Source organism: Panthera pardus, unplaced genomic scaffold (genome assembly GCF_024362965.1).
Source record: "Panthera pardus isolate Hobbes unplaced genomic scaffold, ASM2436296v1 HiC_scaffold_27, whole genome shotgun sequence".
NCBI lineage: Eukaryota > Metazoa > Chordata > Mammalia > Carnivora > Felidae > Panthera > Panthera pardus.
The window spans coordinates 24,854,016-24,998,194 of NW_026526843.1; the positions used below are offsets into that span (position 1 = coordinate 24,854,016).

The window sequence follows — 144,179 nt, forward strand, 5'->3', positions numbered from 1 at the left end:
ACAATCCCTTGTTGTGTTGCTACTTTGTAAAATGTCAGCCTTAGGCTATGTTTTACCGCAATGGAATTTGACCACTGAAGTTTAACTCTACTCCCTCTGGTGGTTTCCAAAGCTGTATTACCAAAGCTATAAAATAAAACACAGTTGTAATTCTTCTCCTTATTGTAAGAAGCATTGATCGCCTCTGATTGTATATTATAGCAAAGGGGCAGTCTATTACATAAATTTATTGCATTTTCTTCCTGATAATTACTGGAAGTTATTGAACAAGGCAGGGAGTTATAGCCAGTAAGTTCCTGCTCTAGCTGAGGAAGCAAATCTACAGATATTTAGTGGATCTGAACAGCTGTAAACAAAACATCCTGTTTACAGTATATTAGAAATGTATAATATACAGTGCATTTGAAATTATTTTAAAAATCATATGCTCAATTACACAAATATAGAACTGAAATATGAACTGTAGCAAAGTACCATGCTAAATATATCATTGTTTTTTAAAACCAATTTGACAACATCATAACGTCAAAAGTCAAACCATTTGAACTTGCTATTTCACTTTCGTAAGAGAGATGGATTTGATTAATTTTTTAAAATTTGTCATGGGTAGTAAACATCATCTATGGTCATATTAATTTTTGCACCTAAAATTATAACTATTCATGTATCTAAACTCATCCTTGTTTAGCAGAAAAACTGTCCAGCAATCAAAAATATAGTCAATTTTAGAAACATCAGGTTACTGAAAGAAAAAGGTACAAGTTAAGGGGTGCCTGGGTGCCTCAGTTGGTTAAGCATCCAACTCTTGATTTCAGCTCAGGTCATGATCTCACAGATTCCTGAGCTCAAGCCCCATGTCAGGCTCTGCATTGAGCCTGCTTGGGATTCTCTCTCTCTCCTTCTCTCTCTCTCTGCCCCTCTCTCCCTCAAAATAAATAAATAAACATTAAAAAAATCATAAAAAAGATACAAGTTAAAATATAATACCAATTTCTCTTCTGTAAAATGCATAATAAAAAGGGGACAAACATAAGAAATCAAAAATATTAGAATAAGTATATTAGGTGTATAAATATAAATATGTAACATATTTATAAATATCCAATCCATGCTATACTAAGTCTGAAATAAAGTTATATTTGTACAACAGTCAACAAAATATACATTAGGAATCAGCTAGCACCATTCACTACCTTATTTATATATTCTAAAATCTCATAGTTTAGATGATCCCTGTCTGATAATGGAAGATTAATTATAAAAAGGCCAACAATTCTACATATAACAACACCTTGGGGGAAAAAAATGTCTGAAGACACTGGAGAATAAGCAGAAGCAAGCAGATACTTTAGAGAAATTACACTTAGAAGAAGGAAAGGGCAAAGGTTGAATTTCCATATTTTAGAGCTTTCTTCCTGAAGGAAAGCCCTAGGCAGTCCCATCTGAGGTAGATAAAATTGAATAGAAAACCCAAAACCCTTATGAATTGAATCAAATAAGAGTCTTAGGAGCAATGAGAGTAGCTGGAAAGTGAAGGCAGTATCTCATAAAGAAGACAGCCACAGAGAGGAGTCCTTAAACTCAGTGTACAAAATCTTCCTATATATCTAGATGAACTCCGAATTACATAGGTGTGACACAAATTGTAAGCATCCCAACTATGGCTAAAAGAACTAAACAGAGATTTCAACTCCTGGCCAACACAGGAGAGACAGAGTTAGGAGTATGAGTCCAGCAATGTTAACTGCCTGTTGTAACAAAAACAACAAAAATCAGTACCCTTCTGAAGAGTATAACAGAATTTAGAATTTCTGGACTGTATAATTTATAATGTCTGGGATATAATCTAAGAATCCTAGACATATAAAGAAGCAAGAAAATGTGACCCATATCCAAATGAAAAGGGAATCAATTGAAACTATATCAAGATGACCCAGATATTGGAATTAGCACATAAGAATTTTAAGTAGCCATTGTAACTATGCTCAAAAACATAAAGGAAAATATGTTTGCAAGAAATTATTTCTAGAAAAATCCCAGCAAAGACACAGAAAACTATTCTTAAAAAGCCAAAGGGAAATTGAGAAAAGAAAATATAATTTCTGAGAAAGAAATTCACTTAGATGGATTTATTACTATCAGATAGAAGATGACAGAAGAAAAAGCCAACGAACATGAAGATAGATCAATAGAAATTATCCAACCTAAGGAACAGAGAGAAAAATTATTGAGTCTCAATAAACCTGAGGGATAATATCAAATGATTGAATATGCATGTAAATGGAGTACCACAAGGAGAGAGGAAAGAAATAAAATGGGTAGGGAAAACAAAACATTTGAAGAAAAATAACTAAAAGTTTCTCAAATTTGGTGAAAAACATAAGTGTAGAAACTCACAATACTCAGAAAACCTCTTACAAGTTAATACAAGGAAAACATACCAGGCATATCATGTCATTTTCTTTAAAAAAGCAGATGTAAATAGAAAATCCTGAAAATAACAAAGAAAAATGATAAATTATACAGAAAGAAACATTTTTAAAATTATTGCTGATTTTTCATGAAAAACAATGAAGGCAGAAGATAGTACAATGACATTTTGACATAAACAAAAACAAAACTAATCGCTATAAAGAAAATTCATCAGGGGCACCTAGGTGGCACAGTGGGTTAAGCATCTGACCTTCGGTTTCAGGTCAGGTCATGATCTCACGGTTTGTGGGTACGAGCCCCATATCGAGACTGTGAGCTGATGGCAAAGAGCCTGCTTGGGATTCTGTCTCTCTCTTCTCTCTGCTCCCCGCCACTTGTGCTCCCTTTCTCTCAAAGTAAATAAATAAACTTTAAAAACATTTTTTAAAAATCCATCAGGTTGAAGGGAAATGATACCAGATAGAAATTTTAAGTCTTCAGAAAGTAATAAAGAACACTAGAAAAAGAAATATATGAGTAAATGTAAAAAAATTTTTGTCTTAATTACTTCAAAATGTATATGACCATTTAAAGCAAAATTATAATATTGCATTGCAAGATGTGTAATATACACAGATGTAATACATATGACAACCTTAGCATAAAGGATTACTAGAACTAAATAGTAAATTTAGCATGATTGTAGGGTACAAGGCTAATGTACAAACATCAGTCTCACTTTTATAGACTAGTATCATTTAGAAATGAAATTTTTAGGGCAATTTTATTCCAAAACTGTCATAAAACATCTTGGGAATAAATTTAACAAAAGATATGCAAAACCTCTGCACTGAATACTATGAAATATTTCTTGGAGAGATTAAAGATCTTTAAAAATAGAGAGATCTACTATGCTCATGGATTGGAAAGACAACATATGCTAAAGACACCAATTCCTTCAAAGTTGTATTTATTTATACATACATATAATATTTTATATCTATAAACCTAAGGCTTATGAATTGTACATAGATATGACATATAGATATTATATGCCTCTCTCTATATATATCTATACATCTACATATTTATATATCTCTCTATATATGTATCATCTCTCTCTCTCTCTCTCTTTACACACACACACACACACACACACACACACACACACACACACACACACACACAAATTACCCCAGGCCTTTTGTAGACTTTGATAAGTTGTAAAATTTATGTGAGTTGCAGAAGACCTAGATTATCTAAAACAATCTTACAAAAGAATAAATTTGGAGGGCTTCTACTACCTAATTACATTTACTATAAAACTACAGGAATCAAGACAATAGAATACTGCCATAAGAATAAACAAATATATCAAGGCAACAGAAAAGAGCACCCAAAACTAGACCCACATTATATGGTCTATTGAATCTTGACAAAGCCACCAAAGCAACCCAATAGATGTTGCTAGAATAACCTACCTCACATCACACACAAAAGTTAATTTAAGATGGGCCATAGATCCAAAGAAAAACTAAAACTATAAAATTTCTAGTGGAAAATACAGAAGAAAATTCTTGTGACTTGAGGGTTAGCAAGGGTTTTTTACACATGACACAAACAGCAGTAATAATAAAAGAAAATGGTGATGAATTTTACTTCATTGAACGTTAAGAACTCTGCTTGCTGAAAGACACAATTAAGGAAATGAGTGCCCAAAACACAGGCTGTTAGAAAATATTTACACAGCATAACATGATAAAGGACTCATCTAGAATATATAAAGAACACCTGTAAGTCAAAAAGACAAAAAGCATTTTTAAAAGGCAAAAGACTTTGACCTTTCACCAAGGAAGATATACAAGTGGCCAATAAGAACATGAAAAAATGCTCAACATCATTAATCACCAGGCAAATGCAAATTAAAACCATAATGATACACCATTACACACCCTCCAGAATAGATACAATTAAAAGACTTGACAACATCAAATACAATTAAAAGACTTGACAATATCAAATGTTGACAAAGATGTAGAGTAACCAGAACTCTCATACAGTGTTATTAGGGATGTAAATTACAATAACTGCTTTGAAAAAGAATCAGGCAGGGAACACCTGGGTGGCTGAGTCAGTTGAGCAGCTGCCTTTGGCTCAGGTCATGACCTCAGGGTTCATGAGTTCAGCCCGCATCCGGCTCTCTACTGACAGCTGAGTCTGGAGGCTGTTTTGGATTCTGTCTCCCTCTTTCTGCCCCTCCCCCACTCATTCTCTGTCTCTGTCTCTGTCTCTCTCTCTCTCTCTCTCTCTTTCTCTCTCTCTCTCAAAATAAATAAACACTAGAAAAAAATTTTTTGAAAAAAAAGGAAAAAGCATCAGGCATTTGTTGTTGTTGTTGTTGTTGTTTTATAAAACTAAACATATGCTATCACCCAGAAATTCTACTTCTAGGTATTTACCCAAGAGAAAGGAAAATATGTGTTCACAAAAAGACCTAAGATAATGTTCAAAGTAGATTTATTCACAACATCTAAAATCTGGAATCAATTCAGGTGTCTGTGACCAGAAAAACAGACAAACTGAAATACATTCATGCAAAAGAATTCTACTCGGTAATAGAAGGGAATAAACCTCTGATAAGTACAACATGGATGGAAATCAAAAATACTGATCTCAATGAAACAAGCCTTACACAAAAGAGTAGAAAATCTACAGTAATGTTTAAATGAAATTCAATAACAGACTAAATTTATGGTAGAAAAAAATCAGGCAAATGCCTTCCTGGAGTGCTAGATGCAGAGACTGACTTAGAAGGGACATGCAGGAATTTTCTGAGGTAATGTTAATATCCTGTATCTTCATGAAGTTATCTTCATGATTAAGTCACACAAGTGTATACATTTCTTAAAATTTAGCATATGTTCACTTAAGATCTGTGTATCTCATTGTACATCAATTTTCTCTCAAAAGAAAAAAAATACATAACCATATATTGAACTCTAGCTACTGATATTCATGCTGAAATGTTTAGGGATGAACTATGCTGATGTCCACTTATCCTGAAATGCATCAGAAAATAAGGTATTTTGATGTATCAATAGAGGAATGGTAAGATAGATAAATGTGTGGTAAAGCAAATATGGCAAAATTATTATTGTAAAATGGTGGTAAACAGGTGACCACCATATTATTCTGTCTACTTTCCCACGTTTGAAATTTTTCAAATTTTTAAATGTTGGAAAAAATATATGATTGAAGAGACTTGGCCTTTTAATTACCTATTACTAATTAGCAACCTATCCCAAAACTTGGTAATTTAAAATATCAACCATTTTACTTTATCTCATGATTTTGGGTCAGGAATACAGACAGAGTTCTGGCTTAACAATTCTTCTGCCTCATGTGCTGTTGACTGGGATAACTTTAATATTCAGTTAGTAGCTGAAGTGATCTGGAAGGTACAAGATGGTTTCCCTCACGTGCTTGGCAACCTGGCAGGACTGGCTAGAAGGCTGGGCGTAGCTGGGCCCCTCTCCCTTTTCATGTTGTCTCAAGAGCTCTCCTACTGATCTTGCTACCTATATAGTTGGACTTTTTACACGACACTTCAGGGTTCTAAGAAACCATTGTGGAATCCCTCTTAATGGTTAGGCCATCATATTTTGTTAGTCAAAACAATCATAAACCACCTCAGATTTAAAGAGAAGAATATCAAATAATTTGTAGCTGTCTTTAATCTGCCAAACTTTAAGGGCTTTAGCTGAAGCAATGTTGGTATTTAAGTCTTTGAAATACTGAATACAAATTTATTGACTTCCTATTCATTATACGTGGTCAGGATTTAGTAGATACATGGTTTGAAAACATGATTCTTACCTTCAATGAGCTTACAGTTAAGGTTGATAGGGGGAGGAGTAAAAATAAACTTCCAATACAATATGATCATTACTTTAATGGAGGTTTATAAAGGGCAGCTGGGAATGTAAAGAAGGGAGAAGAGCAGGGAGGAGTCAGGGAAATTTTACTAGAAGACAGAAAAACTCAGTTGACTCTAAGAGCAGTAGTAGAAATTTGCCATACAGATAAGATGGTATTCTGTAAAGGGGAAAAGCACAGATAATAAGATGGTATTCTGTAAAGGGGAAAAGCATGTTACCTAGAAATCTTTTCCTGTCCTTTTTATCCCCTACCCAGATAATACTCTCCACTCCCTTCTTTGTGTCCCACTATACTTACACATATTTCTATCATAGCATTTAAATCATCCATTGCGTTGGGGCCCCTGGGTGGCTCAGTCAGTTAAGTGGCCAACTACAGCTCAGGTCATGATCTCACAACTTGTGAGTTCAAGCCCCGTGTCGGACTCTGTGCTGACAGCTCAGAGCCCGGAGCCTGCTTTGGATTCTCCCTCTCTCTCTCTCTCTCTCTCTCTCTCTCTCTCTCTCTCTGACACTCCCCCACTCTCTCTCTCTCTCTCTCAAAAATAAATAAACATTAAAAAAATTTTTAATCATCCATTGTGCTTATTTACACATGTATCTCCCCTATTAGAGCAAAAGCCCCTTGATGGCAGAGAGGATCACTTACTTATCTCTGTATCTTCAATGAGTGAAAGAAGGTCTCAATTAATAAATTTTTATGAGGGGCGCCTGGGTGGCTTGGTCGGTTGAGCGTCCGACTTCGGCTCAGGTCATGATCTCACGGTCCGTGAGTTCAAGCCCCGCGTCAGGCTCTGTGCTGACAGCTCAGAGCCTGGAGCCTGTTTCGGATTCTGTGTCTCCCTCTCTCTCTGCCCCTCCCCTGTTCATGCTCTGTCTCTCTCTGTCTCAAAAATAAATAAACGTTAAAAAAAAAATTTTTTTTTAAATAAAAAAAATAAATAAATTTTTATGAAAGAGATAAAAAAGAATAATCTACTTAGAAGTTCTTCTGACTTATTTTGGGGGTCCAAATTATAGGGATATTTTAGCCTCCAACTTCACAAAATTGTCAAAGCATGTGACTTTAGGCATAGAGCTGGAAACTTTCTTGAAGTCCACCTCAAAGTGGGAAAAGAGATGCATTTTAGTATTATAAAAGTGTATCTGTAGAAAGAGCCAAAGGGAAAGAAGCCTCGTTTGAAGCTCTACCCCTTGTGCTGGTACTTCCTCTTTTCCATTCAAAAAAGCATGAAAGGAGTGCTCTTGTGATGAGCACCTGGTGATGTATGGAGTTGTTGAATCACTAAATTCTACACCTGGAACTAATATTACACTGTATGCTAACTACCTGGAATTTAAATAAGAACTTGAAGAAAACAAAAGCCCCAATCTTTAACAACAACAAAAAAAGCATGAAAGTTAAAGAACTGGAAGCACTTCTATAAATGAATGAATAAAAGAAAAAAATAAAGCAAATGATAAAATAACTGAATGGCAAAATTAATTCCATTATGGGAAGGAGGGACACTAGGCCAAGCCCTCTGTTTTAATCTCTAAAACTTAAAGCAAATAAAAAGCTAACAAATGTCCTATCAACTTAGGTGAAAAAAGCTTGTTTCCCCCTCTTGATTCTCTGCTTGCAAAATGGAGTCAGACTATGAATAACATCTTCAAAGTTCCCTAGTGAGACAGGCAAAAGCAGAGAGTCCTTTTCTCAACAAGGCCTTCATCAAATGCTTTCATGATAGATTCCCACACGAGCAAGGACAGTCTCAGTCATTTCCCTGTCCAGTCAGCAATATTAAAACCTGTAACAAACAGATTCCTGTCACTCCAAAAATTCAGCTTTACCTGATACCAAAGCCCTGTAGTAAACCATTACTAAACAGAGAGAAATAATCACTCCTAAGCTCAAGAAGTCTCCTCAAGGCCATTCTGATAACCCTAATTATAGGAAGATCCCAGAATGAGAAAGCAAGTGTGCAAATTTCACATGGTTGAAATATTCAGAAACACTGTCACTGATAGCAATTAATGTTGTAAAAAACAAGGACACTTGTGATGGACACGTAAAAACTGTCGTGGACAAAAGAAAAGTAAATACTAACATAACTAATCAATGAGTTAATAATTGCTCTCACTTTAATGAGAGCCCCAATTGCTTCTTTAGCTATGGATCTTTCATTTCCCTCTTTCTCTCCTATGTATATAATTTACATGCACATTTCTCCTGGTTATGAATTTTTTTTCATATTGACACAATCATATTGTCATTTGAATGAACATTTATCTACATAGCACACATGCTTAGGACTAAAACAGAAGAAAAACAAAAAGGAATTTTGATACATTTTCCAAACTTCTTTTGTTGATAATGAAAATTATTAAAATTGTCTTATTATTATGCATGGCAAGCTTCCCTAACCGTTGTTGGCTTAACAAATATGTATGTCATTTTTACTTCACATTTATTGACACATCATATTACTTTGGAGAAGATAAAGGATTTATCTTTAGTACAAAGCCATTATTGCCATAATATTTCACAAGTGACTTGCCAATTTCCTCTATTATCATAAAATCCAAATTATCCCTGATGATCACCCACGTCAGAAGTAAAGACAGAATAAAAGGAACTATATTAAAGGAAAATATAAAACAATTCATCATTGTCCCAGCTTGATTTTTTAATATAAACAACTTTAGATAAAATATTTAGAACTGTGCCCTATTAATCTTTGTTTTTAAATAAAATGGGCCTATAATGTCTTAAGATCTAGTATCCCTAAAAATCTTTCCTCCCCAAATATTTACATGTATTTTCTGCCCAATGCATATTTTGTTATTTATCAGATACAGGGAATTATAGTTACATAATGAAAGCTGAATTCCCATAATGTGCCAGGTACTGTTTTAGTTGTTTCAAATAATAATCCTAACAATAACATTAATAATAATAGATGACATTCAACAAGTATTTACTATATGTCCTATATTATTCTAAGTGCTTACATTCATTTAATTATAACAGTCCTATGAGATAGCAAAATTATTACTCTTTTATAGATGAGAATATTGAAATACGTCAGGATTAAGGAACTCATGATACCAAAAGCATGAGCAACAACAAAAAATACTTTTGTTCTTCAAAGGACACCAATAAGAAAGTAAAAAAGATAACCCACAGTATGGGAGAAACTGTTTGCAAGTCATATATCTGATAAGGGACTTGTATCTTGAATGTATCAAGAATACTTATAATTCAATAATAAAAAACAACTCAATTACAAATTGGGAAAGGTCTTGAATAGACATTTCTGCAAGGAAGAAATATAAATGACATCATTAATCATCAGGCAAATGCAAATCAAAGCCACAATGAAATACCATTTCACATCCACTAGGGTGGCTGGACAAAAAGTCAGATAATAACAAGAGCTGACAAGGATGTAGAGAACTTAAAACCCTCATGCAATTCTGGTGAACCATATAAAGGTACGGTCTCTTTGGAAAACAGTCTGGCATTTCCTCAAATGATTAAATACACAGTTACTCTATGACCTAGCAATTCCACTGCTAGCTATTTATATACCCAAGGTAAATAAAAGCATATGCCCACACAAAACCTTACTGACAAATATTTATAGCAATAGTATTCATAATGGCCCAAAAATGGAAAAAAACAAAATGCTCATCAGCTAACAAATGGATAAACAAAATTTGACACATCTATACAATGGAATATTATTCTGCCATAAAAATTAATGAAACTATGGGGGGAGCAAAGATGGCAGAACAGCATGGAAGTCATTTGTGTGACTCGCATCCATGGAATACAGCCAGACCAACACTAAACCATCCTGCACGCCTAGAAAACTGATCTGAGGATTAACACAACAATCTGCACAACCTGAACCACAGAATTCAACAGGTACGCAGTACCGAGAAGTGAACTTGGGGAGAGAGAAGCCACGGAGGGCAGGGAGGTGCTTTTATGTGCGGAGAGAGGACGGAGACAATGGGGAGAATACAGGAAAAGTGCTCCTCCCCAAAAACAGCTGGAGAGAAAGTGGAAAATTGGAAACAGCCACAGGGACTAAACCAGAGAGGGAGAAAGGAGAGGGTTTTAAATTCCATTAAGACTGTAAACAGGGGGAGTGCAGAGTCTGCAACTCCACAGCTCGATACCTGGTGGTGCTCTGGTGGCAAGGGCAAATCCTCAGGAGCAGAGTCAGATGCGGGAGGTTCTCAGGCCACACAGGGAAAAGCGGTTCCACTGCTGGAAGGACATTTGGTAGAGGCTGTGAGGCAACCTGGGCCCAGCAGACCCCAGAGAATGGCCACATCTGCTGGTGTTGGAACAAGGTCGTTAAGGGGGAAGCCTGGTGCCAGATGTGTGTTGTGATTTTCCATAATCCCTGAAACACTGCTGCTACACTATCTTGCGAACTTTTCCTGGGGCAGGCTGGCACCAGGCATCAGTCTCTGGGCATTGGCAGCAACACAGTCCCACGAACTTTCCTGGGTGCGGCCGGCATTCAGCTATTGTTCAGTGAGACCCTCCCCAGAGGGGCGGACCAGGTCAAAGCCGCAGTCCCTCAGAAGTAAGTGGAAGGGAAAACAGCTGCATCTGAGACAAAACTCGGGAGAGAGGTACTACCTGAGGCTTGGTCACGGACAGTGCAAAAGCTGAAAGTGGACGAAAGCTGAAGACAAAGGACAGGTGCGTGACTGATGATCGGGGAGAACATAGTTCCGATACTAGAGACTGGGTAGCTGGGTGACTCCACTTTCACCACTTCTGTGCCTGCGCATACTCACCTACAAGGGCCAAAACAATCCACCCCAGTAGGTTAGCAGCGCCATCTAGTGGATAACGGAGCCGTTACACTAAGCCCCGTCCAACTAGGCCAACCTCACTCTTCAAGAATGGAAGTCTCACTGCCTGCTTAGTTTATGGACTATAAACCGCTTCATAGTCTTACTTCCAGGGGAAAACAAAATAATTTCAGTCGTATTTCAGCCTGTTAGGTCCAGTCGTATTTCAGCCTGTTAGCAGGTCCATTTATTAAATTTTCTTTCATTCTTTTTTTTTCTTTTTTCTTTTTATCTCTTCATTTTTTTTCCTTGAATACAGAAAGAGAAAAAATTCATTTTCATTTCCAATTTTTATTAAAAATATTTCTCTTTAATTTTTTACTATATTTTTTTACTTTTGTGTAAATTTTTTCATATTCTACTTTACTTCCATCATTTTAATTTAGTCTACTCAAGTGTATTCATTTTTTCAATTTACAAATGATTTTTTTCTTTTTCATTTCATTGCTTTTTCTTGAATACAGAAAGAAAAAATTTATTTCTATTTTTAATTTTTATTAAAAATACTTTCATTTTTTCTACTATATTTTTTACTTTTAGAATTTTTTCAAATTCTAGTTTACTTGCATCATTTCATTTTAGTCTACTTCAGTGTATTCTTTTTTCCAAATTTTCAAATGATTTCCTTTTTTATCTTCTTTCCTCTTTTTTTTCCTAATCTATCAAGCCAATTTCAACACCCATACCAAAACACACCTAGGATCTAGCATCATTTATTCGATTTTGTGTGTGTGTATGTGTGTGCTTTTTTAATTCTTTAATTTTAATGTTTTAGTTTTAATTTTTTTTAATTTTAATTTTTTCTACGTCATTAATTCCTTTTCTCCCTTCAAAATGACAAAACGAAAGAATTCACCCCAAAATAAAGAGCAGAAGGAAACGACAGCCACGGACTTAACCAACATAGACACAAGCAAGGTGTCTGAACCAGAATTTAGAATCACGATAATAAGAATACTAGCTGGAGTCAAAAATAGATTAGAATCCTTTTCTGCAGAGATGAAATAAGTAAAAGCTAGTCAGGATGAAATAAAAAATGCTAGAACTGAGCTGCAATCATGAATGGATGCCACGGCAGCATGGATGGATGAGGCAGAACAGAGAATCAGCGATATAGGGGACAAACTTACAGAGAATAACGAAGCTGAAAAAAAGAGGGAGATTAAGGCAAAAGAGCATGATTTAAGAATCAGAGAAATCAGTGACTTGTTAAAAAGGAACATCAGAATCATAGGGGTCCCAGAAGAAAAGAGAGAGAAATAGGGGTAGAATGGTTACGTGAGCAGATCATAGCGGAAAACTTTCCTAATCTGAGGAAAGACACAGACATCAAAATCCAGGAAGCACAGAAGACTCCCATTAGATTCAACAAAAACCGACCACCAACAAGGTATATCATAGTCAAATTCACAAAATACTCAGGCAAGGAGAGAATCATGAAACCAGCAAGGGAAAAAAAGTCCTTAACCTACAAGGGAAGACAGATCAGGTTTGCTGCAGACCTATCCACAGAAACTTGGCAGGCCAGAAAGGAGTGGCAGGATTTATTGAATGCGCTGAATCGGAAAAATATGCAGCCAGGAATTCTTTATCCAGCAAGGCTGACATTCAAAATAGAAGCAGAGATAAAAATTTTCCCAAACAAAAATTAAAGGAGTTTGTGACCACTAAACCAGCCCTGCAAGAAATTTTAAGGGGGACTCTCTGAGGGGAGACATGATGAAAATATAAAGACATACATACATATATAACATACATACATACATACCAAAAGCAACAAAGAGTAGAAAGGACCAGAGAACACCACCTGAAACTCCAACTCTAAAAGCAACATAATGGCAATAAATTCATATCTTTCAGTACTCACTCTAAACGTCAATGGGCTCAATGCTCCAATCAAAAGACATAGGGTAACAGAATGGATAAGAAAACAAGATCCATCTGTATGCTGTTTACAAGAGACCCACTTTAGACCTAAAGACACCTTCAGATTGAAAGTAAGGGGATGGAGAACCATCTGTCATGCTAATAATGGTGAACAAAAGAAAGCCAGAGTAGACATACGTATATCAGACAATCTAGACTTTAAAATAAAGACTGTATCAAGAGATGAAGAAGGGCAGTATATCATAATTAAGGGTCTGTGCACTAAGAAGACCTAACAATTGTAAACATCTTTGCACCAAATGTGAAAGCACGCAAATGTATAAATCAATTAATCACAAATATAAAGAAACCCATCAATAGTAATACCATAATAGTAGGAGACTTCAACCCCCCACTCACAGCAATGGACAGATCATCTAATCAAAAAATCAACACGGAAACAATGGCTTTGAATGACACACTGGACCAGATGGACTTAACAGATATATTCAGAACATTTCATCCTAAAGCAGCAGAATATACATTCTTCTCCAGTGCACATGGAATGTTCTCCAGAATAGACCACATACTGGGACACAAATCAGCCCTAAGTAAATACAAAAAGATTGAGATCATATCGTGCATTATTTTCAGACCACAACACTATGAAACTTGAGATTAACCACAAGAAAAAATTTGGAAAGGTAACAAATAGTTGGAGACTAACGAACATCCTGCTAAAGAATGAATGGGCTAACCAAGAAGTTAAAGAGGAAATTAAAGAGTATACAGAAGTCAAAGAAAATGATAACACCACAACCCAAAACCTCTGGGAATCAGCAAAGGCGGTCACAAGAGGAAAGTATATAGCAATCCAGGCCCTCCTAAAGAAGGAAGAAAGATCTCAGATACACAACTTAACCTTACACCTTAAGGAGCTGGAAAAAGAACAGCAAATAAAACCCCAAACTAGCAGAAGACAGGAAATAATAAAGATTAGAGCAGAAATTAACGTTATCGAAACCAAAAACAAAACAAAACACTAGAACAGATCAATGAAACCAGAAGCTGGTTCTTTGAAAGAATTAATAAAATTGATAAGCCACTAGCAAGTTTGATCAAAAAGAAAAAGGAAAGGACCCAAATAAATAAAATCAAGAATGAAAGAGGAGAGATCACAACCAACACAGCAGAAATAAAAACAATAATAAGAGAAGATTATGTGCAATTATATGTCAATAAAATGGGCAATATGGAAGAAATGGACAAATTCCTAGAAACATACACACTACCAAAACTGAAACAGGAAGAAATAGAAAATTTGAACAGACCTATAACCCATAAGGAAATTGAATTAGTAATCAAAAATCTCCCAAAAAACAAGAGTCCAGAGCTAGATGGCTTTCCAGGGGAATTCTACCAAACATTTAAGGAAGAGTTAACACCTATTCTCTTGAAGCTGTTCCAAAAAATAGAAGTGGAAGGAAAACTTCCAAACTCTTTCTATGAAGCCAGCATTACCTTGATTCCAAAACCAGACAGAGACCCCACTAAAAAGGAAACTATAGACCAACTTCCCTGATGAACATGGATGCAAAACTCCTCAACAAGATATTATCCAACTGGTTCCAACAATACATTAAAAAAATAATTCACCACGACCAAGTGGGATTTATACCTGGGAGGCAGGGCTGGTTCAATATCCACAAAACAATTAATGTGATTCATCACATCAACAAAAGAAAGGACAAGAACCATGATCCTCTCAATAGATGCAGAGAAAGCATTTGACAAAATACAGCATCCTTTCTTGATAAAAATCCTCAAGAAACTAGGGATAGAAGGACCATACTTCGAGATCATAAAAGCCGTATATGAATGACCCAATGCTAATATCATCCTCAATGGGGAATAACTGAGAGCTTTCCCCCTAAGGTCAGGAACAAGACAGGGATGTCCACTCTCACCACTGTTATTCAACATAGTATTGGAAGTCTTAGCCTCTGCAATCAGACAACACAAAGAAATAAAAGGCGTCCAAATCGGCCAGGAGGAGGTCAAACTTTCACTCTTTGCAGATGACATGACACTCTATATGGAAAACCCTAAAGATTCCACCAAATAACTGCTAGAACTGAATCATGAATTCAGCAAAGTTTCAGGATATAAAATCAATGCACAGAAATCGGCTGCATTCCTATACACCAACAATAAAGCCACAGAAAGAGAAATCAAGGAATCGATCCCATTTACAGTTGCACCAAAAACCATAAAATACCTAGGAATAAATCTAACCAAAGAGGTGAAAAATCTACACACTGAAAACTATAGAAAGCCTATGAAAGAAATTGAAGAAGCCACAAAAAAATGGAAAAAGATTCCATGCTCCTGGAGAGGAAGAACAAATATTGTTAAAATGTCAATACTACCCAAAGTAATCTACATATTCAATGCAATCCCTATGAAAATAACACCAGCATTCTACACAGAGCTAGAACAAATAATCCTAAAATCTGTATGGAACCAGAAAAGACCCCGAGTAGCCAAAGCAATCTTGAAAAGGAAAACCAAAGCAGGAGGCATCACAATCCCAGACATCAAGCTATACTACAAAGCTGTAATCATCAAGACAGTATGGTACTGGCACAAGAACAGACACTCAGATCAATGGAACAGAATAGAGAACCCAGAAATGGACCCACAAATGTATGGCCAACTAATCTTTGACAAAGCAGGAAAGAATATCCAAAGGAATAAAGACAGTCTCTTCAGCAAGTGGTGCTGGGAAACCAGGAGAGCGACCTGCAGAAGAATGAACCTGGACCACTTTCTTACACCATATACAAAAATAAACTCAAAATGGACGAAAGACCTAAATGTATGACTGGAAGCCATCAAAATCCTCAAGGAGAAAGCAAGCAAAAACCTCTTTGAGCTTGGCTGAAGCAACTTCTTATTCAACATGTCTCCAGAGGCAAGGGAAACAAAAGAAAAAATGAACTCCAGGGACCTCATCAAGACAAAAACTTCTGCACAGCGAAGGAAACAATCAGCAAAACTAAAAGGCAACCAACAGAATGGGAGAAGATATTTGCAAATGACATATCAGATAAAGGGTTAGTATCCAAAATGTATAAAAAACTTACCAACTGAACACCCAAAAAACAAAAAATCCAGTGAAGAAATGGGCAAGAGACACTTCTCCAAAGAAGACATCCAGATGGCCAACCAACACATGAAAAAATGCTCCACAAAACTCATCATCAGGGAAATATAAGTCAAAACCACAATGAGATATGGCCTTACACCTGTCAGAATGGCTAACATTAACAACTCAGGCAACAACAGATATTGGCGAGGATGTGGAGAAAGAGGATCTCTTTTACATTGTTGGTAGAAATGCAAGCTGATGCAGCCACTCTGGAAAACAGTATGCAGGTTGTTCAAAAAACTAAAAATAGAACTACCCTACAACCCAGCAATTACACTACTAGGTATTTATCCAAGGGATATAGGTGTGCTGTTTCAAAGGGACACATGCAACCCAATGTTTATAGCAGCACTTTCAACAATAGCCAAAGTATGGAAAGAGCCCAAATGTCCATCGATGGATGAATGGATAAAGAATATGTGGTATATATATATACAATGGGGTATTACTCAGCAATCAAAAAGAATGAAATCTTGCCATTTGCAACTACGTGGTTGGAACTGGAGGGTATTATGCTAAGTGAAATTAGTTAGAGAATGACAAATATGAATTCACTCATACGAGGACTTTAAGAGACTAAACAGATGAACATAAGGGAGGGGAAACAAAAACCATAAAAACAGGGAAGGGGACAAAACAGAAGAGACTCATAAATATGGAGAACAAACAGAGGGTTACTGGAGGGGGTGTAGAAGGGGGGATGGGCTAAAAGGGTAAGGGGCATTAAGGAATCTACTCCTGAAATCATTGTTGCACTATATGCTAACTAATTTGGATGTAAATTTAAAAAAAATAAATGAAAAAAAGGAATGAAACTATAACTCATGCTAAAACATGGATGAGTCTTGAAAACATTATGCTAAATGAAAGAAGCCAGTCACAAAAGACTACATATTGTATGATTCCATTCATATCTAATGTCCAGAACAGGGAAATCTACAGAGACAGAAAGTAGAATAGTGGTTGCTTATGGCTAGGCCCAGGGAGGAGAGTGGAGCAGGATTGGGATAATAGTTAAAGGATTTGAGAGTTTCTTTTTGTGGCAATGAAAATGAAAATATATTCTAAAATTGACTGTGGTGATTCCTGCACATACCTGTGAATATACAAAAAGCAATTTAATTGTAATTGTAGGCTTTAAATGAGTGAATTGTATGACATAAATTATATTTCAATAAAGCTTTTTTTTTTAATGAGTAAATAACTTGTTCAAGATTCCACAGCTGGTAAGTCAGAGAACTGGTATTTAAACTCATACAGCTGGGTCCCTGAGTTCAAACTTTTAGCCACTATACCTTTAGACTCTCAGGTGTTTTCCTTTGTTTAATGTTTACAATAACCCAGAGAAGTGGGTACTGTTAATAAATGTATATTATAGGTAAACTATAAATGAATATATAGACATGGTTTCTGTTCTTCAGGGAATCTTTAATTCAGCATGGAGGAGATACATGTGTTAAAAAAGCAAAATATAATACAAGGCAAAATGAAATGAATATTGTAATAGAGGTATGGAATGTTGGTGTAAAATGCAAAGAGATCAAAGAAGCATTTGCTGCATAAAACTGTTGCTGGAGCATATTCAAAACATTTAGTCCATAAAGCACTAGTACTTTGAAGTGACCAAAAAGGGGTTAGAAATAACATTTTTAGAAACAATTCAAAAACCTTCACTGCTCTGTCTCACCCACCCATAACCACATTGCCTAAAAAATGAAATTCAAACTTCCTATCAATGATATTGAGGGTCTGTCACCATCTGGCTTTAAATGAACCTCCTAGTTTCATCTGTATCCTAACACACATCCTATGCTCTAGCCACAGTAAGCCATGTCTTTTCAGACCTGACCACTTCTGTCATGACTCTAATATGGAATCCCATTTCTTCCCTCTTTTTATCAAAAAGGCAATTTTCATGGCTCAATTGAAATTTCATCCCCTTCACAAAGTTTTTCCCATCAACTTGGTATTAATCATGCCTCCTCTACACTCTACAGCAGCTTTTTATACCATCATTATAAAACTGATTTCAACTTATTTTATTCCATCTTGTATTATGCTTATTTTTTATGTGAGCATCTCCTCCCTGACCCTCACTACATTATGCAGTTCTTATAGGTAGAGACTGCATCTCATATATTCATTCATCCTTTCTAGAACTTTAAACACCATAAATGTTTGTTGAATGAATGCCTACAAGTTCTGGAGGACAATTATAAAATCATTCCCTCTATTATACCTGCTCTTACTTATTTCTTTAAGTTTTTATTTAAATTCCAGTTAACACAGTGTAATATTAGTTTTAGGTTTACAATATAGTGATTCAACAATTCCATACAACACCTGGTGCTCATCACAAGTGTAACTCCCTCATCACCATCACCTATTCAAGCCATCCCTCACCCACCTCCTCTCTGGTAACCATCAGTTTGCTCTCTACAGTTAAGAGACTGTTTCTTGGTTTGCCTCTCTTCTTTTTCCCTTTGCTCCTTTTTTGTTAAATTCCACATATGAATGCAATCATATGGTATCTGTCCTTCTCTAACTTATTTCACTTAGCATAATACTCCATAGCTTCATTCACATTGTTGCAAATGGCAAGATTTCATTCGTTTTTATTATACCTGCTCTTATTTAGGTATTAGTGTCACAAGTCTATTACAGACTTCATTATCAATTGTCACTTGAAACAATTAGCTTATCCATGAATTGTAATGACTCTAAACCAAGTATCTTGAAGACTCTGACTTTCTATTTCATCTCCGTATCTCTAATATTGTGCCTAGTACACAATTAGGCCTACAGTGAAGTGTTATCAAACAAATAAATATCCTAGTGACATAAAATATGCACATATTGTTATTATAGAGATCATGTCTGAACAATATAAATAATGGACATAGCATACACTCTTATAGCTTAAAAGTTGCATAAGTGAAGATCTGAATCTAACAGTGCAAATACTGCTTTGCCAGTCTCATTTCCCTTAAATTGTGTTGTCAATCCTTACTTTCGGGACATTTGTTATCACAGCTGTTTCTTAAATAACTCTGGTTATAAAAAGGAATTAATGTAAAAACACATTTAAATGTGTGTCATGTTAGAAAATAAAGTGTTACCATGAATGCTGTAATTAAGGCTAAAAAGGCAACTAGACTATAAGCATACAATTTTAAGGCTTTTATTTCTCACAGAAAGATTTGTGAAGGTAAAAGTTTTCATGGTTGTTCTTAGCCTAACTCTCCATTTTATTTTAGAGAGTTTTGAAAAAAATGTGTCACTGTTTTATAGTGAATTTGGCCTAAAATACATATTCTAGTCACTCAGAAATTATTTATACGCTTTTCTCACTGCTAAATGATTCAAAAGAATTTCGTTTTAAAATGTCAAGCTTGTCATGTGTGCAATACTGAATGGTGATGTGTGACGTTGCTATAATCAAGTGATTCTGATTTTCAAAATTGGAAAAAAAAACATGAAAATTTTAAATAGCATATTTTAAATAGTATGCACTACAGGGATTTCTGTTTCTCTGCAAAAGAGACAAGTCAGACATTTGCTCTATTCTCTGTGATTGTAGATATTAAAGGTTCTGGTAGTCAGAAAGAGAGGAGGAAGAAAGAGAGAGAGAGGGAGGGAGGAAGGCTCTCTTTTTGTTTTTTTTAGGAAATATGCTCTTTTTAAACTTTTGCCTTGGTTTTCCAAAAACATTTACATGACAGAAACATTCACCTATTTGAAGTCAAAAACAAGAAATAATGGTCCATTTCAGTAATCCATGCAAGCCTTGTTTATTATTATTATTATTATAAATAGAAACATGACATGAGATCTACCCTCTTAAATTTTCAAGGGTACAATACAGTATTATTAAGTGTAAGCACAATGTTGTACACCATATCTCTAAAATTTTTGATCTTGTATGATTGAAACTTGATATCCATTGAAAGAAACTCCCCATTTTGTCCTTCTCCCAGTTGCTGACAATCATCATTCCACTTTCTACTTTGATGAGTCTACTTTAGATACTTCAAATAAATAGAATCATGCAGTATTTGCCCTTCTGTGACTGGCTTATTTCACTTAGCATAATGTCCTCAAAGTTCATCCAGGCTATCACATATGACAGAATTTCCTTTTTGAAAACTGAATAATATTCCATCATATGTATATACCACATTTTCTTTATTTATCCATCAGTGGACATTTAGATTATTCCCACCTCCTGGCTATTGTGAATATTGCTGCAATGAAAATGGAAGTGCAAATATCCCCTCAAGATCCCGATTTCAGGGGTGGCTGCGTGGCTCAGTCAGTTAAGCACCCTACTCTTGATTTCAGCTCAGGTCGTGATCTCACGATTCATGAGACTGAGCACCACATCAGGCTCCATGCTAACAGCATGGAGACTGCTTGGGATTTTCTCTCTCCATCTCTCTCTGCTCCTCCCCCATTCATGCATGTGCTTGCTCTCTCTCTCTCAATATAAATAAACATTAAAAAAAAGACCCCAATTTCAATTTTTTTGAATAGCCAGAAGGATTTCTGGATAACATAGTAGTTGTGTTTTTAATGTTTTGAAGAACCTCCACACTGTTTTCCATAGCAGCTGCAACATTTTACATCCCCACCAACAGTGCACAAAAGTTCCAATTTCTCCACATCCTTACTAACGATTATTTTCTATTTTTTTATAAAGACCATTCTAACAGGTGTAAGATGATATATTATTGTGCTTTTGATTTACGTTTTTCTGATGATTAGTGATGTCAAGAATCTTTTCTTATCTGTTGGCCATTAGTACCTATTTTATGGAAAAATGTCTATTGAAGTTGTTTGCCCATTTTTATATTTTCTTATTTTATTTTAAATTCCAGTATAGTCAACATACAGTGTTTATATTAGTTCCAGGTGTAAAATATAGTGATTCAATAATTGCATATATCACTCAGTGCTCATCACAAGTGCACTCCTTAATCCCCATTATCTGTTTTACCAATCCCCCCACCCACCTGCCTCTGGTTGCCATCAGTTTGTTCTCTATAGCTAAGAGTCTGTTTCTTGGTTTGCCTCTCTCTCTTCTTTTTTGCCTTTTGCTCATTTGTGTTGTTTCTTAAATTACACATATGAGTGAAATAATATGGTATTTGTCTTTCTCTTATTTCCATTAGCATTATACTCTCTAGATCCCCCCATGTCATTGTAAATGGCAAGATTTCATTCTTTTTATGGCTAAGTAATATTCCATTGTGTATATATATCACATCTTTTTTTATCTAGCCATCTATTGATGGACATGTGAGCTGCTTCCATAATTTGGCTACTATAAATAATACTGCTATAAACACAAGGGCACCTGTATTCCATTGCATTCATATTTTTGTATTTTGGAGTTAAATGTCCAATAGTGTAATTGTTGGATCACAGAGTGCTTCTATTTTTAACTTTTGAGGAACCTCTATACTGTTTTCCACAGTGGCTGAACTGGTGTGAATTCCCACCAACAGCGCACAAGCGTTCCTTTTTCTCCACATCTTCACCAACACTTGTTTCTTTTGTGTTTTATTTTAGCCATTCTGACAGGTGTCAGGTGATAGCTCATTGTAGGCAGAAGAAACGAACAGAAATTTCACTGAAGAAGACATCCAGATGGCTAACAGACACATGAAAAGATGTGCAACATCACTCACCATCAGGGAAATGTAAATCAAAACTACAATGAGATATCACCTGACACCTGTCTGCCTATTTTTTAATCAGGTTGTTTCTATGCTGTTAAGCTGTAAGAGTTCCCTATTTATTTTGGACATTAACCCCTTATCAAATATATGGTTTGTAAATATTTTCTCCCATCCCATAGGTTGCCTTTTCACTCTATTTCCTTTTCAGTGCAGAAACTTTCTAGTTTGATATATTCCCACTTGGTGTAGGAGCTAACAAAAGAGCAAGAACTGGGGCGCCTGGGTGGCTCAGTCGGTTAAGCGTCCGACTTCAGCTCAGGTCACGATCTCATGGTCCGTGAGTTCAAGCCCTGCATCGGACTCTGGGCTGATGGCTCGGAGCTTGGAGCCTGCTTCTGATTTTGTGTCTCCCTCTCTCTCTGCCCCTCCCCTGTTTATGCTCTGTCTCTCTCTGTCTCAAAAATAAATAAATGTTAAAAAAAATTTTTTTTAAAAGAAAGAGCAAGAACTAAGGGGCAAATGCCTTTACTGGGAGTCTGGGTAGAGTACACAGGCAAAAGAAATAAGGTGATTTCATTGGTGCATTTGAATGTCACTAAGTCACAGTCAGGAAAGGGAAAGAAGGGGAACTTGAGCCAAGGGCCAGCCTTATCACATTGGTACAGTCACCTGGACAGGCTGTTCACAGCCTGTTTGTTGGGATGTTGAGGCAGAAAGAAATTGTAGATTTTTAGAACTTAAAAATGTTATTCTCATGTGTTAAACCATTGTTGCCATCACAGAGCATGCCAGCACATGACCCATGTGGTCATGCTGTATGATCCTTTTTTAATATGCTGTTGAATTCTGTTTGCCGGTATTTTATTGAGAATTTTTGTATCTACATTCATAAGGGATATTGGCCTGTAGTATTCCTTTCCTTTAGTGTTTTTTTCTGGCTCTGATATCAGAGTAATACTGCCCTCATAGAATGAGTTTGGATGTATTCCCTCCTCTTCAATTTTTTGGAAGAGTTTGAGAAGGACTGGCATTAATTCTTCTTCAAATGTTTGGTAAAATTCAGCAGTGAAGCCATGGTCCCAGGCTTTTCTCTGTTGGGAGATATTTGAATACTGATACAATCTCCTTACTAGTTTTAGGAATGCTCAAATTTTCTACTTCATGATTCAGTCTTCACAGTTATATATTTCTAAGAATTTATCCATTTCTTCTAGGCTGGTCAATTTGTTGGCATATAATTTGTTCACAGTAGTTAGTCTCTTTTAATGCTTCTTTCTTTCTGTGCCATCAGCTGTAATGTCTCCTCTTTCATTTCTGATTTTATTTGAGATTTTATTTTTCTTAGTCAAACTTTGTCGATTTTATCTTTTTTAAAACCAACTCAGTTTATTTTTTCCATTGTTTTTCTATTCTCTATTTCCTTTATTTCTGCTCTTTTATTATTTCCTTCCATCAGTTTTAGGTTTAGTTTGTTCTTCTTTTTCTAGATACCTGAAGTAGAGTTAATTTTAGAGTTTTCTTCTTTTATTATAGACATATATGGCTATAAACTTACTGCTATACTATTGTTATTGCTGTATCCATAAGTTCAAGTATGATGTGTTTTCATTTTTATTTATTTCAAGATATTTTCTCATTTCCCTTTTCTTTCTTCTTTGAATCATTGGTTGTTCAAGAGTGTGTTGTTCAATTTTGACAAATTTGTGAATTTTCCAGTTTTCTTTCTGCTCTTGATTTCTAGTTTTCATTTCATTGTAGTTGCAAAAGATACTTGGTATGATTTCAATCTTCTTAAATTTATTAAGACTTGTTTTGTGATCTAATATGTGATTTATCCTGGAGAAATGCTCTATGTGTGTTTGAGAGTGTGAATTCTGCTGTTGGGTGAAATACTCTTTACATGTTTGTAAGGTTTGTTTGGTCTTTAGTATTGTTCAAGTTCTCGGTTTCCTTATTGACCTTTTTTCTGTATGTTCTGTCTATTATTGAAAGTGGGATATTGAAATTTACTATTATTGTTACTATCTATTTATTCCTTCAGTTCTGTTAATGTTTGCTTCATATATTTAGGTACTCTGATGTTGCATGCATGGATATTTATAATTGTTATATCTTTCTGGTGAACTGACCCTTTTATCATATTATGCCATTCTTTGTCACTTATGACAGTTTTGGGCTTAGTGTCTACTTTTTTTGATGTAAATACAGCCTGCTTTCTTTTGGTTTCCATACTTATAGAATATCATGGAATATCTCTTGTAGACAGCATACACTTTGATTTTGACTTTTATTCATTCAGCCACTCCATGTTTTTTGGTTGGAAAGTTTAATCCATTTATATTTAAATTAATTATTGATAGGAAAATATTTACTACTTATTATTATTTACTATTGCCATTCTGTCAAGTGTTTTCTGTTAGTCTTGTAGTTCCTTTGTCTGTCTTTTCCTCTCTTGCTATCTTCCTTTGCATTTCACTAATATTTTCTTTTAGTGGCATGCTTTATTTCCTCTTTTCCTTTTCTATAATTTCTATAGGTATTTTCTTAGTGTGCCATGGGTATTACCTAAAGCATCCTACAGTTATAACAGTTACAATCTATTTCAAGCTGATAACAAGTTAGGTTCAGTTGCATACAAAAACTATACTTTTATTTCTCTCCTCCTCCAAAACTTTATGGTACATATATTATATTATATATTACATCTTTGTTGCTTATTCATTAATATATTTTTATAAGTAGTTATTTTTTATTCTTTTAACTTCTATGCCAGAGTTAAAAGTGATTTATGCATCACTATTACAGTATTACAGTATTCTGTAGTTGTCTATATATTTACCTTTACCAATGAGCTTATACTTTCATATCTTTCGTGTTGCTGTTTAATATATTTTTATTCCAACCTAAAGGACTCTCTTTAGCATTTCTGGTAAAACAGATCTAGTGGTGAACTCCCTCAGCTTTTGTTTGTCTGGGAATGTCTTTATCTCTTCATTTTTAAAGACATTTTTGCCAAGACTGATATTCTTGGTTGACAGGTATTTTTATTTCAGCACTTTGAATAGACAATCCTGCGTCCTTCTGGCCTGCAAATTTTCTGCTGAGAAATCCACTGATAGTCTTATGGAGATTCCCTTCTACATAACGAGTTGCTTTTATCTTGCTGTTTTCAAAACACTTTGTTTTTGAATTTTAACAATTTAATTATAATATGCCTCACTGTGGTCTTTTTTAAGGGTCAAGTGGTATTCTTGAATCTAGATGCCTAGTTCCTTCCCCTAAATTTAGAAAAATTTAGCCATTATTTCTTTAAATAAGCTTTCTGACCCTTCCTCTCTCTTTTCCTTCTGGAACTCCTGTAATGTGGTATCTCATCAGTCCCTTAGGCTTTCTTAACATTTTTTTTCAATTTTTAAAATTTTTTTAATTTTAAAATTTTCAGAATTGCTCTTTTAACTGGATAATTTCAATTGGTTTGTCTTTGAGTTCATTAATCCTTTCTTCTGCTTAATCAAATCTGTTCCTGAACCCCTACAGTGAATTCTTCAGTTATTACATTTTTTAGCTCTAAACCTTCTTTTTAGTCTTTTGTATATTTTCTCTTTTTGTTGAAATTCTTATTTTGTTCATGCAATGATTTCCTGAGTTCACTGAGCATCTTCACAATGGTTATTTTTAATTCTTATATTCAAGTAATTCACATAACTCCATTTCTTCAAAATCAGGCTCTGGAAATTTATTTTGTTCCTTTGGACAATTGTTCCCTGTTTCCTCATGTTCTATCTAACTCTGTATCAGTATCCATACATTTGAAAAAAAAACAGCCACCTCTCACAGGATTTTTAGACTGACTTTGTACAGGGAAAGACGTTCGCCAATCAGCCTGGATACAGATTCTGAGGGCCTCTCAATTCTTTTCTGTGGATGTGTCTTCTCCAACCTTGTATGTGTAAATTATTCATTAGAGGAATTTGCCAGTTTCTTTTTTCAGGAGCTTGCAATCTCCTGTTCCTTCTAGTGTTTGTCTGCTATACCATGGTCCCTTCGGACCACAGAGTAGCAACATACCACCCACCTCTTTTTTTGTTCTCAGTGGCTCCCAGGCATCTAGAATATGCTGTGTCCCATCTACATCCTAAGTTGGGTAACACAGAAACCAGTCCCTTGTGTAGCTATTAAAAAAAAACCATAACAGTGTATAAACGTTCCACTCTTTTCCCCCTGAGTGAAAGCCCATTGAGCTGTATTGTCTAATTTACAACAGATCCTCTGGAACAGCAACATGAAGCCCAGTTCTATTTTGGTCTCAGTGCCCCCAGGCACCTAGGGTATGTCAGGTCCTATCAACACTTGAGACAGGTTAGAAAGACACCTATCTCTTGGATCTCCCCTAAAAAGGCTAGAATGTTGGATGCATGTTCCACTCTTCCTCCCAATGGTGTGGCACTGTGCCAGGGAGAAAGAATATGGCAGTAAAATGCCACAAATTTTCCTACTGCTTCAATGTGGATGATTCTGCAGTTGCCTGGAATACAGGAGCCTCTACTTGGTTTCTGATTTCTCACAAAGTCCATGTATTGTTTACTTGGTGTCTCTGTGAAAGTAAAAAGGGTCTGGTGCTTACTATTCTGCCATCTTATTAATGTCACTTCCATGCTTCTTGACTAGTAGAATACAGGTAGAATTATTTGGAAATATTATTTTAATTCCAGTGGAATTAGAAGAGATTTCAAAAGTACCATGTCAAATTAGAATCTTCTAGCATCCAAATGCATGTTTGTCATGGTCTTTTTTAAATTTTATTTTAGAGAGAGATAGAGAAAGTGATCAGGGGAGAGGAGCAGAGGGACAGAGAGAGAGAAAAAGAGAGAGAGAAACTCAAGCAGGCTCCATGCTCAGTGTGGAACCTGACGTGGGGCTCGATCCCATGACCCTGGGATCATGACCCGAGCCAAAATAAAGAGTCGGACACCCAACTGACTAAGCCACCCAGGGGCCTTGTCATGTTCTTTTTAACAGCAATAAAAGCACGTATACTTCCCCTTTCTATTTTAACCAACTTTACCACAGAATGTTCTAGCTAGGTCCCCTTTAATTTTAGTCTACGTCAGTTTAGTAGTTTATTCATTTACTTATTCATTTGCCTATCCGTTAATTCATTGATTAACATTCTGCACTTTAGTGAGAGGGCTTAGGAGATACACAGAGTACAGACAGGTACGTATACTATGACCCAGTTGCAACATGACTGCTATCACATGTTTTTATTAAAGTGTTATTTGAATGTGGCCAAGCTTATTCATATTATCTAGGCCTACTTTCATGGTACAAAATGGCAGAGTTGAGTAGATGTTATCATGACCATATATAATGCAAAACCTAAATATTTACTATCCAGTCCTTTGCAGAAAAATTTTGCCTACCCCTGCCCTATGCTATAGTTAGTTCTCATTACTGGATTATATAGACATTTTTCATTATATGAAACAGTGGCATTTCTAAATTTTTCTTAATGTTTACTTATTTTTGAGGGGCAGGGGCAGAGAGAGAGAGAGAGAGAGAGAGAGAGAATCTGAAGTAGGCTCCAGGCTCTGAGCTGTCACACAGAGCCCGACATGGGGCTCAAACTCACAGACTGCGAGATCATGACCTGAGCCTAAGTCAGACACTTAACCAACTGAGCCACCCAGGTGCCCCAAAATAGTGGCATTTCTAAATGTTTGTGTTTAAATTATATTTTTGTGAACTGAATTATGCCAAAAGAACGCCATCTCTAAGTTTTGTTATCCACAAAGGAATAAATAGTACATAGTACAAATAGTGCGTTGCACATGTTCTACCAGATTTAAATTCAAAAGAACTTTTTTTTTATAGTAGCAAACAGGGTAGCTTGCCATGACAGTTGAATGGCATCAAAGAGCATTTTGTTCTTAAAAACAGGATATATGTATTTTATAATCCACTATTTAAAATTTTTCCATTTTGAAAATAGGATATACACAGAAATACCATATACCAGAAGCTGAGATTTTAAATTATGACCATCCAGATTTATATAGTAGAATACCTGGCATTCATTTGAAACCTTATTGTGATTATTTAATTTCCTACTCTGTTTCTTTTAAACCTGCATTTTTATATAACAGGCTGTTTTAAAGTAAACTGAGGGGTACCTGGGTGGCTCTGTCAGTTAAGTGTCTGACTCTTGATTTCAGCTCAGGTCACAATCTCACAATTCATGGAATCAAGCCCCATGTCAGGCTCTGCGCTGACAGGGTGGAGCCTGCTTGGGATTGCCTCCCTCCCGCTGTCTCTGCCCCTCCCTTGCTCACACACACACACTCTCTCTCTCAAAATAAATAAATAAACTTTAAAAAAATTAAAGTTGAAATTTTACCTTTACTTATATATGCACACACATCTGTAATTTATACATATAAATATATTTTTCATAAGTAACTATAAACCACAACCCTGTTTCTAACATGTGTATTATTTTATTATTTTATTTAAGAATCTTCCAAAATTTGTGACACCTGGGTGGCTCAGTTGGTTGGGCATCTGACTTTGGCGCAGGTCATGATCTTGCAGTTCATCAGTTCTAGCCCTGCATCAGGCTCTGTGCTGACTGCTCAGAGCCTGGAGCCTGCTTCTGATTCTGTGTCTCCCTCTCTGTCTGCTCATCCCCCACTCACACTCTGTCTCTCTCTCCCTCAAAAATAAATAAACATTGGTGATGGGCACTGAGGAGGGCACCTGCTGGGATGAGCACTGGGTGTTGTATAGAAACCAATTTGACAATAAATTTCATATTAAAAAGTAAATAAATAAATAAACATTAAAAAAAGAAACTTCTGAAATCTTCCTATAGCCATATCATGTTACTTTTTTAAATTTTCTAAAATACAGTTATTTTAAGATATCTCATATGAATAATAAAATGCATTTTATTCAATCATGTGTATATGTTACATAGAAGAGATCATTTCAATAATCTAACAAGATGCTATTCAGCAGCTATTGTATTAGAAATTGTTTGACATGTGGCTTTATCCATTATCTGGTGCTCTAGTTAGAAATGGGAAAAAATAGTAAATTCAGTATTTCTTAGAAGTTACATATCATTATTCATTTATAAATAAATATCTAACTTTTTTATTAACAAAGCTAATGAGCAATTTCTTTTTATTTTTAATGTAAGTAATTGGGTCATAGAAAGGCTTCGTCTACATCATTGGAAAAAACAATGTTCCCAACAAATAGAGAAGTATTCCACCACAACCTCAGCTTCTTATATACAATGCTTATCCATATATCCTATTTTCAAAACAGAGAATATGTAATTCTTAATAGTGAATTTTAAAGCACCTATTTTATGTTTTAAACACAAGAGCCTTCTTTGGTGTCATTTCACTGACACACCAAGCTACCTCTAGCTGTGTGCTACCATAAAGAAGTTCTTTTTTTGCTTTGCTTAAATTAAGGACGGATGCTTCCAATCTTTCCATTTCTTTATTTTACTAAGAATAAAATAACAGTAGATTCAAGAGGACATGGAAATATTTTATTTTAAAAATAAATGCTTCCTTCTTAGAAATTCTGTGTACTTTGACAATGATTCTCATGGTGAGAACAAACACTACAGTGTCAATCCATTAATTTAGTGCCTATTCTGCTTTTATTAAGCTCAGCTAATTCAGATAGCAAGTACAAGAGTTGGTCCCAATCTGACACACTATGGAAACTACTTAAGTAACTGATATGAGAGTAAATCAAAATTGTTTTATTTTGAAGGTGGTTCACTCATCATCTTCATTGTTCTAACAACACAAGCAGATTTAATTTGCCTTCATTTAAGCAATCAACAAATATGAGGACATACTCTGTAAACTGTGGAAAAAGATACTATATGGGGCACTACCAGTCATAGATAAGTACAAAGCAATCTCTATTGTCAGTGAACTTGACCCTTAGAATATAATAAAAGGCAAATGTCCAACTGGCTGCAATATAAGGCAAACTATACTGCCTAGCATTTCAGTGGTAGAGTACTGGAGGGATTCAGAGAAGGCAGAGAGGGCATCTGACTGAGGAATGCTGAGACATTTTATGATTGAGGTAGTTTTAAAATAAGCCATATTTCATTAAAATTATAATTAAATAATATATTACAGAAATATATATTTAGTACCTGTTTCCCCAAGTATAATTTAAATTTAAATTTAAAAACTACAACTATGTCTGTCTTGTACACAGCACAATGCCTACAACAGAGTAGGCATTCAGTAATTGTTGAATGAATAATACATGAGTTAAAAGATAAATAAAAAGATTAAAGCAATATGATACATTCTACTAATACTAGAAAAAATTAATGGAGCTTTACATAATTATTGTAGGGAATTTCCTTTAAGAGTAACCATAAAATAGAGGGAGGATAAGCTCTAGAGCAAGACTGCCTGGGTTTCAGTCCTGACTCTAATTTATAAGATGCGTAACCTTAGGAGAGTTATTGAATTTCTCTGTGCCTGACTTTCTTCATCTGTAAAATGAGAATATTAAATGATACAGACCCCATATATCTACTGAGATATTAAATAAGTTAATACTGGTATAATACTTAAAACAGGGCCTGGCATATAGTAAACACTCAATAAATGTTACTTGTTATCATTACTGCTGCTGGCATGACTAACTACTACCACTATTACTAAAAATCATAAAGTATTCTTAAGGGCCAAGAATCCAGAGATAGATAACATTGCTTCATAGTTTTTCTGGGAAAGAGACAAAGAAGTCATGATTACAACAAATATTAGTTGCTGTTTTTAAATGACTAAAAGATAGGATATTCATTTTAATTATTTTGACTAATATAATGCTGCCATATTTGCCATGCACAGATCACCAATCTTCAAGGATTTTAGCCCCAATAAAGTATGCTTGATGTTAAAAATAAAATGCATATCCCAGAGGAGAGAGAATACAGGCAGTAACCTCTTTGACATGGGGCATAGCAACTTCTTACTAGACATGTTCTCCTGAGGCAAGGGAAACAAAAGCAAAAATAAACTACTGGAAGTTTATCAAGATAAAAAGCTTCTGCACAGCAAAAACACAATCAACAAAATGAAAAGGGAACCTGCAAAATGGAGGAAGATATCTGCAAATGACATGTCTGGTAAACGGTTAGTATCCAAAATCTATAAAAAAACATATCAAATTCAACACCCATAAAAACAATCCAGGTAAGAAATGGGCAGAAGATATGAATAGATATTTTTCCAAAGAAGACATCCAGATGGCTGACAGACACATAAAAAGATGCTCAACATCACCCATCATCAGACAAATACAAATCAAAATTACCATGATATATCACCTCACACCAGTCAGAATGGCTAAGATTAACAACCCAGGAAAAGACTGATGTTGGTGAGGATGCAGAGAAAGGGGAACCCTCTTACACTGTTGGTGGGAATGCAAAGTGGTGTAGCCACTCTGGTAAACAGTATGGAGGTTCCTCTGTTGGTGGAAATGCAAACTGGTGCAGCCACTCTAGAAAACAGTGCGGAGGTTCCTCAAAACATTAAAAATAGAACTACCCTACAATCCAGCAATAGCGCTACTATGAATTTATCCAAAGGATACAGGAGTGCTGATTCACAGGGGCACATGTACCCCTATGTTTACAGCAGCGATTTTGACAATAGCCAAGTTATGGAAGGAGCCCAAATGTCTATCAACTGATGAATGGATAAAGAAGATGTGGTTTGGGGCACCTGTGTGGCTCAGTCGGTTAAACATCCAACTTCAGCTCAGGTCATGTTCTCATGGTTTGTAGTTCAAGCCCTGCGTCGGGCTCTGTGCTGACAGCTCAGAGCCTGGGGCCTGTTTTAGATTCTGTGTCTTCCTCTCTCTCTCTGCCCCTCCCTTGCTCACACTCTCTCTCTCTCTCTCTCTCTCAGAAATAAATAAACATTAAAAAAATTTAAAAGAAGATGTGGTTTATAATACTTGGCAATGAGAAAGAATGAAATCCTGCCATCTGCAACAACATGGATGGAACTGGAAGGTATTATGCAAAGTGAAATAAGTCAGTCAGAGAAAGACAGATATCATATGTATTCACTCACATGTGGAACTTGAGAAACTTAACAGAAAACCATGGGGGAAGGGAAGGGAGGAAACAGTTTCAAACAGAGAGGGAGGCAAACCATAAGAGACTCTTAAATACAGAGAACAAACTAAGGGTTGATAAGGGGGCAGGGGAGGGGGGGAAATTGGTGATGGGCATTGAGAAGGGCACTTGTTGGGATGAGCACTGGGTGTTGTATGGAAGCAATGAGTCATGGGAATCTACTCCCGAAGCCAAGAGGACACTGTATACACTGTATGTTAGCCAACTTAACAATAAATTATATTTTTAAAAAAAGTTAAAAATAGAACTTCCCTACAATCCAGAAATTGTACTACTAGGTATTTTCCCAAAGGATACAAAAATACTGATTCAAAGAGATATGTGAATCCTGACATTTATAGAAGCATAATCAACCATACCCAAATCATTGAAAGAACCCAAATTTCCCTCAACAGATGAATGTATAAATATGAGGTGATGTGTGTATGTGTATATATATACATACATATATATACATATACATATAAATTAAAATGTTCTTCAGCCATTAAAAAATGAAATATTGACATTTGCAAGGACGTGGATGGAGCTACAGAGTATTATGTTAAGCAAAATAAGTCACTCAGAGAAAGAGAAACACCATATGACTTCACTCATAAGCAGGATGTAAAAAACAAAATTAATGAACATAGGGGGAAAAAAGAGGCAAACCAAGAAACACACTCTTAACTATAAAGAACAAATGGAACATTACTGGAGCAGACGTGGAGAGGATGGGCTAAATACATGATGGGTATTAATGGAGGGCACTTGTTTTGATGAGCACTGGCTGTTGTATATAATTAACAAATCAAAATATTCTACAAGTAAAACTAAATATGTAGTTTAATAGGAATTTAAATAAAAATTTGGAGGCAGAAGAAAAATAATAGACTAATTAGAACCCAATTCTCCTCCTTCCCTACCTCCATAGATGTTTGCCATGGCTATTCTCACTCGAGAAGAGGTCTAGGGTTTTACTGTCTGGAAAATATCTGAACTGCAAGAGGCCAGGCACATACTCTCACCTTAACCCTACCCTAACATTAACCATAACTCTAACCCTAACTCCTACCAATAACTCTAACCCTAACTTAACCATCTGGAGAGGTCTCTGAACTGCAGGATACCAGGCACATACCCTCACCCTCACCCTCACCCTAACCCTAACCGCTAATCCCTAACCCTAACCATAACCCTAACCCTACAGTTATCCCTCTGGAAAGGTCTCTGAACTACAGGATAATAAGCATATGCCCTCACATTGTCCCTAACCCTAACTGTGTGTGTGTGTGTACGCACACACACACACACACACACACACACACACACACACACAATGGAGTATTACTCAGCCACAAAAAGAGAATGAAATCTTGTCATTTGCAATGATGTAGATGGAGCTACAGAGTATTATGCTAAGCGAAATAAGTCAGTCAGGGAAAGACAAATACCATATGACTTCACTCATATGTGGAATTTAAGAAAGAAAACAAATGGGCAAATGGAAAAAAAAAAAAAAACAGGAACAGAGAGGTAAACCAAGAAATAGACTCTTAACTACAGAGGACACACTGATGTTTACCTGAGGTAAGGTGGGTTGGAGTATGGGTTAAATAGGTGATGGGGATTAAGGAGTAAACTTGTGATGAGCACTGGATATTATATGGAAGTGTTGAATCACTACACCAGAATCTAATATCATACTGTATGTTAACCAACTGGAATTAAAATAAAAACCTAAAAAGAAAAAAGAAAACTGTATAGTTTACTTCTTCAACAATTCAAAAGCAACCCTGCAGTTTGCAGTTTTTCAGGGTCATAATTCAATGATCAGTTATCAAGTATGGGAACACCTGTTAATTGGCATTCTGGTTTGTCAAAAGTAGAAGAAACCAAAAATTATATAGAAAGATAATTTTACAGGACTATATTTAGGGTTAATCTAGTAATTAATTTTTAATATGAAATTTATTGTCAAATTGGTTTCCATACAACACCCAGTGCTCATCCCAGCAGATGTCCTCCTCAACGCTCATCACCCACTTTCCCCTCAAAGTTTATTGTTAAAAGGCTTACAGTAAGTAAGTCTTCCCATCTTGGGTATAACTAACTTAAATCTGAAATGAACTGAAACAAAATTGATGTAATAAATAAATAGCACATTATTTTATAAAGTCAACTCTGAAGAGACTTCAAGTAGAAAGAACTGTGACTATTAAATTATATTTAATGAAATTATCATTAATAAATGAGATTTATCAAAAGCAGTATATACCCACTGTTATTCCTTTACTTATTTTAGGAGGAGAGGGAGCCAAATTAAACACTCTATACAGCATGTGTTTGTGCGTGTGTGTGTGTGTGCGCACACACATAAAATACATATATGGAAATAAAGACTTACATGCTCCTTTTTCTTGATCTTGCTGAGAAATACCTAATGTAGTTACTGTTAATATTATATAAGTTCCTTTAAAAGTAAAAATGGAAATCTATCCCACTATATGACAAGAAATTAAAACTCTACTTAGGATTTTCATCAGTTGAAGACATGATTATAAATGTCTTCAATTATTCCTTCCAACAAAAGATTTTTAACTTTTCATCAGTAAATTTGATCACAAAGCCCTACCAATACCAGGGAAAAACACAAAGTATTTTTACACTGAAGGAAAGCTAAAAATATTGGCAAGGAAAAAAACAGCACATCACATTATAGATTTTGGAGTATTTCCTTTTAATGACACAAGTTTCTCTGCTGATTCTATGATGGGAATGTAGTAGTAACCCTGTGCTGCTTTTTGAATAAAAATACTGAAATTGCAAAAGGAAATGATGGGCTCAGGAAAAAATGAAGTGGTCTGTTTAATAATGCCTCTTTGTACCTAGGAACCTCTTGACCATTTATCAGAATGTGAAACTTAGATTGGCTGCTACTGTTGGAAATCTTGGGATTTTGAAACATTGTGGTCATCGTGCAAGGAAAATAAAGGGAAATAAGCCCAAAGGGAAAAAAGGTTTTAGTGCTCAGATAATCTATCTAGCTGTGAAAGTTCAGGTTTTTCCCTCAATTTAGTGTGGAAATTCACCAGTTATATGTTTTCATTTTTTATTTACTTTTTATTCATATAATTTTAGACTTACAGAAAAGTTGCAAAAACAAGACAAAATTCCATTTAATGCCTTCACTCAGCTTGTTAATGTCCTACATAGCCATAGTAAAATTATCAAAACTAAGAATTAACTTTGGTACACAACTACTACTAAACTACAGACTTTAGATTTAATCAACTTTTCCAATAATGCCTTTTTTTATAATTTTAAAATTTGTAATTGTGGTAAAATATAAATAACATAAAATGTACCATCTTAACCACTTTGATGTGTACAGTTTAGAGGTACTGAGTATATTCACATTGTGCAACCAATCTCCATCCAGAACTTTTTCATCTTTCAAAACTGAAACTCTATACCCATTAAATAATAATTCACCATACACCTCTTTCCCCAGCCTCTGAAAACCACCATTCTTTCTTTTTCTATGGGTTTGTCTACTATAGATACCTTATATAAGTGGGATCATACAGAATTTGTCTTTTGTGATCGGTTTATTTCACTTAGCATAGAGTGCTCAAGGTTCACCTATGTTGTAGCATGGATTAGAATCTCCTTTCTTTTTATGGCTCAATAATATCCCATTATATAAAATATATATAATATAAAATATAGTGAGCTAATGCAAGTTCGTGAATATTTATATCTGTTTTCTTCTAAGAATTTTATAGTTTTAAATCTTGCATTTAGGTCCATTTTGACTTAGCTTTTGTCTATGATGTGAGATAGGAGTTAAAATTCATTCTTACAGCACCATTTGTTGAAGACTATTCTTACCCCCATTAAATGGTCTTAGCACCCTCGTCAATATCTGCCTGGATATTCAGGGTCCCTTGAATATCCATTATGAATTTTAAGATCAACTTAATCATTTCTGCAAATCTTTGACTCCTTGTATCTATTTTGGGAGTATTTACACATTTAAAATACTGAATCTTCCAGTCCATGAACAAGATGTATACTTCCTTTTCCTGTTTGCTTCTAAGATTTTCTCTCTCTTGTTGCTTTTGAGTAGTTTTATTAAGAACTGTCTGAGTGTGTATATTTGTCAGGGTCCTCCACAGAAAGAGTATATAAATATAGATCTTAGATACATATATATCTATAGATAAGTAGATAGATAGATAGATAGATAGATAGATAGATAGATACCGGTCTATCAAGAAGGAATGAGAGAGAGAGAAAGGAGAGATATTTATTTTAAGGAATTGGTTCATGTGACTACAGGAGCAGGTAAGTGTGAAATCTTCAGGGCAGGCTAGCAGGCTGGAAATTCCAGTAAGAGTTGATATTGTAGTCTTGACTTCAAAGTTTGGAAACTACAGCAAAATTTCTCCACTGCAGTCTGAAGGCAGAAATCCTTCCTCTTCAGAGCCTCAGTCTTTGCTCCTAAGACCTTCATCTGATTGGATGAGTCCCACACACATTATGATATGTAATCTGCCTTACTCAAAATCTACTTAAATGTAATCACTCTAAAAAAAATTACTCCATAGCAACATCTAGACTAGATGTTACTTGATAAAACAACTGGGCAATATATACGCTAGCCCAACTTGACATACAAAATTAACCATTACAGTGTGATTTTTCTCTTATTTTGTTTGGCATTTCATTGGGCTTTTAAAATCAATGGCTCAATGTTTTTCATAAGTTTTAGGAAATTTTCAGCTATAATCTCTTCAAAAATTGTTTCTGCTTCATTTTTTTCTCTTTTCAATATGAGACTCCATTATCAATGTGTTAGAACTTCTGTATCCCTTATGCCCCTTACATTCTGTGTGTGTTAAAAATTCTTTCTCTCTCCTCTTCAGTATAGTTATTTACTCTGACATATATTATTTTCCTAAGTAACTCTTCAGCTGAATCTAATCCTCTCTTAAGCCCATCCATTGAGTTAATTTAGTTCATTATATTTTTTAATTTAAAAGTTTTTATTTGGTTCTCTTTTATAGTTTTCAGTTTCCCCTGTTTATATTCCTTGATGTTAATAGGCAGTTATTTTCAATATTTGTTTCATAGTTTCATGATCAGAATTTTCTGTGTTTCTCTCTTTGTTGTGTATTGTTTTTCTTTTGTTAATTTGTTTGGTTTTGGTCACCCTGTCTCATTATCTTCATGTGCCTTTTTTTTTCTTTTATTGATGGCTGGCTATTGTATATTAACATCATAAAAGGTCTGGGATGATGCTGTCTTTCTCCAAAGAAGATTTGAATTTGCTTCTGGTAAAAGGGCTAGGAAACTAATAGTGCAGATCAATGTACTCCAGTTACAGAGTATGAGATTATTTGAAGCATACCTTTAATCCCTGAGAGTGCCAGAATATTTCTGGTTTACCCTTAATCTAAATTATAATTCTTTGGAGTCTGAACCTCAAGTATAAAGATTTTATAAGGTGAGTCCTAGATAGCCTGTAACCTGTGCTCAGCTTCTCAGGTACTCTACAGCCTCTTCCAATATCAGCGGATATCCTGTGCGGAAAAGCTGATGCAAAGCAGAATTGGTTTGGATGTTTGTTCTCCCCAGATCTTGACTCCATAATTCTTCAATATGTTAGCTTTCTTATGCATTCAAATAGATTTTTTTAGACATTTTGTTCAGGTCTTCTAGTTCACAGTAGGAGAGTTGACAAGCACTAGCTAGTCTGCCACAGAAGGTAGAAGTTTTCCTAAACGTGATTTTATTTTTTTTATTTAAATATATAAAATTTATTGTCAAATTGGTTTCCATACAACACCCAGTGCTCATCCCAAAAGATGCCCTCTTCAATACCCATCACCTACCCTCCCCTCCCTCCCACCCCCCATCAACCCTCAGTTTGTTCTCAGTTTTTAAGAGTCTCTTATGCTTTGGCTCTCTCCCACTCTAACCTCTTTTTTTTTCCTTCCCCTCCCCCATGGGTTTCTGTTAAGTTTCTCAGGATCCACATAAGAGTGAAAACATATGGCATGTCTTTCTCTGTATGGCTTATTTCACTTAGCATCACACTCTCCAGTTCCATCCATGTTGCTACAAAGGGCCATATTTCATTCTTTCTCATTGCCACGTAGTACTCTATTGTGTATATAAACCACAATTTCTTTATCCATTCATCAGTTGATGGACATTTAGGCTCTTTCCACAATTTGGCTATTGTTGAGAGTGCTGCTATAAACATTGGGGTACAAGTGCCCCTATGCATCAGTACTCCTGTATCCCTTGGGTAAATTCCTAGCAGTGCTACTGCTGGGTCATAGGGTAAGTCTATTTTTAATTTTTTGAGGAACCAAATGTGATTTTAATTATGATTTTCAAACTTCTTCCAGACACTATGTTAGTATTTGGCTGTTTTCTCCTTTCTCTGTCCTAAAGTTCAATTATTACCCAAAAAACAGGCCAAGAGGAAAATGAAAAATAATGCACAACCTGGATAAATGCTCTGGACAATCAAATACTAAGTCATTTTACATTAATAATAAAATGTGCATTAATTAAACTGAGGTAATCACTATGATGAATACTGAACACTAATTATTTCGAAAACTTTGTTTTATTACCAAACTTTTTATTGATTAGTCCCTCCTTTCCCCCTTGATCTAAATGCCACTTCTGTCATATGCCAATTTCTTATTTACGTATATTTCTGTTCTATTGATTCCTCTCTCTCTTCCTCTATTCTTCTCTCTTTACCCCTTACCCTAATATTACACTGCTTTTTGTTTGCATCTTTATAATATGCCTAAGAAACTAGTGGCTACAAAGAACACTTCTTTTTCTTTAAATTGTTTTGATAATTCTTCATTTTTCTGTGGATCTATGAAAAACCTAGTTGTCATCTGCAGTGTAATTGCACTAAATTTATAAGTAAATTTAAGAAGAATTGATATCTTGACAATACTGAATCCTTGTCTTCCACCATTATGTATACCTTTACTTTACACTATACTTTGGACATTTAATAAATAGGTTTTGGGTAGATATTATTGATGGGGTTATGGAAGTTCCTAGTTTTCTATGATTTTATTTTAATTTTACTAAAAGCTTTTTCTGTATCTATTAAGATGACACTACTTTATTTCTCTTTTCCTCTATTAATTTTATTAATAGATCTTCTAATATTAAATAATTCTTAATTGCTGGAATAAAACATACTTGAGTTACTTTTAAAAATATGCTACTGGGGCACCTGGGTGGCTCAGTCGGTTGAGCGTCTGACTTCGGCTCAGGTCATGATCTCACACTCCGTGAATTCGAGCCCTGCATCGGGCTCTGTGCTGACAGCTCAGAGCCTGAAGCCTGCTTCGGATTCTGTGTTTCCCCCTCTCTCTTCCCCTCCCCTGCTTATGCTCTGCCTCTGTCTCCAAAATAAATAAAAAACATTAAAAAAAATTTTTTTAATTAAAAAAAAATATGCTACTGGATTACATTTGCTAATATACTACTCAATGTTTTTCCATCTATGTTTCTGACAATGGCTTGTTATTGTCCCTTACTGTTCTTATCAATATTGTGTATCAGTTATAAAATTCTCATAAAATTATGAGAAACACTCTCTTTTTCTATTTTCTGGCACTATTTGAATAAAGAAAGGGGTTATCTATAACTGGAGGGTTTGCAAAACATGCCTTTTTATACCTTCTGGACCTGGTACCTTGAGGAAGGAAGAACACTGTAATAGTAATTCAATAGATTTAATGTGTGGAGAACTATTCTGAATAATTGAGTAAATTGATCTTATTATGTAAATACATATTCACCTGGAAAATTTCTCACTTCATCTTCGTTTTCTCATTTAGTGGAATACAAAATATTCTGTTATTAATTTCAAAATTTCCTACCAAAGCAATACAATGGTCCCTTTCTCATTCTAATACTATTTAATTGTATCTTTTATTTGTTCAAAAAATATTGCCAGATATTCCTATATTTTAATAATTATTTCAAATACTTAGTATTTCAATTTGTAATCCTCTCTGTTGTGTCTTTGTCTTTTCTTTAATATCTGCTTTTCTACTTATGATTTTCTTCATTTTTTTTTTGGCTTTATACTAATGTTCTTTGTCTCACCCTTCAAAGTGAATGCTTGCCTCAGTAATTTTCAGTCTTTCCTCTTTTCAAATATATTTATTTCAGGCTATAAATGTCCTTCTAAATACTGGCTTTTTCTTCATTCTACAAGTTCTGATTTAGAGTGCTAAACTCTTAGCACTTAAACTGCTCTTAAACTCTTAAACTGCTCTGCAGTTATAAGTATTTCATAATTTCCATTATGGTTTCTTATTCGAAACCTTATTGAAATATTTCTTCCTTTAGGTGTTTCTAATTCCCACATATGGCAGTTGCACATGCAAGCTTTATTTGAGTGACACATTGGCAGGTTTTCAGGCATGCAGGGAACTCCTTCACAGCATGAGACTGCCCAAAGACTTTGGTGATAGTGGTGGCTACCATCCTGAAGGGGATGAGGGCAAGGGAACGGCAGGGGGAAGGGGAATCAGACATGGTGCTCTTGTGTCTAGGTGATGTACCTCAGCAGCACTGCAGAGTATCTTTGGGTCAGAGAGCTCCAAAGGGCAACGGTGGCTAGGAGCTTTACGGTTGCAGGGTTTGTCTTATCTATGGCTAACATGTCTTGTGGTTTCACAGGGTATGCAAAGCAGGCAGACTCTAAATGGTTAAATATCTGTTTATTTTGGGTATGTTTAAAACAATTAGATGTGTAAAAACTTGAGTTTAGTGTCAGAGGAAATTTGGGCTAATGGATCTCAGCCTGCTGTGTAGGACTAAAGGGGGGCCAACATGCAGAGGCCATCTTTGGCTCATTTATGTGGTTTACAACATGTAAAATAAGGGCATGTACACTAGTTCAATATAGCATGTTGCCTGAACTGCTAGGCTTAGTATTTTACCAATGGAGCATTATGCTGTAATAGCTCATATTTCAAGTACACTGTGCTCATTCCTAAAGGACTCTTAAACTTGACTACTAATTTCACTATAAATGATAACAGAATAGTACCTGGCTGGCTATGGCCAAGACCTGGTCTCCCTATATGAGGCAAAGTCACTAAAATGTAAGAATGTGTGAGGGGAGTGGTACTTGGAGCTATATCATCTGATCCAATGCTTCATTTTAAAGATGAAGAAGCTGAGTCACAGACTAAATGAATTGTTTACAGTCACATAGCTAATTAGTGGCAGAACCACAATCAGAATCCAAGTCTCTTGGTTCTTAGTCTAGTAGTCTTTGTACCATAACAAAGCAAACCTACCAGTTGTATTAATACTATCATAAATACTATCTACCAATTTTTTTTGTTCCTACAGTATTGTTTATTTATTTTAGCTACTTTCCTCATTTTGTTTTTATCAAACCTCAATGTTACAAATGATGGAAGCAGAGTAAAAATGTAAACAGATATAAAGCCAGGGTTCACATCTAGGTGTCAGTTCCCAAGCTCTTTCTCCTTGTGTATGTGTGTGTGCTACACAATGGTAATAGTGGGGATATAGTTATAGTTAGTAGAGATTGAAATTCCATCACAACCAGTATTTTTTCTTATGAAATCAGTTATATCAAAGTGTTATATGAAAAGAGAAACACCAAACAAGTTTATCAATTTCAATTATTTCCTAGCAACGGGTGGTCATTTCAGTAGGCGTTTTTCTGAGTACAAACAAGTTTCTGCTTGCTCCCTAACAACTCTAACCTCACAAGAAAGAGAGGGTGTATTATGAGATATGAGGGGTATATACAGTGGATTTTATTTTGTTGCGTTCATTGTTGTTTTGTGTTTCAAACAAAGTATAGTAATAGCATTTACCATGTACTCTTATCACTAACTAATCACTCAGGCTTTTAAACATGTCAGCCTTTATGGGCATGTATGTTTGTTCACCTACCGTCTTAAGTTACAAAACTGAAGTCAAGAATGCTTACAAGATGCTTCAATGTTCTTTTTAAGTCTAGATACATCTTCCCCTTCAACTGATATCTCTAAAGCTAATTTTGGCTCCTCAAATTAAAAAAAAGCTGAGTATACAGTAAGAACAAAATTTACATTTACACAGAGACATGAGAAAAGCAAGAGAATCTGCTATGAAAGGTGAATATTTCAGAAATATTTGGAGTATGCATATTTCAAAATAAGTTATGCTGATAAACTGTCAATCTTGGAACATAGATCATCTGTAACTAAAGCACTTCACCTGAGTCATGTTAATTTTATAGAATAACGTATCCTCTTCTTAGTTTATTAGCCCTCTTTTATTGCTTTTAGTACAAAGTGTTCCACAAGAAAAATAACACTGATGACCAGACAACAGCATCTCATAAGTGTCTCTGGCATTAATCAGTGTGCTTGAATCCAAGGAGCTATTATTTTAGCCACATTTAAATCCTGATTGCATTTTATTCTGTCTTGGCAATGCTCACAATGTGATCTTCATTAGAATGTATTTTAAGCTTTCACATGCTGGCATGGCCTTTATTTGTATCCTGCACTGTGAGCAGTAAATCATGTGGAAGATGCCTAGATGCAGAGTTCCAGGCTCCAAAATTTGCCCTCTTGTTTTCATTTTGTTCTTAGTGTTTCTCAAGGACTGGAAGGGAGGTTAAAAAAATAACTACCTCTGGAAACTAAGCACATTAACTGGAGAACCTCAGATCCCTACCATCTGCAAATAAAGATGTCTACCCAGTTCCTTCAGTACCTTCACTTGGTGAGTAAACATAAAGTAGTTTGGATGTATCCAGGTAGCTTGGTTCATGTCAGAACTGTGCAGAATTGTTTCAATTGCTTTGGGTATTTGGAGCAAATGTTAAAGGGCCAGATGTCCCAAAGCTCTTCCTATACCACCTGCACACTTGTGTTCCCACTCTGGAAGCTCTTCTAATTTCCTTCAAAAAGGGCCTTGAGTCCTCACACTTTGTACATTCATTCCCCTTAAGCAGTGTGAAGCTCTAACATAAGAAGCCATTATGATGAGTTTTCCGGTAATTTTAAGTGAGGTCAAGTTTGGCATCTAGACCTGACTTCCCATAGCATATACCCTTTTATTTTGCCTACCATTCAGAGCATATCAATGTCACATTCGATAAGGACAGTTTCATATAATGTTAAAAATCATGGGATTCTAAATCAGATACACTTGAGTTTGAGTCCTAGCTCCCTACCTTACAAGTTTCTGACCTAAGGCAGTGGTTCTCAACACAAGGTAATTTTATACCTTGCACCATCCATGCCTAGAATATTTGGCAGTGTCTAGAGATATTTTTGGTTATCACAGCTAGTGAGTGCAATTAGAATCTACCAGGTAGAGAATAGGGATGCTGTTAAGCATCCCACAATGCACAGAATAACCCCTAAAACAAAGAATTATCTGGACCAAAATGTCAATAATTCCCAGGCTGCAAAACCCTGATATGAGGCAAATTATTTAACCTTTTTGAGCTTCCTCATATTTAAAATGGGAAGAATACAGTCAGTTCTCAATTATACGGGTCAAAGTATTTGGGCATTAACTTTGATTAGGGCTCAGTGAGTGACTCAGAATGTATACCCTATGGGGAGGAGAATTGCTAATTTTGCCTCTAGACATGTAGGAGCAGCAGAGGCAAATAGCCCTGTGATTAAAGCAGGGATAGAGGCGGAGGCCACAACTCCTCCTGCTAGGCCTCTCCATCCTATACCAGGCCCCCAATTTAATCATATTGATGTGTGGCTTAATGTCAGAAGAACAACAGAGTCATTTCTTGGTAACTTCAGTTACTTCCTGTGTCCTTCTGAAAATAGTGCCCTCTCCTCCTCATTGTTTCCCATTAGTCCTTTTCTAATGGCTAAAATTTCAAACCAAGAAGGAAGAAACACCATGAAAGTGGATTACAAGAGATAGCTTTCTTCTAGTTGGTCCTTTCAGTATCTCACACACCTTACCATGGAGATAGCTAGGTATTTTTCTGAAACAAAATATACCCTGTAGGTAAGCACATGGGACATTTATAATAACTGACACTTATTTAGCATTATGTGCAAGGCACTATGCCATGTAAGTGCTTTACATTATTCACTCATTTTAATCCTCACACAAATGCTATGAAGTAGTTACTAATATCTTCTTTTTACAGATGAAGAAATTTGGGCACTGAGAAGCTACATAACTTGCTCAAGATTACAGAGCAAACAAAGTGGAAGGGCCAAGATTCAAACCCAGGACAGCTGGCTCCAGAGAGTCCAGAGTCCGTGCTATTAACCACACTATTCATACAAATCAGAGTGTCAAATAAGGAATAGAGAAGGAACATGGGAGTATAACAATCTGTATTCCAAATAAACCTCGCTAAAAAGGCAATCGGAGGAGTGCCCAGCTGGCTCAGTCAGAAGAGCATGCAACTCTTGATCTCAGTCAGGGTTGTAAGTTTGAGCCCCACACTGGGTGTAGAGATAACTAAAAAAAAAACAAATAAACAAAAAATGAGGCAACTGGAGTTTTACGAATTGGATGGGGAAAAGGGTACAGTTCAAATGCATAAAAAGCAAGTCAAATTTTAAAGTGGAAATTAATGCAACATAGTGGAATGTACGTGGGCTTTGAAATCAGAAAGAGTCTGGGCCTAAATTCAGGTTTCTTACATAAAAGAATTTAGTGACCTTGGGCAGATTACTACAGTCTGTGATCCTTACTTCTTTTTAAAGGCCAAAACAACCAAATGTGCAAAATACTTTAAACAATGCCTGGGACATAATAGGCACTTTATAAATGTTTTTTGCATCCTTGCCCCAAACATTCTGCTGACATCTATTTTTCCTGAAGAAAACTAGACAAATAAATGTTTTCCTGGAGTGCCCTAATCTCCATAAAAATATATCCTAGATCATATAGAGGAGATGGTGGCCTAAACAATATGGAGGGCTATAAATCCTCATTGTGCTTAAAACTGGTGATACATCTCTACAGCCTTTGAGTATATGCCTCCCTACCTCAAGAATGAGGATGATATGGTGGATCCATCATCATCAGAGATTTTACCTTAGGACAGTCACAGACTACTAGTGGCTCAGAAAAGCGATTTAGTAGTCACCAAATAAGTTTTTCTAATAAAACAGAATAAACAATTTTATCAAACCCAGCAATGAGGGTAAATACTATGTTATGAAATATTTGTTTTGACATATACATATGCACATAATTATACACATAGGCATATATACTTATGTGTGTACATATATACACCTACATTCATAGATAGATAATAAGCTTTGATATAAAATGTATTTCTTTTGTGGTAAAAAAATTAAAAAGCACTACATTAGTGTTTGGGATTTATTTTTGTTTGTTTCTGACAGGATATGTCACAATGTGTCATTCATAAGCTCACAGAAAATCTCCCTGTGATCAGGGCCACGGAAATGTAAGTCTGTGACCATGAAAGTACAATGTAAGTGTTTCAGTAAAAAGTATCATATAGTTATTTCTCGGTCCTACTTACCTATCACAGTACTGTCAATAGAGTAAGAAGTAAATTAAGTAACAGGTGATTTCTTTTCAGGAAGCAATGCAATACCAGGTGAAGCACCACCTAGAACTTTCGTAACCCTGTCCTAAAGCAGCCACAGAAGAACTTTTGTGCTGGCTCAACAACACTTACAAAAACAAATTTTCATTTTCATTTCCATTTTCTATTCTGGCAGGGTCAATTATTGGTAGTCCAAGGACACACCCCACAATAGTGTCTCTAGATATTAGATTTTAGCCAGATTTCAACAGGATAGAGAAATGTGGGGCAGATGATACTAATGTTAAAGTATAACTAGTTGAATAAGTAAAAGAAAGGATATATTTTAACAAAATAACATCAACTTAAAATGGAATAATGACAACCTAAAAGGAGATCTCCAACAACATGCCAAAGAAGTTCTCTGATCTCTGGCCTGTTTGATAATCTGGTTAATGAATCATTTGACAATATGAATGGTAAAATCTACTAAATTGGTAGATGCCACAAATCTGGCTGGAGGAGAAAGTGCTTTTGATGACAAAATCAGAATCACTATGATTATGACAGGTTGACAATTAACAAGTGAAATCTAACAAGTTACATTATTATAGGGATAAGTATAATGTCCTGGATTTAGATTCAAAAAGCCAACTATACAAGTGCAGCATGGGAAAGACATGATTTAGCAACAATACACACTAAAAAAATTTAAAAAAAAAATAAAAAGACTTTGACATTTTAGTTTAAAGTGAATAAAAAATGAGTCAACCTTCAAAACGTGTATTACAATTTAGATCATATTACTATACAAGTATAGGGGGTTTTTTAATGTTTATTTTTTAATTTTTTTTTCTATGTTTATTTTTGAGAGACAGAGCATGAGTAGGGAAGGGGCAGAGAGAGAGGGAGACACAGAATTCAAAGCAGGCTCCAGGCTCTGAGATGTTAGCACAGAGCCCGACGCGGGGCTTGAACCCACGAACAATGAGATTGTGACCTGGGCAGAAGCCGGACGCCCAACTGACTGAGCCACCCAGGCGCCCCTTTAATGTTTATTTCTGAGAGAGAAAGAGAGTGCATGCCCTAGCTGGGAAGGGGCAGAAGATCTGAAGCAGGTTCTGTATTGACAGCAGACATCCCGATGTGGGGCTCGAACTCACAAACTGAGAGATCATGCCTTAGCCACCCAGATGCCCCACAAGCACAGGTTTTTTTTTTTCAACGTTTTTTATTTATTTTTTGGGACAGAGAGAGACATAGCATGAACGGGGGAGGGGCAGAGAGAGAGGGAGACACAGAATCGGAAACAGGCTCCAGGCTCCGAGCCATCAGTCCAAAGCCTGACGCGGGGCTCGAACTCACAGACCGCGAGATCGTGACCTGGCTGAAGTCGGACGCCTAACCGACTGCGCCACCCAGGCGCCCCCAGGTTTTAAATAAGTGTGTTGATAATCTTGCTCAGACCACACCCAAGTATGGTGTTCAGTTCTGAGAGCTGTGTTTCAGAATTTGTTTAACATGAAAGCAGTCAAACTGATGACAGAACTTGAAACCATTTTATATGAAGACTAAGTAAAAGAACTAGTAATGTTTAATCTGAAAAACAGAAGCCAAAGGAAGAATACTAAATTACTTTTGTAAACTCCTAGAAGAAGACATTGAGACTGCTGGGTGAAAACAAACATGAACACATGTCAGCTTTCATCTCAGTATAAGAAAAAACTCTGCTGTCTCCAGAGGTTATAAATTCCTGGATGGAATGAGGGAGTAAAGTGTCCATTTGGAAACCAGTAGCTTTGCAGGAATGTTGCAAATAGGATTAAAGTATTAGAATGTTCTGATGTCTAGTGACCTTTAAGGTCCCTTCCATCTTTCAAAATAAATAATTTTAAAAATAAATACTATACATGTTATATATCATTTTGTGGCCTTAGGATTGTTCTAAATTATAATAATAATAATAAAAGATGGAATATTAAAATTCCACAGGACTACAAATTCTTACACTAAACCTTTGACATGATACATATTAGGTGACACTGTTTTGGCACCAAGCAAACTTGAAATTTGTAGTAGAAATGTGTATTTTTTTTTTAATGTTTATTTTTCAGAGCAGGGGAGGGGGAGGGGCAGAGGATCCAAGCAGGCTCTGCACTGACAGCAGAGAGCCCCATGCAGGGCTCAAACTCACAAACTGTGAGGTTATGATCTGAGCCAAAGTCAGACGATTAACCGACTGAGCCACCCAGGTGCCCCAGAAATGTGTATTTTAAAAGGAACAAGTATGGGGTGCCTAGGTGGTTCAGTTCATTAGCATCTGACTCTCAATTTCAGGTCATGATCTCATGTTTCATGAGATGGAGCCCCACGTCAGGCTCTGCACTGACAATGTGGAGCCTGCTTGGGCTTCTCTCTCTCCCTCTCTCTGCCCCTCCTCCATGTGTGCACATGCTCTCTCTCTCTTTCAAAATAAATAAACATTTTTTAAAAAATAAAGGAACAAGTATAATAAGCTCCATGATAAACTTCAAATAGTTAGATGAAAACTGATACATCTCTCTGATGCCTAACAGACTAAAAGAGACAAAATTTTTCAAAATATTTATATAATTGTTCTCACACATATTAAAAAACTAAAGGTGTAGCAGATCTTTTTCTCATTTTTTATTTTGGTGTTAGATAAATGGAACCTGAATCCTCAACTGCAGACTGATTTGCTGGGAGCAAATTTGAGTTAGCTGCAGACATCCAGATGTTCTATTCATTTGGTAGGCTGGCAAACAGAAGTATTAGTTCAAATACTGCCCATTTTGGCAAACTGCTTTTTTAATTGTAAAGAAAAATCCCCATAGGAACATTCCTAATAAGATAATAGTCTTTAGATTATTCAATCATTAAAACAACAGAAAAAATATGTAAATCATCAAAAAGTCGGATTACCATAGCACTGCTGAATTTTTATCATTTGTTTATAAATTCCCCTGAGCAAGCTCTTTGTTGTGAGTTGTCTGTTTTGGCAGGCCACTTGTCAAAACAAAGAGTTTTTAAAAGCACCCCAAATAAAATGACTGGTTCCACTAATCATGTCATCAGTGGTATTAATCATTGTTATATTCCTAACCATGCTTATCACTGCTTCTGGAAGAGCAACTATAATAGTCACTAGGGAGTAAGGGACCCTTTAATGCATCATAGCATAGTTTGGCACACCAAAGTATATCATAACATAGAATCATCATGAAACATAGATATTTAAAATACTAGGTGATCAAAATACAAATTTCATCTGTGTGAGGGTACATACTTATACATAAATGAATGATTTCCAGGAGTGATGTGTTTTGTGCAGCCTAAAGCCACAACTATAAATCTTGAAAGTTAACAGAAAATGGTAACAATGAATAAACACAAATACTCCAATATATATATTTTTCTTATCTTGGTAACCTTACGCATGTTTGCATTTAATTTTTAATGGAAATAAAAGGTGTTCCTACAACATCATATGCTGTCTTTCATGCTATAAATGATAAACATATTTTCAAATATCCCTTCAGTCACTTTCTCATCATTATTACTGGGCAGTATTAATTTTATTTTGACCTTACAACATCTCACAGAATATTACAAGTGCAAACAAAAGGGATCAAGAAAAACGAATGTCATGTGCATTTGTAAAATGCCACAGCAGATAGAGTTATTTGTTTATTTGGTCACCTTTTCGCTGGCCAGGAGAAGCTATGACTTTAAGCTTCAGAAAAAAATTGGTCTCATCTATTTTACACATATGAAATCACACACACACATATACACACAAAATTATAAATTATTTTAATCAAACATAAAGCATTCAATGTGTAAAATCAAACTGCAGGCAAAAGAAAAGTGAGTTACTCCAATCTAGTAATGGATACTATATTTTTCTTTTAAAAGTGAGGAATATAACAAAGGGCCATGCTGTAAATATATTTCTTCTAAATAACAATATGTTTTTCTTTTCTTATTATCTTAGCTCAGAGTAGCTTTATAAAGCACTCCTTTTTTCCCAGGGATGGAATGTGATTATACATGAATTATTCTTTGCTAGTATTTTGGCTGGTCATGTAACTCATTATTATGAAGAAATCAAATCAATATGCTCATTTTGCTTTTCTTATAAAGGCAAAAGGATGTCCATTTGAATCACTGCCAAGTTGTCCTTTTTTTTCAAGAAACCTCAGAGCATATGCTTCACTTTCTGTGTTCCTCATGACAAATCTTCTTACTCATAATAAATCAGGAGAAAAGTGGTTTTTCAATTGAGACTTGCTTCTACATGTCTAAATATGGAACCAAACATGGGAATGACAAACACCATAAAAATTGTTGAAGGTCTTAGACACATGTAAGACCTCCATGTGTGTGCATTTTAAGAATTAGCTTATTATTCAAAGTTCTGTCGCTATGTATCCCTCATAAAAAGTTAAGAGGTTATTTTTGTCATAACAAATTTTAATTCATTCTAATTCCTTTAATTCTTTTTCCAGTGAAATCTATGATCAATTTATTCTTCAGTGAAATATAATATTGGGATGCATGGTTCACTGACTACAGAATATGATTTGCATTTAACAAAAAATAAGTTAAGAACTGAATGCACATATCAAAATTAGTGTGGGGCATTCATAAATATGGAAAGTTTTATCTTTTAATTTTTCAAATTATTTCATAAAATTACTTTAATTTTGATTTTATATTTAACATATAAAATATGCTCACTGTAAAACTTTAAAAGACGAGCAACATTTTAAACAATGTATCTCTCAAAATCCTTTCATAAGAGATCACAACATTTAATATTTTTTCACTTATTCTTCATATTTCTGTATATCCATATACATGCATATTTAAAATATCTTTTAAAAGAAATTACAGAAGATGAAAAAGAAAACTAAATAAAGTAAGAACAGTGAGCTAGCAGGAAGTTCTCATGATTTTAAACATGAGGAAAATGTTGTATTTTATCAGCACTTGTGATAGGCAGCTTCTGACATGAAACCCAATGATCCCCGTCTCCTGGAAATCACAACTTTGTGTGATCTCCTCTCCTCTATGGTGGGCTGGACCTAATGACTTGCTTCTAACAAATGTAATATACCAAAGTGATGAGATGTCACTTCTGTAACTAAGTTAGAAAACACTGTGACTTCCATTTTTCTAGCACCTCCCTGTCTTGTTCTTGCTCTTTTTGAGTTCTTGCTCTGATGAGGCAAGCCGGAGAGATCCACATGGCAAGGGACTGTGGATGGCCTCCAGGTAACCACCAGCAAGGAACTGAGGCCCTCCCTCCAATAACCCTTGAAGAACTGATTCTTGCTGCACTAGTTTCCTATTGTTGCTATAACAAATTATCACCAGTTAGCAGTTTAAAACAACACAAATTTATTATCTTATAGTTTTGAAAATCAGAAGTTTGAAATTAATCTCACTGGGCTAAAATCAAGGTACAAACAGTGTTGCATTCACTTCTAGAGGCTCTAGAGAAGAATCCATTTCCTTGCCTTTTCCAGCTTCTAGGGGCTGACCACATTCCTTGGCTCACACCCCACCCCTTCCATCCTCAAAGCCAATAGTGACTAGCTGAGTCTTTCTCATATCACATCACTCTCACATTGATTCCTCTTCTGCCTCCCACTTCCACCATTAATGGCTCACCCATTATACACGAAGATAATCTAGGATGATCTCCTTATTTTAAACCCAGATGATTAGCTTAATTCCATCTGCAACTATAAGTCCTTTTTGCCATGTAACATAACATGTTCACACGTTTGAACATGGACTTCTTTAGGGAACCATTATTCGGCCTACCACATTTACCAATAACCAGATAAGTGGGCTTAGAAGTGGATCCTTCCACAGTGGAGCCTTCATATGAGCCTTTAAGTCCTGGCTGATACCTTGGTTACAGCCTTGTAAGTGACCTCGAAGCAGAGGACCCAGCTAAACCATATCTGGATTCCTAACCCACAGAAACTGTGAGATAATAAATGCACTTTGCTTTGAACTGCCAAATTCTGGGTAATTTGTTACACAGCAATAGGTAACCAATACAGTACTTATTGTTTTTATTTGCACATTTCCCCTTAAATTCTATTTTGGCAGCCATTTAATTAAAAATAAATGTACTCCATTGATTTCAAGTTGTGGAAATTACAGGTTACATTTAAGTTACCCTAACCTAAAGCTAAAATAATCAATTATGGTAGTGTTTATAATAAAAAGCTCCAATTTGCTACACTCACAGAGTAATTCCATTACATCAACAATACAAATCACTTTTCTTTTAGCTACAGACTGATCCTCAGAATAGGATTACAGTATAGGAAGATGATCAGTCAGAAGAAAAGGCATGGTGGACCAGCTACACCACAATGCTCGTAATTATAAGGAAACTGTGGTGCAGTCAACAGAAATTTTAGCTGCTGGAATCAAATTAATGTGTTTCTAGTTACATTTTTTCTTCTTCAGAAATTAAGGATGGTTTCCCTTCTTTGTAAAACAGGGAGGACCAAGAGATGAAGTTACTATAAAAACTGAAAAGCTGATTTATCTTTTAAAGCTTTTGGTATAGTCAATGGGTGATACCTACACCAATTGATTTGTAACTGATTCACTTAATTAAACCATGGAGATAATGATTGAAGCTAATTGCCCTAGATAAAATAGAACTCAAGACTTTGTTTCCTTACCACTATGATTCACATCAGCCAAATAAACACTCTTTTTAAAAATAAACGTCATGAATATTGGTGGAAGCTTTGTCTCTCACTAGCAAGAAAGATTAAAATTGTACATTTTCAAATACTTACATTTTATTTGGTAACTTTTCAGAGAGATTGCTTGTTTAATGCCTATCAGTTGGGTTTCATTGTTTCTTCTAATTAAGGGAAAGAATTATAAAATTGTTTTATAAACTGAAGGTGGCACTGTTCTAAGTGTGTTTTCATATATTACTTCTTTTAATACTCACAAATACCCTATTCAATACATATTATTATTCCCATTTTATAGATGGGAAAATTGAGCCACAGAAATGGTAAGCAACTTGCTTAATATCACATAGCTAGCAATAACCAGTGCTAGAATTCAAATCTAGTTTATACCTATACTAGAAAAGAGTTTCAAAAGCTTAGTCTTAATTGTTCTTAAATTCAGAGACCTAAGTAGAAAAACTACATTTAGGAGTCTTATGAGTTGAATTGTGTACCCTAAAAATTCACATGATGAAATCCCAAACTCCAGAACCTCAGAATGTGACTTTACTTGGAAATAGGGTCACTGCAGATGAAATTAGTTAAGGTGAGGTCATTAGGGTGCACCCTGACTGGTGTCCTTATAAAGAAGGAAAATATGGACACGGAGACAGAGACACATATAGAGGAAAGAGAATTTGAAAAGGTACTGGCAGAAGATAGCCATCTACAAGCTAAGGAGAGAGGCCTAGGACAGATCTTTCTCTTAGGGCCCTCACAGTCCAACTTTGCTAACACCTTGATTTTGGACTTTTAGCCTCCAGAACTGCAAGAAAGCAAGCTGCTTTTTGAAGATCACACAAAAACAATACATTGAACTTTGAGATGTTAGAAAAGCTCTGCTTGAACCATGCCTCCTTCTAAAAACTCAGGAAAACCGATTTCATTTAAAAATGGGTAACAAAATAATAGGAGAAAAATTCCAAAGTAATTATAAAGGAAAAACAGAATGAGAAACAGAATGACGTCTCTCCTCTCAGTGTGGGTTTGTACTGGAAGGGAGCTTTGGCTGCGGTTTTGAGAGCTCATCATGCCTAGATAATCCAACCTCTTCAACCTTATCACATTTCACTTGTACTCATTCTACTTCCACTTGCTTTTCTCAATTTAGAGCACTGTGTTTTCTAATTAATACTTGTAGAGTATTTTGGTTTGTAGACTATTTTAGGATTTTCCTATTTTCTGGTCTGTCAGATGATCCATTGTTTCTTTATGCTCACTCCCACACAGATTGCTCAGGTCTTATAGCTATGAATTGCCCCCAGCCTCTTGTATTTAGAGCTCATAGAAATATGTTATCACCTACTTTTTTCTAGATGTTGTCCATGGATTAATTAATTAATATATTGCGTGCGCAATTCACTTACCCATCGTGGCCTCCATGGTTCTGCCCCTGCACAGCCTCTGGGCCAGTCCCCAACACCCAGCCTAGGGCCCGCGGGGCAAAGCGGCACGGGCAGGGAAAGGCGCAAAGGTGAAGTGAGGTTTGCTTGATAGGTGGCCTGAGCTAGCCCCCTTAGGGACGAGTCTCGGATAAGAGGGCTCCAGCCAGGAGACACCCAGCTATTTCTCTTCCCAGGACTCCCCTGCCCCGCCCACGTAGAGCTCCTGAGATCCCGCGAGATCGCGTTGCTCTAGGAAGGGCGATAGCTGCAGCAGCATCTCGGGGGAGATGCCGCCATCTTCTGAGCCACACTTAATCCTCAGTGTATTCCAGCCCATCCGTTCCCTGCCCCTCTATCTGGACCCGAATTTACATCCCTATACACACCCATATCTACAGAGCATATCCGGAGGGCTCCAATTCTGCCCTATTTGCCTTCCTGGGGAAAACCATGTTTCATCCAGCCTGACCCCAGCAGGTAGGTGTTGCTCTTTGTGTTCAAAAGACGTGAACATTTCCTGATGGAGGGGCTTAGGTGAAGGAGCCAGCTCCACCATCACTCGGTACTTGCAGTTGGACCGGGTCAGACAGAGCAATTCTTTGAGGCTGTACTTTGGCGGTGAGAGGCTGAGGTACGGCAGCAATGGTCTCCTGGGACAGATTCTATAAACTTCTCTACTGCCAGGAGAAACTACTGGCCCCAGGGATGTGCGATGAAACAGTGTGTTGCTTCAGCCTTGGACCTTGGCAGACGTCAGACTGGGGCCCAAGTCTCTGCCCAGTGGCCTTCAGCCTCCCAGAAGGCGATAGACTTGGCTCCAGTGCTTGCACATTACTCCTCTATTTTGGCCTCAGGCAGTCCTTCCCCACACAGCCTCTAGTCCAGAACCTGGTCCCCAACATCTGGCCATGGTCCCCTGGGATGAAGTACCACCACATTGTGACTCTGAGTGGGGTGAGGGGAGGCACTGACAAGGATTGGGGTTTAATTTATAGGTGGTGTGAGCCAGACTCCTCAAGGATGAGTCTGGGGTAGGGCCTCCCCACCTGCAAGCATCAAGGTGTGAAAGGAAAAAAAAACTTAGTTAACATATTAATTAAAAATAAGACTACAGGTATAAACTTGGTCACACAAGATGAAAAAGATCTAGGGACCTGCTGTACAACGTTGTGCTTATAGTTAGTAATGTAGTTAAATTTCACAGTTAAAATTTTGTTAAGAGGGTAAGATTTCATGGTTTCTTTTTTAACCACAATAAAAAATAAGGCTATAAAATATTCTATACAATTGCATGTAAAGGATGTTTAAAACACCTATCACACCTATCTCTGTATACATTTATGGAATTAAATACATAAAAATATAAACAGTGGCACTTCACTCCAGTGGTGGGATTATGGTTAAATCTTTTTTTTTTTCTGCATTTTCTAATTTTTCCCAAGTGAAATTAAGCTACATTTATAATTTGAGACATACTCAGAAAATTACTTGTTCTGTTTAATATCTCCTTGGTTCTCTCTTTGCATTTCTGAAATCAAAGAGGACTGGCCCCATCAGAAGACAAAGCTCTTGTCCAGATCAGACATCTCCTTCAGTTGAAACATGGCTTTATCCCCAAAATAATCATTTTTTACCACTTCCACCATTCTAGTCCCTTGGTCTTTACCAGGTACAATTTTCTCATCCCTAAGAGATCTTAAGGAATGCTAAGTCCTTCATTCCTGTCCCTTCTGCCCCCGAGGCTGCTGCCTCCTCTTGCTTACCAAAGGAACTTTTTCCATATCCCAGTATGGTAGCTGCAGATGCTCCCACAGGAACTGCTCTTATCAGAGCCGCTCCTTCTGATGCTGTTTTTGCTAGTGGAAGTGGAAGGGGATAAGGGATAGGTGGTATATTCATTGTGGAAATGGGGAGTTTGAAACCACTGCTCCTGTGAGGATCTAGTAGCAGGTATGAAGTGAAGAAATGGGTGAGAATGTGGAGTAGAGGAGACTATTGCTATGATCTTCCACACTGAATTTTGCCTCTCCCACTCTGAAGATCCCACAGAAAATCTGAAGAGCTTCTTCCCACCTGCCCTGTACTCTCCTGTTCAGAGAAATACCCATATCCCTCCTCCACCACCACCACCTTCATAAGTGCCTGTAAGGCTGCAGTACTAGGCCCACCCCTACCATCAGTAATGGTAGTAGCTGCTGCAAGGCCTCTCTCTCCTCTTTCTCCATCACCATTTGAACTCTTCCTGTATTGCACCAACACTAAATTTAGACCCAGGAGGAAAAATATCTGTACATGCTCATCTTTCCAAATGTATAGGGGACTTAAGGATCTATAAAATATCATAGTATCTCCTCTCTTCCACCTCCAAATAGTTATGAGTTTGTTTCCCCACAGCTCTCTTTTATTCCTGTGCTCCTATCCTAGATAACCAAGGCCCTCGCTGTTAGTCATATCTCTGAGATAAGAGAGATTTCCAGTATGACAGGATCATTTTTGTTGTTCATCCCCTCATCTCACTATACCCATTCCAAAAAGGCATCCAGATCTTTGTTCCCCCCTTATACCAGGGGAGGTTTATTCCACCAGCCTGTATTTGGTTTTCTATAATCCTTATTATTTGGACCAAATCATACTAAAGGAGAGAGGAGTGACTTATAGAATAGAGAGAAAGGAAGGAGAATACTGTTAATGATACCTTAGCACTCCTTACTCCCTGCCAGGAAGAAGGGAGGGCCCCAGAGGGGAATGGCGCATGGTTCATGTAGGGAAATGGACCCTAGGCATTAGGGCTTCCAGCATTGGCAGACACCTCCAAACCCCACTCGCCCTAGAGAAGCAGACATGCCCACCTTCAAGGGACCATCTGGACTTGGACAGTAAGAGTAGCAGGGATAATCACAATGCATTGAAGGCCCCACAAAAACCCCTTCCCCCTCCCATTCTTGGGTAATTCACAGGAAGAGGCAGGGCCCCTCTCATAATGAATGAGACTGAACTTTCCTTCACCTCAGTGAGCTAGAGGGAAGGATGCAGATTTAAGCTGCCACCTCTGGCCAACCTTCCCCAAGATACACATTACACAGAAGATACAGCAGGCAAGTACACACTCTTTATTACTAATTAATATCAGAAAAACCTTGGCAGAGGTTGAGCTTGGTGAGCTGGGCAGATCTCACAGGGGAAACTACAACATCTTTTGTTCAGACTGAGGCTGATCTAACCTCCCACCCCCTGGGCTCCATCATGGCTCCCTCCTCACTTGTGCCAGCTGCCTCAGAAGAGCAGACAGCCTTGCAGAGAATACACCAAGTGGAAGATAAGGGGACCAGGGTCATTGTCAAGAGTGCTTGATCCAGTCCAGTATTATTTTTAATCTAATCCAAGAGAAGCATTATGTCTGTCCTTGGAATCCACTGTGTTCTTCATCCATTCTTGGCTGGAAAGGGGCTTGGGATGGAGGCAGCCAAGACTGAGGATTCAAGTGTGTAACACTCCCCCAAGTACTATCTTTAAGTCACTCAGTGACTTAAGATACTTAAGTTATTGGTCTTTCGGGGCAACAAGGAAAATAGTTTTCCCTCTCAAGGAAAGAAATCAGACTTTCAGAAAAATCCTGCCTGCACTTTGTGATGCTACTTTCCTGATCTTTGCCACTGCTCATTTGTTTCACCTAGGAGCAAGGAGATGAGGAGTTTGGTAAATCCTCTCATGAAAGTTCTGATGTTGCTCCTGGAACTGCAAAATATCTATGTTACTTCAAATGGGTTTACCCAAAGCCCATGCTATATACTAGGCAAATAACTCACTTCTGATCTCAAATTATGCTCTCTCCTATCATCTAATGAAAAAGTTATGATGTGTGCCCTAAATATTAACATATGGTTCTAGCTCCTAACCTAAACTAGGCAATCAATAACAATTTGTGTAAAGAATTAAATGTTATCTATCAAATTTGCTATCACAGAATTTAACACCACAACACCCAACTCTTCCAAATTAATTCCTTGTCCCAACAGAGAAATTAAATTCTAACGAAATCATTTTGCCCTCCTTTCCGCCTTAACGAGCGCCAAAGCATCTCCTCTTCCCCGACTTCCTCTCACTCCTCTCCGCTCCAGCCAACGGGGGTCTCGATGAGGTGCAGGTCAGCAGGAATCAAGTGTGATTTCTGTAAACTCTTAGAAGATCTTCTAATGGGACAGGTTCAGCTTCTTCAGCAACAAACAATTTCTGTGGGGCTCGGAGACACAAAAACAGGCCCTCACCTATAAAATAAAAACCAGGAGCAAACATGAACACTGTAGCCATGTACAAAGGAACAATAGCATTTCCCAGGAAAAGCAGTGCTCCTGAAACTCAGTATAGTTATAACTCGAAAAAGACATGGCTGTTCCCAGCCAAAGACACAGCACTTTCAGAAAAAGGGACGTGAATAAGAAAACAGAAGAGAGTGGAGGGGAGGGCGGGGGAAGGCTCCAAGACTTCAGCTTCTCCGGGGTGTCCGCCAATCGGCATCAGCCATTCAGAATCCACCACCTGTGAATGTCAGTGCAATTAAGAGAAGTTCCTTTTTAAAGAATATGATCCTCAAAAGCAGTCTTTGTTCAAGTAAATTTTAAAAAGTATATAAATACATTTGCATTTATGTGTGTATGTAGTACCCACAACGATAAAAAGTTGTTACTTTGGGTAATAGAATAACGGATTGTTTTAATTCTCTCTACACCAATTTTGGTTTGCAAATCTTCTGTGAGGTACATAAGTTACTTTTTGGTCAGAAGAGGGTCTTATGAAATTGGTTTTTCTTTGGGCTTATGAAATTGGTCTTTTCTTTCGTTTTCATTCTTACTTACCTTTCTTAAATCAGTGAGTTGGTCCTGGGTCCAGGCCTCTACTCTCAACGTCCACACAGACTTCCTTGCATTTATAGCAGGCCTTGCGCCATGAAAAATTCATGGCTTTACACCGTGGGCACTCCCAACTCTCTGGGCCGCAGCCTGAGGCAGACTTCTCCTGGTGCAGGAGACCCAGAGCTTTTTTCCCTTTTGGTTGCTTGGCCTTCTGCCCCTGAGGCTGCTGTTTCATTGGGCTTTCCCTCACACCACAGCTCCGGCTGTCCCCCTGGGGGGGCGCCTGGGGCCTCTGTAGACCTTCTTCCAGGCTGTGGCTCCTCCTAAACCCCGGGGGGTACCTCTTTGGACTTTCTTCCTGGCTATGGCGTCTTCTGTCCCCCGTCCCCTGGGGTCTTCTTGGACCTTCTACTTGGCTGTAGTTCCCGCTGGCCCCCAAGGAGAGCATCTCCTGAGGCCTCTCTGGATCTTCTTCGTGGCTACTGCTTCTGCTGGCAACAAGGGGGGCCATCCCTTGGGGTCTTTTTGGACCTTCTTCCTGGCTGTGGTCCCTACTGGCCCCCAGGGGCACCATCACCTGAGGCCTCTTTGGATCTTCTTCCTGGTTGTGTCTCCCACTGGCCCCCAGAGGTACCATCTCCCGGGGCCTCTCTGGATCTTCTTCCCGGCTATTCATCTTGCTGGCACCAAAGGTAACCATCTCCTGGGATCGCCCCGAACCTTCTTCCTGGCTGAGGCCCCAGATACCCCCAAAGGGGACCATCCCCTGGGCCTTTGCTGGCCCTTCTTCCTGGCTGAGACTCCAACTATCCCCAAAGGGAACCATCTCCTGAGGATTCTCTGGACCTTCTTCCTGGCTCTGGCCCTGGTTATCTTTAAGGAGTACCACCCCCCAAGGCCTCTCCGAACCCTCTTTCCGGCTCTGGCTCCAGATATCCCCAAAGGAGACCATCCCCTGAGGCCTCCCTAGATCATCCTCCTGGCTGAGGCTCCAACTATCCCTAAGAAGTACCACCCCCTGGGGCATCTCTCGATCTTCTTCTTGGCTGTGGCTCCAGCTATCCCCAACAGGAACCATTCCTTGGGCCCACCCTGGCCCTTCTTCCCGGCTCTGGCTCCAGCTACCCCAAAGGGTGACCATTCCTTGGGGGTTCTCTGGACCTTCTCGCTGACTCTGGGTCCAGCTCTCCCCAAGGGGGACCACCCCCTGGAGCACCTCTTGATCTTGCTGGCTGTGGCTCCAGCTCTCCCCGACGGGAACCATCCCCCAGGCCCTCTTTGCACGGTCTTCCTGGCTCTGGCGCCAGCCATCCCCAAGGGTGGCCATTCCTTTGGCCCACCCTGGACCTTCTTCCTGGCTCTGGCTCCGGCTGTCCCCAGCAGGAACCACCCCCTGGGCCCTCTCTGGACCTTCCTCCTGGTTGTGGCTCCTGCTCTCCCCGACAGGAACCGTCCCCTGGGCTCTCTCGGGATCTTCTTGCTGGCTGTGGCTCCAGCTATCCCCAAGGGGGACCACTTCTTGAGTGTTCTCTGGATCTTCTTCCTGGCTCTGGCTCTGGCTCCAGCTATCTCTGACAGGAACCATCCCCTGAGGCCGCTGCGGACCTTCTTGGCTAAGGCTTCTGACGTCCCTCAGGGGGACTGCACTCTGGAGGATCGCAGGACCTTCTGCCTGGCTGCAGCTCCTCGGGTCCCACCGTGGGACCATCCCCTCTTGGTAGCCCACTGCAGCACGTGGACCAGGTGGCCCGATCCCCAGAGGAGGCATCTGATGTGGAACTACTGCAGCTTCTGCATCCATGACTACTACTGGCGGCAGAGGTGGCGAGACGGGGAATCCCACGGGGAACGGGGCACGGAACGGAAGCAAGTACCGCACGGGCACTGGCAGAGCGGGCTGTACGGCCTGAGCCCAGGGCCTCGGGGGTCCCGGCACGTAGAGAACAGCCACCGGGGCCGGCACCCGGGCCTCAAAATACAGCCTGCTGCGCAGCCCCCTGGCCACCACATCTGCATTCCGGGGCCATGCTATGGCCCCAAGTTGCTCGGCCGGAGGCCCAGGCACTCTCTCGCGGGCCAGCGGCACGACCCGGGAGGCCCTCTCCACCTGGAGCAGCCGCCCGCGAAACGCGTCACACTCGACCAGAGTCTGCCGCAGCGCAGCCTGTGTGGAGCGCAGCTGTGCGACCGCCGACTCGCTCTCCCCGCGCAGCCGCTGCAGCTCGGAGGCCAGGGCCCAGGCAGCCGTCTCGCGCTCCTCCACTTGGCTCTGCAGCCGCCGGGCCTGGCGCTCCTGCTGCTCCCGCTGCCTGGCTCCCACGCGCACGCTCAGGGCGAGCGCGCTCCACGCACAGGCCCTCTTCGTGGCGCGTGGCACCTGCGGGTCGGCCAGGACCGTCCGAAGCCGCTCCTCTACCTCGTCCCAGGGCCGCGAGCGCAAGGCCGCGTAGAAATCCGGCCCACCGCCGTTCATGAGGACTTCGTCGTTGATGAACCTGATCACCTCGGTGTGGCGGAACCCGCTGGCGTGGTCCCCAAAGTCGACCGCCATGGCTGCTGCGGCCTAGTTAACCGGCCTCCTCACAACCCCTGCCGCCCCTGCCGCCGTCAGTAAAGGTCCACCCTTCACCTCCCCGCTCAGTCCTACTTCAGTCCTTTTCAAGTCCTGGCCTCATCCTTGACTTTTCTCCCTCACTCCCTTGTTTTCCTTAAAAAAGATAGAAAGAAAAACGTTCTCTCACCACACCAATGCCCACTACGTGAAGGGCAAAGATGGCACGATGCGTCACAGAGTTCTGAGCCACAGGAGCCACCGCAAGGTGTTCTGGGAGGCACGGTCCGGGGCCGAGCGCCCCCTGGAAGGCCAGCAGAGCGCTCGGCAGCGCCGGGTACTACAGTGAGCCCAGACTGGGAGGGGGCACATCAGATTCTTTGGAGATAGTAATAGTTGCCACTCATGCACATAACGGGCTGGGATGGGACTTTCAAACACACACACACACACACACTCCTGGTCTAAAAGGAAGGGTGGTACAAGAATGTCAGAGAACTTTTAGGGGAGGGAGAGAAAGAGTTGAGGTGAAGACTGGGGTTGCAGGACCCCCTGTTCAGGAAGATAAATAGGGTGCATGCCTGGCATCTATCAAAACCCAGAAAAGGGGCAGGACAGAGAAAGAAGGGCTACGGTTGCTCTACTGCTGTGGGGAAAGGAAGGAAGCTGAACTTTGGGGCACCAGTGGGAACCAGGTGAAGGAGAGCAAAATATGTCACTTTGGCACATTAAGTTAAAGTTACTTAAGATACAGTTGATGTAAGAAGGACATTCTAACCCTCCTTTGTGCCCCTGAAAGGAGGAAATAAATCACCCATATGAAGGGTACCCTGTCTATTCCCAAAGAGTAGAAGGCACCCTTATCACTGGAAATAGGGAATGAATTCAGGGTTGAGAAGGCAATATAAAACACCTTATTACTTCTTCACTAATTTATGACCCCAAACCCAAACCTCTTTGTCTTGTCAATTCTTCACAATTTTTTTTCTTGCAGTTCTAAAAGTTGCCTGCTTTGGTCACTTTTTTGAGTCTCATATTTATATGGATTTCCTGTAGATAAGAAATTAAATTTGTTTTCCTCCTGTAAATCCTACTTATGTTAATTTAATTATTAGGCCAGCCAAAGAACCTAGAAGGTAAGAAGGGAAAATTTTTCCACTTCTACAGTTTTGGCATCCAACCTGGGGCCCTCCACTACCCAGATATTGCTGAATCTGGGGCTGTGGCACCTGAGAGATCCTGGGAATCTGACAAGAGCCTGTAGAAACTAAGAATTCTTACCACATCAGTCTCCTGGATCTCTGCTCACAGGGTCTGGTGGAAGTGAGAATGGTGAAAGTCCTTTTTTTTTTTTTTTCTAAATTTAGTTTAGCAGGAGAATATATTTGTGTAAACTAGTTCCTTGGGTATAGTGACTGGTAAAGATTTATTACGAATACTCCTGTTTTCTATTGCTCTCTTTCCTCCCAAGGACAGTCATTGTTTTCTTTTGTCCCTATCATTTGTCATAAGGAGGGAAACCATTGCGTTGAATGCTTCCCAGACTGGTGAGTTCACAGTTCTGAACAGATTGGCATCTGTTTAGACAAAGTTGGTGGTGGGTCCCTTATGTAAAAACCAGATGAGGTTTGCTTTCATCTTGTTCTGTCCTGAGAGTGTGGCCTTGTGACCAGTGAGAATATTCTCTCTGGTCTCTGCCAGTCAGAAGGTACAAGTACTGGCTTGCATCTGGTGGCCAAATAGGCTTGGAAATACAACACATGAAGTCATAGGCAACATTCTCTTTGTCCAACTGTGCTAGGTCTCAGAGGAGTTTGTCATAAGGTGCCTCAGTTGTCTAAACCACTGTTGTCTTGTTAGTGCTGGAAAAGTATCATTCCAGGAGTACCTTTCCAGATTAGTGACTCTGTGACTGGAGGCATCTCACATTTTCATGGGAAACTGGAGACACCATTTTCACTACATCATTCTTACCACTGGTGACAACAAAGGTTTTTGCTTTTTTATGCTAACTTTGGGAGTGAACCCTCTGGATCTTGTGAGGGCTTGTACCCTCTTTTGGGATGCCTCTTATGTCCATGGTTAAGCTATAAAAAGTCTTATTGGTTTGAGTCTCTATTGAGATTAATATAAGATCCTACTCATCATTGCCAGATAATAAATCCTTTCAATTAGAAAAACTTCTACATTTGAAAAAAAATTTAAAGAGTTCTCATCCTAAACAACTGTTATAGGTACCTATGGAAAGACCAAATTATGAAGTGGATATAGAGGAGAATAATTAGTACCTTTAGGGACTGCCTTAACAAGGTTAAAGAACAGAAATTAGACTTAGAACAAAAATTAAAGTCCACATCCAACATAAATTCCTCTTTTTAAAATCCAGCCCTGGGGCAGCTGGGTGGCTCAGTTGGTTAAGCTCTCACTCTTGATTTCGGCTCAGGTCATGATCTCACTGTTCATGGGATCAAGCCCCATGTCAGGCTCCCATGCTTGAAATCCTCTCTCTCTCTCTCTCCCCCTCCCCTGCTCATTCTTTCTCTCTCTCTCTCTCTCCCTCTCAAAATAAATAAATAAACTTTAGAAATGAATAAGTAAATAATAAAATAAAACCCAGCCATGTCACTTAATTGTACACCTGAAACTAGCATTACACAGCATGTCAAAACTGGAATTTAAATAAAAACTTTAAAAAATTAGAATTAAAATTAAAATCCAGCCCTGTCTCCTCAGCAAATTCCCTTAGCTCATAAAACTCCCCCACCTTCCCCAGAAAATCCCTTAAACATCCAGCTGCCTATTTCAACTTCTCTTTCCTTACAAGATTTACCAAGAGCACTCTGGCCTGATCTCCAGGGCCAGGGTATACATGTTACTCATGTGAATGCTGAAATCCAGGAAGTGAAGTTAGCAGAAGCACAAGGACAGGTGGTAGGATTCACTTTGCTCTATCCCTTACAACTCCTCCTGCTTTCCAGGGCTCTGTAATCAAACTCATTTGTGTTTCCCTTGGATGCAGGGGGAAAAAATCATATTTAAATAGAGAAGAATAAATTGGATTTCTGGTGACAGATCTAATAGTTGGAAAGGTTTTCCTCTTCTGCAATAGATTGGGCCAAGAAAAAAAAGGGAGAAAATAAGGTTAGAAGCAACAGTGAGAAAAATGTATACAGGTCTGGGCTGGTCATCTTGGGAAAGCCGTCTCCAACTGTCATTTGCTTCGATTCCTAGAAATCTTTTTTTTTCAAGTCATCAGTTGGTGTGCAGATCTAGTTAGGTTTTGGTGCTTTCTGTAGATGTGACACATGGATCCAAGGGTCCTTTCTTTGAAGTTTGGCAGCACAAGAGTTGGTTAACAGTACCTGATAGGGGTCTTTCCATCAGTGTTGAAGACAGTCTTTCTGGAGATGTCATTCCAATAGATGAAATTTCTGGGCTGCAAGGTGTGAGAAATTTCTGGGCTGCAAAGTTGATATTTAAAGTCCTTGTCTCCGGGGAGTGTGCTGTGGAAAGATTATTCTGCTAAAATATGGTTATTTTCAACAAAAGCAATTAGGCCTTTGCAATATTAAAGGAAATCCCCCTTTACCGACTGTGGATCAAAAGCAGCAGGAGCCAAGTACATTGGTCATCCTATGATTATCTCAAAGGGTGAGAGTTAATGAGTTCCAAAAGGGGTAGACCTGAAATTTAGAACCACTAATGGGAGTGCTTTTGGCCAGGGTATTTGAAGGATCTCTACAAACTTTGCCTAATAATGCTGTTAGTGGATTCTATTAGCCCTGAGGATTGAGGGTAATAAGCACAATGGAAGTGTTGCAACACTGGCCCAAAAGCACAAACCTGTTGAAGCAAGTTCCCTGGTCATTATGAAGTTCAAGAGGGATTCTGCAGGTAGGGATGATCTTTTCTAATAGGAATTTAGGCACAAAAATAGGAGTCCAGTAAGAAAATACACAAACCGTTACCAATACATATTTATATCCATGAGATGGGGAAAGCTAAATAAAATCCATCTGCCAAACAATGAGAAAGAATGAAATATGGCCCTTTGTAGCAACATGGATGGAACTGGAGAGTGTTATGCTAAGTGAAATAAGCCATACAGAGAAAGACAGATACCATATGTTTTCACTCTTATGTGGATCCTGAGAAACTTAACCAAAACCCATGGGGGAGGGGAAGGAAAAAAAAAGAGTTTAGAGTGGAAGAGAGCCAAAGCATAAGAGACTCTTAAAAACTGAGAACAAACTGAGGGTTGATGGGGGGGTGGGAGGGAGGGGAGGGTGGGTGATGGGTATTGAGGAGGGCACCTTTTGTGATGAGCACTGGGTGTTGTATGGAAACCAATTTGACAATAAACTTCATATATTGAAAAATAAAAATTTAAAATTTAAATTTAAATTAAAAAAAATCCATCTGCCAAAACTCGTATGGTCCACTGGGCAATTTAAAGTGTCGAGGAGCAGTTGCAGACAGGTTTTCCTGAATTATATTTTAGACAGGTGGGCAAGCAAAGTAAGCACTCTGTGACCTTGCTAATATTCACCCACTAGTATTGGCTCATAAAGGTTTTTATCAGTAGACTAATGATTCACTGCATGTAGAGTAATCAGTAATGGGAACTTTAGAGTCTCTGGAAGCACTGGATTATTCTTTTAGCCCAACACAGAGTTTTCTTTTTTTATTGAACCAATGTTTAGTAGATTTCCAATATTGTTTTTCCTTTTCTGGGGCCAATTGTTGGACATCTCTAGTCAATTTTTCTAGATAATCATTTGGGGGAACATCCCTTTGGATCAAGACAGATGTTTAGTTGTTCCTTTTTGAGCAGCATTCTTTGCAGAAATAATCTTCAAGGTGGTTTCCATTAGCCTCAAGAGAATCAAGTTTAAAATGTGCAGGGAACTTGATACTGGCCAAAGTGTCTGTAAGAGTATGGCATCTAATAATTCCTGGACATAAAAGCCATTTTTAATTTTGTCTCCACTGGAAATAAGGACACCTTGCTGTTTCCATAGCATTCTAAAGTCATGAGCTACTCCAACAAACCTACTGTTAGTATAGATATTTGCAGTTTTTCCCTTTGGCTAAAATACAGGTGTGATCAAGAGTATACAATTCATCTGTTTGGCCAATTCAGCCAAGGGCAAAAGTGTTGCCTCAATTACTTTAAAAGGAGTTGCAAAAGCATACCCAGCATATTTATCATTTTCACCTTTTAAATAAGAACCATCAGTAAACCATGGAAAATTAATGTTATACAAAGGAGTTTCCTATAAGTGATCATAAGGAGTCAGGAGGTGATCTGTGAGAGTCACAGTCATGAGGAGTATTGTCCATAGAGGAAGGAAGAATGGTGGCAGGGTTCAGATTATTACAGTGAGGGAAAGAGAGTTTGGAATCCAATTTTCACATGAGCCAAGTTAGGCTGAAGCTAACTTGTAATTAGCCTAAAACCTTGTAATTAGCACTTAGTTCGGGGAAGTTCAGGATGCCATGAGGCCTCTTTGGATCTAAATGCAGCCCTCGTTTTGAAATCAGGCACCACAAATATCAAACCTGAGTCTGAGCAATCTGCAGTTTCTCCTCAGAGATTTTGTGTCCTTTTAAGACTAAAAGTTTTAACAAGTGGTTGCTGTCTTCCTGCAAAGAGGCCTGAGAAGGGGAGCAGAGAAACAAATCATCTGCATATTGTAATAAAGTAGAGATTCCAGGTAACTTTATATCACCTAAATCCACTTTTAAGATTTTGGAGAAGGGGTACCTGGGTGGCTCAGTTGTTTAAGCATCCGATTCTGGATTTCAGTTCAGGTCATGATCCTGCGGTTGTAGAAACAAGCCCCTCATCAGGTTGTTCACTAACAACACAGAGCCTTCTTGGAATTCTCTCTCCCTCTGCCCCTCCCAAATTCACACATATGCACACACTCTCTCTCTCTCTCTCTCTAAAAAAATTAAAAAGTTTTGGGAGAAGTAGGAAGGATTTTTGGTAAAACCCTGGGGCATTTCTGTCTAGGTACACTGCTTTCCTTCCCAAGTAAAGGCAAAGAAATATTGACTAACCTTATCCACAGGGAAATCAATTACTGTAAATTTTGATGGAGCAAATAAAAGATGGTGAAATGTCATCTGATTTTCCTGGTTGGCTATTTTGGTTTCTATCAAATTCTAGAATTCTCTCCCCCTTTCAGTAGAAAAACTCCAGCATCGTATTTCTCTAAGGAATCTCAGAAGCAAAGTTATGAGTATCTCTTGGAGGGCCTAAACAAAAGGGAATAGGTTGAGAGATAGAAACCTGTTTATTAGAGATCCCCACTCCGAACCGTTTCAGTACTTCGAGGTAAGGGCTATTTATTTGATAACAGTAGGGTCAAGCATAGAGAGTGTAGCTCCAATGTTGATAAAAATTCTCTAAGCAATTTAAGAGGAAACATTGGGAAAAGCCCCTGTAGTTACTCACAGTTCTGTAGTTGGGGGTTAGGAGGGCACTGGAAAGGCTAGAGGACTGAAGGCACCTAGAATGCTTACATTCAGAACAGTCTTTCTTCCTGTGTCTTGGTTTTTTGCAACAATGGCAGAGGGGTTTGATTTTGTTTAGGGGCTTCCATTTGTTAGAACTGAAAATCAGGGATTTTACTGGTCTTCCTTTTAGTTGAATCCTCTAGAGTATAGGAGAGCCAATTTGCTAAATTAACTGAATCTGGAGTGGACAAAGTTTCCCATTCCATCCTAGCCCTTTTAACTATAAGGGAAAGATCCCAGTTTAGCCCTTTAATGAACATAGAGTTGAAGGCTACCCGAGTGGATTCAACATCCATAAGGAGGCCAGAATTTTCTTTAAAAACAGTTCGGAGGTAACTATAATAGTCATACACAGATTCACTCAGTTTTTCAGTGCAAACGTGAATCTTATTCCAATCAACAGGTTTTGGGAAAGCCCTAGGGACTACCAGGTGAAGTCATTCAGCAATTGCCCCGTGTGATCATATAAAACGGCATTGAGTTGGTCTTTCATATAAAGTTCTAGAGATTTCTTCAGGATCATCCCAGTTAGCTGTTTTCATCCAGTGTTGGGCTTGGCCTTTGTCAACAAGCATGTGAACTAGCTGGTACAAATCTGAGGAACCTGGTTGGTAAGTCTGGATGACTATATTAAATTCCTTGGCAAATCTAATTTTAAAAAATTCCTTGGCAAAACTATGAGAATCTTCAATAACTCCAGGAAAATCTTTGACTATGACTTGTAGTTCAGCCTTAGCCCAGGGGACATGGGAAATTAAGGGCTTAGCATTAGGATCCTCATAAGGTCTAATTTATTTTTTTGAGAGAGAGAGTGTGATTAAGAGAGAGAGAGAGAGAAAAGAGAAAGAGAATCTTAGGCAGACTCCACACTCAGCACAGAGCCTGACATGGGGCTTGATCCCCTGACCCTGGCATCATGACCTGAGCTGAAACCTAGAGTTGTATGCTAAACCGACTGAGCCACCCAGGAGCCCCCAGAAGGTCTAATTTTGAAGATATAGTTTTAGGGGCACCTGGGTGGCTCAGTCAGTTAAGCAGCAGACTTCAGCTCAGGTCATGATTTCACAGTTGGTAGGTTCAAGCCCCATGTCAGACTCTGTGCTGACAGATCAGAACCTGGAGCCTACTTCAGATTCTGTCTCCCTGTCTGTTTCTCTCTACCCCTCCCCGGTGTGTGCTTGCTTGCTCTCTCTCAATAATAAGTAAATAAACTTTAAATTTTTTTTTAATTTTTATTTATTTTTGAGAGAGAGAGAGAGAGAGAGAGAGACAGAGCACGAGTGTGGGAGGGACAGAGAGAGAGGGAAACACAGAATCCAAAGCAGGAACCAGTCTCCAAGCTGTCAGCGAAGAGCCCAATGTGGGGCTCGAACTCATGAACTGTGAGATCATGACCTGAGCCGAAGTTGGACTCTTAACTGACTAAGCCACCCAGGCGCCCCTAAATAAACAAACTAAAAAAAATCTTTAAAGGTGCCTCTTCTAATCGGTTCAGAGAAGGGAACAAAGAGCATTTCAGAGAAAGAGGGAAGTTCATTGAAAGAATTAGAATAAGGAAGTGGAGGGTGAAAAGAGGTGGGGATAGAGAGGGTATAAAAGAGGATGGGGAGAAAGAGACCTCTGAAGTTTTTTGTCTTCTTTCAGTTGTTTACCTCAGTTAACTTAGAAATGGTCATTTGTAGGGGCGCCTAGGCAGCTCGGTTGAGCCTCCAACTTCGGCTCAGGCCATAATCTCATGGTTTGTGAGTTCGAGCCCTGCATCAGGTTCTGTGTTGATGGCTCAGAGCCTGGAGACTGTTTTGGATTCTGGGTCTCTGGCTCTCTCTATCCCTCCCCACCTTGTGTTCTCTCTCTCACTCTCTCTCTCTCTCTCTGCCTCAAAAATAAATAAAACATTAAAAAAAAGAAATGGTAATTTGTAAAGAGGGGATTTTAGAGTCCTTAATATATTTGGAAGCCTCAAAATACCAATTGATATAGGGTTCCCATTTGGTTTTTTTTTTATTTGAGAGCCCTGGTTCTAAGAAAAGCAAGTTGGGGAGATCAAAAGTACCCCATGATAGCCATTGGTTCTAAATTATTTTTGGTTAAATTGGCCTAATTAGTTAAAAATGCACATGAAGAGGAACCATAGTTTTTAAGCATAAAACTGGGGTAAAAGAAAGAGGTCCCTCCTGAGAGAATTTAGCAGATTGGAATCCTATTACTCAAAAACAGAGGTTTGAGAAATAGAAGAGTACTCCCCAAGAAGGGCAATTCCTTCATAAAAAACAACAAAGGGGCACCTGGATGGCTCAGTTGGTTAAGCATCCAACTTTTGATTTCAGCTCAGCTCATGATCTCACAGTTCATGAGTTTGAGCCCTGCATCAGGCTCTGTACTGGCAGTGCAGGGCCTGCTTGGGATTCTCTCTCTCCTTCTCTCTCTGCCTCTTGCTGTCTCTCTCTCTCTCAAATGAATAAATCAACATTTTTTTTAAAAAACCAACAAAAACAAGAACAGCTCCTGAATAAAGTCAGAGAGCTCAACAAAAAGGAGGGAGCTCATATGAAGGAGGAGACTTACTGAACTGAAAGGAAGAAGACGACTCAGAAGCAAAGAGCACAAGGGGCTCAAGTGGGTTCTTGTAACAACCATGTAATGTTGACCTTAGAAAACAAAAGATCCAGTTATTTTACCAGACATTTAGTGTATTCAGTAATAGCAGAAGAATTGCAATTCAGGACAAGCAAACTATGACAAACCATTGGCAAGTCTGGAGAATAGAGGAGAGGAGCCTGCTTCTACAGAAGAAAAGAGGAAGCTGGGAGAAGTTGTTTTGCTGAATTCTCATTGGTTGGGCTGTTGCCGGTCAGGGAGAAATTCTTCCTCCTGCTGGGGTATGTAAAGTAAGCTTCTTTCTCTTGGAGCATGTAAAGTATGATGCTCTAGAAGTAATTCCAAGCTAACCTAACTTACCCTAAATCTCCCCTACTCATCTCAAAATGCATGTAGATATTATAAAAGATCAGGACTTTAGAAACAAAACTGTCCTGTACTTAAGAAAAAGAGGAAACATTTTAAATAGTAATTATTCTACACTTCTGATAATAGAGATATCTACCACAAAACTCCCAGGAGAAAACACATTTTTCCATCCTTTTGAAATGTAAACACCCCAGTAGATAAAACACTGCCCACAATCACCTGAGACTAAAGAAAAAAAGGGAGGAAAGAAGTTTTTTAATATACAAACTTTTTTAAAGGCTCCTTTGCCCAAACGCTAGTCCACAGCCTTCATAAGATTACTTATCAAAGACCGATACAATCCTTTTTTTTAAATTTTTTTGAGAGCAAGAACACGCACACAAGCATGCGTGTGCATGTGCAAGGAAGGGCATAGGGGGAGGGAGAGAAAGAATCTTAAGTAGGCTCCACAGCTGGCTTGGAGCCCGGCATGGAGAACGATGTCATGATTGTGAGATCATGACCTGAGCCGAAATCAAGAGACGGACACTTAACCAACTGAGCCGCCCAGGCACCCCATAGACAAATACAGTTCTTAAGAGTCTTCTCCACAAATATTAGTAAAAATTTTTAGCCATCTGAGCAGGTAGACAATTTACTCCAATTGCAGAAACATAATTTGGATCCAATGGTTATTAAACTAGTGAGTTTGTATTACTGTAATTGATTCATGGCTAAAATTTTAAAACAAAAGCTATAAAGTCTCTATGTGTTTATGTATGTCTATAGATGTATGTCATGTATATGTGATATTTTCCCACCTCAAGATGCTATTGCCAAAATTAAATTTTTAAAGGTTCCATTTAGTTGTGTTAAAGAGAAATAAGTGCTTATCAAAATAGATATTTCTAAGCTCTCACAAATATATTTGAACCTAACTGAAATGTTTGTCAAGTTCACATGATCTGGAATACTCTTCAGTAAATAAAAGCTACTTTAATGTTACTGGTTTAATTAAAAAAGAAACGTTTTCAGAGTTATCAGCATTAAATATAATGCAGATATACAACTTTTATTCTACCTGGATTTATTAGTCAAATAACCTCATGTTATCTCTGTTACAAAATTTGTCAGCAAGAAAAATAATTTAAGACAATGACTAGCTGCTTTAATGTCTCATGAAATTTTCATGAGTAATCTAAATATGATTATTTAAAACATGTGATTTAAATAGATGTAAAAGAGGTAAAAGTTTATAAGTAAACTTTTCAATAATATTTTATAACATCTCTACTTAAGTAGTTTCTAAAATCTTTTTTGGTAACTTTAAACCTTAAAGTTTTAATAAGTTAGGTTAATGATGGCAATTCATTGACTATATAGACCATTTCCAAATAAAATAAAATTCTGAATTATTAGTTACTGAAAGAGGTATATCCACTTTTGGATTCTTATTACAGAAAAACTAAAGATATTTGGATCTATCAGTAAATATGTCCTGTGCCACACTGAAAAATTATACTATAAAAAAAAGTATAAGCTTCTGGAAATCATGAAATATATTCATAAATTTGCCAATCTAAAGAATTTTGGTATAACAGTTCACAATTGCTTACTTCTTAGGTTTTACTAGAAATTAAAGTTTCTAAGGGTTAAAATTCTAATTAATTCAAAATTAATTAATGAGTTAATTTAATAAATAAAATTAAAGCTACCAGAAATAGTAAGGGAAACATCTCTATGCAAAAAAAGTAGGATGTATCTTTGACTAAAAATAGGTACGAGGTATGAAGATGTGTTTTGTTAAAGGAAAAATAGTAATTTTGTATAAAATATAAAATCTGGTTATGTCTGAATGACAAGAGAATAAAGAACAAACTAAATGGATATAGAAAGTTGGGAAGAGAGAGGGGGGAAAAATCTTACCTTGGGTTGTCAAGCTGGCTAAAATTGAATAATTTTCTTTAAGAGCTTTAAAAAATAATTTTAATAAAAATTGTACTTATGGGGCGCCTGGGTGGCTCAGTGGGTTGGGCGTCCAACTTCTGCTCAGGTCATAATCTCACGGTTCGTGGGTTCAAGCCCCACATCGGGCTCTGTGCTGACAGCTCAGGGCCTGGAGCCTGCTTCGGAGCCTGGAGCCTGTCTCCCTCTCTCTCTGCTCCTCCCCCACTCATGCTCTGTCTCTCTCTCATACATAAACATTAAAAAAATTTAAAAAATTGTGTAGTTATGTTTATGTAAAACTAAAACTTAATATTCTTTCATGTGCTAAAAGGACAAAGCTTTCTTGGACTATTGATCTGCTCCTGATAACAGATTGTGAAAGGCTTTTCTTTACCTTTTAAGTAATCTGACTAGAAAACAAAGATTAAATCTGTGCTTTATCAAAATAATTTACTGTTTCATGCAGTCTTATTAGGTCTTTGATTACTTAAAACTGAGTCTTCTCAACGTTTAATTAAAAGAGCTAAGTTTTGCTTACAACTATGTAATCTTTTGTATCTGCGTTTAAGTTGTGCCTGCGTTTAAACTGTCACTTTGGTTAAATGGATAATTAAGTATTGTTTTATAGTGATCTACAATCCTATTTAATCGAGTACTTTTAAACCATTTGATATTTCTGACAAATCTACCCAAAATCAAATTCAAAATGAAGTCATTTGGGTCTTGAACTAACTTTGAGATTTCCAGAGGGTCCATGGAACATCTCAAAGTCTTGTTCTCTCTCCTAGAAAAAGAGATGTTTAACTAATTAGGCTTGTTTATGTTAAATTATATGGGGAACATTGTCATTCTAAGAAGTGATGTTTAACCTTCTTAAGGTTAAATTCATATGGGTACGAGTTATTAATATGTGTTAACAGAAGTTATATAAAATTCCTAAAATTCTGACATGTAATGTTGTTATTAATTCCAGTTATTAATATTCCATATTAAAATGTGCATCATAGAAATAACCAAATCTCTTGTCAATTGCATTATAATGAACTCATCAGATCTTTAATCATGGCCATTTTTAAGTCTTTGGCCATTTATACACAGTTGTCGTTTAACTGATGCTTTTGTAAAAATGTTCCTGGAAAAGTACTTCATCTTCAAGGAGACTCATGGAAGGGGCTGTAACAAGTACATGTTTCTGATAACTTTCAGATCACACTACTAGACTGGGTAAGAATTTACATAACTCTAATGAAGAACATGACATCTTCGTTAAACTGCTAATAAAAGATGAAGAAAAAAGGAATTAATTACATGGGACTGAATGAACTGATAAAGATGACTACATGATTTAAATGACTTCTTGAAACATTGGTTCTTTAATGTTTTGTTTTTCTAAATTTAAGAAAATGTTTTCTCTTTTCTCTTAAACTATCACCAGTTTGGTAAAGTATACCTTTGTGAACAAAGATAAAACAATTATTTTTTTCCCTACCTGGTCTCACCAGAATTCATAAACTCTTAGTGAGTATTCTTATTTTTGTGGTAGTATAGCTATTTGCATAGGTTCCATAAGAATCTGTTCTCCTTGTAACATGATGTAATTAAAAACAATGGTTATATTACCAAGGCTTTGACTGGAATATCATATTTGAAAAAGATGTACATAGACTCAGATATTACCAGAAAGCTTTAAGGAGCTAAAGCTGACTTTAAGGAACAAATAAATCTCCTTGGAAAAATAGCCTGGTACCTTGTTTACAGGGTTCTGGGCAACCTTATCAGGTGAGTAAGGAAGGTTTCTTCCTGCAGGTTCAGGAAACTTACGATATTTTGGGGAACCTCAAGAAGAGAGGAATTAACCCAAATGTGTAGGTACTGCAGGTCAAGTCTGATATTAAACCCTTGGCTTGGCTTCCTAGCTTCAAGAGGCTTTTAACAGTGAAACAGACTTAAAAGAGCCTATATGATCAGTCACTATTCTTGCTGTATTTATTAAAATAATCAGGCAAAGTTTAATGAGACTAGACTTACTTTGCAAACAAATTAGTCTTACTTTGATAGAAATAGAGGTAACTGTAGAGAGAAAAATTGTTTTCAGTAAAATCTGTAACACACTCTTGTGGATATCAGATTCTAGTCTTATTCATTGTCTTTGAGGTTTTGTTGTCTACCTGTAAACTGGACTAGACTATCCTGAATTCTTCCAGTTTTTTCCAATATCTGACCACGACTATCCAAACTAACATTTCCAGTTTTTTTCCCACATTTCTGACTTGAAATGATTGAGAACTAAAACTGCCCTTTTCCTGAAGCCATGCAAGCTAAAACTGGGCAACTTGATATAAACTTCAGACAAATTACAACAGCTCATGTATGGACAATTTTCATGTCTTATTGCTGTGTGGGCCACTCAGAAAGATCACCAGAGACATTCAAACTACAAACTAGGAAAATCTGTAAAATTTCCACTGCCTGCCTTCACTCCATCTAAAGATGCTTTGAGCTAGACATCTAGAATTGTTTTTACTTTTCCTCAGGACTCAGATGGGATTTTTTTAGTCTGCTCTAACCATTAACCATTGTTTTCCTTTGTTTTCATAGAAATACTTCTTATTAAATACCTGGTACAGATATTTACACCATATAGGCCTAATTTTGGGAGCCTACCTACATCACTGCCTCCTGAAATGAAACACAGTTGTTTAAGTGAACTGACCTATTTTTAAGACTAAGAGATTAGTTCAGTTAAATAGAATGATCTGCCAACTAAGCTTCTGCATTGTGAAATTCCATGCAAGTTTCAAAGGCAGGACTGAGGTAGAGCAGAATATGCCACCCTAAAATATGCCACCCTGGCATACTTATTATTTTGAAATAAAGTTACTTAAGAAACAACTGGTACAGAAAGGACACTGTAATCCTCCTTTGTCCCCCTAAAAGGAGGAAATAAATCTCCCACATGAAAAGTACTCTTCCTGAAACAGAAGGGCAGAAGGTATCTTTATCTCCATGAATAGGGAACTTAGGGCTGAAAAGGCTATCTAAACAAACTTTGTCACTTCTTCACTAATTTACTACCCCCAAAACAAACCTCATCTTCTCAATTCTTCACAAATATATTGTTTCTTTATATAGAAGGTATAAAAGGTGGCTGCTTTGGACACTTCTTTGAGTCTCCTATTTTTATGGAGCTCCGGGACATATGACATTAAATTTTTCTCCTATTAACTTGTCTTACATCAATTTAATTAATGGGCCAGCCACAAACCTAGGAGGGAAGAAGGGAAAAGCTGTCCACCCTTACACAGCCTGTTGTGTACCCTGTACATGAGTAAAGGGAGAACCCGGTAGCTATGGAGGATTACAAAGCTCAAACCATTGGGGAAGACTGGTGAGGGGCTCTAGAAAGAGAACCACTGTGATAGCTGAGCGGATAAGGAGGAAAGGGAAGCCAGACCAAGATGTTCTGGAAAAATAAGGAGCTATCAAGGGCAGGAGGCTACAGTGAGGATAAGAGACATGATTCTGTAAAGAGGAGGGCAAGACATTTCTGATTTCAGCATTTGAAACTGGAATACTCTGATGGATGATGAGACCGTGTTTGTGAATATGTATGGGAAAAGTGAACTGTGAATGTTGAATCTCATATGTTTCTGGGGGCTTCCAGAGGATACCACAAGCCATGTAGAGAGGTTTACCATCATGCAGTTGGGGGAAGGGAGCTGCCCTTTGCTCAGCTCCTTCTCTTACTTCTCAGTTGCCATACTGTCCTCAAGCTTAGCTTACTGTCTTGCATAGTTCCTGCCTCACTTGCTCTCACAGTAAACATTAAAGTTTCTCTTCTAAACATTAAAGCCAACTCCTTCACCTATGATTTAGATTCCAGCCTCTCCCATCTCTTCAGGGAGTTCAATTCAGTCATGTTCTCTCCACTCTCTTCTCTATTTCAGTCTCTTCCTCTCTACTATCTCCTTCCCCATCATGGTATAAACATGTTCAAGCTTTTTCTATGCCGTATAATGTTCTTGTCTACATTCCTTGTACCTTAATTTCCACCTATAAAGCTACAAAAAGTATTCTAATGGCTCCACCAGTGACCCTCTCCCCTCTCTTAATCCAAGTTTCTTCTGACTTGAAATTTCTGTGGCCTTTGACTATGTTGACCACCGTCTTTTTGAAATCCAATCCTCCTTTTTCTTCTGGGACACCAAACTCTCTTGACTTTTCTCCTGTCTTTATGGATGCTCCTTCTTAGTTTCCTTTTGCTACCTGGTGTGCTTCCATTCACTCCTAAATACTGGCATCTCCCTGAGTCTTGTCCTCAGACCCTTTTTTTTTCCAGGCACTTTCCATCATTTCAGACGTTCTTTCTATCTTATCCTCCTATTCCATTATTCTCAACTACCATTATTAATTGCTAAAGACTCCCTCAACTTTCCAGTCCTTCTCTGTGTCCTAAACTTCAGATTCACCTAAATAACAACTTCCTAGAAACCTTTACCTGGATGTTTCATAGGTACCTTATTCTCCACAAGTCTTAAGTCATCAAAACTACTTTGGATGAATGACTTGCCAAGTTTCTTAACATTTCTGAGGATCCGCTTCCTCAATGAGTTGTTGCAAAGATGAAATAAGAATACATATATTCTTGGGACGCCTGGGTGCCTCAGTCTGTTGGGTGTCTGACTCTTGATTTCAGATCTCATGGTCATGATGTGGAGCCCTGTGTTGGGCTCTGTATTGAGTATGGAAACTGCTTTGGATTCTCTCTTTCTCTGTCATGCTCTCTCTCTGTCTGTCTCTGTCTCTGTCTCTCTCTCTCTCTCTGTCTCTGTCTCTCTCTCCCTCTGCCCCCTCACCCACTTGCTCTCTCATTCGCTCTAAAAATAATATATATTCTCATATATGTATGTATATGTATTCATAGATATATTCTTATATATATGTAAATGTATTCATATATATGTAATTGTTATTTTCATCATATCATCCTTATTACTATTAAAGAAGCCTTCTTGCAGAAGGTGGGACTTTATCTGGAAAGAAGGATTTGAACAACAGGTAGAATTTCAATGAGGATAGTGAGGGGGAAAACAAAGATGAAGTTGACAAATGATGTTTCTCTGTTATTTACTAATCAACTGCTTGGCCAAGATTTATTCCAGGTCACCCTGTCCTGCCATATTCAGTTGAATTATATTACTCAATTCATATGACAACTGCCTCTTGTGCTTTCATTCCATTATGTTTTTAGAAGCTGTCATCTGGTCCCCCACCTACCTGCATTCTACATTTCAGCTATTTCCATGGATGCTCTTTACTAGAGCTACACATCTAATACCACCAAGGATGCACCATGTGTGTACTGGCATTTGTGATATTTCCAGGATCTATGTTGCCTTCTGGTTGCTGAAGGCATCATCTGCCTCTGATCAGAAACAAAACATATTCTATATATGAAAGTAAAAACAGTAACATAGAATTAAGCATAGAATTAAGACTACACATGGAATATACAGAAAAATAAAAATACATATTAAGGGGATATAGTTATGAGGGTAAACAATTTTGTATATAATTATTATTGCTTCTTAGGTCAGTAATAGAAAATAAAAAGAAAGTAGAAAATTCTGGCATGACCTTGAAATATTAAAAAGCCACATTGATCTATTTCTTTATATAGATGACCAGATAGATAACAGCTTTCCCTAAAAATAATGTTTTATGTTTGGACCAATTCAACTTGCCAAGTGTTGAATAAATATTATAAGTAGCAGTACTATTTTTTCTAGCTATATAAAAAATCATTCAGGTGTAAGAGGAGCAATTATCAATGTTACCAGCTCTAATTTTCAAATTGGCACTAATAATTGTTGCATATTAAGTGAAGGTAGAAGTGATTCCATTTACACTAAAAGTAAAGTTGTTCACTGATGATCTTTTCAATAGCCATTTACATATTTATGTTATAAACAATACTAATGGTGCTAATAAAAAGTTTTCTCTTCTACACTTTTTATATAGTAATAAACAATACATAACTTTTCAGTACTTACTATGTGCTACATGCTGTGCATACTTAGTATGCTTTATCTTAGGCAGTCATCACCACAATCATGTAAGTTAAATAACAGTATCATCTCCATTTTTTAAATAAGCAAATTAGGGCTTAAGAAAGCTAAATAACTTTTATAAGAGCCCACAGATAATGTGTGGGGAAGCCAGAACTAATACCTTGATTATTTAAACACAAAACCCATGCTCCTAATGTTACATGCCTGCAATGACATATTTCCCCAGAACTGAGACCCAAAATAATAAAATCAATGTATGATACATGTGCTAATACATGTGCAAAAGTCATACTATAAAAGAAAATGTCTTTCACTCCAAAAGCAAGAGCAAATCTTGCCTATAACCTAGTAGGTAGCCTAAACATATTTTTTTTAAATGAGTCAAATGAAGATCAATGAACACTTTGAAACATAGGAAAGCAAGAATCAGAAAGTACAAATTGGAATTTCCATTAAAACCTATCCAATGAAGAGGGTGTTCTAACGAATGGATGGTAACTTTCCAGTCCCCTGGTCAGATCTATGATTTAGTGGAGACAGGCACCAGACAAAATTCCATGAAAATCATCCAACTAATTCCAGTTGTTTTCATTACATGTTCACCAATCATCTGATAATATAGACTTCCAGCATAACTTACAAATATGGAGGAAACCCCATGATCATCAAGCTAAGTGTTGCAGTCTACTTGATAGTTATGCTTATCATTGTAAACAATAAACCAGCAGATTTTAGACATTGATCCCTTTTGAATTAATCTAGTGTAAATTAGTGTCTGAGAAATTGGTAACATTTATGTACCTGACCAAAGTGAGCAACTAATCTACAGAACTGAAAAGTATATACTAGAATAGTGTGTCCCCACAAAGATATATCCATCCTAGGTGATAACTCCATGTCATGACTCATGCAGCCGCAAGTTCACCTACCTGACCTAGACTGATCAAGATAAACACTATAATTTCAGGGAAAATCATATATGTGAACCATTTTTAATGTTTCTCATAGTCTGAAATCCCTACAAAACAATTGAAATTACAAATAGTCATGTCCAATATAGCAACATGGGAAGCCCCAGAACTCATTTCCTTTCACAGGCACTGTGAACCAGTGGCTAATTGAACAGTATCTGCACAAGAAATAGTAGAGGGACCACATAGAGAAAAGTAGGAAAAACAGAGACACAGTAATTATTAGAAGCCCACTCCCAAGGCAATGACCTCTACTAGGGAGGAATATCACTGAGGGGACTTCATGCAGACTCATCCAACCTGAGGCACTGCTAAAAAAAAAAAACATCAATTTAAAGGGCAACTAGACTGTAATTGAAGATAATCCATTTGCTAACACTAGAGCATGTGCAAAGAGTTGGGGAACTACTAGAACTCCCCAAGGTTGAAGGTGCAGGAAAATACCATTGTTTACGTTCCCCCCTCCACCTTAACAGGACAGATAGGAGCTGGGACCACTTTGGCCTGCCAATTAGGGCCACCCCTGTGAGCCCCAAGCCTTTATCCTGTGCCAATTCCAGCTGTTCCCACTAAGGTGGCCCTCCACCAGTGCCCACCCCAGCTCCAGCAGTCACAAGATGGCCCCAGTACACCATGCCCCAGGAGCCCTAAAGCCCATGCACAACCCAGGTGTCCCATCAGAATTACTGTAGCACAAAGTGCACCAAGACAACCCTGGTCCATGCCCACCTTAACTCTAGCTGTCCTGCCAGGTGGCCTGGGCAAAGCACACCCCAGGACACACCCATCCCACTCCCACTCCAGTTTCAGTAATTTCACCAGGTTGCGCTAGCATGGTGTGGCCCAGGACACCCTGTCCCACACAGCTCATGCCTGAACCAGCTCCAGCCAACCAGCTAAAACCACCAGAACATGCAGTCTAACACAAGGGATGTTCTTACATAATGCCATTCCTTCAAGACCAGGAGAGGTAGCTGTTCTGCCTAGTTCTAGAAACAAACACAGAAAGTCAAACAAAATGAGGAGAAAGAAGTTTATTTTCCAAAAAAAGAAAAAAATAGAACCCCAAGAAAAAACCCTAATGAAATGGAGATGAGTAATTTAACTGATCAAGAGTTCAAAATAATGACCACAAATATACCAAACTCAGAAGATTGAAGGAACACAGTGAGAACCTCAACAAAGAGAAAACATAAAAAAGTGCCAAACAGAAATCACAGAGTTGAAGAATAGAATGATCACTGAAAAATACACCAGAGGGAATCAACAGCTTATTAGATGATACAAAAGAATGGATCAGGGATCTGGAAGGTGGAGTACTGGAAATCACACAGAACAGAAAGAAAAAAAAATTCTCTTTAATGAGAATAAAGGAACTCTAGGACAACATCAAGCATACTCACATTCATATTGTAGGAGTCCTAGAAAGAAAAGAGAAAGAGAAATGATAAGAGAACATATTTGAATAATGGCTGAAAACTTCCCTAACTTTGGAAAGAAAACAGACATCCAAGTCCAGAAAGTACAGAGACTCCCAAACAAGATGAACCCAAAGAAATCCATATGAAGACATATTATAACTAAAATGGCAAAAGCTGGGGCGCCTGGGTGGCTCACTTGGTTAAGCATCCAACTTTGGCTCAGGTCATGATCTCACAGTTCACAAGTTTGAGCCCTGCATCAGGCTCTGTGCTAACAGCTTGGAGCCTGGAGCCAGCTTTGAATTTTGGATTCTGTGTCTCCCTCTCTGTCTGCCCTTACCCCCACTTGTGCTCTCTCTCTCTCCCTCTCTCAAAAATAAATAAACATTAAAAAAAATAAAGTGGCTAAGGATAAAGATAAAGAGATTATCTTAAAGGCAGCAAGAGAAAAACAAATAGTCACAAACAAGGGAAACTCCATAAGACTATCAGCTGATTTTTCAGCAGAAACTTTACAAGTCAGAAAGGAGTGGCAGAATATATTCAAGTGTTGAAAGGGAAAATCTTACAACCAAGAATGCTCTACCTGGCAAGATTATCATTCAGAAATGGAGGAAAGATAAAGAGTTTCTGAGACAAGCAAACGCTAAGAATTAATCACCACTACACTGGCATTATAAGAAATGTTAAAGGGTGTTCTTTAAGTGGGAAAGTAAGGCCATGAATACAAATAAAAAAATATATGAAAGAAAAAAGTCTCACAGATGAAAGCAAATATAGTAAAGGCAGTAAATCAGCTACTTTAAAAGTTAGTATGAAGGTAAAAAGACAAAAATAGTAAAATCAACTCTAACTACAATAAGTAGTTAAGGGACACACAAAATAAAAAGATGTAAAATAAGTGTCAAATGCATAAAGCATGGCGGGGTGGTGAGTAAAAAATGTAGTGCTTTTACAATGAGTCTGAGCTTAAGCAACTATCAGCTTAAAATATACTGCTATTTATATAGGTCAATATATGTGAACCTCGTGATAACCTTAAATCAAAAATCTACAGTAGATACACAAAAAATAAAGAGAAAGGAACCCAAACATAACATTAAAGAAAACCATCAAGTCAAGGGGAAGGGACCAAGCAAGGAAGAAGGGAATAAACTACAAAAACAACCAGAAAACAATAATCAAAATGGAAACAAGTACGTGCCCACCAATAATTACTTTAAATGTAAATAGGCTAAATACTCCAATTAAGAAACACAGGATGGCTGAATGGATAAAAAAAAAAAGGCTTATTTAATATGATGCCTATAAGAGACTCACTTCAGTTCTAAAGGCACACACATATTGAAAGGAAAGGGATGAAAAGATATTCCATGCAAGTGGAAACAAAAAGAAAGTTCATGTAGCAATAACCATATCAGACAAAATAGACTTTAAAATAAAGACTGAAAGAAAAGACAAAGGACATTATATCATGATAAAGAGATCAATCCAAAAAAAGATATAACATTCATGAATATTTATGCACACAACATAGGAACACCTAAATATATAAAGCAAATATTAATAGACATAAAGAGATAAATTGACAGTAATACAATAATAGTAGAAAATTTTAACATCTCACTAACATCATTGCAGAGATGATCCAGACAGAAAATCAATAAGGAAATATTGGCTTTAAATGACACATTAGACCAGGATGACTTAATAGATATTTATAGAACATTTTATTTTAAAACTACAGAATACACATTCTTTTCAAGTGCACATAGAACATTCTTTAGGATAGATCACGTTAGGTCACAAAACAAGATTCAGTAAACTCAAGATATTGAAATCATTTTGATGCTTCACTCAAGCATCTTTTCTGACCACAATGGTATGAAACTAGAAATTAAGTAGAAGAAAAAAACCTGGAAAAACACAAACATATATGGAAACTAAACAACATGCTACTAAACAACCAATGAGTTAATGAACAAATCCAAGGAAATAAAAAAATACCTTGAGACAAAGGAAAATGAAAACATAACTTTTGAAAGTCTATGGGACACAGCAATAGCAGTTTTAAGAGAAGTTTATAGCGATATAGGCTTACCTCAAGAAACAAGAAAAAGCCCCCAAAACAATATATATACTCAAAAGAACTATAAAAAGAACAAAGGCCAAAGTTAGTAGAAGGAAGAAAATAATAAAGATCAAAGCAGAAATAAATGAAATAGACTAAAAAATAGAAAATATCCATGAAAATAAAAGCTGGTTCTTTGAAAAGATAAACAAAATAAAAAAAAAAAACCTCTAGCCAGACTTATGAGAAAAAAGAGGGCCCAAATAAATAAAATCATAAATGAAAAGGAAGTTACAACTAATACCACAAAAATACAAAGGATCTTAAGAGACTACTGAAAACAATTATTTGCCAACATATTGGGCAACCTGGAAGAAATGGATAAATTCCTAGAAAGACACAACTTTCCAAGACTGAATCATGAAGCAAAAGAAAATCTGAATAGATTGATTACAAGTAATGAAACTGAATTAGTAATTTTAAAACTCCCAAGAAAAAAAATTTCAGGACCAGATGGTTTCACAGGTAAATTATACCAAACATTTAAAAAAGAGTTAATACCTATGCTTTTCAAACTTTCCAAAAAATTGAAGAGGATGGAATGCTTTCAAACTCATTTTATGAGGCTAACATTACCCTGATACCAAAGCCAGATGAAAACACTCCAAAAAAAAAAAGAAAATTATAGGTCAATATCCCTGATGAACATTGATGCAAAAATCTCAACTGAATATTAGCAAACCAAATTCAACAATGCATTAAAAGGATCATACAACATGATTAAGTACAACTTATTCCATGAATTCAAGGAAGGTTCAACATCTACAAATCAATCAACATGTTACACCACATTAACAAAAGAAAGGATAAAATCATATGATCAGATCAATAGATGCAGAAAAAAGCATTTGACAAAATTCAATATCTGTTCATGATAAAAACTCTCAACAAAGTCAATTTGGAGGGAGCATACCTCAAAGTAATAATAGCCATATATGACAAACCCAGAGTTAACATCACACTCAATGGTGAAAAGTTGAAAGCTTTTCCTCTAAGATCAGAAATAAGACAAGGACACCCATTATCACCACTTTTATTCAACATAGTATTGGAAATCTTAGCAACAGCAATTAGGCAAGAAAAGGAAATAAAAGGCATCTAAAATGGAATGGAAGTAAAACTGTCACTATTTGCAGATGACTTGGCATTATATATAGAAAACCCTAGGGGCACTTGGGTGGCTCAATTGGTTAAGTGTCTGACTCTTGATTTCAGCTCAGGTCATGATCTCATGGTTCATGAGTTCAAGCTCCCCATCAGGCTCTGTGCTGACAGCATGGAACCTGCTTAGCATCCTCTCTCTCCCTCTTTCTGTCCTTCTCCCACTTGCTCTCTCTCTTTCTCTCTCTCTCTCTCTCTCTCTCTCTCAAAATAAATAAATAAGCTTAAAAAAGAAAACCCTAAATACTCTACCAAAAACTATTAGAATAAATGAATTAAGTAAAGTTGCAGGATAGAAAATTAACATAAAGAGATCAGTTGCATTTTTATATACTAATGAGCTATCAAAAAGGGAAATTAAGAAAAAATCCCATTTATAAATTGCACTAAAAAAATAAAATACCTAGGAATAAATTTAACCAAGAAGGTGAAATACCTATACTCTGAAAACATAAGACACTGATGAAAGAAATTCAAGACAACACAAATAAATGGAAAGATACACCATGTTTACAGATTGGGAGAATTAATGTTAAAATGTTGATACTACCCAAAGCAATCTACAAATTCAATGCAATCCCTATCAAAAAGCAGTGACATTTTTCATGGAACTAGAACAAATAATCCTAAAATTTGTATAGAACCACAAAAGATCCTGAATAACCAAAGCAATTTTGAGAAAGAAGAACAAAACAGAAGGTATCATGCTCCCAGATTTCAAACTATATTACAAAGGTATAGTGATAAAAACAGTATGATACTAGCACAAAAATAGACATATAGATCAGTGAAACAGAATAGAGAGCCCTGAATTAAACCCACACTTACCTGGTCAATTAATCTATGACAAAGGAGGCAAGAATATAAAATGGGGAAGAGAGTCACTTCAATAAATGGTGTTGGGAAAACAAGACAACTTGCAAAAGAATGAAACTGGACCACTTTGTTACCTCATACACAAAAATAACTTTACAATAGATTCAAGACTTGAATGTCAGACCTGAAGCCATAAAGCTCCTAGAAGAAAATATAAGCAGGAAGCTCTTTTATATTGGTCTTAGCAATATATTTTTGGACCATTTTCCTCCGACAAGGGCAACAAAAGCTAAAATAAACAAATAGGATTACATCAAACTAAAAAGCTTTTGCACAGAAAAAAAATCAACAAAATGGAAAGACAACATACAGAATGAGAGAAGATTTTGCAAGTGATATATCCAATACGGAGTTAATATCCAAAATATATGGAGAACTTACACAACCTAATATCAAAAAACAACCTGCATAGACATTTTTCCAAAGAAGACATACAATCAACAGATATATGAAAAGATGCTCAATCACTAATCATCAGTAACCTGCCAATCAAAACCACAATGAGATATTACTGCACACCTGTCAGATAGTCTATTATCAAAAAGACACAAAATAACAAATGTTGGCAAGGATGTGGAGAAATGGGAACCCTGGTACTGTGTTGGTGGGAATTTAAATTGGTGCTGCCACTATGGAAAAAAGAATGGAGGTTCCTCAAAAAACTAAAAATAGAACTACTATATGATTCAGCAGTTCCACTTTTGAGTTTTCATCTGAAGAAAACAAAAATGTTGATCCAAAGAGATATATACACCCCTATGTTCATGGCAGCATTATTTATAATAGCCAAGATATGGAAGCAACCTAAGTGTCCCCTGATAGATGAAGGGATAAAGATTATATTTATTTTTATTTTTATATATACACATATGCAATGCAATATTACTCAGCCATAAAAAGAATGAAATCTTACCACTTGTAAAAATATGGATGGACCTAGAGGGTATTATGCTAAGTGAAATAACTCAAAGAAAGTCAAATACTGTATGATTTCACTTACATGTGAAATCTTAAAAAAAAAAAAAAACACAATGAACATACAAAATAGAAACAGGCTCATACATACAGTAAACAAACTGGTTATTACCAGATGGAGTAGGGGTTGGGAGGCAGGTGAAATAGGTGAAGGGGATTAAGAAATACAAACTTCTAGTTATAAAACAAATAAGTCATGGGGATAAAATGTACAGCATAGGAAATATAGTCAATAATATTGTAATAACTTTGTGTGGTGACAGATAGTAACTAGGTTTCTCATGGGGGTCATTTCATAATGTATAAAAATATCAAATCACTATGGTATATGCCTGAAACTAATAGGATACTGTATGTCATTTATACTTCAACAAAAAAGTTACTAAAATGTAAAATAAATTACAAATAGTAGCATTTTTTCTAAAAAACAAAAAGTTTAATAACATGTTATAGTAACTGCCAAAATTCCTGTAAAGCAACACTCCTCCCTGATGTTCTACTTCAAAAATTGACCTTCTATAGCTAATGAGAGTTAACAATTAAATTCAGGTGGCTCTAATAGAATACTTTTGCTTTTGATCCATCTATTTAGGTCAGCATTGTTCATATTTATAGTGTCATGTTTAGTGTACTATATTTTCCAAAAAAAATATTTATTACTCTACGCCTGTAGTCTTGCTTCTGTTGTTTTCTTCTCAATATTCTTTGTCAGAGAACTAAACATGTTGCATTACCCTTCTCAGATTTCGTTTGAATTTGACAGGAAAATTAGGATGCACTCATATTTTTCTGTCCCTGCTTCTATAGTTGTTTGTCAATAGGGCAAATAAAGCTGTGAGGGATAGTAATTCATTTGGTATCAATCCAGACACATTTCAAATGGTCCTATGGGTGAGTGTTATGATAAAAACATAAGGAATGACTTTTATATCTATCCATTTAACAGGCTAATTATGCCCCCACAGTCTTTCTTTTATTAATAAATACCATGGATCTGCAAGTCATAAAATTACCTAAAAATTTTTTTTCAATCTGTATTATGCTTTAGAAGTTAGATATTCCAGTGCTTTTTTACCTACTCTATGTAAAAGAAAGGAAAGAAACACCCTTCTATTAATCCTAAATATTGCCCTTTTAGCTTCTCACTAAATCCTCAATTTCCTTCATTCTGGGCCCTGTACTCACTACTGTATCGTAACTGATTCAGTTAAGGTCACAAACGGCTTCCTATTTGTAAGATCCAAAGGAGATTTTTCAATCCTTACTTTACTGAACCTCTTCACTGTAACTTAGTAATGACAATAACTCCTTATTTCCTGAAATTCTTCACTGTTGATCTTCAGGACACCAAACTGCTGTAGTTAATTTAGTGTATCTTCAACCAATTTTTTCTTTTGTGGGTTCCTTTTCTTGCATTTTCTCAGGAAGTATTGATGTTTCCCAGGGTCTGTATCATTTCTCTTATCTTCTCACTTTACACTTTTCCACAGATGATAAAAGTAATGCTCAAATGTTCAAATATTTCCTATGTACTCATAACTCCTACATCTTTATCTCTAAACTCTATCACTTGCTCAGGCATAAGACTGCATGCTAAATATCTTACAGAAATATTAATAACACAACTGAGTTCATCTCTAAATCCATACTCTCCTCTTCTGTAATTATTTGGCATCTGTTATCTACTCAATCATTAAAACCAGAAATTTTAAAGTCATCTGGATTCCCTTTTCTCCTTCCTTTCCCCTATATCCAATTGGTGGCTATGTCCTCCTTAATATTCCTTGGGTCTGTCACCACTTTAACATCCACACTACCATTACCCAAGACAACCATCATCATTTGCCTAGACTAATACAACAGCTTCCTAACTGTTCTCCAAACCTCTTATATATTCCCCTTCAAATTTATCTACCAAAAAAGTTCCAGCCCAAACTATTCAAACTATTCAAAGCTTGTTAGTATTATTAAGCACCATGCTTAAAAAGCATTCAATGTCTATATTTCTTATATAGTAATGTCCAAACTCCCTAATATGTTAAGCTCTACATGATTGTCTCTATGAGCCTTGCCAGTCTCATTTTTCATCCATTCCCCTATCAAATGCTAAATTCAAGCAATGTTGAACTGTTTGTCGTCCTTCACACATGTCTTCTTGCTTCTCATGTATTTCCTTTGTTTCTGCTGTCAAGAATTCCCTGTCAGGGTACTTGGGTGGCTCAGTGGGTTAAGTGTCTACCTTTGGCTCAGGTCATAATCTCACAGTTCATGAGTTCAAGCCCCACATCAGATCAGGCTCTCTGCTATCAGTGCAGAGCTTGCTTTGGATCCTCTGTCCCCTTCTCTCTCTGCCCCGTCTCTCTCTCTCTCTCTCTCTCTCTCTCTTTCTCTCTCTCTCAAAATTAATAAACTACAAAAAAAAATCCCTGCCTATTTCCAAACATTCTTCACCTGGTTAACTTCTTTTTTTTTAAGTTTTTTTTTTTTTTTTTTTTTTTGAGAGAGAGAGAGACAGACAGACAGAGAAAGCAGGGAAGGGGCAAAGATAGAAGGAGAGAGAGAATCCCCAGCAGGTTCCATGTTGTCAGCATGAAGCCCAATGTGGGGCCCGATCCCACGACCTGTGAGACCTGATCTGAAATCAAGAGTTTGAAGTTTAATGGACTGAGCCACCCAGGTGCCCCCACCTGGCTAACTTCTAACCATATTTTCAAATTCAAAATAGGCATCACCTTATCTAAAAAGCTTTCCCTGACATCCATATATCAGGCTTTTTCCCACTATCCTATGAACTACTGTATTTTGTTGATCTTTGTATCTCCATCATCTAGCAGAGTACCTGTTATAAAATGCATGCCTATTGAATAAAGGCATTCCAAAGGGTAACTATTAAATATGAAGATTTGATGAACATCTCTAAACTTACCCTTTCCCTTACAATGCATAACCTTCAGCTTTAATCTTCTCAGACTAAAGAAGCATACTCTTTATGCTCTACTCTTAAAGATCTTGCTCTTCAATCATCCCCATTACTTGTTACTTATATTTAGAACTTCTCCACTTCTTCACATCTTCTAGATATGGGAGTAAATCTTTAATTTTCATACAAAGTAGAATATTATATTTTTATGTTTAATATATACCATGATTATGCTTATTATTTTCTTGACCTCTTGGCCACAGCAACATACTAAATTGATGTCTTTGGGACATTTGTTCTTTCAACGAACATTTAGTAAGTGTCTATTTTGTGCTAGGAGCTGATAATTCAGCTCAACAAACAAAAGCAGGTAAAACAAGGTCCCTACTCTCATGCAGTTTGCATCTTGTTTTGGGGATGGAAGAAGTCAACGCAGACAACAAACAAATAAGGAGTAAACAATAAAATATTGCCAAAGGCAGACATTCAACAGAAATATGCATGGGAAGTGCTATAAAGAAAATAAAATAGGTAGATATGATAAACCATACTTGGGTGCTTAGAAAGACTACTTTAGGCACTCACAGCTGCTGTCTATAGATGTAAATGGTATACTAGGATCCTATTAGCCTATGAATATAATTTGGGTTATTTCCTTCAAATGCATGCTGTGTACCACACTCTCATCAGTGTCTTGCTCACTCACCTTTAAAAATCATACCTACTTTCTTTAATCAGTATGACACATCTTCCAATTCATTTGAGTCAGGGAAATGTTAAAAGTGGTTCCACAGAGTCCCTGGTTGAATTCGCCTGCTCACATTACAGAAAGTTAGAATGATTTTACAGAGAGCGACTTTTTCCATTTTACGACCTCCAGCTTAGCATTTCACTACCTAAAAGGCTATGACATTAACTGCAAATTTGCCAAGTGTATTGTAGACTTATTCTTCCACATAATTTTATTCAACAATTAACAAATATTATATTATAAACTTATGAAAAATAAGATTAGTCTCAGCATTTTTACCTGTGAGATATCTCAGTTTCTACTTGTCTACCCAGAGAAGTACATGGCTAACATCTGTATATCTGTAGTTCCTTTTTGCTCATGTGCTCAGTAGATCCCCTTCAAAGTGATTAAATTTTTGTTTGTGAAAAAATACCCTCAAAGATCCAACTGCTAGTGCTGGTGATAGAAATATAGAGAAAGAAAAAATGAGAAGATCTAAGAAAGTGATGGTTCTTAGCCAGCAAAATAGAACATTTATGTGGAAAATCACAGTGATTATAAGTGATATTTGCAGTATTATGAAATTCCAAAGTCTCTGGATGTGTCTTTTGTGAACATTAAGAGTCTACAGCAGTATTTTCTAAAATTGCCTGATCATCAGAATCACATGGGTCACATGCAAAAGATACAGATTATCAGGCTGTCTTCTCTGGAGACTATCATTCAGGAAGTAAGCTGAGACCAGGGAATCTGTATTTTTAACAATGGTACCAAGTGGCTGGGAAATACTGCTCTATATTACTTTCCTAGTAGGTAAAGAACTTGTGAAAATGGAGTGTAGAGGTTTTCACAAATAGTAGGTACTTAATAAATGCTATCATCCTTCTCTATTTCTTCCTTGTTTTTATGGCCCTTCTATACAATTGTGATATTTAAGGAGGCTTGTATATGTCACTTCTAAAGCTCTGTTTCCTATGTGAAAGAGGAGTCAAGTTCTTACATATTATCATGGTCTTCTCCCACAATTTTGCCATATAATCTCAATACTTTTATTCATCCAAATACCATATTACCTACCATGTCAAACATTCTTGGTAGCTGAACTTTATTTAAGCTTTTTGTTTAGGCCATTCATCAGCATTATTTTACATTTATCATGTTTTCCATTTAACTGGCTTTCAAATCTCAATATTTTTCTTAGGCTTAAAGTAATGATGATTTCATTCAATTTGTTATGCCTTAGGAAGAACAGATTGTATTACTATAATAGTATTTTAATCAGTACCATCACAGAACTAATTAGGGGAAGAAGTAAAACAGGAAAAGTTTTAATTCTTAGTCCAGTACTCTTTCCATCACACTGCACTGCGTCTCAGCATGCATTAATGTAAACACTTATAAATGCTCATTTCAGAACAATAAATAAATTTTTAGCTATTACTTATCCTAGAACATCTTTATTCTGCTGAATCTATAAACCATTTGTACTCAAACTGAATAATATTTGGAGTAAATGTTAATTTAATTCTTGAATTATCAAATAGAATTAGTGGCATCGTTATTCATTTCTAACCTTTTTACCTTTTTACATAACAGGACTAGATATGTCAGGTTTAACTATTAAGGGATGCATTGATTTCTGCTGACCTGAGTTTCTCAGAAATGACATTATTAGGAAAACTTCCAGTAACACATAGATATTTAAATGTGCTGCATCACCTAACATGACACAACAGAAGTTTATGGGCTAATTATAAGTTATCTCTGCACTTATATATTCTCCCTTATATTGTTATTTTCTCATACATATGTCCTGTTTTCCCAAACTAGATGATCAGCTCTCACAGAGCAGAAACTATATGGTAAATCTTTGTTTTTTACCCCGAATGTAGTAAATTATCATTAAGTGCTTGCTATTTGGTTGATCACTTTCTCAGAGTATCACAAGGCACAACAGGGCCTCCTGGAAGCAGCTAACTGATTTGGACCCCTTATTAAAACGAGGTGAATGATTAAACTATAGTTTTCACAGACAGGCAGCCCTCAAGCTGAATCTAGTCTTCATAGAGTAGTTGTCATCAGATTCTTAAAAGAATCAATCTCAATAGTCCTACTTCCACACCTCTGATATTTGTTACCTGCCTATCCTAAAGTAGCCACTAATGCCATTCTTCTCACGAAAATCTCTAGAGAAAAAGACTTTAAATATATAAATCATCACTTAAATAATCAAGAGTTTGCTTGATAACCAACTCAAACTTCTCCACCTTTATTTTCTTGCCTCTTTTCCACTTCTCAGCAATCAGACTAAACAAAATCTTTCACATAGTAAATCTGATATTGAAAGACTATGACCAAGTCACTTCTTAGCCATCCATTCTCCAGGAGAAATAAACCTAATTAATTTCACTTATTTTCACAAATCTATTTTCTATATCTTTCATTCTATCTCACTGATTCCAAACTCACCCTCTCCAATCCCCATCACCATTAGTGATTTGAGCCAAATGTAAACAGAAACATGTAAAAATTCTCTTACCTTAAACCTTTTCTGGCTTCCCATTGATTAGATATAGAATGCATTCGAATCCCATTACCGTGGCCTACAAGCCCCTAAGGACCTAACTTCTATCAGATTCTTCCACATAAACTCTTGCTACTTCCTGTTGTGCATTCTATGCTTCAGCAACTCTGTACTTATGTTTCCCACTGTTTACCTACATGCCTTTGCTCAAAATCCCCTCCCTACTTGGAGTACCCTCCCCGAGTTGTCTCCACCAATTTCTTACTCATTCTTTAAGGTTCCAGCTTTCCATTGTTATTCCCATTCTCCACTAATTCCCACAGTGAGGTGTACACACCTGAGGAGGTACACAAGATAATGCATTGGAGTGTGGAAAATTTTAGAACTTTCATGTGTATGTATTCTTATCTCATCTTTTTAATATTGACATTTTGGTGGTATCTGTAATAAAAAATATTTATAAAATATACACATATACATTAGTTTTTAGATTATACATAAACTAACACACCCACACATGCATACAGGACAAACTTTTTTATGAATGAAATATATTGCCAACAAAATTTGGAATCTACTGCTTTCCTCTCTTCACTTTTGATGATTTCTTTCAATGACAGTGTCCACTCTTGTAGCATCAATTAACATGTAAATAAAGATGACTCCCACATCTATATTGTGAGCCCAAACTTCACTTTTAACCTTCATATTTAAATTCCAGTCAGCTACCGAATATTTCCATGTAGGTGTTCTGGAGTTATTTCAAAGTCTGTCTTAAGTTTGAATCAACTTTTTGTTCCTCCGTATTACCCCAATCTATTGTTCCTAATGTTTCCTACTTTTGTTAACTACAAATTTTCTGAGCTTTAAACCTAGAAGCCTTTCTTGACTCCTCCTTTATTTCTTTCAAATACATTTTCTATTGTATACCCCCGCAACGATATCTTTATTTCAAGTCCTTTATTTTATTCTAACAACTGTTGGCAGCCTCGTAACTAGTTTCTTTACATCCAATTTTATTTCCCTTTAGTTCCTTCTTCAGCCTTTGATAAGTATCAAATGATCCTTATAGATTGCAAATGAGATTAAGTCATCTTTCCTTCTTAAGACTGTTTGTCAGCCACCACTGACTTCTCCATAAAATGCATAATCTCTTTGCCTGGCTTGGCAGGCAGAGAAGACCCTCAATGACAATAGGGCCTCAACTCTCTCCAGAGTCATCTTTTCACCCTCTCACAAGATAAAGACAAGGGCCTGCTGTTTTCCAAGTGCATTATGCTCTCTCATTGCTCAGTGCATTTACTTATGTCATTTGTTTTGTCTAGAATGCCCTTCCCTTAGGACCTTTGCAAAAGTCAACTCAAATGGCCAGTTCAATTCAATTGAATTCAAATTCAAATTCTTCCTCTAGGAATTCTTTGCTGATAACAATTCTTTCCAAGATTGGTTTTGTCCATCAATTGTTAACAAAGAAATAATTAATTGCTAATTAACAATTAATCTTCTTAATCTTCTTAGGTGTTTCCAAAACTCCAGGTGCATAGTTCTATTAATGTGTAAAGCATGAATAAAGATTATTTTTGAATGAATTAATGGGTTGAAGCTCTTTTCTGAAAAAGCTCCAAGTTATCCATATATCTTTAAAAATTCAAAGAAAAAAATCTTATTTTTATTAGATCTGAACTAGTTCAGAAAATAATGGAAAGATGACTTCTTTACTTTTGTATAAAAGCTTCTGAGAAATTTAGAGCTATAAGGGAACCATAGCAGCTGATTAGTCTCACTTTCATTTTACTGGTGAGGAAACTAAGACTTAGAGTTTACATACTTGTCTATGCTCTGTAGGTAAAAACTAGCAGAGATGGAAATGAAAACAACCTCCTCTGTCTCTCTTTTCTGTGTGTATTTTCCTGACTACACTAGAAGTTCTTAACCCTTTTTGTGACATAGATCCCTATGACAGTCTGGTGAAGCTTATGAACTCCTTCTCAAAATAATATTTTTCTCTTTCTTTTTTTTAATTTTTTTAATGGTTTTATTCATTTTTGAAAGACAGATAGATACAGAGCGCTAATGGCAGAGGGGCAGAGAGAGAGAGGGAGACACAGAATCGGAAGCAGGCTCCAGAATCTGAGCTGTCAGCACAGAGCCCGACGCGGGGCTTGAACTCACGAGCTGTGAGATCATGACCTGAGCCGAAGTTGGACGCCCAGCCGACTGAGCCACCCAGGTGCCCCTCAAAATAATATTTTTAAATAAATAAAATACATAGGATTACAAAAAAACTAACTATGATGAAATAAAGCTATCAAACTATTTGAAAATTGGGATATATACATAGTAAAATATATGTTCATTAAAGAATTAAGTAATAAGATCTATTGACAGAATTACCAATTATTCTAATTTTGTAGTGATGACCATAAATGATGTTTTGAAATAATTACAAGCACTATAATGTGAGTTCTATTGATGAAAAAGTCATAGGCACAGCTAATATAACTGTGCTGGTTTTTGTTGTTGTTTTGTTTTGTTTTGTTTTAACCTACATTGATCATTGAAGAAAGTGCTAATCTTTAGAAATAGAGTAGTGGAAATAAAGAGGTAATAATTTTCTGATAAAAATTCATGGACAGGATACTTGAATCTACACATGTGTTAAACCTGTATAGATCTAAGCACACATGCATACACACATACACACACACACACACACGCACACATGATGGGTATAAAACTAGAGAAATCTAAGTAGGATCAGTAGATTGTGTAACTATTCATATCCTGGCTATGATACTGTACTATATAGTTTTGCAAAATATTGCCATTGGGGGAAACTGGATAAAGGATATATAGAACCTCCCTATATTTTACAAATGCATGTATATCTACAATTACCTTAACAAAAATTTCAGTTAAAACATTCAAACTACAAGTTATGAACCCTTTCACTATCAAAATCTTGATGTAATGTTTCTCGAAGTGTTTTTGAAGATGTGTTCCAAAGCCTATGAAAGGTACTGGGAAATCCAGAAATATTTTTTAAAAAGCTCTAACTCAGACTTGTCTATTTGCCCCCCAAAACTCTTTGTGGGATGGTTAGCATCTCAAGTGGACTTGCATTCCACAAACTTCAATTTGAAAGTGCTGCCTTGTTCATCACAGAATCATGTCAGCCCTTATCACAACAGCCCATGAAAAACATTCAAGTTAGCATTTGAATTAGAATATCGCAACAGACTATTCCCACTCTTCTTTCATCACTGTTTTTGAGCAACATGGTTTACTTTGGGGTGGTGTCTGTTTGGAAGGATAAGGCAACCAGGTGGAAGGGCTATGTGGGTGTACTGTAACACTTTCACACTCATTATTTTCCTTTGCAATTCAGTGAGCTGTACTGAATTGAAAATAAATCTGTCAACAACCAAAGCAAAAGAAAAAATAAAAATGTTCTGAGCAAGAGGAATCAATTTAAGGGAACATAGCAAAAAAATTAAAAAATAAAAAATAAAATGCATAAGATATATACAGAACTCTTTTCACAAATTTAGGTACATAAACTCACATTTGAAGAAATTGAGTCATGCTCTTTTGCATATACATAGAGAAGGTATTCCTAGGTTGAGTATTGTTTAGCACATCAGTACTTTTGAATTTTTTTACCCAAGATTTCTGAGAGTACTACTTTGGAATGATTATAAATTGCATTCAACTTAATGCAGTACAGCGTGGTAAAAAGAGCACTCAGCTTGGAAACATGAAATGAGGATTTTAATCACATCTATGCCACTCACTGTGTGACTTTAGGCAAGTTATTTTGCCTCCCTTGAACTTCTGAAATACGTGCTTTGTTGCCTACATTCAGGAGTGAAAGAGAATAAAGTTCAGACTAGCTGATCTCAAAGTAACCTTTATGATAGGAGAAGATAGGATTCAGTAGGCAGAGAGGGAAAAGTTATGACCTGAGATCCCTGGGTGGGGAAAAACACCTGTTTTGGAACAGTGCTTGGAGCCTCTGACCACAGCAAACCCCCTCAGGCATAAGGTTCCTCTTAAGAATGTAACATACCCCACTTACTCCCCCTCAGGTTTCCCTCAGGAATTTGACAAAAGACCTAAGTATGGCTGTAGACCACCCCTCATACAATGAAAATGAGCCAATCAGGAATGAACAACCCAGCACCTAGAGTTATCAAGCCAATAAGGGTAGAACCCAAGAAAGAACAAGGGGGAAGGGTAGAGGGAGGGCTGACCAGAACCTTGTAAAACAAGCACCCTTGCCTACAGTTCTTGGGCATTCGCTTACCAATATCCCTTCTCTATAAAGAGAGCTTTCCTACTATTCTTCCTTTCTGATCTTATATTCTAATAAACTTTGGCCTGCTGCTCATTTCATGTCCACCTCTTCCTTCTTCGAAGAGGCAAGACAACGAATCCCAGGTATTATGGTAAAAAATCCTGCAACACCTTTTAGCTATATAGAAGCAATTGTTGTCTTTGATCTATTATCGAAAACATGTATAATTCTCATATTGAAAGTACAATTGCCAACACTTAATGAATCTTACTCTGCAACAACTCTTTTATGTGTTTCACATACATAATTTATTTTTATTATTATTTATTTATTTATTATATTATTTGGATCCTTACTACAACCTGTGAGGTAAATATTACTATTATTTGTTTTTTTAGATGAAAAAAACTGAGACATAGAAAGGCCACATAACTTGCCCAATGTCATGCAGCTAGTTAATGGAAGAGCAGGAATTTGAACCTAGGTAGTCTGACTCCAAAATCTCTGAGATTAACCAAGTTATTGAAGGGAAGCAGAATTTGCCATCCCAAAATATGCTTCTTTGGCTAAAGGATTACTTTAAGCTGGTTATCTTTTTTTAATTGAAGTATAGTTGACATACAATGTTATATTAGTTTCAGTTTTACAACACAGTGATTTGACAATTCTATACATTACTCAATGGTTACCTTGATAAGTGTGGTCACGACTTGTCACCATACAACATTATTACATTATGGACTATATTCTCTATGCCATACTTCCAAATTCCACAAACTGGTTATTTTTAAGAAATAGCAGATACAGGAGAAGCTCTAAAAACCAAGTAGAAGTTACCCTTTTGTAAAGAACATTTATATTTATAATGAAAAATCTCCATTTGTAAGGGTGTCTTCCTCCTGTAAGTCTCTAGAAACACACATCAATGGAGAAGACAATGACCTAAATCTACGTAACAGTCATTCCTTGTTTACTGTACTTTTTCTGATAGCCTCTTATAACTGGCTTTCCCACCCTCCAACATTTTCTTTTGTCTGTAGATGGAGATGGTATTTAAGGTTATGGCTTCTGCCATTTTGGGATGTTTCTCAATTTTTCTGGATATCTTCCATGTATACATGAGTTATACATGCTATTACACTTGTTTTTCTCTCGTTAATCTGTCTTTTAGAACAGGGGAGTCTCAGCCAAGTAACTTAGAAGAGTAAAGGAAAAAATATTTTTCCTCCTGTAACATATGAAACTGAAGAAATAAATACACATGCAGAGAGAAGATGGAACCCCCCAAAAAAGGAAAATGCTATAACCATGCAATTTTAGTAGTTGCATATTCCATATGTATGTCAAGACCTTAAATGATATTACACATATAAAACAATGTGAAGCACTCAGGAAGCTGTTTTGCTGTTCTGAAAGTTATACAATAAAAGAAAGACACTCCTAAGAATAAAGCTTTAGTGGTCCCAAATCCTTATTCCCTGGACTTATTTCTGCACTCAAAAAAAAAAAAAAAATAGATCAATGTGTTTTTGCAACAGTTTATGTATAAAATGTTTTCCTTTTGGTGTATTCTGTTTGGTACATATAAAACAAAGTGTGTGTACTTCGTAGATAAAGAATGCTAGTCTGTAAGCACAGAAGAAATCTTAATAGCTCCCAATTTATCAATGAGTAGTTGTTTAACAAAAAATTTGGTTGGCCTTTGTCCTTAGTTCCTGGGAGGTAACTTCTAAATTCTTGGAATTTCCCAAGTGATAAGAATGTCTTTGTTATTCATAGTAGGCTCTGATAGTTTATGCTAATAAGGTGACTCATGGTGGGTTCCTATATAGTTTGAGCTAACTGAGATGACTTAGGTTAGAAGATGGCCACGACAGAAAAACTATGTGATTAGATGTTTAACGATTCAGGTCATGTTACCTCTGGGGAGGCAAAGGAAGCTGGAGGTTGAGTGCCATTACATAGCCAATGATTTAATTAATCATGCCTATATGATGAAACTCCAATAAAAAGTCTGGACACTGAAGCTTCCCTGGTTAACAATACTCTGTATATATTGTTACATGTAAATGTGCCAGGAAGATGATGCATCTTGACTCCACTGGGAAAGGAAGCTGGAAACTTCATATCTGGGACCCTCCTAGTTCTTTCCATATACATCTCTGCTTTTGGCTGGTCTTGGATTTTATACTTTTTATTATTATAAAGCTATAATCATAAGTGGTACTTTCTTGAGTTTTGTGAGCCATTTTAGTGAATTTATTGAACTTGATGGGGGTAGTGGGAAAGCCTGAATTTATGGCCAATTGATCAGAAGTGTGCATGGCCTGGGAACCCCCAAGCAGATGGTTGATGTTTGAAATGAGAACAGTCTGGGGAGGATTATGTCCTTAACCTGTTACGGAACCAAGCTGGATTGCTGGTGGAAAAACCAAGCAACACTCAGAGATCCTGGTGGATTGGAGTTTTATTTTACACCAGCAGGCTCAGACAAGATCCTTCTCCAGAGATCTGAGTCCTGAGCATAAGCACAGGGGACTATTTATTGTCTGTTACTTCCGCATTTCATGTTAGTAGTAATTTGGCATGCTCGGCAACCAGGGCAGGAAGAAGAACCTGAAAGAGGAGTCTCTAAGCTAGGAACTAGAGCTTATGTTAGTCCCATCAGCCATTTATGGTGCATAACTTTACTTATTTTCCCAACAAACCTATGAAGCTTGGCCTAACTCCAGGAAGTTAGTACGAGAAGTGAGATGATTCATTTTCAAAATTACCAAATAAAAGCTGTGCTGTATGGTTACCAATAGGTTTACAACCTATTGGAAATATGTATGAACTCCTCCTCCCACCAATGGATTTCCAAACCCTTAGACACTTCACTTCCTGGTCCTTCTTCCCCTCTCCATTTCTCAGGTTTATTTTTCTGGGCTTTGCAGTGAGCATGAGCCAAAGATCTGAAGTCTCTGAGTCACCTCGAGGAATGTATGTTTGTTCGAATCAGACTACTTTTTTGGTCTTCCATGGGCATAGATGACTTCCCAGTGAAAGGGCGGGCCTACGCCAGCCGACTCCATCTTGTTCTGTGTCCTTCACCTAGACCACGCCTCCACCCCTTGAGTAACCTCCCGCTCACCCGTTCAAAATTCCTGGTCAAAACACACCCAGCGACCTGCGTAACAGGACTCCGACCCTTCCCCAGCCAATCAGCTGAGGCCACAGCCATTACCTCACCAACTGCCCCTAGGCCCCAATAAAACCTTTGTCCTTTTGAAACTCACTCTCTCTCCCTGGTATCTCACCGCTGCGTGGGTGCAGGTAGGGGATTGAGCTCGAGCTAGCTCGAATAAAGGCTCTTCTGCTTTTGCATTGGACTCGGCTCCCTGGTGGTCTTTGGGGATCACGAATTCTGGGCATAACACCAGTAAGGCTGTAATCTCTGTAGTACTCAGCCAATGAGGAATCAGGGGAGAGACTTCACACTAGGAGATAAATTACCTGCTGTAACTGCCCTGAGTGTGCCTGTCCATCAGACACCCACTCTTGTAAGAAAAGCGATTGAAGCTTAGCTTCACTGTGCTCCAAGTCTCTGCATCCCTCCTTTGATTGGAGCAGTAGGCTTATTTTTCACAGTATCAAAAGTCATTGCAATAGTCTAGTAAAAACTAACTTAGAGTATGACATTAGAAATGTTTAAGAGGGGCGCCTGGGTGGCTCAGTCGGTTAAGCGGCCAACTTCGGCTCAGGTCAAGATCTCGCGGTCTGTGAGTTCGAGCCCCGCGTCTGGCTCTGTGCTGACAGCTCAGAGCCTGGAGCCTGTTTCAGATTCTGTGTCTCCCTCTCTCTGACCCTCCCCTGTTCATGCTCTGTCTCTCCCTGTCTCAAAAATAAATAAAACGTTAAAAAAAATTTAAAAAAATAAAAAAGAAATATTTAAGAGAAGGTGACCATTACAAATTTCTATACTGCATCAGGATTGTACAAACAGCTCTTCATATAATGTATTTAAAATTTTTTTCAATAGCATAAATAATAACAATTTTGAAATCTAAAATAATACTTTTATAGTCTGTCTTTAAACCAACTCGTAGCCTATGAAACCATGCATTTCAGTGCATAAAGCTGAATTCCTTGGTGTAAAGCAAGACATTCACTATTTCTTTTTCTTACTAAAATCAAAGCCTTTCAACCTAGATGTTTTCATGACACTAGATAAATTGATTATATCCATCAGCTTTATGTCAACATTAGGCAGGCAATTTTCAAGCAAAACTTTATTTTTCTTTCACTGAGTCTAAATCCAAACTTTAATCTTTTATCTCTATCCTTCAAACTCAACTTTCAGTGACATCAACATGGTTAGGAAAAAGTCTTATTGTGTAATATGAAGATAATAGTGTTGACTTTTCAGTAACATCACAGTTCTACAACTATGTCCAATGATATGGAAACTTGATATCAAAACAATAGAAAATCATTTGCTGACTTTAATGGATTTCTTATATCCAGATTAAAGAACACACATCTCATTAGGTGAAAGATGGCTAGGGTGATATAAGGAATCTAGTAAATAAGGAATTAATTGAACTCATCCCCAACATTTGGAGGGTGGGTCAATTTTAGTATTTCTGAAGGAAGCTGTGACTGTCCAAGCTGATTTTCTAACTAAGCAAAGGATTATTGACCATTCGTGGTTAGTTCAGTTTCCCAAGCCTCATGATTAAGAGCAATTTTAGATCTGGTGCTTCATTTTCCTTTTCAATAAGTGTTTATTGATTACTCTTTATGTACCCAGCACTATGTTAGGCACAAAGAAAATGGAGATTAAAAAAAAAACTCACCTCATGCCCTAAGGATCTCTTGTCCAATGGGAGAAACAACCAAGGGAGCAATGTGGTAAATTCTGGGAAAGTTATACCCAGCACTCTATTGGAGCAGAGAAGAAGGAGCACTTACCTCAGGCTGGAAGTATCAGAAAGGGTTTCACAGAAATAGATTGCTTAGGTTGAAAATAAATCAAGGCAAAGAAGGGGAATTAATGACAGAAAAGAGACATGGAGACAAGATGACTACACATCTGGCTTTTGCCAGAAGTGAGGGGACACAGGACTGGAAAGTCCCAGGCAAACCAGAATGAGTTGGTCACATTTCAAGGAAATTGTATTCCTTTATTAGATGAGGACCAACATTTTTAAAAAGAAAAGAATGGGGGCACCTGGGTGGCTCAGCTGGTTGAGTGTCTGACTTTGGCTCAGGTCATGATTTTGTGGCTTGTGAGTTTGAGCCCCGCGTCGGGCTCTCTACTGTCAGTGCAGAGCCCACTTCAGATCCTCTATCTCCTTCCCTTTCTGCCCCTTCCCTGCTTGTGCTCTCTCTCTCTCTCTCTCTCTCAAAAATAAATAACACATTAAAAATAAATAAAAAAAAGGAATATATTGTAAAGTTCAGTATTATTTAATGACATTTTTGTTTCAGGAATGTGAGGGGTGTGTGTATATGTGTATGTGTATACATGCACATGTGCATGAGTAAACCCAAATCTAGGAATTTTTTTCAGTTATTTTTTCCAACAATTTCTGAACACTTTTGAGCAACTACATGTTCAGAGAGTAAGCAAGGACCTATTTCCCAAAGTGAACAAGCAAGCAAGATAGACTTTATGTGCATAAAACCCATGTAGTAAAGTTGCTTGATCCCAAAAGGGGCCCCACACTTGATATAATGTTCTGCTGTCACCATCGTGAAATTCTGAATACTTTTGTGTGTGGAGGTGTGTTTTGTAAATCAAATCCAATGGCACATTGGAGCATGGGCATGAGCAGAGGAGAATAAACAAATGAAGCTATGGTATTGTAGAAATTGTTGCCTTTGTCTACTCAAGATAATTTCCCAAGCCCATTTCTTATAAAAATGAATGAACACATGATCCAGGCTGAAACCATTATAGCAACCCAATTGTATGACCCCATTGATTTGCACAGGATGGACATCCCATCCTTGCATGCAAGCAAAGTATTTCCTCAGGATTTTTCAGCTGTAGGTTGTGGTGAAATGTCTCTCTTACCTCTAGTCAAGGAACTATATAGTTATCAAAACAAGTATGAGGATATGACTCTAGAGGTGTCAGAAGCTATTTTCTCTACCAAGTAAAAAAGCCTGGGAAGAACTAATTCTCAAGCCAAAGGGAGAGAGGGGCAGTAGGAAAAAAAGAGACCCATGGCACTGAGACCCTACTTAACATATCTGAGCTTCCTAGAGCTATATTGTTCTTGCAGTTTTGTTTCTTCTCTGGATTCAGGGAATTATCTTATATAATTTCGATACATTCATTTTCCTCCTAAGCTAGTTAGTTGGAGTTAGGTTTCTATCTCCTGCAACCAAAATAAACCAGACTAATAGATGGATGACAACTTTAAATAATTGAAATTACAATGTTAATCTTTGTAGAGTATTTGTAATGTGTCAAATACATACAGTAACTCATGACCATATCAATTCTGTGAGCAAGGTAAGACAAGTATCATTACAGGTGTGCCTTCCATACATTAGATGGCAAGCTTCATAAAGAAAAAAAAACTAGGTCATCTGGGTGGTTGAGGCAATTAAGCATCCTACTCTTGATTTCAGCTCAGGTCATGATCTCACTGTTCGTGAGTTCAAGCCCCACATTGTGCTCTGCGCTGACAGTGTGAGCATGTTTGGGATTCTCTCTCTTTCCCTCTCTCTCTGCCTCTCCCCTGCCTGCCCTCTCTCTCAAAATAAATAAAAATAAACCTCAAAAAAGTGTATCTTTTTCAAATTTTATAATTATCCAGCAGCCAACTATATTTTAGAAATAATAAAACTGAGATTTATGGGTTATTATTGACCCAAGATTATACAATGGTAAGTGGTTGGTCAACTACTGGTTCCCCTTGACCTCCAGTATTTTCTCTTTTATGACTGGCCCCACATTTAGCATTGGAGATACAAAGGTAAACAAGATCCTAGTCCTTACTCTCAAAGAATTCAGAGTCTGATGCAACGGTTCATAGACATACTCCTGATTTCTTGATATATCCTATTCCATTTTGTTGAAATGATGAATCCAGTAGAAGGTTTGTATTAACTATACTTACAAAAGGGTCTCATAGTACACAGGGTATACATATTACATAATATTTTAATTGTTATCAAATGAGAATTTCCTGTCGTATCCAGTACAGCACTAAAACCTGGCATGTGATGAATACTTCATTAACTAGCTGTATGGCTGCACTCCCCACACCCACCTCCAATTAGTCTTATTTAAAGGTAATATATTGGGGCCCCTGGGTGGCTCAGTCGGTTGAGTGTCCGACTTCAGCTCAGGTCATGATCTCGCAGTTCGTGCATTCAAGCCCTGTGTCTGGTTCTGTGCTGACAACTCAGAGCCTGAAGCCTGCTTCCGATTCTGTCTCCCTCTCTCTGCCCCTTCCCCACTCATGCTCTGTCTCTCTGTCTCTCAAAAATGAATAAATGTTAAAAAAATTTTTAGAGGTGATACATTAGGGCACTTAAAAGATTGGGATCTTGAGACAAATAGAAATTGGTCGAGTTTCTGTTCTGCCACTTAAGAGTTCTATTACTACTAGAAAGTTACATAATTTTTTTGTGCTTTACTTTCCTTATGTGTAGCATGGGGATAATAATAGTCCTTACCTCACAGGATTTGGTGTAAGGACTAAATGTGGTGTTGCAATGTAAAGCACTTAGCCTATATTTTGCAATGTAATATGTTTTAAATTTAGGGGTTTTTCCTAATCCAAAGTTAAAATAAAGTATAAGAAATACCAGCAGGTGGTTAAATAATCAAAACAGTGTGATCTGCAGTAAATCAAAGGCATGCACAAAGTTGTGATAGTGCACTTTCATAATTAAGTGAGAAAGTCGTCCTGACAGCACTTTTTATGATTTTACTACTAAGTATCTTTATTTAATTCTGCTTTGACATTAATATTGATATCGCAACCACATTATTTGCAAGCACCTAGTTTATGAAACTTGCATAGTTCATATATTATAAAAATTAAAATTCATTACAAAGTAAATTGTTAATTCTATAGTTGAGCTGTACAAGGAACACCCACTGCAATCTCCTTTTCCCCCCATTTACCTCCCTTTTTAGAATAGTAATGCTATCTAAACTTCTTTTGGGGATTAATATTATTTAAGTCTGAACGTGAATTTACAAGTGTTCACTGGATTCATCTAAGTATCTTGTTAATTTGTAGTAATTACCTTAACTTTTTCTATTCTAATTTTTAAAAGATTTGAATAGCAAAGCAGCATGCATTGATTAAAATTCTAAATTGACAAAGACTGTTAATTGGGTAGCATACATTTAATGCAAAATATGGTGTTACACATCCTACTTATTTCAGTGTAGGATGATCCAATATGGCAATCAAAATGCATGCAGTTCAGATACCAGCCTCAGCCTTACAATTTTTTTTTTTTGAGAGAAATAAAAAATTGCCTTCAGACACTGAATTTCAGGTACTCTTCATAAACATTTTCAGTAGTTAGTTGCTCAATTCTAGTGCATTTATTTAATGTCTACAAATAGTGTATATATTTTGGCTGGCCAAATACTTCTTTTGTTTCATAACATTTCCTTAGTATAAATCAGGGGTCTTCAAACTGCAGCCCATGAACCAAATCCACCATGCAATCTCATTTTGTGAATAAAATTTTTTTGGAACACATCCACTCACTCCCAAATGTTTATGTATTTGCTGCTTCCTTGACTTTACAATGATAACAGAAGTTGCAACAGAGATAGGGAAGCCCTTTACAGAAAGGTTTGCTGAACTCTGGGCAAAATAATTCAAACCATTATATCATTTCTCTAATATCATGAATGCTCCATTCGACTGGAAGCTTCACTAAGCCAAATTTGATTTGGGGGCTCCGTTCATCTATGGTAGCATATTTTCACTTTCTTTTCTCAAATTCATTTAGATTTAGTATAGACCCATTGATCACATCTAATAACCATATATTCATTCCGTGCCTAGCTGTTCTATTTGAGGTTTTCTAGGAAAACCTTACAATTTTGTAAGTCTCCTGTTAATCCTTACTATTCTAAACTTTTAATACATGACACTTATGATCAACCCATCAAGAAAGAAGTACCCTCTCCTTGCTTGGATCTGATAGATGACACAATCATATTTCTTGTAGTTATGTGTGGTCTTCTCTAGCTCATCTTCGTCCTCTCACTCTCTGAACGTTCTCCTTGGCCCTTTTCTAGTCTCATGCCATGTATATTCATTAAAAATTTCATTTACTCTCATTATTTTATTTTTTTAAAAAAATTTAATGTTTATTTATTTTTGAGATAGAGAGAGAGAGAAACAGAGTGTGAGTGAGGGAGGGGCAGAGAGAGAGGGAGACACAGAACTCAAAGGAGGCTCCAGGTTCTGTGCTGTCAGCACAGAGCCCAACGCAGGGCAAGAACTCACCAACCATGAGATCATGACAGAGCTGAAGTCAGCAGCTTTAACCGACTGAGCCATCCAGAAGCCCCTTATTCTCATTATTTTAACTATCACATCTATGACTGCTGACTCAAAAAAAGACCACCAATGGGGGTGCCTAACAGTGCAGAACTTGCTTGGTATTCTCTCTCTCTCTCTCTCTCTCTCTCCCTCTCTCTCTGCTGCTCCCTTGCTTGCTCTCTCACTCTCTCTCAAATAAATACATAAACTTAAAAAAATACCACCAACAAAAATCTGTTAGTGAAACAAAGCAGAATGTGTTACTTGTTGTAATAAGTGGAAATACTACCTTCGCAAGGTCTTAGTAGTATCTTGGAAGGGGAAGGCAAAGGCAGATGTTTATAAAATTTGAGGGTTTGGTTTAAGGTACCTCTTTCAAAGTAGGGACCTGATTAGAATTGAACAAAATTTGTGATATAGATTTTTAAATGTATATATTGGTGTATACATCAAGGCAAAAGTTTTTTTTTTAAACATTTATTTATTTTTTAGAGACAGAGCATGAGCAGGGGAGGGGCAGAGAGAGGGAGACATGGAATCTGAAACAGGCTCCGAGGCATCAGCATGGAACTCATGAACCGTGAGATCATGAACTGAGCCGAAATCGGACGCTTAACCGACTGAGCCACCCAGGTGCCCCAGCAAGGCGAGAGTTTTAAAGTAAGTCTTGTTGAGTAATCATTTGATTAAGTGAGCAATTTTCTCACTGAGTGATCTAGCAATCTGAGAATGGGGATATTTACCCTGATGAGTAACATCTTGTCTTGAGAAGGGCAACTAGCTGAGCCAGCTTACTCTTTAGATAGATAACTTCTCAGAAAGTTCCTGAAACAAACAATAAATTTTTTTCAACCTTAGCTTCCTAGGCAAGAATTTCCCTGAGCAGTGATGTTGATATTGACATCCTTGCTTCTTGATCCTGTTAAGCTGTATGCCTGCAGGAAGTTTGTTTTCACTTCTATTCCAATAACTATCAAATATCATGCAGGAAGTTTGTTTTCACTTCTATTCCAATAACTATCAAATATCATCTACGAAATTATCCATTTACTCTGGTTCCCTACTATACCAGCTCTTCTAATTGCCTTTTTTCCCACCTATTTCCCCCATCCCCCTCCTCCCTCCCCTCTGGCAACCACCAGTTTATTCTCTCGTATTTTATTCTGTTTATTTGAGTCTGTTCTTTGGGGTGAAGGAGGAGTTGTTCATTTGTTTTGTTTTTTACACTGCACACATAAATGAAATCATATGCAATTTGTCTATTCAGGTTCTCTGCCCATTTTTTAATTAGGTTATTTGGGTTTTTTTTTAAGTTTTTATTTTAATTCCAGTTACTTAACATACAGTGTTATATTAATTTCAGTTGTACAACATAATGATTCAATAATTTCATACATCACCCAGTGCTCATCACAATACATGCACTCTTTGATCCTCACCACCTATTTAACCCATTCCCCCTGCCAATGTCCCCTCTGGTAACCATCAGTTTGTTCTCTACAATTAAGAGTCTGTTTCTTGCTTTGTCACTTCCCACCGCACCCCCCCCCAACCGCATTGCTTGTTTGTTTTGTTTCTTAAATTCCACATATGAGTGAAATCATATGATATTTGTCTTCTGACTGACTTATTTCACTTATCATAATACTCTCTAGCTCCATCCATGTCATTGCAAATGGCAAGATTTCATTCTTTTTTATGGCTGAATACTATTCATCTATATCTATATCTATTTATCATATCTATATATATCATATTTATAGATATGATAAATAGATATAGATATAGATATATAGATATAGATATCACATCTTCTTTATCCATTCATCAGTATATAGACACTTGGGCTGCTTCCATATCTTTGCTATTATAAATAATGCTACTATAAACATAGGGGTGCATGTATCCCTTTGGATTACTGTTCTTACATTCTTTGAGTAAATACCCAGTAATGTAATTGCTGAGTTGTAGGAAGGTAGTTCTATTTTTAACTTTTTGAGGAACCTCCATATTGTTTTCCAGAGTGGCTGCAGCAGTTTGCATTCCCACCAGCAGGGCACAAGTGTTCCTTTGCACTTGCATCCTCACCAATACCTGCTGTTTCTTATGTTGTTGATTTTAGTCATTCTGACAGGTGTGAGGTGATATTTCATTGCAGTTTTGATTTGCATTTCCCTGATGATGAGTGATGTTGAGAATCTTTCTGCTCATGTGTCTGTTGGCCTTCTGTATGCCTTCTTTGGAGAACTGTCTGTTCATATCTTCTGCCTATTCTTTTTTTTTTTTTTTAATTTTTTTTTTAACGTTTATTTATTTTTGAGACAGAGAGAGACAGAGCATGAACAGGGGAGGGGCAGAGAGAGAGGGAGACACAGAATCGGAAACAGGCTCCAGGCTCTGAGCTGTCAGCACAGAGCCCGACGCGGGGCTCGAACTCACGGACCGTGAGATCTTGACCTGAGCCGAAGTCGGCCGCTCAACCAACCAAGCCACCCAGGCGCCCCTCTTCTGCCTATTCTTAATTGGATTATGTTGTTGTTTTTTTTAGGTGTTGAGTTTCATAAGTTCTTTATATGTTTTGGAAACTAACCCTTTATAGGATATGTCATTTGCAAATATCTTCTCCCATTCCATATGTTGCCTCTTAGTTTTGTTGATTGTTTCCTTCACTGAGCACAAGATTTTATTTTGATGAAGTCCAAATAGTTTATTTTTGCTTTTGTTTCCCTTGACTCAGGAGACCTATCTAGAAAAAAAAAAGTTTCTCCAGCCAATGTCAGAGAACTTACTGTCTGGGATTTTTATGATTTCAGGTCTCACACTTAGGTCCTTAATCCATTCCGAGTTTACTTTTGTGTGTGGTATGAGAAAGTGGTTTAATTACATTCATTTGAATGTTGTTGTCCAGTTTTCCCAACACCATTTTTTGAAGAGACTGTCTTTTTCCCATTGCATATTCTTGCCTCCTTTGTTGAAGATTGATTAATCATGGGTTTATTTCTGGATTCCCTATTCTATTTTACTGATCTATGTGTCTGTTTTTGTGCCAGTACCAGACTGTTTTTGATTACTACAGTTTGTCCTATATCTTGAAATCTAGGATTGTGATACCTCCAGTTTTGTTCTTTTTTCTTAAGATTGCTTTGGTCTTTAATTCAGGGTCTTTTATGGTTCCATACAAATTTTAGGATTATTTGTTCTAGTTATGTGAAAAATACTATTGATATTTTAGTAGTGATTGAATTGAATATTTAGATTTCTTTTGATAGTATGGACTTTTTAATAATATTAATTCTTCCAATCCATGAACATGTTATATCCTTCCATTTGTTTGTGTTGCCTTCAATTTCTTTCATCGATGTTTTACAGTTTTCAGAGTACAAGACTTTTACCTCCTTGGTTAAATTTATTCATAGGTGTTTTATTATTTTTGGTGCTATCATAAATGGATTGTTTTCTTAATTTCTCTTTCTGCTACTTCATTATTAGCATATATAAATCGAACCAATTTCTGTGTAATTTTGTATCCTGTGACTTTACTGAATCCATTTATTAATTCTAATAGTTTTTTGGTAGGATCTTTAAGTTTTCAAAAAATAGTATCATGTCATCTCTGTCATCTGTAAATAGTGACAGTTTTACTTCTTCCTTACCAATTTCAATGCTTTTTATTTTTTTTAATTAATTAATTTATTTTTTGTCTGCTGGTTGCAGCTGAGACTTCCAGTATTATGTTGAATAAAAGTGGTGACAGGGGATATCCTTGTTGTTCTTGATCTTAAAGGAAAAGTTTTCAGTTTTTCACCATTGCATATAGTGTTAGTTGTGGGCTTTTCATATAGGGACTTTTTTATGTTGAGATATGTTCCCTCTAAATCCACCTTGTTCAGAATTTTTACCATAAATTGATGTTGAATTTTGTCAAATATTTTTTCTGCATCTACTTAGATGATCATATAATTTTTATCTTTCATATTGTTAATGTTATGTATCACATTGATTGATATGAGGGTATTGAACTTCCATGCATCCCTGGGAGTAAATCCCACTTGATTTATTTGTTCAAAATTTTTGCATCTGTGTTCATCAGGCATAGTGGCTTGTAGTTTTCTTTTTTTGTAGTGTCTGCCTTGTTATGGTATCAGGATAATGCTGGCCTCATAGGAAACATTTGGAAGTTTTCTTTCTTATTCTGTTTTGTCTTTTGTTTTTTTTTTTTGGAATTGAGAAGATTACATATTAACTCTTCTTTAAATGTTTGGTAGAATTCACCTGTAGAGGCTTCTGGTTCTAGACTTTCATTTCTTGTGAGTTTTTAAATTACTGATTCAATCTTGTTACTAGTAATCAGTCTATTCAGATTTTCTATTTCTTCCTGATTCAATTTTGGAAGACTGTATGATTCTAGGAATTTATCCATTTCTTTTAGGATGTCCCATTTATTACCATATACTTTTTCATAATATTCTCTTATAATATTTTGTATTTGAGTGGTGTTAATTGTTATAGTTTCCATTTTATTGATGGTACTAATATGTTTCAGGAATATCAGATTTGGGGGCACCTGGGTGGCTCAGTCTGTTAAGAGTCCGACTTCGGCTCAGGCCATGATCTTGCAGTTTGTCAGTTGAGCCCCACATCAGACTCTGTGCTGACAGCTCGGAGCCTGGAGTCTGCTTCAGATTCTGTGTCTCCCTCTCTCTCTGCCCCTCCCCAGCTCACACTCTGTCTCTCTCTCTCTTAAAAATAAATAAACATTAAAAAAATTTTTAAAAAGGAATATCAGATTTGAAGCCTAAGCACTATATCTAATTCCTCTTTCAATGTGGCTCTGAAGGAGAATAGAATTTGCCACTCCCAAATATGCCTCATTGTTATGAGTATTATCTTAGCTGGTTATTATTAAGAAACTCCAAAAACCAAGTAGAAGTTACCTTTTTGTAAGGAACATTTGCATTTATAGTTGACCTTTGAACAATGCAGAAGTTAAGGGTACCAACCTGCAGTCAAAAATCCCTGTATAGGGGCACCTGGGTGGCTTGTCAGTTGAGCTTCCAACTCTTGAATTCGGCTCAGTCCATGATCTCACGGTTCATGGGTTCCACCCCGCATTGGGCTCTGCACTGACAGTGAGAAGCCTGCTTGGAATTCTCTAACTCCCTCTCTCTCTGCCCCTGCCCTAGTCATACCCTCTCATTCTCTCTCTCTCTCTCTCTCTCTCAAAATAAACTTTAAAAAACTCCATGTATAACTTTTGACTCCTCAAAAACTTAACTACTGTGGCCTACTATTGACTGAAGACTTACCAATAACATAAGCAGTCAATTAACACATGTTTTGTATATGTATTATGTACTGTACTCTTATAATAAAGTAAGCTAGAGGAAAAAAAGTGTTACGAAAGTCATTAGGAAGACAAAATGCATTTACAACACTACTTTAAACAATCCACGTATAAGTGGACCCATGCAGTTCAAACCTATATTTTTCGAGGGTCAGATGTATAAGAAAAATCTTCATTTGCAAGGGTGTCTCCCTCTCTATAACAGAAAGAGAATAATGATTTAATCTCTAGAAACTTATCAATGGAGAAAGTAATGACCTAAATCTGTATAACAATTATACTCTTGTTTACTGTGCTTTTCCTGATAACCTCCCATAACTGTCTTCCCCACCTCCCAACATCTTCTTTTGTCTTTAGCTGGAGATGGTATTTAAGGTGGCAGCTTGGGCTGTTTCAAGGAATTACTCAGTTTTCCTGAGTATCTTCCATTTATAGATGAGGTATACATACTATTAAACTTCCATTTCTTTTTCTTCTTCATCTTTTATTACATGAAGTCTCAGCCAAAAGCTTAGAAAGGTAGAGGGGAAATTATTTTTCCTCCCCTACAGCTCCCAGCATTCAACTAATCATTATGTGCTACCTATTTACTTTATGAATCTTTGATGAAACTACAAAAAGTGATGAGACTGGCCTAAAGAGGGAGTAGTTCAGCAGAGTTACAAAACATGAGACCAGAAGATGGCCAAGGAAAACATTCACAGAGAGGGAGAAGAATATGAGCTATAGAAAGGTAGGGGAAATAGGATATATCCTATTACTAAATAGGATATTACAGAGCCGAAGAATGAGAGAAGACTTCTTTTGTGTTGAGGCGATCATAATTGCCATGAATGAAAGATTTAAGATAATAAGAATTAAAAGGAGAGTGCTAAAGCCCTCTATCTAAGGGCTACCCCTTCCATAAGCTGAGAAGAAAGGTAGCTTCCTGGATAAAAGAATAAATATTTAGATTGAACAATGTAACAGTTAATTATTAGCTTGAGATTTAGGATTATACAATTGCCAGAATTGCAATATAGAAAGAAAAGGTTAAATTGCAAGACAAATGATGGGAGAGAGAGATCTAGAAACCATTGTAAAACTAAAAGTAAAATTTGCAATGCTATGAAAAGTATTAATTAAAATCTACAACCAATTAGAAGTTAGAGGTCCAAATCACTCAATTTCAACATGCAATCAGTGTTGAATAATATTTAGGTTAATGACCAAATGCCCTGAGTAGGAAATAGAATGAGTATTAGTTGAATTGAAATAATGAACCTTCACTATGTTTATGAAGCATTCAGGAGAAAAGGCAATGTACTGTTGCTCTGTCTTAACCCAGAGGATAGAACCTATAGAAATTAGCAAGCCTACTAAGCTACCCTCGACACCATCAATTCTTTTCCTCCCACTGATCCCCAATATTCTAATCATGGATAGTTTGATATTTGGGGAACTATTGATCCTAGTTCCCCTTTGGAAATGAATTACCCTTTGTAACAAATAGACCTAAGCTCTTTTGGCAACTCTGTGAATGTCAGGTTCTTCTGGTAAATATCAGCAGCCTCCAACAATTAGAAAATAAATAGAGGCTACCTATCTTCAACCCTGAAGCCTACTACCAGGAGAAAGCAATTCTCAGACCAAATTCCACCTAAGGTACTAATATTTCTTAGCAACCTATTTATCAATTTTTTTAAAGTTCTTTTCTGTATCCTCAGATCCACCTTGTATGAAAGGCTCACTCTGAAACAAATGCAGTTGCATTCTTCCACCCTACATGGCAGGATGTGGAAGCCTTGTAGTCATACTAGGTGGTAAAATTTTCAGTAAAGTGGAGATGCAGGGTCAATAAGCTACAGATGTGTTGTGCATGGAACATACTTTTGGGCTTGCCAATTTTTCAACATCTCACTCATATGAAGGAGGTTAATCTTCTCGCACTATTCCAAACCAATCAAATATCTTAGCACTGATATGTTTTCCAATCAAAATTATTTTTAACATTACTTGTACAAATCAGAAAATCCTAAGGTGATGGTTTCATTTAAGATACTTCACCTGTTAATTATCTAGCCTCCAAGTGTTGCTATAGATAAAAACTCTTCAAATGGTAATTAGTCACCCCTAGGAATTTAATTAGAATTATTTTTTCTCTTACTCATCTCATACTGCTTATACAGTCCTAAAGTATTTTAAAGTTTTATTTATTTTTGAGTGAGAGAGAGAGAGAGTGAGCTGGGGAGGGGCAGAGAAAGAGAGGGGTACAGAGGATCCAAAGTGGGCTATGCGCTGACAGCAGGAAGCCCAATGTGGCTCGAACTCACAAACCCCGAGATCATGACCTGAGCGAAGTCAGCACTCAACCAACTGAACCACCCAGGCGCCGCAGTCCTAAAGTATTTTAAAGTAAATGCCCACTCAGACAATATAACTCAATGAGTCCTGCAGTCCCATATATATATAAGCATCAACAAAGCCCTTCTCACTGACCATAAACTCGCTGCCAGAATGTAGGAGAGCTACCTTTTATAGAAAAGTGGGATAAACCCAGCTTGACTCTCAGCTCTGTTCTTTAATGTTTAATTTAATGTTATTATTATTATTTTTAAATATTTATTTTTAAGAGAGAAAAAGAAGGACAGAGCACGAGCCAGGGAGAGGCAGAGAGAGAGGGAGACACAGGAAGCAGGGTCCAGGCTCTGAGCTGTCAGCACACAGCCCGACTAGGGCTCCAACTTGCCAACTGCAAAATCATGACCTGAGCTGAAGTTGGACACTTAACTGATTGAGCCACCCAGGAGCCCTTTTAATGTATAATTTTAGTATTTATGTCCATTGCCCCCACTACAATTCTAAATACAGTACTATTATCTCTTTCTCTGAATTACCACAGCACTCCTGGGTCTCTTATAAGATCCTTAAGGCAGGGTCCAGTCTGTCTTGATTGCTGCTCTATTCATGGCTCATAGAGAAGTTTCTGATGAATGAACACAGTAATGAATAATCTGGTGATCCCAGACTATTACTGAATCTCTCTGAAGTTTCCTTATTTAGAGAATAGGAACAGTAATAGTACCTACTTTATACTACTAATTTGATATCCTTAACTCAAGTGCACTTTACATAATGCAACCACATTAATTTTCTTGAAACACTATTTTCTACAACCCTACTACTGACTGCACTTACAATACTGTGCATAATTATCTCTTCTTGTCTAATTTTCCCAGTGGATTGTGAATTTGTTGAAGGCTGAGACTTGACATTTTAAATTGTGTCCCTAGATGTAACACTGTGAAAAGCACATAGGAAGTCTCAGTGAAAGTTTGTTGAATGAATAAATCTGCCTGAGTCATTGAAATTGTTAAAATGAACCTAACCCACAATTGCCCTCAAGTATCTGAGTACCAAATTTAATGTTATTCTTACTTCGAAAGTTTGCCCACTCTCAAGATTTCCACTCTATTATTAAATTGTATCATGTTAGAATTTAGCTTTTCATAGAAAATGAATTCCTCCGAGTAAGTTAACTGAGCCAGTTGAGTTGTGGCTATGTGTACAAAGGCAAATGAAATAGAAAGTTGAGTAATTGTTCTGTCAATTTAGTCAATATTGACAACCACTCTAAAGCACCCACACAGTTTACATTTTACTTAAACAGTACAGATAACTGTCTCAAATTTAAAAAGAATGACCCTGAATTTGTTCCCCACATGACATAAAACTGGCTGCTGTGAAATGGAAAATTAGAACTCATACAAAGATACTAATACAAGGGTTCTGTTCTGTAAGTATCAGAAAGAAATCATTTTAAAATGCTTTTCCCTATTAGACAGCTGCATGGCATGAACCTTGAGGAGAATACCAATGGAGACTGCACAACTTTCAAGTGAGGGTACCAAAGAGCCGAAATTTTCATTTCAACCAAAACTCATTATTTACAATTCTATACCAACAAACATGCTTAACCCTTCTAGAGAAAGTATTTGCTAATATGATAGCTGATAAGGGAGCTTGCTCCTTTCTTCGTTCCACATTTCATCACTTATCATTTAGTTGGGAACAAAAAAAATCTCTGACCAGAAGTAAATAAATAGCAATATTTAATTATATTTCATAACCAGAAGTCTGGAATCAAGCTGTCCCAGAGTTGATTTTGGACTTCAGTGATACCACAGATGAAAGAAGGCTGTCTGACTTCTGGAATTCCACAAGATGGTCCAATAGAGCTATCTGTCTGCAAACAAGCTTTATGTTTCAAGTAAAGGGAAGAATTACCCTGAAAGTTCAAGGTCAGTAGAGCTGCCTCTGCTACCATGGGCCCTGGAGACACAAGCCTGAGGACAGAGCCTTCTTCTTCCCCATTCCAGAAGAGTCAGGCAAACATCCAGAGTCGAGGGGGCAGGGCCACCTCCCAGAGCCAAGGGAGTGTGACTGTCACACTGCTGGAGCAGGAGGGAGAGCATCAAAACTAAAGAGGATTAATCCTGAATAATAATTATTAAAATCTAATGGCATTAACCTGCTAGGTTTTGGACTCGCTGGTAACTCATAATCCTTTTCTTGTTTTCAATTTCTTCCTTTTGGAATGGGAATGTCTATCCTATGCCTGTCCCACTAATGTATTGTGGAAGCAGATAATTTGTTTGACTTCACAGCTTCACAGCTGGAGAGGACTTAGCCTCAGAATGCATCAAACCTGGAGTCTAAGCCATATCTGAATTAGATGAGATTTAGATAAGACTGGAATTAGAATTGATATTGGAATAGGTTCAGACTTTTGTAGCTCTTGGGATGGGGTGAATATAAATTGCATGTGGTAAGGACATAAATGTGGGTGGCCAGAGGGCATAGTATTATGGGCTGAAGTGTGTCTGACTGTATTTAGAGATAAGGTCTTTAAATAAATTATGAAGTAAAAATGAGGCTATATGGTTGGAATCTTTGTAAAAAGAAGAGATTAGGACAAAGACACATGCTATATGAAAACACAGGGAGAATATGGTTATCTACAAGGAGAGCTGCCTCAGAAGAAACCAGACCTAGGGCGTTTGGGTGGTTCAGTCAGTTTAAGCATCTGACTTTTGATTTTGGCTCAGATCCTTATCTCACGGTCGAGAGATTGAGCCCTGCTTTGGACTCAGCGCTGGGTGTGGAGCCCGCTTGAGATTCTCTCTCTCCCTCTCCTTTTACCATCTCCCTCAAAAATAAATAAATAAATAGATAGATAGATAGATAAATAAATAAATAAGAAAAGAGAAAAATGGTACTTAAAAAAAAAGAGAAGAAGAAACCAGACCTGATGACACTTTGATTTCAGACTTCTATCCTCCAGAATTCTAAGAAAATACATTTCTTTTGTTTAGGTTATCAGTCTGTGGTATTTTGCTATAGGAGCCCTGGCAAACTATCCCCCCCAGGACCTTGTAAAGCATCCATTCTAGTAACTGTCTCTGAAGCTTACATTTTATTAGCTTCATGATATATCAATCTCTGTACCTCACAATTGATCACTGAATTTGGTTCTTATATCATTCATTAACTATTTTATCCAAGTCTATTGTAAATATCTTGAGGACATTGACAGTTTCCTGAGTTTTCAATATCCACTCCACTCTGGTCTTACCCCTCTTATGTCCCAAGATAGAATTGAACACATGAGATACTTAACAGTGAACTTTTATTGATTTTTTCATCACACCTACATGTGGTCCCACCTGGAGTTCTTAAAGGATTATTGAAGGGAGACCATCTGCCATCTCCCTAAGATTAACTTCTCTGAAGTCACAATTATTGTTGTAGCACATATTTTTCTCTGAAGTCATAGTTATTGTTGTAGCACATATTTTTCACATAGTATTTTTATTCAAAGACAGTGTAATTTTAGTATACTGGTAAATGCAATTAGAGCTGAAAATATGATACATAAAGTGCTAAATATCAGATATCAGAGAAATATCTATTAAAAACTAAAAATAAGAAAACTAATTTATACCTAGGAATCACATAAATGTCATTAAAAGAGAACTTCAGTAAGTGATAAATGAGTGTGCAGAATCATTAACTTCATGTTTGTTGAGGCCAGGGTCTACTCAAATTACTAAATTGTTAGTACAGTTTTCCAAGAGGGTTATACCCACTCTACCCCCTTCTTGGAATCATAATCTGAAAAGTGTCTTTATATATGCAAAATTCTAGTTTCACTTTTTCATATTTTACAATTCTGGTGAATGTATGTAAATACAAATTGGATTTAGAAAGTAAACTAATGCCTGTTTAAATCAAAAAAGAACTACAAACATCCTAAATTCTGTTCATTTGTAATGTATTGCTCCAAACTCTGTTCTTTTTATTGATGTGCTCTTAAAATTGGTTTGATTTCTATTTTCTCTTCTTAAAAAATACTGTTTAATTATTTTCCTGGTTAATAATGTAATAGGCTTTGCTCTCATAATTCATTAAAAGAAAACACCCAGGCCTGGAAAACACAATTACTATAATTTTCATAATGATTTACTTGATTCTACTGATTGTTTCCAAGGTGTTGTCTTGAAAATGGAGTTTAGGATGTCTAAATCCATACTGAAACTTCTGACTTTTCAAGGCAATCCCCAGATAGATTTTCTTATCAATCAATCAATAAAATCCCACAACTGCGCAAGCCAGTCTTTTTTTTTTTTTTTTTCTTAAATAGAACTTTTGTTTTACCTGTGAGATATATGGAAAAAAGCTAGACATGGCCCTGGTGAAAGAGTAATAAAATGCCAGCAGAGCTCATCCAGAAGGAGGAATAAAGAGTTAAATAAATCCTATATTATGTAAGGTTTTATAATATAGGAAAAAATTATAACTAAATATTATAATGTAAGAAAAAAGCCATTAAACTGGATTTTCAAAAATTGTGAAGTAGAATGAAATGCACAATGAATATATTTTAGTCAATGGGAAGCAGAACGTTTAAGGTATATCTTTGTAAACCCAGTCAATGTTCGGTATGTGATAACATATCAAGGTCATGGGCAGCTTGACAAGATGTTGCTTGCTTATTTATAACTGTTGATGGTTTCAGCTAATAACTCTACAAAGCAAAAAAAGTCTTCCTTCTGTTTAACCTGTCATGCTAAAGGCTAAAAATGTATTTTATAAAGGGCTTCTGCCTTGATTATCATCATCAATATATAAAAGAGTAGGTAATGAATTATTTTCTAAGTTGGGTTCCATGATATGAAATGCTGAAATGATAAATTATACTTTCGTAGAATCATTAGACAAACAAACTGGTTGGGTGTTGTAATTATCCAACCATAATTTGGTTATTGACTAGAATTCCATTGAATAAATATGCTTTCTGACTTTAAAAATAATATATGCTTATTGTAAAAAATTGAGAAAACAGCAAGGTTTACAGCTAATATTCTATATACAGCTGTATGTCACTTTCCTTTTTTCCTCATACATTGCATCTCTTATGCATTTTCCCATGTACTTTATGATTCTTTGTAAACATCATTTTCAGAGTTTTATTTTAATGGTAAATTACAATAATGGACTAAATAAAAGGTTACACTTCAAAATATATTAGATGTACTTAAAACGAAATATACTGTGTGGAGAAAGACTGTATGTAAGCAGAGACTGTTATTTGTTGTTTTTGGACAATACTACATTTTTAAACAATTATCTTTTTTAGTGGTTCGTTTACTCAGTTTCTTATTTCTGGAAATGAATAACTGTGTGTGAATAAATGTGTCTAAAGCACATAAAGAAAGCATGTCATTAATACTTCCTTAGAAGAACTTCTAATTCAGGCTTTCCCTAATTGATAATTATAGCTTCTAGTTCAATTGATGTAAACATACAATAATTCAAATACTCAGCCACATGACTTTTTAGCACCTTAGATTATGTCCTCCCTAATTAAGGGACTCATTAAGCTAAAGTTTAAGGTAGTATATATTCTCAGTACTTCACTGAACTTAGGTCAGTTGCTTGGTTTTATTTTAGGCAGTGTCTATTCTGAGATTTTTCAGATGATTTTTTCAAATGTTACTAGAAGAGTGTAACAAATTAATGAACTGTCTGTCCATGAACCTGTCCAAAGTCTTTACCAATAATTAAGAAAAATATCCTACTTTGCTCTTGTTGTGGTTTCCTTAGACTAGAGAATAGTCAGAATCCTGAGATATTTTTAACAAATCCATTTCTAAAGAGAGAGAAAGAACAGGTGGCTTACAGAAAGAATTTTAACTTATGAAAGTGACTAAATCTAAATCCATAAATAGTATCCAGTCCTCCAGTTGTTCAATTCTTAAAATTTAAGTGCTTTTGGCTATAAAAATATTGCATCTAATAATTTTCAAGTATGCTTTCAGTAATGCATTTTTTATCTAAAAATGTCTTAACACTGAGAATGTCATCGTGAATTATGAAACTTTTCTATATTTAATTTTATTTGGTGCCAAGGGCTATGAGGAAAAGATTTTAGTGAACTAAAGGCTAATAATAACTTCACTTTAACCTTAACTATTTTTCTTTATTTCTTTATTCTTTTTTTATTAGCTAATCATAATTGAGTGCCCTTTAAATCAGGACACCAATGACACTTTGTTTCCAATTAACAGTAAAAACCTTCTTTGATCCTTTGACTTTTTTATGAGATGAATTTATATTTTCCAGACTAACATGCATGACAACATAATTCTCTATACTCATTAATATTCAACTTTGCTGCTTTAATGAGAGAAACCAGGAGAAATGTAATGTCATCTGCTTATCGGAGCCATTAGTAATTTTTGCTAATATAGAGAGACCAAAAATCTTTTGAATAATAATAGCCAATATTAATTGAGCACTTGCTATATGTTAGACACTGTTCCAATTGTCGATTATGTATTAAGTTACTTAGTACTCAAGAAAGCTTTCTGAGATAGGAACTACAGACTAGTGAACACAAATGAATATGTCTAACCTAATTTTAGATTTAGTCTTTTATTTATTCCATGGTTCTATGTTACCATTAAAATGCAACTCTGAAAGAGAACAAAATGCTTCTCTCTTTCAGGAACTGGTTGAGCAGGAGGCGCCATAGTGGGAGTTGACATCCGCCAAAACAAGGACCCAAAGGTTTCCGCGCAAGGAGCCCCAGATCGAGGACTTCTATGAGACTGTGGTCAAGCTGTACAGGTTTCTGGCCAGACCAACCAACTCCACCTTTAACTAAGTTGTGTTGAAGAGGTTGTTCATGAGTCACACCAGCTGGCCACTTCTGTCCCTTTACGGGATAATCCTGAAGATGAAGCTGCCTGGCTGTGAAGACAAAACAACTGTGGTTGCAAGGATGTGCATGTCCAGGAGGTGCCCAAACTGAAGGTGTACGTGCTGCTGGTGAGCCGCCATGCCCGGATCCACATCCTCAAAGCTGGAGGCAAGATCCTCACCTTTGACCAGTTTGTTGGCCCTGGACTCCCCCAAGGGCTGTGTGGCACAGTCTTGCTCTCTGGTCCACGCAAGGGCCGAGTGGTTTGGCAAAGCCTCAGGAAACCTGCACAGCCACACCAAACCCTACGTGCGGCCAGAGGGCTGGAAGTTTGAGCACACCAGAGGCCACAGGGCCAGCAGGGCTACAAAAATGAACCCCAGATCTTGACTTGTTATTAAAAAGATTTTGGATGTTGAAAAAAAAAAAAAAGGAGAGAGCAAACTGATAGTTGCCACAGGGAAGTGAGGGGTTGGGTAAAGAAAGGGATTAAGAGGTACAATCTTCCAGTTATGAAATAAATCAGATATGGGGATGTAATGTAGAACATAAGGGATATAGTCAACAATATTGTAACAACTTTGTACAGTGTCAGGTGGTAACTAGACTTACTGTGGTAATCATTTCATAATGTATATAAATACCAAGTCTTTATGTTGTACACCTGAAATTAATACATTGTATCACAGTTATTTTTCAATGAAAAAAGCAACTCTGAAAATGATGTTTAAATTCAATAGCTAATGACATGAAAAGTGCATATGATTTAATGCTTAAACTCTATACACAGTGTTATATTGGTTCTGTTTTACATAGATACATATTCATGCATATATAAGGAGAAGTCCACCAAATATTCAGTGTTGCCACCAAATAATGGAATTTCAGGTGGTTTTCACTTTCTTCTTTATACACTATTTGAACCCAGGCAGCACCCACAAATTCAACCTGACAATAGAATGTTAACAAAAATCACATGAAGGATGTGGACTAGACTGACAGGAAAATGTATTGTATGTTAGTTATCAATAATCCAAGGAAGAAGGACTAAAGTATAGGAATTGTTGATCTAGTTTCAGCTGATATTCTGGTAATCTAGGGCTATATTTAGTTCATAGTAAAATGTGCTGGAGACAACCCATGCATTTTCCTTTGTTCTAATGAGCCAAATAATCACATAGGTAATCCTTACTCATCCATTTGCTAGTCTTCTAAAATTGCATTGAAGTATCCAATGCTAAGGATACAAAAATAGAATCCAAGAGTACTTTTCAACTTTGTCCTGTACAAATCCAAAGAAGTCCATATTTTAAAGGATTTAAATGAAGTGTAATGAATGTGAAAGGGGTTAATTATATCTTTGTGAGAATGTATATATTCACTAAAAATATTATTTTAAAAATATGATCATATATAGCAATGGTAACATATTTAAGTTGATATAGAGAGCTGCCTATGCCAGGATTTCCAAAACTGTGATGTCCTAGGTCGTGTGTTATCAGATTCATCTGTCGTACTTGTTTAAAATGAAGAATCCTGGATCCCTCTCCCAAACTAACTGAATCCAAATCTCTGGGAGTGGGAACCATATTATATGAATTTTCAACAAGCTCCCTAAAAGATGTTAATGCACACTGACTTTTGATAATATCTATCCTAGAGGTACTATTTCATCTCTGACAATGAGATACTATTTATTTTCATAATACAGAAGCATGATAGAGGATGCAGTTGTATTGCAAAGCCCAAAATTAAGGACTCCACTGTCTCTGAAGAACACAGCACTGAGTGCGAACACCTCCCATTATGCCTCTTATGGTCACTTTGACTAGTGCATCTTGAATCTGGTTGATTCTCAGAATGTCCTAGCATGATTTTAAAAGCACAGATTCTAAGGCTCCACACCACACCTACTGAATCAGAATCTCTGAGGACAGGATCTGGGAATATAATTTTTTAAACTCCAGGAGATTTTGATGATCAACTATGTTTAAAAACCATTGGTGTAGACTACAGGTAGGCCAAGGGTTTCTTTCATTCTGAACTAGTTGTCCTCTCTACCTATAACCTCATCTTTCTAGGCCCCTGAGTCTGCCATAGAATGAAACTGGGTATTATTTTGTTTCATTTTGTTTCTTTGGGAATTGATCAAAACGTTGGTCACTATGGCATCGTGTAGAATCTAGTTCATGGATACAGCAATGTATCATTAACTCTACTGACACTGATTTCTGCTAACTGCCTTGTGCAAATATACTGTGGCCCATTGGTTTGACTAAACACTAACAGCCAATTTGAGTGAGCTACTGTGAGTAGCTTATATGTGAGTAAGACCAAACGATTGAAAATTTAAAGCTAATTTGATTAAGTTTATTTCCCACCCAATTACAAGGTAGGATTGAATCTCATGAGCCTTAATTATAATAAAATGTTCTGTGATTCTTTTTCTTGATAAATGAAATTATATGAAAACTGGCAATTCCTCCAAATTAGGGAAACACAAAAATGATTACACAAGAAAACTTTTAGAAGGTATGCCTAACCACTGTCCGATTCGTTATGGTTTTCAAAAATCTTTCATAGGCATTGTTTTATTTGACCATCAGAGAAATTGAATCAGATAGGAATGTCTAATATTAGCTATTACATTTTGTAGATATCCAAGTTAAGTTCTAGATATTAAGTAATTTGTGTGTAAAGTCACCTAGAACTAGTACAATCATAGAACCTGGCCCAGAAACCAAGTCTTCTATCTCCTAGTATTTCCCCCCCACTGCATGATGCTACCTCCTTTATTAAAACCCACTCTAGGAGGCAAAAACTGAGCAGATAGATAGTTTCTCTTTTATGGAGTAGTGTTAAAAAGACAATAATCTTTATCGATAAATAGAGTTTCAAACCACTGATATACTACTTCATAAAAACATGAAAACAAAGAATGCTGTGCAAAACTACTCCAGGTATTCCCAGGTAATTCCAGCTAACAAAAAGAAACCAAGCTGTCATGATTGTATTTGCACACAAGCATAAGGCGGAAGAATATCAGCAATTGGATGGAAATTTTAAGGATAAAAAAAGATTATAAAGATGTTATTAAATAAGGAATTGAAAAGGTAGGTCATACTGGTCTCCTCAAGATATTATTAGGTTAATGACAAAAACAAAAAACAAAAAGGGGGGTGTATTTTGAAAAAGAACATATGTCAGAACAGTGATGTAGAATGAAAGTAATTATTTTTACTTTGGAAGATAACCCTTTATACTACCTGCTTTATGACAATTTTCAGTGACACCAAATATTCAAATACAGATCAACCTTTCAAGTCCACAGGAAACCTCTTGATATCATGTGAAGCGGCACATTGGTAGCAATTAGAGAAGTTTGCTCAATTCAAATCAAGGACTTATACTGGACCTTAAAAAATCATTTTTAGTTGCTGAAGAACAAGCCCTTTATCTCATTCTGTAACTGTCATCTCTTAGCTCAGTAGAGGTTTGAAAATAGAGGAGCTATATCTTAACAAAAAAGTATAAGCGGTTTTTGAACCTTATCAGCAAACGTTTTCTTGATCAGAGCTGACTTTATCCAAACCAGATTTTTGTAGAGTATTTATGTGTGCCTGGAGGGTAATAAGCACTATAAACCCAATGAATAAAATAAAATATATTTGGCCATATTCTCTCCTGTGCCTAAGTCTCTCCCCGGGAAGTGAACAAGGTGGTTAAGGAGGTGCATTAATGTTTTTAGGCTACTTACTGCATAACTGCTAGAAGGGGTTAGTACCTTAGTGGGCTCCCTAAGCCTCTAACTTACTCCTAAAAAGAGACTTCCTGGGAATATTAACCTCCAAATTGCATAAAAAGCTTGATCGAGTGCTAAAGGTACAAGGGAAGTATTATTCTAAATTCGGAGGAGATAGAGTCAGCATGACATAACTTTTACCTAGCTGGGAAAAAAAATGCTCCAGAAATTGCAGTGGGACATTTCCCAAAGGAAAAAACTAACACTAAGCTACCCGGAATAAGTGAGTGTTCTTATTTTCTCACACAGGAAGAATTATTTAATAGACCAGATAAGCATGGTTCTCCATTACTATGTCATATGATTATATACAGAAAAATCGAATATAGCAAGCATACTAAATACTGATCTGAGCAGGTGTGTGTGTGTGTGTGTGTGTGTGTGTGTGTGTGTGCATGAGTGTTTGTTTATGCTTAAGGGAGAAGGGCTCGCTTAATCATATCCATATATTGACAAGTACAGATATATACACATGTACATGTATCCTCCCAGACCAGAATTTGGTATCCAGTAATTAGTATCCTTGTTGTGTTTGATTTTCTCTTATGTTCTTTTATATTATGGCATTGTCATCTAGTTGTTTTAAATGGAAGTATATTTTTAAGTGATTTTTGTTGTTCTCTTTTTTTTATTTTTTTAAATATTTTTTAAGTTTATTTATTTTGAAAGCAAGAGAGTGCAAGTGGGGGAAGAAAAGAGAGAGTGAGGGAAAGAGAGAGAATCCCAAGCAGGTTTCACACTTTCAGTGCAGAGCCTGATGTGGGGCTCGAACTCATAAACTGTGAGATCATGACCTGAACCAAAGTCTGATGCTTAACTGACTGAGTGACCCAAGCACCCCTTGTTCTCTTGTGTTTTTTTCTTATTTAAATAGAGAAATGTCTTCTATTTAGAAAAACAAGCAGGTAAAAAGGAAAATAACAACTCCCCAAATCATGCCACTTAGATACAACCACTTTTTTTTAATGTTTATTTTTTTGAAAGAGAGACAGCGTGAGCGCGGTGGGGAGGGGGGCGAGTAGAGACAGACAGAATCTGAAACAGGCTCCAGGCTCCGAGCTGTCAGCACAGAGCCTGACACGGGACTCGAACTCGGAAACAGTGAGATCATAACCCAGGCTGAAGTCAGACGCTTAACTGACTGAGCCACCCAGGAGCCCCTACATACAACCACTATTAACATTAGTGTCCTTTAATTCATTTTTCAGCATAGAGATATTTTATGTTAGGGGCCATATTGTGCTCTGCACTGACAGTGTGGAGCCTGCCTGGGATTCTCTCTCTCACCCTCTCTGCCTCTCCTGTTTTCCCTCTCTCTCTCTCTCTCTCTCTCAAAGTAAATAAACTTAAGAAAAAAATGTTTTATGTTAAAAATGCAAGTCTTGATACTGAGTAACTGATAATTGAATCATTTACTTCTACCTAGGTAAATGAAATGGCTTTATATGTTATCCCTACCTCACATACAAAGATCATATCTCTTCTTTGACTTATATGGAAATCTGTCCATATAAATGTTGAAGTGAATACTCACATATTTATCGTCCTATTTTTTAAATCTAGAATGTGTATTTAATCTGGCTTTCAAAGATTTCTAAAATTCTATCAATTAATGGAAGATTTCCATGACACAGCCATCTTATCTGAAATACAATAGTGCCTATCATAGTGTCTTTCAAACAGTTAGGATTCAGAGTTCGCCCTGGATCGACTTTTGAATTAGAATTTTATCATCTATCTTTTAAAAATTGAGTCTTTTATTTTAAAAAGGAAAAGGAAGGAAGGAAGGAAGGAAGGAAGGAAGGAAAGATCAAAGGAAGGAAGGAAGGAGCAAGCAGTATTTTTTATTTTCCACTAACATGAGGAAATCCTTATTTAAATAATAATATATGTGTGGCAAAATATAATCTGACTGATTTAGTACATAAAAAGATTGTGGAAACTAGGCATGACACATCAAAGCAATGGGGTATCTGACTAAAATTTGAAAAAGGTACACCTGAGTGGAAATGACTAAATATTTTTAGTTAAGAGTAGAAAAACAAGAGTGCCTGGGTGGCTCAGTTGGTTAAGCTTCTGACTCTTGATTTCAGCTCAGGTCATGATCTCATGATTTGTGGTATGGAATCCTGCATCAGGCTTATGCCAACAGTGCAGAGACTACTTGGGATTCTCTCTCTGCGCCTTCCCCGATCTCTCTTTCTGTAAATAAAACAAACAAACAAACAAACAAACTTTTTTTAAAGAGGAGAAAAGTAACTAAGGTATTGGTGCTTGATGGAAAAAAATACACTTAAAACTTGGTGTCCTATAAAGAGAATTTTGAGGCTGCACCAGTATGCATACATTAATATTTTTTTATTTTCTTGGTAAAAAATGAATTCTGTGGAATCTGTTCTTCCACTGAGGCAAGAAGATACTATACAAGGAAGAACTCTAAATGAATCAATGAAAGAGGAAGCCATTTAGCATTTTGCAGTTCTCTTTATTCATTCATTCCATTTCCCACATGAATATGTCACAAACCTCAGAATCAGAATCTACGAAATTACAACCTACAAAAACATGCACTTTCCAGAAAAGTGCTATATTCTAGGGCTTTGTGTGGCTAGATATACTTATTTTTGAGATCTGGGAATATTTAAAATGCATTATGCTTATAAAGTATCCCGTTTGAGATACCCATATTGAAAATATTGTTTTAAGGCAATACTTGCACTACACCCTACCATCTTTAGCTATAGGCCACACTCTTCCCCATAAAATTTTGCAGATCTTTTCCTGGCAAAGAATTTTTCCCTGCCTTCATATTTCAGACATTGGTTTACAGGAAATTCATACACCCTTGGAAAGTTCTGGGAAAGGGTAGTACAAATTTGTTCAAATCTTCTTTTAATTAAATATGTGTGCATGATATATAGGAAGTTAATTGTGTTGCATACAAAACGTTGCTCCAAGTTGCAAGGTGTTCAGGGATATGGGGCAATGCAGCTAATAAAAAAATTTATAAAAAAAAGTCAGGTGAACTTATCTGAATTCTATTTTAGATTCTTTGCATAGGGGATCAAATGAAAACATTAAGATAAATCAATAGTCACAAATTCTAACACTATTTCACCATGTGTCAGTAACACAAAATAAGAGATCCTTAGAAATTCCGAATGGAGATAAAACTCAGCAATTCAGAATCAGGGAGATCTGAAGAGGCTAGGGTGCCTAGCCTCAGGCTCCTAAAATATATATATATATACTTGCCTCAGATAGAGATTTTGCACTATCATTCTCATCAGAAGCATTAACACCTCATTCACCTGGAAATACCTAATTCAAAATTTCTGATGATCAAAATGGATTTGGAACTAAAGTTTGCCTTTGTAATAAATGCAAAAGAAAGATTTTATGGAATTATGGGTTTGAATCAGACAGCAAAACAAATGTTCGATTTGATAAGAAAGCACACTTTCCAAGCCGTCTTTAAAAATCACTTTAACTGTTTTTCAGGGTGCCTGGGTGGCTCAGTCAGTTAAGAATCTGACTTTGGCTCAGGTCATGATCTCACGGTTCGTGAGTTCGAGCCCTGTGTCAGGCTCTGTGCTGACAACTCAGAGCCTGCAGCCTGCTTCAGATTCTGTGTGTCCCTCTCTCTCTGTCCCTCCCCTGCTCATGCTCTGTCTCTCTCTGTCTCTGAAAAATAAACATTAAAAAAGTAAAAACATAAGAATCACTTTAGCTGTTTTTATTTCCCTCATCATAACATCACTAATGGAAAAAATACAAAAGCAGAAAGAGAAAAAATCAAAATTTTCAATAATCCAGTAAGTCAGAGATACCCACAACTGATATTTTAGATAGCAGGTGTTAGTAAACTTTTTCTATAAATGTCCAAGTAATAAATATTTTAGCTTTTGTGGGCCCCATAAGTTCTCTGTCACTTTGCCATTTTGTTTCGTTTTGTTTTTCACAACCCTTTTAAAATGTAAAAACCAGCAAATAAAAAAGAGAACTACAGGCCAATATCCCTGATGAATACGGATGCAAAAATTCTCAATAAGATACTAGCAAATCGAATTCAACAGCATATAAAAAGAATTATTCACCATGATCAAGTGGGATTCGTCCCTGGGCTGCAGGGCTGGTTCAACATTCGCAAATCAATCAATGTGATACATCACATTAATAAAAGAAAAGAGAAGAACCATATGATCTTGTCAATCGATGCAGAAACAGCATTTGACAAAATTCAGCATCCTTTCTTAATAAAAGCCCTCAAGAAAGTCGGGATAGAAGGAACATACCTAAACATGATAAAAGCCATTTACGAAAAGCCCACAGCTAATATCATCCTCAATGGGGAAAAACTGAGAGCTTTCCTCCTGAGATCAGGAACACGACAGGGATGTCCACTCTCACCGCTGTTGTTTAACATAGTGTTGGAAGTTCCGGCATCAGCAATCAGACAACAAAAGGATATCAAAGGCATCAAAATTGGCAAAGATGAAGTCAAGCTTTCGCTTTTTGCAGATGACATGATATTATACATGGAAAGCCCAAGAGACTCCACCAAAAGTCTACTAGAACTGATACATGAATTCAGCAAAGTTGCAGGATACGAAATCAATGTACAGACATCAGTTGCATTCTTATACACTAATAATGAAGCAACAGAAAGACAAAGAAACTGATCCCATTCACAATTTCACCAAGAATCATAAAATACCTAGGAAGAAACCTAACCAAAGATGTAAAAGATCTGTATGCTGAAAACTATAGAAAGCTTATGAAGGAAATTGAAGAAGATATAAAGAAATGGAAAAACATTCTGTGCTCATGGATTGGAAGAATAAATATTGTTAAAATGTCAATACTACCCAAAGCTATCTACACATTCAACGCAATCCCAATCAAATTTGCACCAGCATTCTTCTCGAAGCTAGAACAAGAAATCCTAAAATTTGTATGGAACAGCAATCCTAAAATTTGTATGGAACCACCAAAGACCCTGAATAGCCAAAGTAGTTTTGAAGAAGAAGACCAAAGCGGGAGACATCACAATCCCAGACTTTAGCCTCCACTACAACGCTGTAATCATCAAGACAGCATGGTATTGGCACAAAAACAGACACATAGACCAATGGAATAGAATAGAAACCCCAGAATTAGACCCACAAAAGTACGGCCAACTAATCTTTGACAAAGCAGGAAAGAACATCCAATGGAAAAAAGACAGTTTCTGTAACAAATTGTGCTGGGAGAACTGGACAGCAACATGCAGAAGAATGAAACTAGACCACTTTCTTACACCATTCACAAAAATAAACTCAAAATGGATAAGGGACCTGAATGTGAGACAGGAAACCATCAAAACCCTAGAGGAGAAAGCAGGAAAAAACCTCTCTGACCTCACTGCAGCAATTTCTTACTTGACACATCCCCAAAGGCAAGGGAATTAAAAGCAAAAATGAACTATTGGGACCTCATAAAGATAAAAAGCTTCTGCACTGCAAGGCAAACAATCAACAAAACTAAAAGGCAACCAACGGAATGGGAAAAGATATTTGCAAATGACATATCAGACAAAGGGCTAGTATCCAAAATCTATAAAGAACTCACCAAACTCCACACCCGAAAAACAAATAACCCAGTGAAGAAATGGGCAGAAAACATAAATAGACACTTCTCTAAAGAAGACATCCAGATGGCCAACAGGCACATGAAAAGATGCTCAAAGTCGCTCCTCATCAGGGAAATACAAATCAAAACCACACTGAGATATCACCTCATGCCAGTGAGAGTGGCTAAAATGAACAAATCAGGAGACTATAGATGCTGGCAAGGATGTGGAGAAATGGGAACCCTCTTGCACTGTTGGTGGGAATGCAAACTGGTGCAGCTGCTCTGGAAAACAGTGTGGAGGTTCCTCAAAAAATTAAAAATAGACCTACCCTGTGACCCAGCAGTAGCACTGATAGGAATTTACCCAAGGGATACAGGAGTGCTGATGCATAGGGGCACTTGTACCCCAATTTTTGTAGCAACACTTTCAACAATAGCCAAATGATGGAAAGAGCCTAAATGTCCACCAAGTGATAAATGGATAAGGAAAGTGTGGTTTATATACACAATGGAATACTACGTGGCAATGAGAAAAAATGAAATATGGCCTTTGGTAGCAACGTGGATGGAACTGGAGAGTGTTATGCTAAGTGAAATAAGTCATACAGAGAAAGACAGATACCATGTTTTTACTCTTATGTGGATCCTGAGAAACTTAACAGAAGACCATGGGGGATGGGAAGGAAAAAAAAAAGAGGTTAGAGTGGGAGAGAGCCAAAGCATAAGAGACTCTTAAAAACTGAGAACAAACTGAGGGTTGATGGGGGTGGGAGGGAGGGGAGGGTGGGTGATGGGTATTGAGGAGGGCATCTGTTGGGATGAGCACTGGGTGTTGTATGGAAACCAATTTGACAATAAATTTCATATTAAAAAAATAAAATAAAATAAAAATTTAAAAATTAAAAAAATAAAAAATAAAATGTAAAAACCATTCCTAGTTCAAAGTTCACACAAAAATAAATACTGGACTGGACTTGGCCCCATGGGCTATAAATTTGCCAATTCCTGTTTAGTGTATATCACTAACAGTAATTTATTTTTTTAAAGATTATTATTTTCTATATAAAATATCTTAAAGAGTCAAGAATAATATTTAAAATATTAATACTTTTACATTACAATTTTCAGTATTAAACTTTGTCATGATTTATTTTCATTCTTCCTTCATAAAGAAGTCAATATCATAGATACGTGTAAAGTCTCACTCCCTTCCCAGAAACCAACTTCTAGAGGTTTCATTATCCTGAAGTCATGTATATATTATTCTTGCATTATTATTTCAGGCTTTTACTGTTTATATATGTACTGATAATGATATTGTTTTGTGTGATTTTTATATTTACATAAAATAATTTTTTTATTTTTTTTATTTATTTTTTTATTTTTTAATATATGAAATTTACTGTCAAATTGGTTTCCATACAACACCCAGTGCTCATCCCAAAAGGTGCTCTCCTCAATACCCATCACCCACCCTGTCCTCCCTCCCACCCTGCCCTCCCTCCCACCCCCCATCAACCCTCAGTTTGTTCTCAGTTTTTAACAGTCTCTAATGCTTTGGCTCTCTCCCACTCTAACCTCTTTTTTTTTTTTTTTTTTTTTTTTTTTCCTTCCCCTCCCCCATGGGTTTCTGTTATCATATATACCTTGTGTTTTACATTCAACATTATGTTTTTGAGATGTCTTCAAGTGTTTTCCTCCTATTTAAGCCCCCTTGATAATGCTATGTGCATATGTAGAAGTTGTTATAAGCCATTCTAACCTATTGTAGAGATTTATATTTGGCAATGCTCTGGTAACAATTAGTCTGTATTACTGAATGCATTAACTTCACATCTTAAATATTCTAGTTAAAACTGAGAGGACTCAGAGACTATCTAGTTCAAATCCCTCATATTACAAATGACTAAACAGGCCCAATGAGAGTAAGTAGCCTGTCTAAGATCACACAGTTCATATCATACTCAGAACTAGAGCCTGGTTTTCGTGTTTGTCACTTCTTAAAATTAACAAAGCTTTTACAATCTATGGGCTCCCAGGCCATGCCAATCTTACATCATAATCAGGGCACAATAACATTAACAAAGTATTTCCCTGGCTTTGCTAGCACTTGTAGAATTTCTGGAACTCCTACTCCCTTCAGCTTGCTCCAATTCAGTGAGTCCCTGAGGAATATAGCATATGAATTTGAACACGTGCATTGCTTGATTATCACATGGTGTCAACCATGTTCCTTTCAGATGCCCTCCAGATAACAATCCTGTAGGAGGTAATCTTCTTGAATATGTTCTTCCGTTTTCTTTCTCTGGCTGCTAAGTGCCATTATAAGTTCTCAAATGGATAATGTCTTCTTTACCATCTTCTCCTCCTCCTTCTCCTTCTCCTTCTCTTATGCCTCCTCCTCCTCCTCCTCCTCCTCCTCCTCCACCTTCCCCTTCTTCTCCTCCTCCTTATTCTTCTTTTAGATATTAACATTAATTATTTGTTGGCATTGTTACTTGAATATACATATTTCTCTCTTTCTGTGTCATTTTAACCTTCAGAATGACAGTTATCTCTATGTAGGATTATATACAGTTTTAAAACACACCTTTTTAGAAGTAAATCAGCACATTAAAATGTTTTTTAAAAATGGCATAAGAAACATCTATAATCCTGTTACAAAATTCAAATGATGTTTTGGTCAATAGAATTAAATATAATACTCTCCACTGACAATCTCTCCCATCTACTCCCACTAACTTCAGAGAAGAATAACTGTTAATAGTTTAAAGCATACTTTAAAGTAATTTTTCCATTTGTTTGTACACATATTTTTACACAATGCAATCTTACTCTATTATGCTGAGTGAAATTAGTCAGTCTGAAAAGACAGATACCATGTGATTTCACTCCTATGTGGAATTTGCCTTCTTTATGCCCTCTGAGGACTGGTGTGGTTTGTTATTCAGGGTGCTGTGCACATTAGGTATTCTAATAGTGACCACAAGTGAAGAACATGTCTATCACATTACTTGTTCTAAGTCCTGCAGAGATTTAGTGAAGCAGACGTTTGAGAATTTATTGCAGCTCTTCTCCTTACAACTCTGGTAGAAGAACACGAGGACTAGACAATGGGACAAATAAAAGTGACAAAAGCACTCTGCCCATATGAAACTGTGGTCCTTTGGACAAGGCTCATTTGCCACAATTTTCTTTTTGCTAATAATGAGCCCCATCCCCGCTCCCAATCCAGGATGCTTCCTGATCCTTCATGAAAATAGTTTCCTTGCAAATCAATTCTACCAACCCTTCAGATATGTTCACAAAGTGTAGCTCCTACAAAGATCAGTTTATTTCTCAACCTAAGATTTCCTGATACACATTTTATATACATATTTTAATTTTATGAAATAATTTTTTACTAATTTCTTCCAACCTTTCCTATATCCTTCTTATTCCAGTATTAATGATTTATAAGAGCACATTATCTTCCTCTAACCCAAGCACTACATTCTTTATTGCCCCTTCAGCTTTATTGAGATGTAACTGACATATGATATGGTATAAGTTTAAGGTGTGCAATGTGATGATTTAATATACATTACATTTGGTGAAATATTTACCACAATAAAGCTAGTTAACATATCCTTCACTTCAATCAGTTACCATTTTGTTGTTGTTGTTGTTGTTGTTGTTGTTATGGTAAGAATATTAAAACTTTACTTTCATAGCACCTTTCAAGTATACAATACAGTATTAACTATAGTCACCATGCTATACATTAAATCCCTAACATTTATTCATCTTATACCTGGAATTTTGTGCCTTTTGACCAGCATCTCCCCATTTTCTCCACCCATTAGCCCCTGGAAGTCACCATTTCACTCTCTTTTTCCATGAGTTCAATGTTTTTAGGTTCCATATACAAGTAAAATCATACAGTATTTGTCTTCATCTGTCTAGCTTATTTCACTTAGCATAATGCCATCAAGGTCCATCCATGCTGTTGCAAATGGCAGGATTTCCTTATTTTTTACGGCTGAATAATATTCAATTTTATGTGTATAAATCATATATATTTATATATTTATATGCTATATGTGCATATAGCATATGTGTGTAAATGTGTAAATATATATGCTATATACACATATAATATATATGTAATTTATTTATAATATATACTGTAACTTATATATAAATATATGCTATATATATCACATTTATATATATAAATGAAATATATGTATATATCACATTTTCTTTATCCATTCATCCATCAGTGAACACTTAGATTGTTTCCATGTCTTGGTTATTATGATAATGCTGCAATGAACATGAAAGGGCACATATCTCTTAAACAAAGTGATTTCATTTCCTTCAGATATATACCCAGATCATATGGTATTGCAGATCATTTGGTAGTTCTATTTTTAATTTTTTGAGGAAACTAAAATGATGTGTTCCATAGTGGCTATACTAATTTACATTCCTACCACCAGCAAGCACTATATTCTTAATGCATAGGAAATGCCATGTGAGATTTCAGTATTTAACCAGTATTACTATGAAGACATTGCTATGTCTTACTATGTATTATGTATTACTATGTACTATGTATATGTACTATGTATTATGTCTTACTATGTATTAGTACTTACGTAGTATTACTATGAAGACTAGTATTGCTATGAAGACAAATTTAACTATTTATTGTTAACCTTTTTTCCTTCTTTTAATGATTAGTCAAGGTTATTACAGTAGGCATAATAATGGTCCTCCGAAAGATATCCACATCCTAATACCTGGAATCTGTGTATATGCTACCTTACATGGCAGGAGAGACCGAAGATTTGATTAAGGGTAAGAAACTGGAGATGGGACATTATCCTGGATTATCTGGGTAGGCCCACTATAATCACAAGTGTCCTCAAAAGTGTAGGGTCTTTGCAGGATGTAGTGAGAGGGAGATATGACTACAGAAGAATTTTCAGCTAGATGGGATATTGCTTACTTTAAAGATGGAAAAGGAGCCATGAGCCAAAGAACGCAGGCAACCTGTAGAAGTTAGAAAGGCAAGGAAATGAATTCTCATATAGAGTCTCTGGAAAGGAACGTAGTCCTGCTGATACGTTGAGCTTACCCCAGTGACATCTGTGTTGGACTTGTGACCCATGTAAGAGGACAGATTTATATTGTTTAAGCCACTACACAGACTTGTTACAACATCTGTTACAGCAGCCATTGTGAACCAATACCCTTAACAATCCATTTATAGACTATGTTTATTTATTATCTGTTTTGTTCCTAAAAGGCTTGGGTAGCACAGAAAAATGCATACCATAAGACAAGGCAGTATAAATTTTTGTAGGAACAAAAAAGGAAAAAGGCTAATCAAGGATAGCAACATAAATTGAAACCTAAGAATGAGGTTAATACAAAAATGCATACCATAAATACATGTACTACAGATGAGCTGTAGCTTTCTAGTAGGCAACACAAAGAGGGAAATCTGTTAAGTTCCATAATTCAAGCTATCATAGTATTCATTTTATAACAATGGACCATTTGCTCAGAAGTTCAATTTCACTGGAGACTTGGATCAGCTGAGAAGTTCTCCTGAGAAAGTTTATATATATTATGCAATGATAGTGTCCCCACAAAACTCTGTATGAGAGATGCAAGTTTAACTATTCTAAATTATACCATTGGTGTAATATTTTGATGAATACAATTTGGTCTACAATTTGCCCAAACCAATACAACAATAATTTAAGTTACAAATCTCCACAAGCTTTGTTTCTAGTACTTGAATCAGTTGGAATTCTAGTTCCTAAAATCAAGGATTTTTAAGTTTTAATGACCTTGACTATCATCTTGTTTAACTCCATACCTCTATAGAGGCATAGGATTGGAGAGTCTCATATCCAGAACCACACCACAAATTACTGTCAGAGCTAGGAATCAAATGTTTCCACATTGATTGTTTCTTCCCAAATCCCTCTGTAAACTTCTTTAGAAGATAAGGCATGGTTTATTTAAAATGAAGGCATAACTTCTTTATTTTGACATATTCTGCATCATGATTCCAAAGGTTACATTTTCTTCCTCTAATCCAAGCACCAAATTCTTGACACATAGGCAACTCACAAATATTACCTTTGGATCTTTCAAAACTGGCAGAGTTAACAGGGGGATGAATTCTGTTCTTTTAGTAGACTTAGTTTCCTTCCATAGCTAGATTCCTTTCTTCTCCACAGAACAGAATTTCTTCCACCCTGTATACTCTTAAAACTAGAAAATTCAGTGTACTACAGATAGAAGAAATTCTTAATAGAAGGAGAAAAGAAAGATGGGGCAACACTAAAGAAACATTAGCTACTTATAATTCATTGAGAAAAATGATTTTTAGGGCAGAATCACAGTTTTCCTTCAGTTAGTCACATAGTTCTGTCTCAAATCTTTCTGGTAAAATAATGGCAATAATAGATAAGCTTCAACCAGAATTCAGAGAAGTCCTTTGATCTTATCTCATGCATTATCTCTCATCTGAACACATAGAGCCTTTAAAGACAAGAACTTAACACATGGTAGAGAGAAATGAGTGACAGAACAACAACAACAAAAATTTCAAGGGTTGCTATTAATTTATATTAATGGATGTCATGGCTTTGTTTTGATTATGGTATTTGATGGAAGGAAATTCATAATTTCTATTAAATATTTAAATTCTGGTTGTACTTTGTCTATTTTAGTACTGTAATCCATTGAGATCTTTAAATACCGGAAACTGAAAAGTGATAGTTTGCAATCAGTTATTTTCTTTTAAAATATGAAGCTACATTTTCATACTAAGGAAGTTTTGTTCTTTCTAACAAAAACAATATGTTCCATCGCTTAACATTCTAGAATCAGAAATATTGCATCAGCCATGCAGATAAAGAAAGCACTAGACTTTACAATGCAATTTTAAAAGAAAAAGTAGTTACCAAAGAGCTGTAGGGATGAATGCACACAGAGGGGGCAAATATGCCAGATCAGAACTGACAGATTGCTGAGGATAAAAGTGAGCAATAGCAATAAGACAATATTCTTTTTCAATAGTCTTTTCAAGTCATATTTGTACTTACAGACTCTAACAAGTTTTACATATATACTTAGTCAATTTATAAGCTTGTGTTAAGTGCCAAAGGACATGGAAACTAGAGTCCCATTTAAGGTGAGGCAACTGCCACAAAGCACATCAAATAAACCCTTGGAAGAGTAGGACACTTGGCAAAGTTTGCACATACCTTAGGCACAGTGTCTTTTCAGAAGAAAGGAAAAAATACCTGTGGATTCTCTCTAGTTACCTTGCCTGGGCCCAAACAACTAGCCTTCTGGAGGATATCCTGTCTTGTTTCTCACCAGATAACTAACGCACTCTTCCATTGTCTTTAGTTTTTTGGCCAAAGGTCCTCAGGAGATCATCTTAACCTCTGCATTTAACAAATGTAGGGGCATCTGAGTGGCTCAGTCGGTTAAGCGTCTGACTTCAGCTCAGGTCATGATCTCATGGTTCGTGGGTTTGAGCCCCGCGTCTGGCTCTGTGCTGACAGCTCAGAGCCTGGAACCTGCTTCGGATCCTGTGTCTCCATTTCTCTCCCTGCCTCTCCCCTGCTTGTGCTCTGTATCTCTCTGTCTCTCAAAAATAAATAAACATTAACAAACATTAACAAAAGTAAAACATGAGAAGGGTTCCAAAGCAATATGTACTCTTATGCAAAGTAAATAGCAAAATGCCTACTAGCTGCAGAGTAAAGAACTTTCGTTTAAAGTCTTAGTCTTGGGGACGGCTGGGTGGCTCAGTTGGTAGAGCATCTGACTCGATGTCAGAGTCATGAGTTGGAGCCCCATGTTGGGTGTGGAGTCTATTTAAAAAAAAAAATCTCTAGTCTTAAAACTATCACATATATAAGACAGTGTTCAGAAATACCCTGCCTTGCATGCTGCTTCCTACTTTCAAATAATGTTAAGGGATTAAGTCTGAAACTTGCCTGGCCCTAAATCCTAGACCAGCCTTGGTATAGTAAATTTGAATATTTTTTACTATGGAACTTCTCATTTCCACTAATTGTAGAAACATGTGGTCTACTTCAACACAAAAGCCTAGAAGTAAAAGTCACGATGATTTATTTTTTTTCTTGCCTCATTCCTAGCATAATACATTATTTCATAGCAGTACAAATTTAGACCATGTATATTGTGGTCTATCTCTTCCTGTTTGGGTTTTATGCTCTGCTGGCACTGTGCCTAGTAGAAGTGGTAAACAAAGCAATATCATTTTTTCTTTCTAATTAATAAGAAGGTAGCAATTTATTATTAGGAGCACAGAAAATAGAATGTACACATTTATTTAAGTTGTGAATAATACCAAAAAAAAAAGCATTGGCCAGAAAAGCCTAAAAAATTAGGATGCTGATATATTAAATCATGCAGATGAGAGAAATTTTAGTCAAATATATTAATTATTCAATATGTAGTTTCTGTGTTCTTAAAAGAAATTCACGCCTGAGAAGGAAATGGTGATATGGTAAAATATTATGATAATGTTTACTTATAAATATGATATTATTAAATACTCTTACTAGTGCACTTTCTATCTCTTAATCTTGACTAGTCTGCCTCATGTAAACTACAGATTGCCAATCTGTTCCTTTTATAGGCTGTTTGGTAGCCAGAGAGAAAATTTCTTTTCCCTGTGTCACAGGTACGCCCCTGTGTACCCCCCTTCTTAGCCACTGAGCAAATGCAGGTACACAGGGGAATGTGGAGGGCTCAAAATGGAGTGTCCTCTTGTCTAGGAGAGAAGCAACACTTCTCCTGTTAAATGGGCCACAAATGCCATCTTCATATATAAAAGACAGTATATATTGTCTTTGTATCATCTGCATGATTTTTGAGATTGCCAGAACCCTTACCATCTTTATTCTTCCCAGCCACTCTTCTACATAGAGTATATATTCGTTTAGCCCTGAATTCTCAATTCCTGATGTCACAGAAGGTGTTAATATTTCTTCTAAGGGTCAGAATGGGTTCTGGTAAATCATAAAACTGATGTTCTGGGAAGAATTGCTGTAATTGCTGTTCTAACAGAGCTCTTTGTGTCTTTGTATCTACAGAGGGAAGGAAAAATTTTCCCTTTACTAATTGTCTTTCCTTCTCCTTTGAGTGCCAGTTTCATTTAGTGGAACTATTTCAAAACTATTCTTTAGAAAATGATTTCTGTCATTCTTTATAATATCTAATTCTTATGGGGCTCATTATACAGGTTTTCCAGAGCTGCCTTCTATCCGTGTGACATACAAACAACGTTTTCTCTTCTCTATTTGCACATCTACTTTTGCTTTAATCTCCATCCCTTTATTTGTTGTTACCTTTAGGTGTATCATAAAATCACTTTAAATCCAATAAATAAAAACTTATTTTATAAGTGCTCAGTTCTTGAGGCATCTGGGTGGCTCAGTCAGTTAAGCCTCTGACTTCAGCTCAGGTCAAGATCTCACAGTTCGTGGGTTCGAACCCAGTGTCAGGCTCTCTGCTGTCAGCGTAAAGCCTGCTTTGAATCCTCTGTCTCTCCCTCTCTCTTTGCCCCCCCCCCGAAATATAAATAACGATTTTTTAAATCACGCCTGGGGGGCTCAGTTGGTTAGGCGTCTGACTTCCGCTAGGGTCATGATCTTGCAGTTTGCAGGTTCGAGCCCCACGTCAGGCACTGTGCTCACAGCTCAGAGCCTGGAGCCTACTTTGGATTCTACCTCCTTCTCTCTCTCTGCCCCTCCCCCCCTCATGCTCTGTCTCTCTTGCTCTCTCAAAAATAAAAATAAACAATTTTTTTTAAAGTGCTCAGTTCTCAGAGTTGGAAGAATACTAATACTGAGAAAGTGGCTGTGAGAACCCACCTAACATGGTCTTGAGTCACTTTAGCCCTAATAAACCAGTAAAGCCAGAAGTAAGAGCCCCCAACTCAGCATTTCAGAAGAGTTCACCATCAGCATCAATTATCTCTTTAGCTCCTCTCCAGCTGCTCAGGTTCATGGAGCAGTCTGCGCAGGCTGCCATAACACAATACCACAGACCGGGGTGCCTTAAACAACAGAAATATATTTTCTTATACTCTAGAGACTGGAAGTCCAAGATGAAGGTGCCAGCACTGTTGATTCCTGCTGAGAGCTGTCTTCTTGGTCTGTCAAAGGCCACCTTCTTACTGTATCCTCACATGGCCTTTACACACAGAGAGAAAGCTCTTTAGTGTCTATTCCCCTTCTTTTTTTAAATGTTTTATTTTTTTAATTACTTTTTTTAATTTTGAAAGACAGAGACAGAACACAAGTGGGGGAGGGGCAGAGAGAAGGAGACACAGAATCCAAAGCAGGCTCCAGGCTCTGAGCTGTCAACACAGAGCCCGACGCAGGGCTCAAACCCACAAACTGTGAGATCATGACCTACCTGATCCAAAGTTGGACGTTTAATCGACTGAGCCACCCAGGTGCCCCTAAAATGTTTTATTTTTGAGAGAGAGAGAGAGAGAGAGAGCAAGCGGGAGAGGGGCAGAGAGAGGGGGGGAACAAAAGATCCAAAGCAGGCTCCATGCTGACAGCAGAGAATCCTATGTCCTTGCCGATAGCAGACAGCCCAATACAGGGCTCAAACCCACCAACCATGAAATCATGACCTGAGCCGAAGTAGGACACTTAACCAATTGAGTCACCCAGGCGCCCCACTATTCCCCTTCTTAAAAGACCACCAGTCCTGTCGGATTAAGGTCCCATCCTTCTGACCTCATTTAACCTTAATTACCCCATTGAAGGCCTGTCTCCAAATACAGTCACATTGAGGTTTAGGGCTTCAACATAGGAATTTTGACAAGATAAATTTCAATCCATAAGAGGAGTTTTCTACTCTATCCTTGAATCTCATCCTTCGCCCTCCCGATAGTGTAACTTACCATGACATGACTTTTGAATGACCTTAACTTTACTTGACTTTTCACCCTCTCGTCTCTATATTCCTAGTTCTTGGTTCCTTTGCCTCCATGGTTCAGGTACCACTTCTGTACATCTGACTGTGTGTTTAGACTATAAAATGACTTGGCTCCCCAGCAATTTCCTCAGTAGAGAGACTCTTCTAAGAAATGATAGAATGATTTTCATTTGATGGTAATGTCCTAGTTGAATTCCCTCAGAGATGAGTGAACCTCACTCACTACCTACCTCCTATACACCCAACCCACTCCCACACAGACACATGGCCTGTTCCTCCTTGTCCTGGCCACAGTCAATTGCTCTAACACTAAACTCCAGTCAGTAGGCCCTGCCTATCCTGCCTGACTTCTTGGAATGCCATATAAACACCAAACAAATCACATTCCTTACAGTTCTGTTTGTTTTTGATAATAACCAAAGTACCATGGTCATTCAGTGGTGACCCATAAAAATTACAAGTTCAGATTTTTGGAAGGACAAAGTTATTTTTAACATTGAAACTGAATCTGAAGAGCTGAAGTTAATCACTGACAACACTATCATGAGATTTGTTTAAATTAAGTCTTTCTTCATGTTTTTTAATTAAATTTTAATATATCATTATGCCCACCTTCGATCAACTATATTTTCTTTAAATTGAGCCATATATATGTCAGATGATACATCTCCACACTCTAAACTTATATAACAAAGAAAATGTCTTCACGGTTTTGTGATACAGTTTCTCCCATAATAGTTTTTGGACTCTTTTTACTATCAAGTTATATGGAAATTCCAAGTAAATGGCTTAGATTCTTGAAGGATAAGAGGGTGGGGTAGGTAAAGGAGAAAAAGTATTTCTAGTGAGAAAAAGAATCCTCTGAAGAACTTTGTACACCAGTGAATCCCAAAGAGAGAATTGAAATCGATGTCTCTGGGGCAAAACAGCTCATATAGCCATAGGCAAAATTCTACCTACCTATCTGAACATATCTAGCTGATGAGAGACTATGTTGCTTGCGATTCTTCTGTATTCCCAAATGTGCTTAACTTAGATTTCTATATCCTTTGTGCTTTTGGTAGAAATGCTCCAGGAAGAATTGCAGTGATTTAAAAATAGATACATGCCACACTTTTCTTTCCATATTTCAGTGGCAATTGACTGCATATTATTTGAGGAGTTCAAATTCCAAAATATCCTAAACCTGCATTGAAAATAAACAAACAAAAATCTATGAGTTCCGGGCATTCATTGCTAATGTACTGCTCTTAAAAACCAAAATTTCATATATATCTGTCACAAAATCCAGAAAAAACATCGGTACTTGATGCTTCAGTGTCTGAATAACTGCCTAATGTTGAAGGATGAATAAATTTATCTTCAGAATTATCGTTTCTTTATAGCTCATTATTTCTTTAACTGAAAAGATTTTCAAAAGAATGTATATGTTACAAGAGGATTACTATGCCAAACCCTTTTGTATGGATTTCTTTTCTTTTTAATGTTTTCCACATTGATTACAAAAATAATGTAAACTCATTTAGAAAATTTTGTAAAAATGTATAAAGAAAAGCAAATGGTCTTTTCATAACCTACCATCTTGAGATGATCACTGCTAACATTCCAGCAAACATCTTTCTGAATATTTCCATAAATTTTATATAGTTGAAATATACTACATGATTTTTGTATTATTTTAATTAAAATTATACCATATGTATTTTCATGTTATTAAAAAGTTTTTAATATAATATTAAAAGCCTATGTCATATTCTACCATATAGATATCCCATAAATTTTTAAATAATCCCCTCATGTTGCAAATTTAGGTTGCTTTTAATTTTTCATTGTTATACATAGTACTATGATAAACATCTTGATACTCAAATTTCTGTCCAGTTTTCTCATTATTTCTTCAGGGTAAATTTCTACAAGTGGAACAACTGGACGAATAAAAATCTTTTTTTTTTTTTTTTTTTAAATTTTTTTTTTCAACGTTTTTTATTTATTTTTGGGACAGAGAGAGACAGAGCATGAACGGGGGAGGGTCAGAGAGAGAGGGAGACACAGAATCAGAAACAGGCTCCAGGCTCTGAGCCATCAGCCCAGAGCCTGACGCGGGGCTCGAACTCACTGACCGCGAGATCGTGACCTGGCTGAAGTCGGACGCTTAACCGACTGCGCCACCCAGGCGCCCCAAAAATCTTTTTTTTAACATGTATTTATTTTTGAGAGACAGTGTGAGCAGGGGAAAGGCAGAGAGAGAGGGAGACACAGAATCAGAAGCAGGCTACAGGCTCCGAGCCGTCAGCACAGAGCCCGACGGGGGCTTGAACCCACGAACCGTGAGATCATGACCTGAGCCGAAGTCGGACACTCAACCGACTGAGCCACCCAGGCACCCCTGAATAAAAATCATTTCTAAAAACAAGATGACTTAATGTTAGGTTTCTAATCTCTTCAGGTTTGCAGATACCTCTGAAAATCTGATATAAATGTTGCCGTTCTTCCAAAAAATGCTAATAATTACACTGTTTCCTTCATATAAACACAATATAAAATGTTTTTTAAAGTATCTCTCTCACTCATGAAAACACATTACAATTCTGAAAATAAAGAAAGCAGAATTTGATTTTACTCAAGAGTAAATTTCACTGAGATTGTCTTTGTTTCAAATAAGAGTTTAAAATTTAGATGACAACACATGCAGTTTGAGTCACCAAATGACTTTTGATGGCCACAAGTGCTGAAAACTCTGACTCACAAAATTATGTAGAATAACAAATGAAATCACTCAGCTTTGCCAGATGAAAGCGAATGTGTCAAAAGAACCTCAGAATTCTCCAAGATTC

The 144,179-nt window shown here is 36.9% G+C and overlaps 1 protein-coding gene and 1 pseudogene across 1 annotated transcript; one reads left to right on the top strand and one right to left on the bottom strand.

Annotated features, from left to right (window-relative positions):
* Positions 1-57,173: 57,173 nt before the first annotated feature.
* On the bottom strand, positions 57,174-61,530 carry LOC128773890 (testis-expressed protein 13D-like). Its single transcript, XM_053891936.1, has one exon. The coding sequence runs from the start codon at positions 61,320-61,322 to the stop codon at positions 58,785-58,787; it is 2,538 nt and encodes an 845-aa protein (XP_053747911.1). The 5' UTR covers positions 61,323-61,530; the 3' UTR covers positions 57,174-58,784.
* A 21-nt stretch (positions 61,531-61,551) lies between these two features.
* Positions 61,552-121,316, top strand: LOC109260131 (ribosomal protein L18-like; annotated as a pseudogene).
* The last annotated feature ends 22,863 nt before the right edge of the window (positions 121,317-144,179 follow it).

Bases quoted from the DNA above. Each gene is read 5' to 3' on its own strand.
- LOC128773890 (XM_053891936.1), bottom strand. From the start codon at position 61,322: ATGGCGGTCGACTTTGGGGACCACGCCAGCGGGTTCCGCCACACCGAG.